This window comes from Pleurodeles waltl, chromosome 4_2 (genome assembly GCF_031143425.1).
Source record: "Pleurodeles waltl isolate 20211129_DDA chromosome 4_2, aPleWal1.hap1.20221129, whole genome shotgun sequence".
Taxonomy (NCBI): Eukaryota; Metazoa; Chordata; class Amphibia; order Caudata; family Salamandridae; genus Pleurodeles; species Pleurodeles waltl.
In genome coordinates this window covers 712,271,184-712,415,362 of record NC_090443.1, presented here as the reverse complement: position 1 = coordinate 712,415,362, position 144,179 = coordinate 712,271,184, and the positions used below count along the sequence as shown (strand labels likewise).

The 144,179-nt window shown below is 45.7% G+C and overlaps 1 protein-coding gene across 2 annotated transcripts; it reads right to left on the bottom strand.

The window, feature by feature from the left end:
• Positions 1-68,696: 68,696 nt before the first annotated feature.
• Positions 68,697-142,170, bottom strand: LOC138293228 (DBIRD complex subunit ZNF326-like). Of its 2 annotated transcripts, none has more exons than XM_069232327.1 (10): positions 142,034-142,170; positions 139,229-139,325; positions 135,656-136,061; positions 134,241-134,430; positions 127,557-127,656; positions 115,173-115,320; positions 96,277-96,373; positions 94,563-94,693; positions 83,915-84,010; positions 68,697-69,933 (listed from the first exon to the last, which is right to left on the bottom strand). In XM_069232327.1, the coding sequence occupies exons 2-10, from the start codon at positions 139,321-139,323 to the stop codon at positions 69,673-69,675; spliced, it is 1,524 nt and encodes a 507-aa protein (XP_069088428.1). In that variant the 5' UTR covers positions 139,324-139,325; positions 142,034-142,170; the 3' UTR covers positions 68,697-69,672. The 2 variants fall into 2 exon arrangements, with proteins under 2 accessions (XP_069088428.1, XP_069088429.1); XM_069232328.1 differs by having other exon boundaries at positions 127,575-127,656.
• Between the last annotated feature and the right edge of the window lie 2,009 nt (positions 142,171-144,179).

Below are 144,179 nucleotides of genomic sequence, written 5' to 3'. Positions count from 1 at the left end.
ATATTGTTTTTCTTTCCTTTATGACATGTTGTACAGTAGCCTATGGTGCCGTGCGCTATAGCTTAAATCAGCGCAGGAGGGTTTGCGAGTTGAAAGCAACCCTCTGCTCTGGGGAGAGTTTGTGGTGTAACAGTTTGAGCTGCTGACTTGGACCAAAGTTCGAATCTTGATACTAGCTCAACAACCTATGATTCAAGGCAAATCGCTGAATCTCCCTGTGAGTGGAAAACATAATGTGTGGAATGTAACCAGTGCTGATTTAATGTGCTCCAGTACCACTGGAGAGGTTTGAGCTATATAAATGTGAAACAAATTACACAGGAGGAGTGTAGCAAGAGGGGGTGGATTAAAGGGATGGGAGGTGGATAATGTTCTAAAAATACCAGAAAGCAGTAGGGGTGCAGGGGTGGAGAAGATGAGCTGTACAAGCATGCACTCTGTAAGTGTTTGTGCCAAAAATTGAAGAAAAAAAAAATCACTGGAACAACTCTGCCTACAAAACTAAGGGCCTGATTACAAATTTGGCAATTGGACTGCCATACCGCCAAGGCGGCGGTCCCAAAAAGACTGCCGCAGTGACAGACCACCATAATATGATGTATACAGGCAGAAACGCCGCCCGCCAAGCTGAAGTGCTGACCACCAGCGGTGCGGCGCTCTGTTACCTTGGTGGTCCGTACTTGTCAACATCAGGACAGTGCGCGCTCTACGGGCGACAAAAATGCAAAAACCCAGTCTTTATACAAGAGCATAATTCATGCATTGTGTTTATATGCAGTGTGTTTGGCTTTTACATTGCAGAGTTTAACCTTGAAAAGCTTTATTAATGATGTTTGCAATAACTGTTCTTTTGCAAGGTATTGCTGCAGGCTTACTGAGTGTGTTAGGGTGTGGTCCGTTTCTAGGACCTTCTAGAAGCTTTCCCTGCAGCATGACTGGGTGTGGTTTGTGGGCTGGGCCAGACTGTATATAAGGGAGCCAGCCCAGCTCCACGTGCTCACTATTCAGAGGTCCCGGTGCAGAGCAGCAGCAAGTTCCTGAGCTCCTGTCCCGGAGGCCTACCTTGATATTCCAGGCCTGCCCTCATTATATTGGTGATCCTTGAGCAGGGCAGTAAGGCAGAAGTCGGGCTGGGGCCCCGACCCCCGTTCTCAAAGACATTCGAGTTTTGGGCCTAGTTGTGAAACTCTCTGTGTGCGTGAGTGTGATTTCCTGGCATTTGCATATTCTTGTTTGAATTGGCAGAGTGCGTGATTCATTTCCATCATGTAAACCTTGGCATTCAGATCAGCAACAGTGTGCGCGATCATTTCATGGCATTTGCATATTCTTGTTCGAATCGGCAGTGTGCACGAATCATTCCTAGCATGTAAACCTTGGCATTCAGATCGGCAACAGTGTGCGCGATCATTTCATGGCATTTGCATATTCTTGTTCGAATCGGCAGAGTGCCCAATTCATTCCTAACATGTAAACCTTGGCATTCAGATCGGCAACAGTGTGCACGATCATTTCATGGCATTTGCATATTCTTGTTTGAATCGGCAACAGTGTGCGCAATTCAACCCTGGCATAAAACGCTTGGCTTTTAGATCGGCAGTGTGCGCGATCATTTCATGACATTGAAAACTTTGGTGTGCCATGTTTGTTGAGGTGCACACATTTATCCAGAGCTTTTGGATTTCTTTGAAAATGCTTAATTCAAAGTGCGACATTCTTTGTGCATATTAAGTTCCTAGTACAGTTCCTGTTGTTTCCAGGGAATGTTCAGATAGCCTTTGTCCTCATGTAAAAATGCAATGTTTATTCTGAAACATTATTCAAGAAGGTTCTTGTATTCTAGACAGTATGTGGTATTTCATGAAAAGCTCATATGAAAAATTGTATTAACCCATTCTTGATTTTTTCCAGGTACCTAGATTTCTTGAGGTCTAGTTATAGTCAGTTCTTAGGTTATCCATGATTACAGTATAAGAACTCTTAGAACCATAGTCTATTGAAAGTCAATGTGATTATATCTTGAGATTGTGTTGTTTAACCTCTTGCTTCCTACAGGTTTCCTTCCCAGCTGTTCCCTACCTAATTCCCCTTTTCCCCCACTTGGACTCTCTCAGGCTCTGTGGTATATCTATCGGAGCTTTGGAGCTGTCTAGTGGTGGACATGTTGGGAACGTGCGCATGCCCCAAGGATCTGTTCTCCTTGACAGTACTCTGGCACTGTCTGCACTGAGGCCAACCACAGAGCCGATTACAAACACACAGTCCACGTGACAGTCCCCTTGGAGCAGATAGCTATCGGCGGTCGACAGACCACAGTACACGTACAACAAAGCAACAGACAAGTGCTCATTGGGTGAATTCAAAAACAACACAGCTGACGAGGTAGTGACACGACTGCAAAACCCAATAGGCCCTGTTTCTGAACCTCCAACCACCTGCCCAGTGTGCACTTGCCCAAATATACCTGCTAGTGAACTCTCATATGAAGTTTACTTACCCGTGAGTACACCATTTGTCAAGTGTTGGGAAGTAAAGGAAGTGACCTGACTGTAACTCCCAGGAGGCCCTGTTTCTGTAACTCCAAACACCAGCCCAGTGTGCACTTGCCTAAATACATCTGTTAGTGAACTATCAAATGAAGTTTACTCATTGGTGAGTACACCATTTTTCAAGTGTTGAGATGCATAAGGAGTGACCTGACTGCAAAGCCTATCAGGCCGTATTTCTGTAATTCCAACCACCAGCCCAATGTGCGCTTGCCCCAGTGTGCTCTGGTAGAGAACTCTCAAATGACGCTTACTCACTTGTGAGTACACCATTTGTTATTTGATGGGAAGTAGAGGGATTGAACTTACTACAAGGGCCAATAGGGCCCGTTTCTGTAACTCCAACCACCAGTCCAGTGTCCATTTGCCCAATAACTCCTGTTAGTGAACTCTCACATGAAGTTTATTCACAGATGAGCAAACCATTTGTCAAGTGTTGGGAAGTAGAGGAAGTGACCTGACCGCAATGCCCAATAGGCCCTGTTTCAGTAAGTGCAACCACCAGCCCAGTGTGCACTTGCCCAAATACACCTGTTAGTGAACTCTCACCTGAAGGTTACCAACCTGTGAGTATACCATTTGTCAAGTGTTGGGAAGTAGAGGGAGTGGCCTGACTGCAAACACAATAGGTCCTGTTTCTGTAACTGCAACCACCAGCCCAGTGTGCAAGTGTCCAAATACATATGTTAGTGAACTCTCAAATCAAGTTTACTTACCTGTGAGTAGACAATTTGTCAAGTGTTGGGAAGTAGAGGGAGTGACCTGACTGCACACACAATAGGCCCTGTTTCCGCCACCTCAGTCTGCACTTGCTCAAATACACCGGTTAGTGAACTCTCAAATGATGTTTACTCACTGCTGAATACACCATTTGTCAAGTTTTGGGAAGTAGAGGGAATGACCTGATTGCAAAGCCCAATAGACCCTGTTTCTGTAACTCCATCCACCAGCCCAGTGTCTATTTGCCCAATACCACCTGTTAGTGAACTCTCACATGAAGTTTACTCACCCTGGATTAAACCATTTGTCAAGTGTTAGGAAGTAGAGGGAATGACCTGACTGCAAAGCCCAATAGGTCCTTTGTCTGTAACTCCAAACACCAGCCCAGTGTGAGCTTGCCCCAATACATCTGCTTGTGAACTCACAAATGAAGTTTACTCACCAGTGAGTAAACCATTTGTCATATGCTGGGATGTAGCAGGAGTGACTGTAGGAAGCTGGCCCTCTATGTAGTGTGCAAACTAGGCACTCTGTGTAGAGGGTCCGGGCAACCACACTATGGTTTGCAGAGGTAAAAATCAGACCACCTAATTTTCTAATTTTTATGTTAGCTAGGTTGAGCAGTATCAATAAAGCAAGACACACATTCAAAATAATAACTGGAGTCCAATTTACAAAAAATACTTCAGATTTTTATAAACTTTTTAAGACCAGGCTCATCAAAATCAAGTGAGTACTTTTTAAGTTATGAATTTTCAAATGTAAAAAATGTTTCAATTCTCGGCATAATTACGCACCCTAGGAGTCAATGGAGAAATACTTTAAAAATGCATATAAAATCGGGCAATGCGTTTACCAATGTCTCCTTTTGCATATAGGTCGAGGTCATCGGTGAGCACCAGCTGGAGAGTTTCGAGCGACTTCTGGTTTTGACGGAAGCAAGCTACAGAAAGTCATTGGAGCTGGTGCAATGCCACTGCGGGAGACCACTTGAAAAACCACTGCACAGGTGGACTTCAAGGTGAGTCTGGTGGGTTCCCTTGAAGTGTCAAGGTCACAAGGGGTGGGGTACCCTTAGGGCACAGCTGGATCTTCGGTGCAGTGCACAGGGCAGCCAGGTGCAGAGCGAATCTGTGAGCCATGAGCTGTGCGCAAAGGTGCCCTCCGAAGCAGGAGGTAGGTCACTTTGAGGGTCACTTGCAGGTCATTAGCGGCACTCTAGGGAGAGGTCCTAGTGTTTTCCGAAGTCTCTTGACTAAGGTTTCCTCCTGGCCCTTTTTCAGTCCAGAGTGTACTGTTCTTCTTGGAGTCCGATGTGGAGTGACCAGTACCTGGGGCTATTGCACAGCTCAGCCACCAAACTTGGCACACGGATAGGTTTCATTCTCATAGTCTGTCAGATGAAATTTGGTCTAGCTACATGATCCAGTTCTTTGGTCAGAAGTCTGCCAGTGAGCTAGACTTCACTGGTCTTTTGCTCTTTGTTGCAGGACAGTGATGCCTTCACTCTGAAGAGAGATCTTTCATGATTTTCAGACGTGTGGAGGTCCTCTGGCAGTTTTTAGAGTCTGTCTGATGTCTGAGCAACCCCTCAGTGGTGACTGTCGAATCCTGGGTGCAGCAGACATGGTTTGGCACCTTTTTCTTGGTGCAGCAGGACTTCAGTTCTCGAGCCTTGGGTCTTCTTTGTTGCAGGTCTTCTTGTGTTCTTGGAATCTGAATCCGTGGTCTAGAGGTACCCACTAAATACTGTATTGAGTGGGTGTCTAGGGGAGTACCTGGTAGTGACCAATGGGTTGTCTACCTTATGGTGGCTACACCCACTAAGTGACCACTTCCTGTGGGCAGAGGTCACTTCCTTGCACCTGATGGACTATTTTCCTTCAATGCAAGATGGAGGAAAATGAAATGGAGGTGGCCACCTCACATGCAACACATTAGGGGTGGTGCAAGCTAGGGCTGACCACTCCTCCTGTCCTGTGTGTGTTTTCCCACCGTTGCTCCCACCAAAAGCCAGTGTTTGCAATAGAGGCGGCCATCTGCTGGTAGCATCAGACTTGGGGGTCGAGTTTCAAAGGCCGTAAGCCCTTTGAAGCTTGATAGAAGGCAGTGTACATTCCTGAGGAGGCAGGTGTGACACCTCCACCCAGAAAGGGCTTTGTTCTGGGACCAAGAGAGCAGAAGCTCTCGCCCCAGGGCTCCAGAACCTTGTCTGGTGGTGGCAGGCTGGTTGGTTGGGACTGGCCCGCAACCATGCCAGTGTTAGTTTGCTTTGCAAGGGTCCCCTCCAAAGTGCCCTTTCGGTACATTTTGCAATTAATTCAATACTGGTACCAGTTTGGATTTATCATTCTGAGTTGTTTGATACCAAACAACCCAGGGTTCAGGGTGGATATCATGTAGCTGTGAAACTCATACTGACCAGTGTCCAGCACATGCATTTAAAATGGCTGCTCTATTCACTTATGATGTCTTAGGTTTGGCAAGGACACAATAGGGGCATATTGCTCATGCATTTATGCCCACACATACAATATAGTGTACCCCGCCACTGGAAGGCCTGCCAGAGGTGTGACTTACCTATAATGCATGCAGTGTGTAGTGGACAGGACACACAGGTTGTGAGCCAGGTCAAGTTTGCATTTTAGGATTGTACCACTACACTCAGCCTGCAATGGTAGTCCTGGGTGCATTTGGATGCATGGCTCTTGAGGGTGACAAAATCTGTGCTGCTGCCTTAAGGGGCATACCCTTAGTACCCCATGCCCTGGGTACCTAAGTACAATTTACTAGAGACTTATAGTGGCAGATAAAGGGGTTGCCAACTGTGCCAATGCATCACAACAGTTTTGGGAAAGATATCTGTCCCAGGGATCCTGGTTAGCAGGGGTCCTAGGCACTAACAACTTTGAAACATCAAATACCAGCCAAAATTGGGGGCTAACCATAACAAAAGAGGACTTTTTCCACAGTGAACTGACTACAAAGCCAATAGGCTCTATTTCCAAACTCCAGCCACCAGCCCATTGTTCGCTAGCCCCAAAACACCTGCTAGTAAACTCTCAAATGAAGTTTACTTACCTGGGAGTGAGCAATATACAGTTCATGCTCAACTAAAAGATGTGTCTGTCTACCTAGCTCCATTTTGAGTGATATCCCAAAATTGAACCACTGAGGACAGGAATGACACCTTACCAAGTGTGTACACCAAGTATACCTAAGACCACAAGCTGCATCAGCAGATTGGTAGCAGCAGCAAACACATTGACACAGCACTGCACACATGATGACTGCAGATACAGATACAACAAAGTTGTGTGTTTGCCTGTATCACACTCAACTAGGCCAAATGCACATGTTGCCTCACCACTGTGTTGGCTTCACTGTTGGTAACATGTCATTTTCATTCCCTCACCCAAACTGCAACCAATCAGCACATCTAATGAGCTGCTTGAGTTGAATAGTTTAGGCAAGCTTCACACATGTCATGTCAAACACTAGGGTAACATGGCACAGTTGGGTAAGCTACCACTTAAGAACGTCCCATGTCTCTAATTAGTGTAACACAAAACATTTAGAGGTAGATGTCACAACTCAACCAATACCAAGGTACCCTCTTACTTAACAGGTCAAGCTGGCACAGTCCCTGGGCATACCTCATCCACTGATCAAACTCACACTCCACTCCCAGATGAAGCCCTCAGTGATGACAACACTCTTGGGCTTGTGGATGTGGAGGACGGTCCTAGCACATCAGGACAACCTGGCCAGACTGCAGTAGTGAGTCTCACTGTGCCCACCTCCCAGCCCTGCTGCATCAACATCACTGGCAACAACGAGCCCCACAACCTGTGGACCTAGCACCGTTTCAACCACCTTGTGCACCCAGTCCTGGATCCTGAGGTGCAACCCAACACTCCTGGCACTGAGGGTCCAGGACCTACTTGGAGAGGGCACCCTGTGCCAAGGACATAGGTTTGTGGGGGAGAGTGCATGGGAGGGATGCTGTGGGCTAGCAGTGTGAGGCCACTGGGGTTGCTGTTGAACAAGATACCACCAACAACATTTTGGGGGTCTATCAGGAGTCCCAAGGCATGATGGACCAGGTGTTAACTAAACTCTTGGAAATGAAGCAGCTGCAGAGGGACACAATCCAAAAAACTGGATGACCACAATTCAAACATAGGCACCCTAACAGGGGTGCTGAGGAACATCCACACAAACCTTAGCAGTGCTTTCCCACCACCATCCACCCATTACTGTTGGCCAAATAACTAAAGCCCAAGTACATCTGCAGCAGCCACAGGAAGGAAGGGCCTGCTAGAGTCACAAACATCCTCAGATACTCCTGCCTCTGCAGCAGCTGATCCCCTCCTCCTAGCAAGCGGGGACATCCATGTAAGAATCCAGAGGGTGGGGATGGTAAGTCACCCACCATTGCCAGCAAGACACCTCTTCCTTAATGTCCTCCTTTGTGTGTCACACATACACTCAGTGGACTGATCCTGCACCACATTCCAGTTCCAATGGGAGGACTTTTGACTTCCAATGCTGTGGCATCTACTCCAATGATTTCATTCACCATGACTGACCCCGTCAATGTGCATTTTTCTTTCTTTCTGTTCCAAATTACTTTTCTGTATCAGCAGTATAATAAATGTACCTGTCACAAACTCGTCTCCTGTCTTAAAATTCAAATGTCGATATGTAAGATCATGTGAACCATACAATGAAGATACAAACTACCTGTGCAAGCAGGGATATGTTTCATGTACAATATGCCCAGCTCAGTTTTATAACCATTACATACAAACACATACATGCAAGTGTCTTGTTTCAAAAGATATATCATTACATTGTTTAGCGCATAGGCTGTCAAGATGTCAGAAACATAGAAATTCAGACATGGGCATATTAGACTGGGTAGACCACCAAATATATGGGTATAGACCCCTAGATCATTGTATGAATGGGAATATCAGACACTGTCCTGTTAAACAGGCAAAACTGGATATGGTTTATGTCATCAGCTAGCGCCATATCCCCTAGCTCTCAAAAGGAAGCCCACCTCACATAATACAACACCCTGACAAACGGTAGCACAACTGAACCCTGATCACAGGGTATTAACAATCCAGTGCTACTGCATCTGGTGGTATGACTCAAACAAATGTCAGTGATGTGTTGCAGGCACTTTGGCCTACAATGATAAAACACATTAACAACTACAAACAGTTTATACAAAAAGGTTGTTTAGCCAATGTGAAAGGGAACTGACATGATTTTGGCCTACAATAACATTTTAATGACACAAAAGAAGCATCATGGCCACCACACAACAAGTCCAACTGAGTCTTCTGCACTTCCATCCTATCACTGTGCGAGCATGTGAATGTGTCAAAAGCTTCCTCATCAAAACACCCATTGGCACATTTTTCCTGAGCATCAGCTCCCTAACTATTTCCAAAAATATGCTTCACACTATCAAAACTATAGTTCATTTTACCAGCTACAGTTCATTGTACAGTCAAAGTAATGACATCTAATTACATACTTACACTCATGAGAAGAAACTGTCGACGAGATGCGGTCGCAAGTCAGCTCCTACCCCTTCATCACTATCGTCTTCATGTGGCATTTCAGGATTCTCATCCGGTGGCACAGCAGTCCTCACAACATCCGGGATGTAAGGGCATTTATCTGCAGGGCAATGTTATGGAGCATGCCGCAAGATGAGCAATTGTTTATGTAGGTATGGACATTGGTGCATGCTGATGCACCCTGCCTATTGGCCCAGTTACCTAGGACCCAACAGAGCGCAGTCCACTACAAATATACTCTACAGAGCCAACACATGGCCGAGTACAGTGGCCAATCAGGTCACGTTGCTTGTTGTTGTGTGTTATTTGTCCCCAAAAGTCCACTTGTCTTCAGTGTGACAGCCCCAACAACAAACAACATGATGTAATAGACCCCTGTACTCTGCCATGTGTCTGTTCAAGTGAGTGTATTGGCATCAGTCCCCTCCAGGCCACTTGTCATTAGTGTGTGACGATTGTTGATGCCTCACTACTGTCTCTGTTGTAAAGGTGGCCATCCTACATGTGACAGAGCATACATTGTCCTTTGGGTACAGTCACAGAGCAATACATTCTCTTGGTAAGTAGTGAATGTCCACGGACATGATTTTGGTAACATCGCTGTTGCCATCATTCCTTGTGCTTACATGTTGATATGTGTACCTTTCACTTTTGACATTTTCTTTTCACTGCTGTTTCATGCATGGTCTACCTGTCTTCATGGGATGATGTCTGATTCTCTCACATATGTGTGCATGCCAACATGTGTTTGGCAATGGAAATATGTGATGGGCCTACAGTTCATGTGGTGCCGGTCAGGAGTGTGTCACCATTGCTTGGTGACTCTCACATACCCTCACCCATCACACTAATTTGGCATGTACAGTTGCAAAAGCAATGAAGGAAATGACAGGTAGGACTACAGTTTTTACTCACATTGTACATTTTCATGCCATTGATGTATAATCATATTGCATAGTGCTTAGCATATGTTAAATGGTGAAGGATCATTACCTAACTGTTGACATGCATCAGGGATTGACTTGCAGGAATGTGGGAATCATGTGGGGTTGTGTACACTCATTTATCCAGGTGAAATTGTGTTTGCATGAAAAAAGGGACAGGGATTTGCCTTCCCATTGGGCAACATGTTAAGGGCATCTATAGGTACTGAAGATTCCCTGTGCCTCTACAACATCCAATGGACGATTGGATTTTACTTATGCAATCCGAGTAAGGTATTCCCAGCAGTACCAATCAAGAAAGCTGATTTTCCTTGGCCTAGCTAATTCATTGTTATGTGGATATTTATAGACAAATCACCCAGACACTTTGGCCAAATTGTCTACAGTGTACTTTTATGTGCAAGATGTGCAATCTATCAGAGCAACATTAGTACAACTTCCATGAGTCTATTTAGTCAATGGAAATATATTGTGAAGTTACCATTGGGGATTTTCTTTACGGTGTGACATGGGTGTTTCCATGTCACCTTCTCTGGCTACTGTACTTCTTGCGGCATCATGGTTGGATTATTTGGCCATCATTTCATCATGATATGGTGTTTGGTATATGCAGATTACCTGGATGCTTGACCTTATGTGGGATCTGGGAGATTGAACTTGGCACTGCCATACTATTTTGTGGCAACAGGTTACTGACGGATGCTACATAAGCTAAAGCATTCAAGGTGTTAAGGCCTCCTACGTCCTCCATGGGTATTGCGGTTGCACAACTCCACCCATGCAATTGGAGTTGTCTGTGATCCGGATTTTCTTGTGGACAACTGTTCACAGTTCATGCAGCATGCTTGCATATGGTGTAGCAAATGTTGGTGCCACTTTGCTGTATTTTGTGGCTGGTGGTTACTGTACATTATGGTAATGTTTGGTGATGAAAGATGTTGTTCAAGTGTGATCAGACATACGTAGTGACCCTATTTGTCTTTGTAACTTTGCATCAGCACAGGCAAGAGGAGGAGACAGGGACAAAACCAGTGGGGAAGCAGCTGGCCACTGTACTTCCAGTCATGAAACATCAGACACGGAGGGACCCAGTGGCCCGGTGGGTGAGGGGAGTGCCACGACGGACACAGGATCAACACCTTCAGATTCTTCCTCCAGTGGCCACTCCTTAGTGGTGGCAGATCCATCAGGACCTGTACCTGTTCTGTCCTTGTCTGCCACCCCGAGGTCCATCTCAACCCTCCCTGTTGCTCCCCACCCAGTTGGCCATGCCCACTCACCCAAGAGGGTGGGCATCTTCGTGCCAGCCACCTTAGCCCCGGCCCCCTTTGACCCTGCTGCTCTGAGTGAGTAGGCTATTGACCTCCTGAGGAGTATGTCTGTGGGTCAGACTACCATTCTGAATGCCATCCATGTGCAGGGCACCCAGCTTCAGCAGGTAGTTGCGTACCTGGAAGGCATTCATAGTGCCATGTCTGGCCTACAGAGATCTCTTAAGGCTCTGGCCTCCTCACTGATAGCAGCCTTCCACCCCCCACAATCCTACCCCCACAACCTACATCTTCCCCATCCAATTTCCCTCTTCCCATACCTGTTCCAAGCACACACACATCTGCACGCACCCACCTTAACACACACAAGCAGCACACATAAGCACAAACACCACAAGACACACTGGCATGCAAGCACTCAACAGTCACTCTCAGATGCCACCACACCCACCATTCCCACAGTCCCATATACGTGACCCCAACACACACAGACCCACACAACATACCCACCATACCCTTCGTCACTACCCTAGCACCCACAGACCCACACACTAGACCCCAGACACCACCCCAACATCCACACCCACAGACACAGCCCTCACACATACTGTACCCCTAGACACCACCCCACGGGGCCACAGACCCACACACCACACCCCCAGATACCACATCAACACCCACACACCACACATACAATACCCCGATATACCATACCAACAGCCAAAGACACAGCCACCACACCCACCTTAGCCATCACCTCCACTTCACAGCCTCCCAAGAGACACAAATGCCCACTCACACACACAACAGACACCACCCAAATCCAAGAATACCTCTGCCATACACACACCATCACCAATAACACCCACAGCCAACTCGAACACTTCCAAACCCCTAATCCTGCAGACCATGCCTGTTTTCCCAAAGAATGTTCCCTGTTTGACCTTTACTCCTATGAAACCCCCTCCCAAAACCTAAAGGACCCACCCACATCCTGACCCATGCCTTCAACTTCAAAGTCCTCCCTTGTCCCAACTGCTGTCGCCTCCTGTTACCAGCCATACCCTTCCTACCCCAAGAAGAAGCCCACCCCTCCTAGAACCAAACCCACACATCCTCAATCAGACCCCACCCAATGGTGAATATGGAGGTACCTGGCATGTCCACTTGATGCCCCTTCGTATGGATGTTTCTATGGCATTGATCAGGAATTCAAGTCGTTGGACTGGTCATTGGCATTTAATCCAAATTTGAGTTCTGGTAATAATCCCAAGCTGTTTGTGTTGGGTAGACATTTGTCCTGCATTACTGTCCTGCCTGTTTGTTGTTTCTGAGTAATTTGTGATGTATGCCTACAGTTGTGTTTGATTCAACCTGATTGCTGATCCATTTGCTGTGGTTGTCAAGGTCTGACTTTAGGAGCAGTGTTGGTGTCACCCAGGACAAGGCGAGATGGATGGATATGTGGGAGGTCATCCTCTTGGAGTGTCATTGCATTGTGTGTTGTTTGATATGGTAAGTATTTCATCTTGGCTTGGCCAATGTCAACATCTATTGGTTACCTTTGCCCACCGATGTCGATTGTACATTTTTATCATGTGTGCAAGCTAGAGGTTTGTTTGTTCACACATGGAGGGTGTTGAATTGTGCTACCTTCCTATTCATTTGACTGACCATGTGTCCATTGTCCTGTGTATACCTTCCAGCTGCTTCATCTACATGTGTTGCTGTTGTATTTGCTTTCTTGACTTGCACTTACACATAGGCATGGCATTTGCTTATACTATTGGTTGTCCCTGAGCTACATGGAGCCCTAGTTCCTGTGCAAATAGTGTTTTAGGGGCATGTGAAATGTGTCCCAAGGCAACTTAATTCCTGAGGTCCTCCTGATGCCACCACCCCAATTTTGAAGGTATCGTTTACATTGTGAGCTTAGGATATTTGTCTCACAAAATATTGTGTATCCTATTTACCTTCCATTCTCTTTGAATGTGGGCGATATGTGTGGCTCCATTTAATGGATGTTGTATGAATGGGTGTTTGGGTTAAATGACACATCCATACATATGTGTCTTCAATACCATGACAGGCCATGCAAGTAACATGAGGATGTCAGTTTAATGAGTAGGTGTGATACTGATGTGGAGTTGCGGTTGTGTGACACAATGCTATGTACACTTCACTGTCCATGAAACTGTGATGTGCAGACGTGTGGTGTTGTGGAATGTGGTGGTGCAATGTCAGTGACCTGCCCACATGGGGTGTCATGGGGCTGGGATTCAGTCATGTGTTATGTACTACCTGACCTGGGACACGCAAATTTATACTTGGTCCATGGTGCACAGCCCCCATAACTGGTCTAAGAAAGGTCATTGATTTGCTGTTGAGTTTGGGGACAAAGGTAGGTGTTTTGTCATGCCATCTGTTTTGTCCACAGTGGTGTTGATTTAGGGATCCTTCTAACAGCAGCGGTAGAACGTGAAGGGTCAGCTCCATGACAGCACAGGATGTGTGAAGCTGCCTACAAGTGACTTCCTGCCTTATATGCCTTCATTTCTGTTAACTGAGATGTGATGGTTGGACCGCCACAATGACGTTGGCAGAAAGCAACATCATAATATGTCCTGGTAGAAACACTAGTGGGCCATCTTCCGACAGCTTCATTGGCCTATCTCACAGCCGTAATGGTCTGCACTGCCTGACAATGCCGGCGGGACCGCAGTGGTCTTTAATATATGGAACCGCATGCAGTGTAATACAGTGGTCTGACATCCAACCTGACGGGGGAAGGCTGCAGAGGCATGCACTCTGTAAGAGTGTGTGACAAAAACAAAAAAAAAAAAACAATCACTGAATCTCCCGGTGCCTAAAAAAACGTAATGTGTGGAACATAACCGGTGCTGATGTGAAGCGCTCCAGTACCATTAGATAGGTCAGTGTTATATAAATGTGAGCAAAAAACACAAGAGGGAAGAGGGTGGGAAACAGACTGTGTAGAAGGAGTGGGTGTGTGAAAGATTAGGGAGTGGGGTGGGTGATGTTCTAAAAAGACCGAAAAGCGGGAGGATTACAGGGGTGAAAGAGAGGGGCTGCAGAAGCATGCACTCTGAAAGAGTGAATGCTATAAACTTAAAAAATAAATTAAAAAAAGGAGTACCTGGTGAGAGAGGCTGGTGAAAGCAACAACTATGCACAGGGAATACGAGGGAGGAGGGCAGACCGTCTGAAAACATGTGCACTCTTATGGAGTGCTACAATGTAAATTTTAAAAAGTACCTCGAGAAGCATCTGTCTAGTGGAAGGACACTGGCCATCAGCTTGAAACAGTACTTGGTAAAAGATGCAGGGAATATCTGGGGAAAGAGGAAATTAAACCTGATGACATGAATCTGATGCTGCTGGCCAGTGAGAAGCACGAAAATGAAAGTGACCACAAAGCCTATTAATGGTAAGTAATGAGCGGGCTGTAAGCCCCTTTTAAGATTTAATTTTTTAAATTACAAGAGATTTCGTAGATAAAACACAAGTGCTGTTCAGGTGAAACCTAAAAAATGAGATTAGTGATATCAAATATTTGACTAATATCACACAATTTAAGCAGGAAAGATCTAGCCAGACCTTCTGTTTTCGCTTTGTACTAATAAGCCACGAGATGGGTATCTATTTATCTATACTCATGTGAAGGCTTTATTTTTACGACATCATGCATTTTTCTGCAGTTTTTATATAGTGGGAACTCGACCCAAAGGAGCTCTTTCCATGAGCATTAGTTACATTACACAAGGTCATGCTCAATGTTTGTAGGCGGGGGAGTTTTAGGGGGTCATTCTGACCCTGGCGGTAAAAGGCAGTTACCGCCGGTCAGAAGACCGCCATAACACCGCCGCGGCCGCGGCAACCCGCCAGGGTCATTCTGACCCACAACAGCCAAACCGCCAAAAACCCGACCTCCACTGAAGGCTGCCACATCAGCGGTCAGCGATAAACTGGAGATGACCAAACCTCCACCGTCACGCCAACAGAAATACGCCCATGCCATTACGACCCACGAATCCACGCGGCGGTCTTTCAACCGCGGTATCCCATTGGCGGTACACACCGCTGCACTCAAAATACACACACATCTACAAAACACTGCCACATTGGACAATTACAAATACACACACCTGATACACATACAAACACCACTCCCACACAATCAATACGATATAAAACACACACCCACATCACCCACAAACCCCCACAAATCGAAATTCAGAGACAAGGCACAATACACAGAGAGAGAGCACAGGGAACGCAAACCACAACACACACAGGAACCCAACATCATCCCCCACACTACATCTACGCACAAAACACCACACACCACTACACTCATCACCACAAACACCACCCCACCCCATGGCACCCCAAAGACACCCCAGGTTCTCGGACCAAGAACTCAGGGTCATGGTGGAGGAAATAATTAGGGTAGAGCCCCAGCTCTTCGGCACACAGGTGCAGCACACCACAATAGCCAGGAAGGCAGAGCTATGGCAAAGGATCGTCGACAGGGTCAACGCTGTGGGACAGCATCCCAGAAATCGGGAAGACATCCGAAAGCGCTGGAACGACCTACGGGGGAAGGTGCGGGCGATGGTGTCAAGACACAACATCGCTGTGCAGAAGACTGGCGGCGGACCCCCACCCACTCCACCCGAATTCACAGCATGGGAGCAAGAGGTCTTTAACATCCTGCATCCTGAGGGCCTCGCTGGAGTAGGCGGAGGAATGGACTCTGGTAAGTCTAATCTCAACTACTTCACCCCCCCCAACCACCAGCATGCCAACCCACACCCCCACCCTCACCCCCAACCCCCCAGCACATATCCTCCCTGCTAATGTCTCACCAGCACAACCCACCCAAACCAACACCAACCCCTGAATGCCAACACAAACCATGGACACCCATCACCTAAGCATGACCACTGCACATACCCATCCCCCCCCCCAAACCACCCTCACAACTCCTCCCACAAGGGAATGCCAGCACTGGGGGACAAGGGCACCCACAAATCGCACGCCATGGCACACACAGAAGCAATAACCATACTCTTTTACCCCTGCAGGGCCCGAACGCCAACACACCGGCCCGGAGGGTCCAGAAATGTCCATCCCACCCCCAGAACAGGCCCCCAGTGATGACAGCAGCTCTGTCGACCTAGAACCTGATGACCAGCCCTGACCATCGGGGACCTCAAGACAGTCGGTTCCCCTCAGGCAGCCACAGGCCACAGCAGACCTACCCCCCTCTGGAAACCCCAGCACAGCACCCACCCAGCGGGCCCATGCCTCTGTCTCCAGGACAGGTCAAGCAGCGGTGTGTCTACCACTACAGGGCACCCAGGGCAACCCACCACCCCAACAACAACAGGGACCTGGGGGCAGTGGTAGTGGGCACACCGTCCAGGGGACAGAGGCCCAGGAACAAAGGGGAACTGGGAGGGCTGCTGTGCGACAGAGGGAGGACAGGCCTAGGAAACCCACTGTCCAAGAGCCCCTCACCACCATCATGGGAGCGTACCACCACTCCCAAGAGACGATGGCGACGGTCCTGGCCAGGTTCCAGGAGATCCAGGCCTTGCAGGAGGGCCAGTACATGGGGTTCCGGGAAGAACTGCGCAGTATCAGTTCCGCAATGGGTACAATCGTGGTGGCACTCAACCAGATTGTCACCACATTGCGGGACCATGTGGCCCCCCAAAGGGCCCCTGCCACTAGCATGGAGGAAGAACAGCCCACCACCTCCGCCGGCGCTAGTGGTCAGGAGGCCCCGACACAACAGCAACGGGCCACCCGGACCCCACCCCCTGCAGAACATGAACCACCCCGCAAGAAAGGCCTGAGATCTAGGAAGAAGACAGAGTAGGATGTCAAGACCCCCGCCATGCACGGATCCCCCCGGATGTCATCCCACTGTCCCACTTGTTCACCCTGTCCAACCTTGAACTGCCCCTGCTCCACCTTCCACAGGCATATGGACAATGCACCTGTCCGAACGAGAGTCTGGACTCTGCCATGGACATGCCTCCACCATCACCCATCACCCTTTTTGAACTATACACCAATTTTTGCACTTCAATAAACACAATTATTGCACCAAAACCATCTGGAGTCTGCTATTTATTTTTTTAAACCAAATGTATTCGATATAACCAACCAAAAATGTCCAATTACATTGTGATGACAACATACCAGTGTCACACAGCGGCAGTCCATGGGGAAATAAACCAGAGGGCACTCCGTGGGGACCAGATCACTGAAATAGGAAGGCAAATTCTCAACTAAGTTACCATACATTGGGGTGAAAGGTCAGACAGTGGAGAGCCAGTACTGTTACAGATATAATAAAATGCAGGAGTAGATTCTTACCTGTGTGTTACTGGAAATACTGCAGTATCACTCTGTCCCTGTTGTCTGTGTCATCCTCTTCGTCTTCCTCCTCTTCACTCTCCGCAGGCTCCACAGCGGCCACAACACCACCATCTGGACCATCCTCCTGCAGGAAAGGCACCTGGCGTCGCAAAGCCAGGTTGTGAAGCATGCAGCAGGCAACGATGATAAGACACACCTTCTTTGGTGAGTACATTAGGGATCCACCTGTCATATGCAGGCACCTAAACCTGGCCTTCAGGAGGCCGAAGGTCCGCTCGATCACCCTCCTAGTACGCCCATGGGCCTCATTGTACCGTTTCTCTGCCCTTGTCCTGGGATTCCTCTATGGGGTCAATAGCCAAGGCAGGTTGGGGTAACCAGAGTCACCAATTAGCCACACACGCTGTCTCTGTAGCTGTTCCATCACATAAGGGATGCTGCTATTTCGCATGACGTACGTGTCATGCACTGACCCTGGGAACTTGGCATTTAAATGGGAGATGTACTGGTCAGCCAAACAGACCACCTGGACATTCATCGAATGATAACTTTTTCGGTTCCTGTACACCTGTTCATTGTCTTTTGGGGGGACCAAAGCCACATGGGTACCATCAATGGCACCAATGATATTGGGAATGTGTCCAAGGGCATAGAAATCACCCTTCACTGTAGGCAAGTCACCCACCTCAGGGAAAATGATGTAGCTCCGCATGTATTTCATCAGGGCAGACAACACTCTGGACAATACCCTTGAAAACATAGGCTGAGACATCCCAGATGAAATGGCCACTGTAGTTTGAAATGATCCACTAGCCAAAAAATTGAGTACTGACAGCACCTGCACTAGAGGCGGAATCCCTGTGGGTTGGCGGATGGGTGACATCAGGTCTGGCTCCAGCTGGGCACACAGTTCCTGTATAGTGGCACTGTTGAGTCTGTAGGTGAGTATGACATGTCGTTCTCCATTGTCGACAGGTCCACCAGCGGTCTGTACACGGGAACATTCCTCCGTCTCCTAGCAAGTCCCAGCGGACGGTGCCTAGGAAGGACAACATGGAGCACAGAGTCAATCAACCCACAGGTAAGTTCCCACAGCCTGCACAGTACACGAATCTCTCTGGATTGAATGGCTTGTATGAGTGTCGATGCAAGGCCTAGCCATGTGTGACGCAGTAGGAATTAAGCCATGTGGGCCCTTGAAATGGCGGCTGCCTGACCTGTGAAGTGTGACAATGTGAAGTGAGGTCATTGCGCTGGTGTGGCACGCCGTGGCGGTAGGCGGTCGAAGACCGCGGCGCAAAGCAGCATTGGTTAACATTGAACCCTATGGGTTTCAGGAGCCAATGACGATGTGCGCGGGTGGTCGCGGTACGCACCGCCGCGGTACGCACCCCGCGGGCGTGACGGCCATTTTCTCTCTGCTTAATCACACGAGACCTGAGCATCCACAGGAGAGGACCTATACTGAAAGTGCTGCTGTGACCTCGGTCTGGAAGTAACAATGGCTGCTGCGACTGGGGAAAGGGCCCCCGCCTTCAGTTCCGAAGAGTTGGAGAAGCTCGTGGACGGGGTCCTCCCCCAGTATGCGCTACTCTACGGTCCTCCAGACCAACAGGTGAGTACACGGGGGCCAATGCATAGTGGGCAATGCCTGTGATGAGTGGGGTGGATGTACGATGGAGGGGAGGGGAGCGAATTACGAATGCATGGCACGACAGATGAGAGCATGTGCCACATGGCATGTTTGGGGAGGGGGGGCCACTCACATCGAGCATGCAGAAAAGTGATGATGTTTCTTTTCCCCCCCTGTACATGTCACATAGGTCAGCGCCCATCAGAAAATCGATATTTGGCGTGCCATCGCCAAGGACGTCCGGGCCCTGGGGGTCCACAACAGACGGGGCACCCACTGCCGCAAGAGGTGGGAGGACATCCGCCGCAGGAGCAGGAAGACCGCCGAGGCTCTGCTGGGGATGGCCTCCCAACCTAGGAGGGGTGCCAGTTGTACCTTGACCCCCCTGATGTCCCGGATCCTGGCGGTGGCCTACCCCGATCTAGATGGGCGCTTGAGGACATCACAGCAGACACAAGGGGGTGAGTACCAGCACATTCAGCTATATTTGCGCGCAGTGGAGGTGCCTGGGTGGGGGAGAAGGGCTGTGGGTATCCCTAGGCCAGGGCGATTTCTGTAGGCTAGGCCCCTCCGTGAGGTATGGTCCTATGCCCCCGCCCCCCACCTCTGTAGGGTGCCTAGTAACGCTATTCATGGACCTGTGTATTCTGTGTGGGCAGTTGTCACCCATAGGCTTGTAGGGCATGTCCCAGTGAATGAGTAGTGTACCCCAAGTGCGCAGCGTAGTGCAGGGGGCTTCTGTGTCTGTCCTCTCCGCCAACGGTGTCCCCAATGCATGCACTCAACTTGTCTTTATTTCTCCACACCCCCCCCCCCCATTTTCTTTGTTTTTCTGTGAATGTGTGCATTAGCATCATCAGGCGGAGGAGAAGTGGCATCGGCGCAAGAGGGAGCTGCATCTCACATGGCTCCGGAGGGCCATGCAACGGACTCCGACATGACCAGTGAGATGGAGGGCGAGGGGGGCTCCACCACGGGGACCCGTGCAGACGTCAGTGACACCGACACGTCCTCGGATGGGAGCTCCCTTGCGGTGGCGGAAACATCCGTGCCCACCGATACTACAGGTACAGCCACCACCCAGCGCACCAGCTCCGCCCTCCCAGCAGCCCCTGGGCCTTCGGCCCGTGCCCGCACGGCCAGGAAGGCGGCCATCTACTTCGCCTCAGGCACCTCAGGCCCTGCCCCAGTCACCCCTGCTGCCCTCAGTGAGGAGGTCATTGACCTCCTGAGGACCATCATTGTTGGGCAGTCTACCCTTTTGAATGCCATCCAGGGTGTGGAGAGGGAGGTGCATCAAAGCAATGCATACCTGGAGGGCCTTCATTCGGGTCAGGCTGCCCAGCAGCGATCGTTCAACGCTCTGGCCTCAGCACTGACGGCAGCGATTGTCCCTGTCTCCAACCTCCCTCTTCTAACTCCCTCCACCCAGTCCCACTCCCCTGTTCCTCTGCCTATCCCATCTACACCTACAGACCAGCCTGCACACACCTCAACACCCAAGGGAAGCTCATCCAGACATAAGCACCACAGAACACACAAGCATTCACATAAGCAACATACAGATGCAGACATGCCAACAGCCACTACCTCCTCTGTGTCCCCCACCTCCTCGTCTCCCTCATCCCTCCCTGTGACTTCTACACACACACCTGCATGCACACCACCATCAGCCAGTACACCCATCACCAGCACACCCTCCAGACCAGTCCGCACACGTGCAGTCACCACCCCTACTGCCATGTACACGTCCCCTGTGTCCTCTCCCAGTGTGTCTGTCACCCCCGCTTCCAAACCACACAAACGCAGGCAGGCACCCAACCAACAGCCATCCACCTCACGTCAGCCTCCAGCCCAAGCACCTGCACCCAAAGACACCAGACTTGACTCTCCTACAACCACATCCTCTTCCTCCACTCCCATACCCACTCCAGCTACCCTTCCCATTGCTCCAAAAAAACTATTCCTCTATAAACTGGACCTCTTTTCCTCACCTGACCCACCAACTCCATCTCGTAAGAGTTCCAAAAACACCTCAGCCACCACCAGCCCAGCAACTCCCAAGAACGTCGTGCATGGTTTTTGGAGTCCGCCCTTTCCTTGGGCAGGGACATCGGCCAGCAGCAAAGGCACAGCCAGCCCCCCCCCCCCTGGGAAGAGGAGCAAAAAACTGAAGGGCAGGCGCGACAGGCCTGATACGCCTGCCCCCAAGGAGGGTAGCCTTGCACCGTCACCTGCCACATCGGGTAAGGGAGCCAAGGGCCACGGAGAGTCTGCCAAGGAGGGCAAGGGCAGCAAAGCGCAAAAGGCAGGGAGCAGCCGACCTGGCCATGAGGGCCCCACCAGCCCCATTCCGGGGGTATCGGAGGAGACCCAGGGCCCCAGGACTCCATCACAGGAGGGCCCCGCAACGGAAAGGTCCGATGCTGACTGAGCGGGAAGTATTGGCCAGGTGTGGTTCACTCGAAACACAAGACAGGCACCGCTGAACAGGGCCCCGCCGTGAGGAGCACCGCTGAACAGGGCCCCGCCGTGAGGAGCACCGCTGAACAGGTCCCCGCCGTGAGAAGCACCGCTGAACAGGGCCCCGCCGTGAGGAGCACCGCTGAACAGGGCCCCGCCGTGAGGTGCACCGCTGAACAGGGCCCCGCCGTGAGGTGCACCGCTGAACAGGGCCCCGCCGTGAGAAGCACAGCTGAACAGGGCCCCGCCAAGACAGGCACCGCTGAACAGGGCCCGCCGTGAGAAGCACCGCTGAACAGGGCCCCGCCAAGACAGGCACCGCTGAACAGGGCCCCACCAAGACAGGCACCGCTGAACAGGGCCCCGCCGTGAGAAGCACCGCTGAACAGGGCTCCGCCAAGACAGGCACCGCTGAACAGGGCCCTCCTGTCAAGCACCGCTCCGCTGGGCCCTCATCTCAAGCACCGCTCCGCTGGGCCCTCCTGTCAAGCACCGCTCCGCTGGGCCCTCCTGTCAAGCACCGCTCCGCTGGGCCCTCCTGTCAAGCACCGCTCCGCTGGGCCCTCATCTCAAGCACCGCTCCGCTGGGCCCTCATCTCAAGCACCGCTGGCCCATTGGCAGGCCTGGTTCTGTGTCGGGCAGGGCTTCACGAGGCACTCTGCCCACCATGCCTCCTCCATGACCAGTGGACTCTGTAATCCACCTGATGGACTGTGGCTTTGCACCCCCCAGGATGGCACAGTGGGCAATCCACCCACTGTAGAGACTTGAGAGACTGTGGCTTTGCACTCCCTAGGATGGCACAGTGGGCAATCCACCCACTGTAGAGACTTGAGAGACTGTGGCTTTGCACTCCCCAGGATGGCACAGTGGGCAATCCACCCACTGTAGAGACTTGAGAGACTGTGGCTTTGCACTCCCCAGGATGGCACAGTGGGCAATCCACCCACTGTAGAGACTTGAGAGACTGTGGCTTTGCACTCCCTAGGATGGCACAGTGGGCAATCCACCCACTGTAGAGACTTGAGAGACTGTGGCTTTGCACTCCCCAGGATGGCACAGTGGGCAATCCACCCACTGTAGAGACTTGAGAGACTGTGGCTTTGCACTCCCCAGGATGGCACAGTGGGCATGGAGGCCCTTCGTGGATCTGGCGTCGTGGACTCATGTGGCTGAGGTGCCCCCCCTTCCTTTCCCCCTGAGGTGCCAGTATTTTATTTTTGTGATGCCCCAGCAGTGTTCTCTCCAATGGACTCGATCTCGTGTGTGGGCTTTGCCCATGTGTTGCTGCACATTGGCCCATGGACATTTGAACTTTGCAAAACTGTGCCAGACTTTTGCTACTTGTATATATATACTGTAGTTCTAGATGTGTAATAATTCTTTATATATTGCTATACTTAATTATTGCTATAATATAGTTCTATTTTTACAATCATTGCCTTTTGTCTTTGCATTTTTGTTTTGGGGGTTTGGGGGTGTCACTCTGAGTTTTTAATCTGCATTGGTGTGTAGGTATTTCGGTGGGGGTGAGGGTGGGGGTGGGTGTGTGGCGTATGTGTGTGCCCGTAACCTTTCCTCCTCCCCCCTCCCCTGTGTCGTAGGTGCAGTACTCACCGTTGTCGTCTGCGGCGACGTTCGTGATCCTGGAAGAAGAGCAGGAAGGCAATGGCTGGGAGGATGTGGAGTTCCGGTTCCATGCTGTCCCGATTCCGCGTGAAGTGTGTCGAGGTGAGCGTTTTCCATTGGAAATGTCTGTTTCCGCCGTGTTTATATCGGCGGGGCTCCCGCCCCGGAAAAGATGGCGGATTGGTGAGTCGTGATAGGGTGGGCGGTACATTGTCTGCCGCCTGGCTGTTGGCGGTGACCGCCGCGCTGTTTGTTTGTGCCGCCGTGGCGGTCGGAGTGTTAAAGCGACGGCCTGTGTTGGCGGTTCCCGCCAGGGTCAGAATTCAATTTTTTGGACCGCCAGCCTGTTGGCGGGTTGGCCGCCGCTTTAACACTGACCGCCAGGGTCAGAATGACCCCCTAAGTGATTTGCCCAAAAACAGGACGTTGAGCTGACGCAGAGACTCAAACCTGTTCAGCAGCTCTGGCCGTAACATCGCATTCTAGGTAGAAGAAGGCAGGTGGGCGGAAGCCACATGAAACCTCAGCTGGTTTTGGGCTCCTGATTTTAACAGGACCACAAGCTGACCCAGAGCAAGGCTGAAGGCTTGGGTCTGGCTTCAGATCTAAGTGGCTTGTCCACCTCGATAATTACATCCTACAAATCATATTTCTAAGATAAAAACAGGCCTATACGAGATCTATTGGCTTTGACATTTTTTATCCATTTGTACAGCCGCCTGGCTGATATTAAAACAAGCATTGGCTCACCCAATGTCTTTTAGGCATGTTTCAGAGCAGCATGGATGCTGTGCAACATGGCTAAAAATCAGGAAAAAGCATTATGACTGGGACTGGGTCATATCACTTTTTTTCTTATGGCAGGTGTGGAAGCAAAACTGTACCCCAAAGTCTGGATAGTTCAAAATCTTACCTCTTCTTGTTCTTCCAAATGTTGAATTGTGCATAAAGACCACACTACTCTAGCACAAAGAGAGAATTGGACATCAGGTTTTATTTTAACTTTAAGTGGTTCTGCTTTGTTAATCAAACCTATCTCTTTTCCAGAAAAATCACAACCCTCTGCCTTGAAAGCGTGTCTTCAGTACAGAGGTAGAGTTTAGTTTGTTTAGTTTAACAGTTTTGTAGAGCGCATAGCTACCCTAGGGCTTCCCTGCGCTAAAGATATTTGACAGCTACCAAGGTAAAGGATAAGACTAGAGTCGAAAGTTAGCAGCAAAAGAGGATTGTTTTAAATTTTTTCCTAAACAAACGTTCCGAGGGTTCATGACGAAGCTCTGAGGGGAGGGCGTTCCAGAGGCCGGAAGCTTTAACCGAAAAGGAATTGCCTCCCCATGATCTCTTGAACCGTGCTATATGAACTAGCCGGGAGGTGGAAGATCTCAGACTTCTGGTGGGGACATGAAAAAAGATGCGTTGTCTGAGAAAAAGGGGGCCCTTATTGAGTAGGGCTTTGTGAGTCAAACATAAGGCTTTAAAATGAATACGTTGTTTTATGGGCAGCCAATGAAGTGCTGCAAGGGCCGGCTTCGCAGAGAGGTGTCTAGGTAAGTTCGTGAGGAGCCTAGCTGCTGCATTCTGTACAATCTGAAGTTTTTTCACCACATATTCCAGGGAGATGAGAAATAAAGAGTTGCCGTAATCGAGGCGGGAAAGAATCATAGCCTGAATAAGGATTCTTCTGGCCGTAGGGGGTAGAAGATTAAAAGTCTTCCTGAGAGATATCAGGAGACCAAAGCACGTGGAAGAAATCTTTTTGGACTGGTGTTCCATGGTTAAACGGGGGTCAAGCCAAAAACCCAGGCTTTCCATATATGCCTTAGGAGGGGGAAGACTGCTAAAAGCCTCTGAATACAACGCTAAAGGGATAGACAGGGCACCATTGCCAACAATCATCACCTCTGATTTCCCATCATTGAATTTTAATATGGATCGGGTCATCCAGTTGCCAATGTCCGCCAGACAGCAGGAAAGGTTAGTAGAAGAGGAAGCCCCAGTGCTTGAGAGCGATACTATTAATTGGGTATCATCAGCGTAGGTGACCATTGAGAGGCTGTAGGGGTTAACAACTTTAGCCAGGGAAGATAAATAGATATTAAAAAGAGTCGGACTCAAGGAAGAGCCCTGAGGGAGTCCGCAGGTCACAGGAAAAATATCAGATAAAAATGAGCCCTCTAATACTTGAAAGGTTCTTCCTGTAAGAAAAGAGGAGAACCAAGATAGTGCAGTGCCTTCTATCCCCATCTTAGAAAGTCTGTAGCAGAGGAGGCTATGGTCCACAGTGTCAAAGGCTGCACTGAGATCAAGTAGGATAATGGCTGTGTGTCCACCATGATCCAAGAGCTGGCGAGTGGACTCGGTAACTGCTAGAAGAGCTGACTCAGTGCTGTGTTGAGTTCTGAATCCCATTTGAGTGGGGCCTAAGAGCTCATGGTTCTCGAGAAAGCTGGTCAGTTGGTTGCTGACATGCTTTTTCAGAATCTTTGCTAGAATGGGGAGAAGAGCAATAGGCTTGTAATTATCAAGAAAGGCAGGTATAGTTTAGGCTTTTTCAGAAGGGGTTTGATGATGGCGTGCTTGAAGGATTGAGGCAAAGAACCTGAGGACAGGGAGAGGTTTCGAATTTTCGTCAGAGGCGGGACCATGATGTCTGAGGCCAGAGACAGAATGGACGGAGGGGCGGTATCAAGAAGAGTGCCCGACTTAGTGTTAAGAAGAAGATTGGTAACCAAAACATCTGTGAGAGGTTGAAAGACAGTGAACAAAATCCCTGCGAGTGAAGGGTTCTTAAAGTATATGGTAATTTTATCCTGAAAGTGAGCAGCTAACAGGTTGCTGTGTTTAGTGGATGCCTCAAGAGAAGAGTCAGTATGGGAAACCAAGGTGAGTTCTTTGAAAATCTGGTAGATTTATTTCTGAGAGTTAGCTGATTGTTCTATTTTGGTGCTATAGTAAGCGGACTGCTCTAATTTAATGTTTTGATGGTAACATCTGATAGATTGCCTATAGGTTTCCTTGGAAGAGGGACAGTAATTTTTCCTCCAGCTTCTGTCCAGATTTCTACAGTTATTTTTAAGTTCTAGCAGGAGAGGCGAGAACCAAGGATTAGCCTTGTGGGTTGCTCGTTTTAATCTCGTCTTCATAGGCAGGATGGAGTTTAGGGAGGTGGAGATCCACTTATTAAACGACTCTGCAGTAGTTGGGTAAGAGTGATTGTGGGTCAAGGAAAAGGAGCCAAGTGCATTGTGCAAATCGTTGAGCACCAATTTTGAGGCTTGCCACAGCATCTGGTAGAGCTTCTAAGAGGCTAACACAGGAGCCCGGAGGCCGATAGATGAGAATCACAGAGAAAGTTAAGGTAGCCAACAGATATAGTGAGAAGGCCATACTCTCACATCCCGGGTTTAATAGTTTTCTTATGGATGATGGCGATGCCACCACCTCTTGTGTGAGGTCTATCTATATGGACTATCGAGTAGTTAGGTGGAAGTGCTTTGAGAACGTCAACAGAGGAGTCCTCCCTCAGCCAAGTTTCAGTGAGAAATAAGGTTGGTGGCTTTCTAAGAGAGTGTGAATGTGCATACAGTGAGCCGGTAAGGATCGGCAATCAAGCAAAAACTTTCTGCCTAAATGATAGGGAGTTTTTTGGGGCGGCAGGAGAATCGAAGGAGTCCAGGAGAAACTAGGGCATGGAAAGGAGGCATGATAGTGTGGTGAATACGAGGGTGATATACAGGACGTGGGGCTTCCAAAGGATGGTAGTTGGGAGGAGGAGTAAACCAACCTTTTAATGGAGTAAGGGGCAGCATTTCTGCGCTCAGGGCACTTCCGGGCATGGACGGGTACACGCAGGCTTGACTTTGGCGTGCCAGCTGCGCGCCCGCTGCGCAGCCGGCGAGCAGGAGGCTTTAAATGAAGCGTCCAATTAGAAGTCTATGGCCGAGGGGTCTGAAGACTAGACTGCTGACCTAAGATGGCAGCTGCAATCGGACCTAGTAGGGAGAAAGGGGGAGACAGGAAAAGAAGCTGCCGAAAGCCTCTGAACACGGGCACCAGCAGGCAGAAGAAATAAGAATTTTAAAAAAAACAATAATCAGCTGAACAGACAAAAACCACTACTACGATAAAAATATAACCGATACACCGACAAAATGCTAAGAGTAATGGTTGCAGTTATGTGGAGTACAATGTACTAAAAATGCTAATAACAATAAAATACACTTAAAAAAATATATATAGCTCGTATAGAGCATCTTTTGTTAAAACCAGGAACAATAGGACTCAGTGCCTTGTGATTTGATTTGCAACACTAAATCCTCATTTTGTGTTTCAATTGCATTGCCATCTGGTGTGCAGGAAATCACATAATTCATTTTGCAAAGCAAGTCCCTGTCCAACAATCCACAAGGCTTGAAACACACAGAATTAACTGTTGTTTAGTCTCCATTTGTCTTATTTTGATTGACAGGGACATCTGCTGAAACTTGATTAACAGTCTTTTTATCACTGATCCTTATAACTTGGACTTCTCTTCCCAGGAGGAGTAGATTTGAGACTTCCACAGAACGAACTGCAGAACGCTCCAAGTAAGTAATTCCCCTCCCCTCTCAGGTGCATTCATTGTGAATTACTCGCTGGAGAAAACTAAGAAGAACCATTACTCAGAATCAATGGATGCTGCTGGTACCCTGAACTAAATGGAATTTTGTTCAGAATGTTTTCTGCTGGACTTGGGCTGAGGGTATTATCATGCAAAATGATTTTGGCACATGCACGCCCTGAACAGTATTCTGTTGAGTCAGAACATAAATAATGCATTTTTCTGCATTTGTGGAACATATTAATTCTGGGTTCTATCCAGATTGTGTCTGAACTCCTGTTTTAGTGCCCAATTTTACAGCAAAAGTAACCAGCAGTGTTCCTTCTCAACATTTCAGTACTTCCTTTGTATCCTTCCTCCAACATTTCTCATATCTTTCCCACTTGCTCTAAAACCATTGTCTAAATGTCCCCTTCACTTGCTTTGTCATTTTCTTTCTTTCTTTCTCAGTGGTCATTCGATCTCATATATTTAATTAAAGTGTGTGCCCCTGGGCAACAGCTTTCTCTCATTCATTGTTGGTCTCTGGAAATCTAATGTTCTAATATTAAAAGTGCCTTCTAAAGATAAATGTAAGATTTTGTCAGAAGCAGTCTAACCATGCCTTTAGAAATCAAAATGCACTTATAAAACCCAAAGTCCTTCATCATTTCATATGCGGGCTTTCCCTCGGCAGGCAATGACTGACTCACATACAGCATACCAATCTATCTCACAAACTCCAAGTTCAGTAACACATCACACAATACTCACACCTCATAGAAACATACAACCCTATTCATATTTACACTTCAAATAGTTCGGGAACAGTACTGCAAGTCAGGCTTCTCAGCACAATCTTGGCACTGGGAAATCCACTGGAAAAATCCGCTATCTCCCAGGATGGGATAAAGGACCAAAAGGACCAAAAGATAACCTAGAGGGGCGTCTTCTTTTTGCATAAAGAGGTGCCCTATAATATGCAACCATCCTGTGCTAACTAGATTTGTGGGAGAAAAACATCCCCCCAAATCTGGGCACCCCAAAACTTTACCTCATATGGTTCTCCCACAAGCTGAATAGCACGTTAAGGCACCCCCTAAACACTGATTAGCAGAGTAAAACAGTTCAAATAAATAATGAGGCTCGCTCAATGATTAAGTTCTAGATCAGTAAAAAGTTAAAGGGTTTTATTACAGAACTGAAAAATAATTGATTCAGGTTAATGCCATAAACGCTCTCAAATCCCAAAGTATGCAACATCAGAATTATTCCAAGTCCAAAATTAGCAGCAAAATGAAAAAGAAAACATACACCATCCTTATTAGGACAGGATAGTCTTCCGGCTCACCCCCAAAATCAGTGGCTTCTAATACACAATTCTTGCATAACAAATTAGAAAATAGCAGCACTTTAGCTAAAACACTTTAATCAACTCGTGGCACAGACCCCTATACTACCTTAACCTTTTAATAGCCATATGTAACTTGGTACACTCTGTACACTATCTCAACCTTTTTACTGCTGTTGTACACTCTGTTTTACTGAATGCTTCACCTTCTTTTATGTTCAATCCTTTGTAATTATTTATAGTTGTATTGTCTATCTTTAACCATCTGTAATGCCCATGTAACGAACTATTTCCCTTGTAAAGCAAGTGCTCTAGCACCTTTGGGTAATGACTGTATTATATGAATTGTGCAAATAAATAAACAAACTGTGAGCTCATCATGGTGTGAGTACAAGTATCATTTTTGTAACAAATCAGAACATAAGAAACACCTTAACACAAGCACATTTCAAAAAACATATTCAGCACTATCATTGCTAATACCATCTGAGGATGTTCTAAATATTAAACATTCAAAAAGTGGAATTTTCAGTGAATGAATGGACTATTATGCACAACAGAAGGCATGGGAGGAGACCCTGATAATGTTTAAAGTTATAGGGAACCTGAGAAAGTTCATAAAAAGTGATGTAATCATAACAGTAGAAATGAACAATTACAAATCAGCATGACTGTGCTCTGCAGATCTTGGTCGGAGAAAATGCAGGCTGGGAGAAGAAAGAGGGACAGAAATGGGATCCTTTTCGTCTAAAATGGCATTTTGCAGGAAAATGTGACGAAACTATAAAACATTAGTAAACACACTTTTATACATCATATACAAATTTTTCAACTGTAATTATGTTAATTGAGTCTATATATATATATATTTATATACACACACACAGAATCAAATGTGAAAAGTCATATTAATCATCATTATTAATAGTAGGAAATTGAGTTACTGGTTGAGTGGGCAAAACCCCACTCAAGCAGAAATCACAATTCCTGTCAGGCACAAGCAAATGACAACCTGTGTTTAACACTCTGGTAGGTTGGCACAAAGCAATCAGGCTTAACTTAGAGGCAATGTGTAAAGTATTTATGCAATACTTCAAAGAGGAATAAAGGTAAAACACAACACAAGAAAAATCCCACGCCAATTTAGAAACATTACATAAAAAAAATATATATATTTGAGACCAAAATACCAAAAATCCAATCAGAAGAACCAGAGATATGCAATTTTAAGGATTTAAGTGTAAATAGTGCCTACAAACACAAAGCACCAACTGCGGGTATCTGGTCGTGCAGGAAAGGAACAAAGTCACAAGTTCAGGCCAAAAGCGATGGAGCGTGGGCTGGACAAAAACGTCCTTAAACCCAGATTGTGGAGCATTGTGAGGGGCCGTGCGGAGGATGTGCCGTGCTTGGTGATTCCGGTGAGCTGCGGGACTGCAATGCACGGTCCTGCATTAAGGATGCATCAGGCAGCAGTGGTTCTGAGCAGTTGTGGGGCTACAATGTGAGGTCCTGCATTAAAGAGGCATTTAACAGCAATGGCGCCAAAGAGTGGAGGGGGTCCTGCATTGGAATACATTGAGCAGCGGTGGTTCCAATGTGGGGCTGTAAGGTGATACATTACTCTGCGTCGGTTCTGCATGGACCAGAGCTGGGCCGACAGAGCACCTTCAGGCCCACTTCCTAGCATCCAAGACTGGGATGGCACCACTTGGGGAGCAAGACTCCCAGCAGATAGAGTCCAGGTGCTGGGTTCAAAGAGACTGGAGCCTTTTCTGTCCCTGAGGCTCTCATCAGGAGGCCATCCAATTGGCACTCAGAGTCACTCTGGTGGTCCTGGCTTCAGGATGCAAGTCCAGTGTTCTTCACTCAAACAGCAGCAGAGCATCAGGGCAGCAGAGTAGCAGTCCTTCTTGCAATACAACAGTCTTTCTGAGTCTCCCACAGGTCCAGAGGGTTCACTGAATAATTAGATCTGAGGGTCAAATATTTGTACTTGCTGCCAGCCTTGAGGTAGGATAACATTTTGAAGGTTTCCATTCTAAGAATTATTTGGAATGTCCTGCCTCTCTACCCTGGCCTCAGCTTGTCTGGGGTACAAATGACTAGTGTCAAACCCTTTGTGAGTGTGTTGGGTAGAGCCTTTGTGATGGGCAAGTGTGGTAGGTGACAGCTCCTCCCCCTCATCAAGTCGGAGATGGCCCATCCTGCCAACACCTATTTCCCCTTTATTTCACTGTCTGGGAGGAATAACCAAAGGCCAGCTGCAGACTACTGCAGGCTACACCTGGTCATATGGCACGTATAGGCATGTGATGGTTGGGACAAGAAAATGACATCTTTCTAAAAGTGGCATTTTCAGAATTGTGACTTAAAATCCAGTTTTATTGTTAAAGAGGGTTTTAAATTACAGTCCTTTAAACATCAAACATGGCCTTCCTATTTGCTCCCAATTGAAAGTTATCACTTATTAAATGTTATAAGGAAACACAATGTTATCGTACGGGAGAGACAGGCCTTGCAGTAATGAACAACACATTTAAGAGTTTTTCACTACCAGCATATGTAAAGGTTGAAAGTACATGTCCAAATTGTGAAATACAATGCACCCTGCCCTATGGGCTGTTTAGGGCTCCCTTGTAGGTGACTTACATGTATTAAAAAGGAAGGTTAGGGCAAAAAGTTTTATTTCGCACGGTTGAAATGGCAGTTTTAAACTACATTTACAGGCTGCAAGGCCAGGCCTTAGACATGTTTCAAAATCTACTTAAATGGGTGGCACAAGCAGTGCTGCAAGCCTACTACTAGCATTTAATTTACAGGCCCTGGCTACATGTAGTACCACTTTAATAGGTGTGTAAGCCAATGTTACCATGTCCTAGGAAGCGAGCACTCACACTTTAGCACTGGTCAAGCGTGGTAAAGTGCAAATAGTCCAAAGGCCAACAAAAACGAGATCAGCAAAAAATGGAGGAGTATGGCAAAATGGTTTGGGGAAGACCACGTGCACAAAATATAAACCCTGAAAAACAATCTAATACAGGTCAACATGGACAGGGCTTCATGGACAAACGGAAGAGAAGGTGGTAAGGGAATGGGCAACATGTACAACGGGAGAAGGAGAAAAAGCAACACAGATAATGGGGGGGTAAAACAAGCACTATGACGCAGCCAGCTCTGGCCACATCATAGTGCCTTTTTTCTTATGGTGGGTGGGAGGGGCAACAAAGAATGAGCGGGTGGAAGGCGGGAGGGAAGAAGCAACATAGATAATCGGAGAGTGGGTGATGGGAGGGAAGAAGGAGCATGGACAGGCAAGGAAGAAGCAACACAGACAATGTGGGTCAGTAGGGAAGAAGCAAAATGGAAGGAGCAAGATGGACATGGATGAAGAAAGAAAAATACCTTAAGTACAGTATAACCAGCGGAAGAAACTAATCAAAACTGAAACAATCATTACATGGCCCATGCTTCACACATAGATGTCAGTTAGGGATTGCCAGGGGTCACACATGCAACCCCTGATGTGCCATTTGCTACCCCTAGCATTGCATTTACAACCGCTGGCCTCAGAGGTGGCAAACTCAGTGCCTGGGACACAGGGATAGCTCGTACTAATGAATGTTGGTTGGGGATCCGCTTTGTTGGCTTTTTGTAAATTTTTATATTACACAACTTTTGAATCATATTATTCACTATTTGTGTGATAAAAATGGAATACAATTTGCTGGAATATTTCCCTATCTGGCAGCTAAGGTAAGTAGAAAATGCTTTGAAATGCATGTGGTATGCATGCTTGCGGGTGAGAGTGTATGAATGTGTGTGCATGTGTAAGCGTGTGTGTGAGTCACAATGAAGGTCAATTGGCACGTGATGTCACTTCTGTTACCCCTCACATTTTGGTGAATTGATGCCCCTGGCTCCACATGAAAGAAGAGGAAGTGAAACTGGCAAGTGCTGCCACTTAGAAGGCAGCAAATGAGTGGCAATGAAGTCAACAAATGGCAAGCAATGGTGGTCTCCAATCCGCTTGTAGTAAACAGCATCTCTCTCAAGCAATAGCGAATGCAGCCTGTCTTAGGCAAGACCTATAAAAAAAAAAAAAAAAAGGCGCACTATGACGCGATCAACATAGGCTGCGTCCTAGAGCTTTTTCTATTTTATTTATGACGTGTCTAGCGTTGGTCCCACCCTAATACCTTGATTCTTTTACCTTCACCCATGCTGCACAGCACCAGCGCTGCTGTACAACATGACTAAAAAACATTGACAAAGCTACTAGATCCTGCAAAGGTGAGACCATTTGGCTTTGTCAATGCTTCTTTTCTATTTTTCTAAGGGCATTTTGAAATAGGAGAATTCGAAGTTGCAATGTCGTCCTTTCTCCAAACATTAAACACTCACCAGCTGATTGGCTGGCTATGTCACGCTCTGAGACCCTACTAGTAAAATTATAATGAGCATCTTTGAACTAACTGAGGCAACTAAAGAGAAAAACAAAGAATTGTTATATTTTATTTATTTCAGTATTTATAATGGGAAAAAATCCTAAGTGCTAAGGTTGCACACTATTTTTGTTTTTTGCATTTTGCTTTGGAAAAATACTCAATTTTATGAAGACATAGAAAAGTATGGAACTTGAGTGATGGTTTCTCAGAAGTTAAAACATTCCATGCACAGACATTCCTTCATGACATGCAGCCTTGAAACCACTGGATTACAAAGTCACTGTGTATGAAAAGCATTGATTACCACACAGTGATTACTCGGTGCAAGACAGGCAACCATTATCTGAGGAGCTAACACTATCAGTAAACGTTCTTTCAGGAAGTTTTTGAACCAAAGCATTTGGAACCTTTGTACTACATTGCCAATAGATGCTGCAGCAACAGCATCAAAGGGCACAAAGTATGAAATCAGGCAACTCAGAGGCAAATCCACAAACATGTTAAAAGCTAAAACAAAGTACACAGGGCCTCATTTACAATAAATGACATATGCATCGAATTTCTTGCGCCTGCGTCAGATGAGCTAACAATGCCATGGATGCGTTGCATTTACATTAAGAGGTTCCATAGCGTAAGGTCCCAGTGATGCGTCAGACATTCTGATGCATCAGTGGGTAGTCTGCCGCAACACAAGAGCCCCTAAAGTTACGCATTGCTGGAGTTGGCCTTATGACAATGCAATTCCAGCAAAGCATCAAAAAACAGAGGCGAGTCAAATCCTACACCAGAGTTTAGCAGGTGTAGGAGTTTTGGTGCATCCCAGGCTTAGAGGGACGCAGTGAAAAATTTGTACATTTCACTGCCTCAGTTTTAAGTGGGTTTTTACATGAGAAGGCCTATCCTGCACACGTTACACACAGCGTTGCACAGGCAGTTCCAGCGTAATGTGACTCAGGCCTACAAAAACAGACACATTAAGCCCAATGCTTCATTTTGTAAATATGGGGCAATGTGGAACTGAGAATGCTTAAAAAAAATGATGCAATGGCAACACAAGCTCCTTGTAAATGAGGCCCTGAGTCTCCTCTTTCAAATATATACCACTGGCACTGCTGTGGCGCTCCAGCCATACAGAAAATAACAAGTAATATGACATGGCAAGCACTGGCTGTTTCATAGTACTTTTTTTCAGAAGAGAGGGAGGGCAAGCAACAATAGTGGAGGGTGGAAAGGGGGAAGGAGGGAAGGGAGGCGAGCAATCAAGAAAGACAGGGGGCAACCAACAACGGGAGGGAAAGCAACAATGATGGGCAGGGGAGGGAGGGAGGAAAGGTAGGACACAACAGGAAGGCGTGCAAAAACTGACTGGAGGGCAAGCAAGGATGATGGGAAAAGGAGGGAGGCAAGCAGCAAAGTCAGGCGGAAGGAAGAGGGGGTGGGCAGTTGCAAGCAATAAGAACAAGGAATCAACAAAGACAGATTAGCAAAAAGAAAAAAGGACCTGAATCAGAGCTCACGCAGTGGAAGGACACTAATAAATAATTAATGAAAACTTGATCCATGCTCCACCGAAGAGACAAACATACGTGAGAGGAAGTGAAACCAGAATGCACTAAGCAATGAGAAGCAAGGAAATGAGAGCGACAATAAAGCCAAGCAAAGCTAAGTAATGTGTGGATTTTAAGCTCACTTTAAGTTTAAGTTAATAAAAGTCTTGCAAGTGACAGCGCATGCTCTGTCTCAGGTGAAATCTAACATGCACTTGCAAAGTTAATAGGTCTTGACTATTCGAGATCTATTTGTGTTGTCAGTTTTATTTAGGCCTGTTGTACAGGAGTGCAGCTGCTGTGCAGCATGGCTGAAAGTAAACAAAAAGAAAGAACTATGAGGCTTTCAACATTGGCTGCGTCATAGCAATTGTTTTAAAAAACTTTCAACAAAGCATGCTTTCCTGATGCTAAGGAACAAAGAGCTATGATGTGGCCAACATCATATCGCTTTTTTTCTGTAAGAGCAAAGAGGCAAGCAACAATGGGAGAGAGAGGTGGAGGATGGGGCTAGCAACAATGGGGTATATGGATGCAGGGGTATGAGAAAAGCAATGATGGGGCAGGGAGATGGGTAACTGGCAAGCAAGAGCGGGTAAGGGTGCAGAGGGATGGAGAAGCAATGGCGGGGGAACGGGCCAAACAACAATGTAATAGGGGGAGGGAGATGGTGCAAGCTACAGCAACAGGACAACAACTCGGGAAGGGGATGGGCAACAAACAATAAGGAGCAGGATGAGGGAGGAGGAGCAACAGTCTGAAAACACACACACTCTTAAGGAGTGCTACAACTTTGAAAGGTACCTCCATGAGCATGCAGCCAGTGGAAGGTTACTGCCCACTAATAGAAAGCAGTACTTTGTCAATGCTCCACAGAGGTGATGGACACATGAGAAGACAGTGAAACCGGCATGTGCTGGCCAAGGAGAAGCAGGGAAATGCAATTGGCGATTAGCCAACCAATGGTCAGTAAGGGGTGGGCTCCAAGACCCTTGTTTGTAAATAAAATGTCTCACAAGAGACAGCACATATACTGTCTCAGGCAAGACAATGAGAATATCTCTATCTGTAAAGTGGTTCGAGTAGGATAATGAGATGTCTCTATCTCACTGATTTTAATTTATATATCAGTACATCCTTGGAGCTGTAGTCTTGGTTCATTTTAGTTGAGCAAATTGGACCAACATACCTAATAATAATTATATTTAAAGACAAAATTCAGGAATGCATAAGGGATGCGCTAGTAAAATCGAGCCAATCAGGCAGCATAAGTGCAAACGCTTCAGCACTTCTTAGAGGTAAAGCGGGTTGCATTTCAAAGTACGATTGAGCCTTCACATTTGCCAAGCTTTAAGAATAATGAAAATCAAGATTTTCTTAAATACACTGAGGGTCATATTATGTGCCCTTCTTTTAAAGACTGGGGCAAGAGTAACAACAACAGGGCAGAGAACATGATAACATTCCATTCTTCCTGGATTGTAGCTTCTCTAATGCTGTCATTTGAAATAATAATAGTGTTTTTTTAATCATCAGACAGAATGATGAGAACACAAATTCCGAGCATCACTCATTTCTCATAAACATCTGATACAATGGATATCTGTGAAGCAGCAGTCGTCCAAGTCTCTCCTTCTCAAATCTGATAAAAGACATATTTAAATCCTCTCAAATTAACTTTCTATTTAATAGAAGAATAAAAACCATCAAAAAAGGAAATTTTAATCATACATCACGATCGTCATAATACAGATTCCTCCATTCCTCCAGGGTAGGAAAGGTGGGCGACATAATCCAAACCTCTGTGTCTTTAATACAATATAATTTTTCATTACACATAAAGCTCAGAAAATCGCAATGTTATGTTAAGAGTGGAGGCTCTGATTATGTGCAAGTTTAAATAACTAAATAGACTGAAAATAACATATCCTGCATGTTCTGTAGCTACTGTGTCCTTGGAGTGGGAGTCACGGTCAGAAAGAACAATCTCTTCTCAATACACAAGGGACGTATGATGATTAATATGAATAAACGTTTCATAATTAAATATTATACGGCTCCACAAAAAGGACCAATGCATATCTATTTCTATGAGAAGCAAGAGAACTCAAAGAAGCTTAGCACTGTGGACTGGAAATGGAAAGGAGAGTTATATATATTAATGCAGACTTGTTGCTTGAGTGACAGATCCTGGAGTGGTTGTGTTGAACATGATGATCGAGGGCATAGCGAAACTTTTTGTTTGTTTGGGTGATCAGTTATTTAGAGTACTTACAGCCAGTTGTCTGGGATCGGTGGTACTGGACTGGCCCTAGCTAATTGTATGCTAACTTATGCTCCACACTCTATGACTTCTTGTGCACCATATTTACCTTGACTCACAAATATTGGTATTTTCCTTTCTCTTTGTAAAGACCTTCTGTTCTGCAGGTAAGCGAAACATCCATGGCACTATCATTTTTTAAGTTTTATTACGAATCAGAGCCTTTAGCATGTCTGTGATATTTAACACGCTCGATGTGAAGAAAAAAAAGAGTCTCTGGCAGTAACAGAAAAGTTTCACACCCCGATGAAGATTTGTTTAACTTCTTTGCACCTGTGTTTAAAAAGGCATAGGGGCATATTTAAGAGCCCCTAGAGCCATCTACTAACACATTAGCGTAATTTTTTTATGCTGTTTCGTTAGATGGACAAAATCCCCGTGCCATATTTACAAAGTGGCACAATGCATGCATTGCGCCACTTTGTAACCCTTTGCCCTACATTATGCCTGCGCCAGACATAATGTATGCAAAGGGGGCATTCCCCCATTAGGGGGGCCAAAAAAATGGCGCAAGGAAATCTGTTAGATTTCCTTGCGTCATTTTTATCTGCACTTTTAACGCCTGCTGAAAGCAGGTGTAAAAAGAAGGCAGACCATTGTTTACAATGGGCCCCTATGTACCCTGCAGGAGTAGCGCCAAAATGTTGGCGGTACTCCTGCAGAGTACATCAATTGCGTCATAAAAAATGACGGTATTGCCCCATACCCTGCGCCATAGTGCACCGTATTTTAAGTATGGCACATACATGGTGGCGGTGGGAGGTAAAGTGCACAAGAAAAGTGGCTCTGCACTGTGTGCACTGGCACTTTTCTTAAATATGCCTCATAGTAATCAGTTATTAGCTGTACACAAACATGTAATTGCACACCGCAGTAAAGCAGTGATAGCTGTCTGTTTAATGCAGCACAGTTCATCTGAGCCTATATAGAATATGGAGTACTAGAAAGAGGGCCCTGATGTGGCCCAGGCTCTCAGATTCATTTACAGAACATCAGAGGATTAGCAAAGTGGTGAAGAGAAAACATCAAGGAGGAAGCAGTCTGTTGCGGCAAAGAATGGGTGGCCAAGGCAGGTAAGGGGTATCCAAGGCTAGCTGTACTGGACACACCATTCAAGTATCTGAGTGAATCCATCACATTTACTGTTAGTTTTTTTTGCAAGTTGTTTTATTTGCATTTTATTCACGCTCCGTCATTGCTTTCCAGTGCCATGTAAATTGTACAATGATTTTAGCCTTTGAAAGCTAGTGTAATGCTCAAAGGTAGTTTTTAGACAGTGAGGACAGAGATATAACTAGGTATTCTAGCGTCTATGACTCAAGGAGTTTTGCCATCACTGTTTACTTTTTATTATAACCTGCAGGCTATGTGATTAAGGGGGTTATTCCAACTTTGGAGGAGGTGGTAATCCGTCCCAATTGTGACGGATTTACCACCAGACGTATTACGAGTTCCATAGGATATAATGGACTCGTAATACGGCTGGTGGTATATCCGTCACTTTACCGTCACTTTTGGGACGGATTACCACTTCCTCCAAAGTTGGAATAACCCCCTAAATACTGACTGAATCAAATCAGGCGTTCATCCTGCTGATGTTGGTAAACTAGACGGTAATAAGCTAGATCATAGGAACACCATTTTTCTACTTTACAATGCATGGAAATGCCAAAGACTGAAGCATTTAGCACCTTCTAAAAACAAAATATTATTCATAGCCAATGTCAAGTCCAAATTTAGGTAATGCAATACCACCATAGAAAACCTATAAAACTAACGGTGTGAGAGACAGCATTCTGTGTCTCTCAGGACATTTAATTTGTGCTGCCATTTTGCTCTCTGTCCTCTAGTATCAGAAAACTACTTCATATCCATACTTAAACCTTTCTCTGAAAAAATTGTAAACTCCGTCCAAGTCTGTGTTTTTCCCTAAAAAATATGCTCTTTGGTTCTATGGTGAAATATCCTTCAAGTATATGACCTCTTCTACAACTTACCTCTATTAAAAATGAATTTACAAAACACACAATCCATAGCATTAAACAAAAACAATAATGCTGCTAGCTGCACAACCAAAAGAACTATTGGGACAGACCAGCACACCCACCAACCTTAAAATATAATTCCTCAAGATACTACATAGGTAGAATACCGGGATACCTTTCGTCACATCTAAAAAGTGACAGGTGCCCTGCCCTGGAAGTGACATCATCAATGACTGAGAGCCCTACCTGGAACTTATGTAGGTGTGTTCATGTGTGTTGTGACATCATCCGAACACATTTTAGACACGTGCCAGGGTCCTTGCCAAAGAGTCTAGGGCTATGAGATATGTAAAATTCTAGCCCTTCCAGTGTGCAGTGTTTCTGAGTCTAAGAGGGCATGACTGGGCATGTTCAGACAGTCACAGCCTTGTGTCAGCTGTCTGGCTCATCAGAGCAAGGGTCTGTGTGAATACACAGTCAACCTCCCCATTGCTGTCTAACAAAACGGGGTTGGTCAAATGTGGCATTTATATAAAAAAAAATTACAAAAAAGTGTCTTTTGTTAGACCCAACTAGTCAATTTTGAAATTAAACCTCTAAAACACAAGTGCTAGCTCCAAGCTTCCCACAGGAGGGCTCAAACGTAATTGGCAGATGTCAAAGTATAAAGTGAACACAAAGGCTTACACATACAAAGGTTGAAGCAGACAGAGACTGTTGAATGAAACCCTAACACACGTGGTAGCTTCAAACTTCCCACAAGAATGATCAAACATGATTAGCAGATGTCATAGTATAAAGCGACCATAAAGGCTTACACATACAAATGTTTAAGTATCCCAGTGCTTGGAAATGAAACCCCCAAAATACAGATGCTTGCTCCAAACTTCCCACAAGAAGATTCAAGCATGATTAGCAGATGTCAAAGTATAAAGTGAACACAAAGACCTAAACATACACATTTTAAACAGACAGAGGATGTGAAATGAAACCCTAAAACACTATTGCTCGCTCCAGACGTTCCACAAGAAAGCCCAAACATGATTAGCAGATGTCAAAGTATAAAGTGAACACAAAGGCTTACACATACAAATGATGAAGCAGACAGAGCCTGTCAAATGAAACCCTAACACAGGAGCTAGCTCCAAACTTCCCCAACAATGGTCAAGAATGATTAGCAGATGTCATAGTATAAAGAGACCACATAGGCTTACACATACAAATGTTAAAGTATCCCAGTGCTTGGAAATGAAAACCCCAGAATACAGATCCTTGCTCCAAACTTCCCACGAGAGGGCTCAAACATGATTAGCAGATGACAAAGTATAAAACGACAACCCAGAGTGACACAATCAATGGTTGAAGCATCCCAATGCTATGAAATAAAAACCCCCAAAACACAGACGCTTGCTGCAAACTTCCCACAAGAAGATTCAAACAGGATTAACAGATGTCAAAGTATAAAGTGAACAAAAAGATGTAAACATACACATTTTGAAGCAGACAGAGGATGTGAAATGAAACCATAAAACACTATTGCTTGATCCAGGCGTTCCACAAGAAAGCCCAAACATGATTAGCAGATGTCAAAGTATAAAGTGAACACAAAGGCTTACACATACAAATGATGAAGCAGACAGAGCCTGTCAAATGAATCCCTAACACAGGAGCTAGCTCCAAACTTCCCCAACAATGGTCAAGCATGATTAGCAGATGTCATAGTATAAAGAAACCACAAAGGCTCACACATACAAATGTTGAAGCATCCCAGTGCTTGGAAATGAAACCCCCAGAATACAGATGCTTGCTCCAAACGTCCCACGAGAGGGCTCAAACATGATTAGTATATGACAAAGTATAAAACGACAACCCAGGGTGACTCAATTAATGGTTGAAGCATCCCAATTCTATTAAATGAAACCCCCCAAAACACAGATGCTTGCTCCAAACTTCCAACGAGAGGGCCCAAACGTGATTAGCATATGACAAAGTATAAAGTGACAACCCAGGGTGACACAATCAATGGTTGACGCATCCCAGTGCTATGAAATGAAACCCCAAAACACAAACACATATTTTTGCCCCACCTCCTCCACAAAGTGAGGCCTGTGCATAATAAGCATGATGTAACACGTATAAAAAAAAAAACCCTCAGGAATCATACACATAACCATATTCACAGGCTGTTTTGAACTACTTATTTGAAGTTTGTGGAGAGCAGGGCTACCGCCAGGACATCAAGGAGAAAAGTATGGCTCAGAAGGGCAGGGTGCAAAGTGTTGGTGCAAGCCATCTTCTACTTAAGGTAAATAACTATGGCATGTTTTATATTAACAATGTAGTTGTGAATGCAGGTTGGGTTTGTATTTGTTTGATTAATCATGCACCATATTGTTGGAGGTTTTGGGTGGCACCCGTGCTTTTAACCTTAAGGCTTTTACAGCTCCTTGAAGCATTTTTCAGGGTGTGTGGCGCTGTAGGGTCAGAGCTGCCTCAATATACTAAACAATTTAAAAAAGGAAAAAGCAATGCTTTGATGAACTCACCCAAAGGCTTCCTTATTTGTAGGGTGGCTGCGCCCTCAAGGATAGTCTCTGGTTGTAGTAGTGGCAGTAGTGAGACATCTGTTGAGGGTTGTATTCATTTTTAAAGGGTTAGGTTGCATGCTCGGTTCCCCTTATGTGTCTTTTGTTTGGCGGAATTGTGTTAGCAAATCTGATGGTGGGGTGGTGAAAATGGTATACTTTTGTCATTAGCATGGCAAATTTAAATCAGGATGCTAAATGGCATAAAAAAAAAAATTTCTACAGATAGCGAAATGGAAGCACTTTAGTTATATGCAGGAAAAAAGTGGCAGAAGAGGGCCACTTCTGCATTGCCACCTATCCAAATGGTGGTGAAAGTGTTTTCTGAACATCATGAGACAAGCATAACACCTCTAAGGTGTGATAAAGCATGCTAAAAAAATGAAGGTATATTTTTATTCATATAGAAACAATAACCAAAATAGTCATTGGCACGCTCACTTTGTTGGATGTGCCCTTTTAGGTAGGACAGTCACTATACTTCTTCTTGTTAGCCAAATGTATTGTTACGCTACAATGTCATTACAGTTGGATCAGGGGAAGTTGCAAATGTTCTAGATGTATACTCCAGAGAATTCAATCTGCTGCCATCTGGCTCATCTTCAGATTAAATCCAAGATACTGTATGCTTCCCATCTGCATAAAAAACTTCACTTGTTAATGCTACTCAAATGGATGAAATTTAAGCTTTTGGGTATCTCTCAATAAACTGTCTAAAATAAATAAGGCTTTTCATTGCACATACAATGAATACCCCACTTCTGCAATTTCAAAATCACTGCAAATGATAGGGGGTGTTATGATTTTATAATTGTTGATTCTCTATTTTACTTATCTCCGAAGAATGAATTTGCTTACCTAGACTTCTTATTTTTCACTCTTGACCTGAACTGAATTAACATTCATTGAACACTGTAACAGTACTGACTGCTATCCTCTGTAATACGGACATTAGGGCCCTCATTATGACATTGGTGGTAAATTCCACTTACCACCATGCCGACTGCTGCCAACATAACGCCGCCGCGGCGGATAAAAGCCAGCCACATTATGACACACACATACCAATCCGTCACTATATAGCCACAGATACACAAGTCCGCCAGCCCAAAGGTCAGTGATAAACTGGCGAAGGAGTACCAAAGTTGATGTATTGATTGGAAAAAGACAACTTCTGATCCTGTGCTGGTTCAAGAACGAAGAAACATTTGCTCGCTAAAAAAACTATAAAAATATGAAATAAAATAAAAAACTCTATGTAGGACTTGTTATACATAGAGATTCGGATACACACTCTGAAGACTGATGAGAGATTGGCGGGACAACAGCATAGGAGTTCGGTGGTGAATTATGCATAACTGCCATAGATAAAAAAGGATATGTTTCTATTTTGAGAATCATATTGAATCTGTATGTACATATGTCTTTTTTTTTTTTATTACTTGTTCAGATTGTGTTCTATTTTTTTGATTGTTCGATATATGATGTGTGCATGTCTGTACTTGACATAAATTGTTGTATGTTGTCTTGATTGTGGTGTTTTAGTCTATGTTGTGTTGTGATTTATAAATTTGATGTTGGATGTATCATTATTTGTTATCTTATGTTTAGATTTGTATTTTTTGTTTGCTTTATTTTGATATATAATAAAGGTAGTTTTTCTATGTTATATGGATATTTCATTATAATGTTTTTTCCTTTGAGCACCAGATAGAAGAGTTGCTCTTGTTGTTATTTGGTATCCAAACCCACACCGTTATGCCAACAGAACAACGCCCATCATATTATGAGCCACGTATCAGCGCGGCGGACATTCAATGGCAGTAAACCATTGGCAGTACTTACCGCTGCGCCCAAAATAAACACACACACACAAACACCACCACATTGGACAATTCAAACTACACACAACTGACACCCATACACACACCACACCCACACCAATATAAAATACACATCCACAGTACCCACAACCCTTTACGAATACAAATCATTGCCACGAGAGAGAGATACCGAAAGAGCACCCACACAACCAGAGTCACATAACATCATCACCATCCACACACCTTACATCACCCACCCCAACACATCACCCTCACCCCGCACCCATGGTACCACAATGACACCCCAGGTTCTCAGAGGAGGAGCTAAGGGTCATGGTGGTGGAAATCATCCAGGTAGAACCACAACTATTTGGATCACAGGTGCAGCAGACATCCATTGCTAGGAAGATGGAGCTATGGCGGAGACTCGTGGACAGGGTCAACGCCGTGGGACAGCACTCCAGAACAAGGGATGATATTAGGAAGAGGTGGAACGACCTACGGGGGAAGGTGCGTTCCGGGGCAGCAAGACACCAGCTCGCAGTACAGAGGACTGGCGGTGGACCCCCACCTCCTCCCCTACAACTAACAACATGGGAGGAGCAAGTCTTGGCAATCATACATCCTGAGGGCATGGCAGGAGTAGGAGGAGGACTGAACTCTGGTAAGTCAACTCTCTATTACTATCACCCCCACTCTTACCCTCACTCCCATCACTTCACCACCTCTCACATACCCCACCATCACAACCTACACATCCCAATACAAAGCCCTGCATTCAACACCAATGCATGGACACCCCTCATAGACCTGCATGAAGACCTATCACCGCTGCATGCACACTGGAGAGAATCACCTAGCCCACCAAAAAACAACTCACACAAAGGCAAATCTGCCAGCTCAACAACAACCATAGAGGGCAACACACCCACACACAATATGTCACACGTAGAAACAATAACACTGCAATTTCATCCCCACAGGTATCCCAGCCAATGTCACCGGAGAAGAGGTGCCAGCAACATCCAATCCCCACCCAGAAGAGGCCCAAGGTGATGACAGCAGCTCTGCTCGCCTGGATTTGGATAACCAACCTCGCACATCAGGGATCTCTACAGTCGGTTACCCAGGCACAGTCACACACCACCACAGAGTCACCCCCCTCAGGAAACACCACAACAGCACCCACCCAGCGGGCCCATCCCTCTGTCCCCAGGACACGTCAATCAGGACGATCAGGGACCTGGGGTCAGTGGGCACACGGTTCAGGGGACAGAGGCACAGGACAACAGGGAAGCTGGGAGGACTGCTGGGCGACAGGGGGAGGACAGGCCCAGGAAACTGACTCTCCAGGAGGCACTCACTGCGATCCTGGGAGCATACCAACATTCCCAGGATACGCTAGGCCAGATCCTGGACAAGTTGCAGGAGAACATGTGGCTGCAGGAGGGACAGTACCTGTGGATCAGGGAGGACTTGAAGGACATCAACACCACCCTGGTCTCCATTGCAGAGGTGCTGGCAGATATGGCCAACACTATGAGGGAGGCAGTGGCACACCACCAGGCCCCTGACACTAGCCAAACCGATGAACAGCCCTCCACCTCTGCTGCCGCTAATGGACAGGAGGCCCTGCCACAGGACCAACAGGCCACCAGCACCCCTCCCCTGCAGAAGGAGAACCACCCCGCAAACGTTCCCTGTGATCCAGGCAGAAGCCACAGACTATTGCCAAGACCCCCACCAGGAAAAAAGACTCCTGATTGTCACCCTTGTGTCCCACTCTGTCATCCTGTCCACCTTGAACTGCCATTGCTCCCCTTTCTATGCCCCCTTGGACAATGCACCTGTGATACAAACAGATTGGACTCTAACCTGGACTTTCCTCCGTCACCCCAGCCCATTCCACTACCCCCTCTACTTCTTAGCACTTAAATAAACAACCTTTTTAAAAACAGGATGTATGTCAAATGGTTTATGTATTAGTTTATCAAGGTTTAAACATTGCAGCCAACTACAGGTCTTTCCTATGTATACATTACTGTACAGTTGAATTGCAGTCAACAAACCAGGAGCGATAGTGGGGCACAATTATCTGCAAATAGAGATGCTAAAGGGTAGTGAGTAGCCACAGAAGTGAGACAAATAGCCTGCCAGTGACAAAGTCAAACACAAAACTGTCAATTAAATGTGAATTTACACTGTCTTACCTGTGCGTCATTGGAAGTATTGATGAATAATTGCACTTCTGTTGTCCTCATCCTCATCTTCACTGTCTACAGGGTCCACTGCTGCTACACGGCCACATCCAGCCTCCTCCTCCTGCAGAAAAGGCACCTGGCAACGCAAGTCAAGGTTGTGCAACATACAGCATGCCACGATGATCTGGCAGACCTCCTTCAGTGAGTAGTACTGGAATCCATCTGTTAGATGGAGGCAACGAAACCTGGCCTTCAGGAGGACAAAGGTCCTCTCTATAATTCTTCTTGTTCGCCCATGTGCCTCATTGTAACGTTCCTCTGCCCTTGTCCTGGGATTCCTCACAGGGGTCAGTAGCCATGAGAGGTTGGGGTAACCAGAGTCACCTGCAGATATCGAGGGACAGTTGTTAGCCACACACTAACCCTTAGGGCCCACACCATACCATACACTAACAAATACTGGGTGGGAACCAAGGCTCACCTATTAGCCATACCCTGGACGTCTGGAGGTGAGCCATCACACTTGGGATGCTGATATTCCTCAGGATAAAGTCATCATGCACAGACCCAGGATACTTTGCATTGACATGGGAGATGTACTGGTCCTCCAGGCACACAATCTGCACATTCATGGAGTGAAAGTTCTTTCGATTTCTGAACACATGTTCATTTCGCCGGGGTAGGCAAATGCAATATGTGTTCTATCAGTAGCTCCAATAATGTTGGGGATATGTCCCATTGCATAGAAATCAGCTTTAACTGTGGCCAAATCCTCCACCTGGGGGAAAACGATGTAGCTGCACGTGTTTAATCAGGGCAGACAACACTCTGGTCAGCACTATTGAGAACATTGGCTGTGACATTCCTGCTGCCAAGCCCACTGTTACTTGGAAGGAGCCAGTTACCAGGAAATGGAGGACTGATAGCACTTGCACAAGAGGGGGGGATCCCGGTGGGGTGATGGATAGCAGAGATTAGGTCAGGCTCCAATTGGGCACACAGCTCTGTGATTGTGGCCCTGTCAAGTTTATAGGTGAGGATAATGTGTCTGTCCTCCATTGTTGCCAAGTCCACCAGGGGTCTGTATACAAGGGCATGTCTCCATCTCGTATTCATCCGCAGCGGTTGCAAACTATGAGGCAAAAGAGTGAGCAGCTGGTCATTATCTCTTAATTCCAACCACTACAGTTCAATGCATGTTGTGATTGTAACAGTATTTTGTTGGAGATGTCCAAATGGTGCATTTGTGTACAGTAAGGAGCCTTGGCCTGCCCCCCCCCCCTTCAAATGGCGACCCTGTCCTGTATGGGTGGAAATGAGGTAATTCCACTGACGTTGTGCGCCGTTGCGGGAGACGGTCGAGTACCGCCGTGCAACTCCTCATTGGTTAACATTGGGCCCTATGGGATACAGTGGCCAATGGTGATTAACGCCGGCGGTGACTGTATGCACCGCCGCGGACATCACCGCCATTTTCTATCTGCTACCTGACCTTCAACAGGAGAGGACCTACACTGCATGTGCTGCTGTGACCGGTGTCTGGAACCGACCATGGCTCGTGTCACTGGGAAAGGGCCCGTGCTTTCACATCAGTGGAGTTAGAGTGACTGGTGGGTGGGGTCCTACCCCAGTACCAAATGCTGTATAGGTCTCCAGACCAACAGGTGATTACACTGTGAGTATGATGCATGGTGCGCGAATGCATAGAGTGCTGTGTGTGTGAAGACCTCATGCAGGGGGTGGGTGGTGGATGGGCCCTGTGCAGCGTACAGCATGTATGGTGGGCCATGTCCTTGCTAATGGGGATGGTGGGCCATGAGTGTAATGGGCAGGACGGCTGGACCAATAGCTTTCCCTGTGTCTATTTCCCTGCAGGTCAGCGCCCATCAAAAGAAGGGAATATGGCATGCTATCGCCAAGGACGAGCAGACCCTGGAGGGTCTACGTCAGGCAGAGCATCCACTGTCGGAAACAGTGAGAGGACCTGAGATGCTGGGCATGGAAGACTGTGGAGGCCCAGCTGGGATGGCCTCCCAACGAGGAAGGGGTGCCCGTTGAACCCTGACCCCCCTGATGGCCCGCATACTGGCAGTGGCCTTTCCAGAGCTGGATGGGCGCTTGGGGGTATCACAGCAGCCACAAGGGGGTGAGTACAGTGCCCCAATATACAACTTGCGCCTGGTGGCGTGAGATCCGGGTGGGGGGTTTGGGCCCTGTGGGTGCCCCTAGGCCAGGCCTGGAATTGCAGGGTTGGTCCCATGTTTGGCAGTGTTCTGATGTGAAAGTACTCCAACCAAGCTAGTAGGCATCCACTACTGGGCAGGAGTCAGTGGGTCTCAGGTATGCTGCAATTGGTGTTAGGTGTCCCTATCCATGGGCGGGTGACTAGCATTGTGACTGGTAGTGCATTGCCTAGTGCGTAAGGGGGGTGGGGGGGTGGGGGGGGTGTGGGTGTGTGTGTGTGACGCCAACAGTGGTGTTGTTGACACCATTGACCAAGTGTATCCTTTGTGTCTCCTCCTCCCCCCGTTTTTGTTTTGTCACCCTGTCCTTATGTGCATTAGCATCATCTGGCGGAGGAGCAGAGGCACCGGCGACGGAGGGTGCTGCATCTCACAGGACCCAGGAGGCTAAATCCACCAATGGTAAGGGCACTAGTGGGACGGAGGGGAGCACCATGGCGGAAACAGGAGGGGACAGTTCAGACACGGATACCTCCTCCGATGGAGCTCCCTGGTGATGGCGGACACTCCTGTCCCCACCCCAGCTACAGCTGCCACCCTCTGTACCAGCACCGCCCTCCAGGACCCCTCCGCAAGTTTCCTGTGCCCGCTCACCCAGGAGGGTGGGCATCTCCTTCACCCCAGGCATCTCAGGCCCTGCTGTCCTGAGTGAGGATGCTATTGACCTCCTGTGATCCATCTCTGTTGGGCAGTCAACCACTGTGAATGCCATCCAGGGGCTGGCAGCCCAAATGCAACAGACATTCCTGAAGGGCATTCACACTGGCTTGGCGGCCCAACAGAGATCAATCCAGGCTCTGGCTTCGTCTCTGATGGCAGCCATTGTCCCAGTTTCCAGCCTCCCCCCTCCAATTTCCTCTACCCAATCCCATTGCCTTCAACCCCAACCTATCCCAAGCACAGTCAGACCAGCATGCCCCCAGGTCAACACACAAGAGTGGACATGGCAAACAAGCACCACACTTCATCCCACAGGCACTCACAAACACCATCCAGAATCAGACATGCCAACATTCACTACCTCCACTGTGGCCCCCTCATCCTTGTTGTCCACCTCCCTCCCAGTTTCTTCTCCACTCACACCTTCATGCACTACATCCTCATCCACTACCTCCATTACCAGCACACCTAACAGCACACGCCCCTCACTGGAAGTCACCACACACGTCCCCTGTGTCCTCTCCCACTGTGTCTGTGTCCCCTCCTCCCAAAGTACACAAACGCAAGCACTCGGACACCCAACAGCCATCCACCTCACAACAGCATAAAGCCCATGCACCTGCAGCCAAACATAGCAGACACCTCCTACCACCACTCCCTCTTCCTCCACTCCCAAACCTTCTCCCTCTTCCCACCCCAATGTCCCTAAGAAGCTGTTCCTCTCCATCATTGACCTCTTCCCTACTCCTCCCACCCTGGTCCCTTACATCATGCCAGGGCGGTCAAAACCCAGGCAAGCACCTCAGCTACCCAGTCCACGGGCACAGTAGTGTCCCGAACTACTCCAAGTGGGAAAGGATCCCGGCCATCAGCCAGGCAGACAGACAGGGTGCCAGCCCCAAGTGCATTGAGGAAGGGCAAGGAGTCAGCCCCAGCTGCAGGACAGAAAGGCAAGGAAGTAGCCCCAGCTGCAGGACAGAAAGGCAAGGAAGTAGCCCCAGCTGCAGGATGGAGGGGCAAGGAGGCAGCCCCAGCTGCAGGACGAAAGGGCAAGGGGGCAGCCCCAGCTGCAGGACGGAAGGGCAAGGGGCTTGGAACAGCAGGCAGTAGAGACAAAGTGCCTGGTGCAGGGACTCAGTTGGAGCCCCCACCACCAACCATGGTGGTGCAGCCGTCTGAGGCAGCAGGGGAAGGGCTGGAGCCTCCCCCCACCACAGCCAGTACTGCCACCTGCACTGCCACCAGCACCACTGCCAGCAGCAGCAGCCCCAGTGGGCAGCCATCCAAAGCTGCAGGGGAAGGGCTGGAGCAGCCCCCCAACCACTGCCAGCACAGCCACCCGCACCAGCACCACTGCCAGCAACAACAGCCCCAATGGGCAACTGTCCAAGGCTGCAGGGAAAGGGCTGGAGCCTCCCCCAACCACTGCCAGCACCGACACCTGCACTGCCAGAAGCAGCAGCCCCAAGTGGCAGCCGTCAGAGGCTGCAGGAGAAGGGCTAGAGCCTCCCCCACCACTGCCAGCACCGCCACCTGCACAGCCACCAGCACCACTGCCAGCAGCAGCAGCACCAGTGGGCAGCCGCCCGAGGCTGCAGAAGAAGGGCTGGAGGCTCCCCCCACCACTACCATCTGCACAGCCACCTCCACCGCCACCAGCACCACTGCCAGCAGCCCCAGTGGGTAGCAGTCCAAGGCTGCAGTGAAGAGCTGGAGCCTCCACCCACCACTAGCTTAGAAGTACCAAGGTTCACCAAAGTTGTCCAAAGATTGTTTATCCAAGTGGAAAAGTATAAACAAAGTCCAAAGGCACGATATTAGAGTTGATGAAGGATTATTCTTGTTGAAGAAATAATAAGTCCAAAGTACAGCCACAACCAGGTCGGCACCCATCCTTCACGTCTTCATAAAGGACTTAAAATCTCTCCCTTCAATTATCTATACCCATTGGATTGGATGTGCGAACCTCTTTGGCATCAACCACTGTTTCTGTTTATATTGCCTCCACCCATCACTGCCAACTCCACCAGCAGCACCACCACTACCACCACCACTGGGCAGCCATCACCGCCAGCAGACAGTGTAGTCCTGCGTCCATGGGCTGTTGTACGGCCTGGCTCCAGCAAATCCTGTGGGTCTGATACCCAGCTGAGAGACTGTGACCTTGCACTCCCCAGGACAGAGTAATGGGCATGTTGCCCCCTCCAGGACCAGTGGAAGACACCATCAACTCACCCCATCCTCCCCAGGATGAAGCTCACTGTGCACAATGCCCCCTCCAGAACCAGTGGAAGAAGCCATCCACTCACCCCATCCTCCACAGGATGATGCTCACTGGGCACAATGTCCACTCCAGAACCAGTGGCCACATCACCGACTTGAGAGACTGTGGCCTTGCACTCCCCAGGCCCAAGCACAGGGCATGTTGCCCCTTCCAGAGCCAGTGGGGAAGTCACCCACTTGAGAGACTGTGGCCTAGCACTCCCAGGACCAAGCACAGGGCATGTTACCCCTCCAGAGCCAGTGGGCAAGTCACCCACTTGAGAGACTGTGGCCTTGCACTCCGCAGGACAGAGTAATGGGCATGTTGTCCCCTCCAGGACCAGTGGCGCTGTACCATCTTCCGGCTGAGGTGTTCCCCCCCCCCCCCCCCCTCCCGAGGTGCCTGGCTATTTTCGACCTGATGCCCCTGCAGTGTTCTCTCCGTGTTGTTGCAGGAGTGAGGTGTGGCCACGGATTATGTGATGTGGCCCTGAGGCCCACAAACATTGAGGACTGGGCAGTGTCCCTACATTTGTAAATATGTATATACTTGTTGATTTGGATGCAACTATTGCTACTATATTTATCTTATTACACCCATTTCATTCAATTTATTTTTGTCCTTTATTCCTGAGGGGCACGGGGTGAATATGTAATGTTTGTGCATCTGCTTGTGTGTATGGTGTTGGGGGGTGTTGAGTGTTGTGTGCGTGTCACTCTTTTTCCTCCACCTCCCCTGTGTGCTAGGCTACAGGACTCACTGTGGTTGTCTTCGCCGGCGTTGGTGTGCATAGTGGAGCAGAAGGTAGAAGAGCATGGGGAAGACATGCAACTCAGCTCCATGGCGGCATGGTTCTTCCTTGAGTGTCCAGAGGTGAGTAGTTTCCCTTCTGTGCAGTGTTTCTGCCAGGCTTTTGATGTCGTTGGTACCACCCCGGAAAAGGTGACAGATGGGTGTCTCATAATACAGTGGGCGGAACATTGTCTGCCGCCTGGCTGTAGGCGGTTACAGCCATGGTGCCACTTGATTTCGGCCAGGCGGTCGGTGTGTTAAAGTGGCTGTCTGTCTGGGCGGTTTCCGCGGTGGTCATAATTTCATATTTATTACTGCCGGCCTGTTGGCAGTATTACTGCTGCTTTATCACCAACTGCCAGGGTTATAATGAGGCCTATGTATGGTGTGCGAGAACAAATCAATTGGAACTCATTAACCCTGCGAGCTGCTGTTATTTCTACAAGGAAAGCTGTCTTCCAAGAGCGGTGTTGCAGGGAGGCTTTGTGAACAGGGTCAACTGGATCCTGCATAAGACAAGAGAGTACAATGTTAACCTCCCAGGGAGGTGAAGGGCACCTAATGGGAGGAAAAACCTTTTTCTAAACCTTCTAGAAAATCCTTAGTAACTGGGATTTTGAAAAAACAATAAAATGTTTGTGAAGGATATTTTCTGTAGGCAGTAAGGGCTCACAAGTTAATCTTTAAAGAAGAGAATTGAATGCCAGATTTTGCTAGATGGAGTAAGTATGGCAGAATGATATCTTCCTGGCAAGAAGTGGGGTCCACGTTCTTGGATGAACACCAGATGCGGAATCTCTTCCACCTGACGGAATATGCAGATTGAGTGGAAAGCCTCTTAGCCTCTTTGATGAAGTCTATGCAGTCCTACAGCTGATTCAAGTGTCCGTACTGCACTAGTTCAGGCACCATGCCACCAAATTCAAGAAGACTGAGGTGTACCATCTGGCTTCAGAACTTCGTTAGCAGGTTGGGCCTGAATGGCAGCTTGAGATGTGGACGGGCACACTGGTGTAGTAGGCCTGTGAACCACCATTGAAGTAGCCACTGTGGAGCCATTAGGATCCTCTTGGCTGTCTAGTGGGAAAGCTTGATGGAGACTGCTGGAATCAGTGGAAAGATGTAAAGACATTTTCCAGACCAGCTGATTCATAGGGCATCCTCCAGAGTCCCTGGTTGGTAGTACTTCAAGGAGAAGCTTCAGTTTAACCCTCCCGCCCCTGCGGTGACAGACAGGTCGATAGAATATGAGCCCCACAGATGAAATATGTTGTGAATGGTGTTGACTTGCGGTTTTCTTGCAGAAGTCTGCCGAGTCTGCCTACGAATTTTGCACGCCTGGAAGTTGAGTTGCAGTGATCGTTAAATCCAAGGCTATGAACCATTTCCAGACTGCTTAGTGTGATAGAGGCCTGGACTTCGCCCCTCACGGCTTGTTGAGGTAATACACGGTGGTCCTATTGTCCGTTTTTCACGCCAAATCCACTGGTTGGCTTATTTGAGGTCAAGAATGGGTCTGATTCCTTCTCGTCTTTCACCAGAAAGTACCTGGAATAAATGCATGTCCCTAGCTAGTGGTGAGGAACAGGTTCCATGGCTTATTTCTGTAAGAGGATGTTGACTTCTGACCATAGCAGTGGGATCTGGAAACAGGATGGCTTTGGAGGGATGGACGGTGGAGCACTGGTGAATCTGAAACAATATCCATTTAAAACCTAGGCATATTTTGTTATTTCTTGTCAGTCTGCTAAAGGAGATGATATCCACTCCAGTAGGGGAAAGCATAACAGAAAAAGGGGAAGTATCGACTCAGTTTGGACGCGGATGGGTGTTTTCCACTTTGAGCTGACTGCTGGGCGGATCTTACCTGGTCTCTTTTCTTCAGTACTGGTGGTAAGGGTACTGTTGAGGCTGTTGAGCGTCCCCACTGAGGGGTTTGAACCCATGACAATAGCATTGTCATTGGCAGGGGCAGAAACATCTTTGTTGTTCTCTGGATTCTTCCAGGTCAATGGTTTAAGTGTCTCAATTTCAGTCTTTATCCTTGCCATCTCATCATCGGTGTAGCTTTCGAATAAGGCAGTACCACAGAATGGTAGATTTAAAATTCTGATGAATCTGCAGCGGCACTAATAATTTGGTTGGAGACACGTAACCCCTCATTGAGAATTGCTTGGAAATATTCTAATTTGTCTCATGGGACGCTTGCAGGGAATTCTACAAAGCCCTGTCATATCTGTCGTGAAGGGCTGCAGTGCTTGCCGCTTTCATTGGGGTGGTCTCTGCACTGCAAACTTAAGTGACCCAGAGTCAATCCTCTGTCTTTCTTTACCAGGAGCAACTGTGAAAGTGAGAGTAGTGGCATGATGATTTTTGGCTGTCTCTACAATGAGAGACTCTGATGATGGGTTCACTTGTATAAAAGCAGGATCCTGCTCTGCAGAACAGTAGTTCTGAAATCAGGATGGTGCTGGCTGGACAGAGGCTGGAGCTAAAAAAATAAGTCCATAGCCGGTTCTAATAGGCTTGGTACTAATGGCAACAAAGGCTTATGTTGTAGGGTCTCAAATATGACTCGACATTGGTCGACATTGGTATATTAAGCTTTGCAGCTCCTCACCAAGACTTCCTGAAACATGGTGAAGTCATCCACAGGTGATATGCATGGTGGTATCTCGTAGTGGAGGAAGAAGAGTCAAGAGTATGCCTTGGACGAGATCTCCTCAAATGGTGGCAATGGTGTGAGCGCCTAGTTGATGGAGGTGAGAGCCTTGAGCTGTGTTGTCTGGAATGATGGCACGATCCAGAGTTGTGGAGCTACAGGTGCAAGTGGTGGCAGAGGTTCAGATGGTGTAGGAGGTGGAGATGGTGGTTGAGATGGCACTGGTAATGGAGAGCCAGGAGCAGTCTTTGAAGGGGAGTATGTCCTCGAAAACATGGAATCTGGAGAAGTATAGGTTCACCTCTTTCTTCTTGCCTCCTGTAGTCTTGAGAAGGTTGTAAAACTCCTAAAAATCGATCTTTTTGTCTCAATGTCAACAGGCTTGTTGACATTTCTGTAGGAAAGTGCCATCTTTCTAGCATAGTTACCTACAATTTTTGCATGTAGTTAGTGTGTTTACACTGTAGTTCTCTGGGGACCTGCTAATAAGGACCCCAGTGACTGTGCTCTCGCCTCTAAATTTGGTTGCTGGTAAACTTTACACCCACAATTGGCTTAATGGTATACCAATGTACATCCCTAGTATATCTTACTTAGGTACCCAGACCATTGATACACCCGGGGTCTCCCACAGGCTGCAGCATAGATTGTTCCACCCATGGGAGCCAATGCAAGCTGCAGGGCTGCCATTGCAGCCTACGTGAAATAGTGCAAGCACCCTTTCGCCACCAAACCTGGTCACTGCACTTAAGACACTATAAGTCACACCTTGGTAGGCCCTTCAGCCCAAGGGCAAGGCGCTGGTGCCCAAGTGTGAGGGTAACTCTGCATTAGCAGGGTGTCACTGCAGACCCCAAGCCTTTTCCTGGACTCTGTAAGTGTGGGGAAGCCTTCTTAAGTTATTTAGTGGACACAGGTCAACATGAGTGGTCCAACTACCTAACGGCTTCTCCGAACGTAGACATATTTGGTATCAAACATGTTGGAATCCCGGAACTACACCAATTCCTGTGTTATTTGCATGATACCATGTACGCTGGGTGTTTCTACAAGGACTCCCAAGTTCTGCCTCTGCAGCCTTACGGGGTTTAGCTGCCAGTTTATGCTGCTGGTGAGCCCAGACACTGTTCTGCCCTCCTGCTGGTAAGCCTGGCTCAGGCCACAGAGGCAGAACAAAGGATTTCCTCCAAGGGAGAGGTGTGACCACCTCCCCCTGTGTATTAAGTGTCTAAGAGTTGGGAGTGAGCTCTGAGTTCCACCAGACTACTTGGAAGGGCACATTTGGGGCCCTCCTTGCATAATCCAGTTTTCACCAGTTCCCACTCTGGTGTGAAACTACACATAGGAAAGGGGAGTGACCACCCCCCCTGTACAGCTCCTCCCTTATGGAGGTGTGCAGAGCTCTGCCAGGTGGTCACTTGATTCTGCCATTTCGAAAATAAGATGGGTAGAGGCCCCTGGGAACATCTGACAGGTTAGGCCAGGTAGATGATGTCCATGACCCCCTATCAGAGGTGGGGCACTTCAAAGTGACCAACCCCCTTTTAGGGTAACTTAAGGGCTCCCCCATGGGTGGGTCCTCACAAGACTCTCCAATGAATTCTCTGCAAGACATCTTCTGCTCCTGGCCTCTGGAACCGCTGCTGGTCAGCTTCAGAACTGAAACACATATGTTTCTGCTGGAAAGGCTCCCATTGCAACATGGTTTTTCCGGAGCCTGCAAACATTCTGAAGCATCCACAGCTGTGCATCCTCCAGGGCCACAAGGACTCTGTTTGCACATGGAAGCACGAAGGAATCTCCCTTGAGGTGAAGGAGTCACCCCCATGCAACTGCAGACAACGCAAGACAACATCGACCGGCTGGTGGTGTCTGCTGTTCCATGAACATCGAAAGGCTCTGTTTCACAGGAGGCACGTCTGTTGCTTCCTCTGGGTCTTACTCGTCTGACCAACTTGGGAGACTGTGGGCCCCTGCTCCTGCCAGTGGACTGGAACCCCTGTGCACCGCAACTGTTGCACTTGCCTCATTCGTCAGGAGATATTCAGGCGCCAAGAAGCCCCTGTCTCTGCCACTCTGCAAGTCGAAGATCAGCCCTGTCCTGCAACTCCTGCAACGTGAGACTTCTGCTTTTTTGTGCTGCGGAGGCCTCCTTGTGACTCCCTGTGTACATTGCCTACGGGTCACTTGTGGGGGTTCTATTGACTTCTGCTGGCAATCCTGCATGGTGAGGACCAACCCTGACTCCCCCTCCAGGGTAGTCTCTTGGACCTTGCGGGTCCCCAAAACTTTGCAAATACTTCATCTTCTGCTTACATTTGCCAGTGCTTGTTGCTGACCTGGCTGGTCACTGACCCTCCTGCAATCCAGGGACCGTCAAGTGACAGTTCGTTGGAGACTCCTGGGATGTTCTGCAGCTCCAGCACCCCGCAGCTGGACTTCTTCCACCTACTTGCAGGAACATCACCTCTAGAAGAGTTGGCATTGCCACCTGCACCACATGGGCCTCTCCAATGGTGCTATACTGTCCCCTTCCATTTCAGGTCCTCCACATCTGAAACCTGTACTTAAGTTCCTCCAGCCTGGTCCACAGGTCATGACAGCAGCTAGACAATCAGAGGCCTCCAGTGACGAGACAGTGTCCCTTCTGCCCCTCTGCATCTGGGTCCCTCATGTAGGTACTCACTAGGAAGGGTACTGAATACCATGAACTCCAAACACTACTCCCTGTGTTAGCCTATGGGACGACTGGGTTGGTAACTACCTTGCACCTGGTCACACTTACCATACTTACCTCTGGTGTTTCAATCTACTGCCAGCCTCTAGCTAGCTACCACACTTACCGTGGTTGCACTCACTATTTCACATTCCGCTTTTAGTATGAGGTTTGGCCCTCCCATAGGGCTCTGTATATTTTATACTATTTCTGTTGGTTATTTGGTGTATATATTATGTGTAGATCTCCAAAGGGAGATGTACAAATGCTATTCTAGTAGTAGTGCTGCAATAAAGTATCCTTTATTTTGGTAACACCTGTGTGGATATTTCTTGTGAGCGAGTTACTGTCTTACTACTGAGCATTGCAAGTGCTTTACATTCCTCCAGGATAAGCTTCAGATGCTCGCCTCAGCTACCCCTTGAGAGCTTTTGCTATCTGGACACCTACTCACTATCACTAAGGGTTACCTGGATTCAGTATAGGGTGTACACTGAAAACTAAGCCTGCCTCTTACAGCCTTGAAGTCGGTATGTATGTCGCCGTCTACCTAAGATGGATCCTTGACAAAGAGTCTATGGTGGTGGACTCCTCGATGGCGATAGAAGTCTCCTCGTTGATGGTGGTGTTCTCGATGTTGACAGCTCATGTCTTGATGGCAGCCAGCATCATTTTCTCAACACTGAGCCATGGATGGATGTAACTTTCCTCGACTTCGATGTTCTCAACGTCGATCGGGACCTATGCCGTTGTTTTGCCGGTTGTCTGGAATGCTCACCAGAGGCAGATGAAAGAGCCCAGGTATAAGTCTGACCCTCTCCTCGTTCAGAGGTCCCTCCCTAAGGCTGCAGCTGTTTCCTTTTCTCTGCTGTTCCATGAAGGCAAATTTAATCTCTGTCCTTCAGGGTGTGTCTGGAACAGGCCCTGCAGAGTTGAGACAATGCAGGAACGCGAGTCTCAGAAAGACCGAGAATGCACACCTAAAAACGTCAAAGAAAACAGCTGTCACAACAATTCAGTAGTGAAGTATTGTAGGAAGTTGGCTCTGTATGCACTATTTCAAAGTAAGGAATAGTATGCAGAGTCCAAGGGTTCCCCTTAGAGGTAAGATAGTGGCAAAAAGAGATAATACTAATGCTCTATTTTGTGGTAGTGTGGTCGAGCAGTAGGCTTATCAAAGGAGTAGTGTTAAGCATTTGTTGTACATACACACAGGCAATAAATGAGGAACACACACTCAGAGACAAATCCAGGCCAATAGGTTTTGTTATAGAAAAGGAAAATGTCACTTACCCAGTGTACATCTGTTCGTGGCATTAGTCGCTGCAGATTCACATGCTGTGCACATCCCGCCATCTGGTGTTGGGCTCGGAGTGTTACAAGTTGTTTTTCTTCGAAGAAGTCTTTTCAAGTCACGAGACCGAGGGACTCCTCCCATTTCGACTCCATTGCGCATGGGCGTCGACTCCATCTTAGATTGTTTTCCCCCACAGAGGGTGAGGTAGGAGTTGTGTATGCTAGTAATAGTGCCCATGCAATGGAGTGAATGCGTATGTACATAATAAAGTTTCAAGTAATCTATTTACAAATGTACAAATGTTTAAGATCTACTTCTAAACGGCTACAGCATCCCGGGGAGGTGGGTGGGCGCATGTGAATCTGCAGCGACTAATGCCACGAACAGATGTACACTGGGTAAGTGACATTTTCCGTTCGATGGCATGTGTAGCTGCAGATACACATGCTGTGCATAGATTAGTAAGCAGTTATCTCTCCAAAAGCGGTGGTTCAGCCTGTAGGAGTTGAAGTAGTTTGGAATAATGTTCTTAGTACAGCTTGACCTACTGTTGCTTGTTGTGCAGTTAGCACATCTACACAGTAGTGCTTGGTAAATGTATGAGGCGTAGACCATGTGGCTGCCTTACATATTTCATTCATTGGAATATTACCTAGAAAGGCCATGGTAGCACCTTTCTTTCTGGTCGAGTGTGCCTTTGGTGTAATAGGCAGTTCTTTTTTAGCTTTAAGATAGCAGGTTTGAATGCACTTAACTATCCATCTAGCAATGCCTTGTTTTGAAATTGGATTTCCTGTATGAGGTTTTTGAAAGGCGATAAATAGTTGTTTTGTCTTTCGAATTAGTTTTGTTCTGTCAATGTAGTACATTAGTGTTCTTTTGATGTCTAATGTATGTAGTGCTCTTTCAGCTACAGAATCTGGCTGTGGGAAGAACACTGGTAATTCTACCGTTTGATTCAAGTGGAACGGTGAGATTAATTTTGGTAAAAATGTGGGATTTGTTCGTAGAACAACTTTATTTTTGTGTATTTGAATAAATGGTTCTTGAATGGTAAACGCTTGAATTTCACTCACTCTTCTTAGAGATGTGATGGCAATTAAAAATGCAACTTTCCACGTTAAGTATTGCATTTCACAAGAGTGCATGGGCTCAAAAGGTGGGCCCATGAGTCGTGTTAAGACAATGTTGAGGTTCCATGAAGGAACTGGTGGCGTTCTTGGTGGTATAATTCTCTTTAGGCCTTCCATAAACGCTTTTATGACTGGTATCCTGAATAATGAAGTTGAGTGCGTAATTTGCAGGTAAGCTGAAATTGCAGCAAGATGTATTTTTATGGAAGAGAAAGCTAGTTTTGCTTTTTGCAGATGTAGTAAGTATCCTACTATATCTTTTGTAGATGCGTGTAAGGGTTGAATTTGATTATTATGGCAGTAATAGACAAATCTTTTCCATTTATTTGCATAGCAGTGTCTAGTGGTAGGCTTTCTAGCCTGTTTTAGGACCTCCATACATTCTTGTGTGAGGTGTAAGTGTCCGAATTCTAGGATTTCAGGAGCCAAATTGCTAGATTCAGCAATGCTGGATTTGGATGCCTGATCTGTTGTTTGTGTTGTGTTAACAGATCTGGTCTGTTTGGTAGTTTGACATGAGGTACTACTGACAGGTCTAGTAGTGTGGTGTACCAAGGTTGCCTTGCCCATGTTGGTGCTATTAGTTTGAGTTTGTTTTGACTCAACTTGTTTACTAGATATGGAAGGAGTGGGAGAGGGGGAAAAGCGTAAGCAAATATCCCTGACCAGTTCATCCATAGCACATTGCCCTGAGACTGATGTTGTGGGTACCTGGATGCAACGTTTTGGCATTTTGAGTTTTCCTTCGTTGCAAATAGATCTATTTGTGGTGTTCCCCAAATTTGGAAGTAAGTGTTCAGTATTTGGGGGTGAATCTCCCATTCGTGGATTTGTTGGTGATCCCGTGAGAGATTGTCTGCTAACTGATTCTGAATTCCTGGAATAAATTGTGCTATTAGGCGAATGTGGTTGTGAATCGCCCAATGCCATATTTTCTGTGCTAGGAGACACAACTGTGTTGAGTGTGTCCCTCCTTGTTTGTTTAGGTAGTACATTGTTGTCATGTTGTCTGTTTTGACAAGAATGTATTTGTGGGTTATCATGGGTTGAAATGCTTTCAGCGCTAGAAATACCGCTAACCGTTCTAGGTGATTTATGTGTAACTGTTTTTGCTGCATGTTCCATTGTCCTTGGATGCTGTGTTGATTGAGGTGTGCTCCCCACCCTGTCATGGAAGCATCTGTTGTTATCACGTATTGTGGCATTGGGTCTTGGAAAGGCCGTCCTTGGTTTAAATTTATACTGTTCCACCATTGAAGCGAGATGTATGTTTGGCGGTCTATCAACACCAGATCTAGAAGCTGACCCTGTGCTTGTGACCATTGTGATGCTAGGCACTGTTGTAAGGGCCGCATGTGTAACCTTGCATTTGGGACAATGGCTATGCATGAGGACATCATGCCTAGTAGTTTCAGTATTATTTTGACTTGTACTTTTTGTTTTGGATACAAGGTTTGTATCACATTGTGAAATGCTTGTACTCTTTGTGGACTTGGAGTAGCAATCCCTTTTGTTGTGTTGATTGTTGCTCCCAAGTATTGCTGTGTTTGGCACGGCTGCAGCTGTGACTGCGTAGTTGATTGAGAAACCTAGTTTGTGTAGGGTTTCTATGACATATTTTGTGTGTTGTGAACACCGTTTTAGCGTATTGGTTTTGATTAACCAATTGTCTAGGTATGGGAACACATGTATTTGCTGCCTTCTGATATGTGCAGCTACTACTGCCAGGCATTTTGTAAAAACCCTTGACGCAGTTGTTATTCCGAATGGCAACACTTTGAATTGGTAATGTATCCCTTGGAATACAAACCTTAGGTACTTTCTGTGTGAAGGATGTATTGGTATATGGAAATATGCATCCTTTAGGTCTAGTGTTGTCATGTAGTCTTGTTGTTTGAGCAGTGGGATTATGTCTTGTAGAGTAACCATGTGAAAATGGTCTGATTTGATGTAGGTATTTAATGTTCTGAGATCTAGTATTGGTCTCAGGCTCTTGTCCTTTTTGGGTATCAGGAAGTACAGTGAGTAAACTCCTGTGTTTAATTGATCTTTTGGTACTAATTCTATTGCTTCTTTCTGTAGCAATGCCTGAACTTCTAGTCCTAGAAGATCTATATGTTGTTTTGACATATTGTGTGTTTTCGGTGGGACGTTTGGAGGGAATTTGAGAAATTCTATGCAATAACCATGCTGGATAATTGCTAAGACCCAAGTGTCTGTTGTTATTTCCTCCCAATGTGTGTAAAACTTGTTTAGTCTCCCCCCCACAGGTGTTATGTGTTGGGGATTTGTGACCTTGAAGTCACTTTGTTTTGAGGAGTTTTGGGACTTTGGAACTTTCCTCTGTTTCTTTGAAACTGTCCTCCTCTATATTATCCCCAAAAACCTCCCCGCTGATACTGGCTTTGGTAAGTGGGCTTTGTTTGTGAGGCTTCTGTGGTTTGCCCTCGAAACCCCCCTCGAAATTGTGTCTTCCGAAATGTGCCTCTGCTCTGCGGGGAGTAGAGGGCGCCCATGGCTTTGGCCGTGTCAGTGTCTTTTTTAAGTTTTTCAATTGCAGTGTCCACTTCCGGCCCAAACAACTGCTGTCCGTTGAATGGCATATTCAGCACAGCTTGCTGTATTTCTGGTTTAAAGCCTGATGTACGCAGCCATGCATGCCTCCTTATCGTTACTGCTGTGTTGACAGTTCTAGCAGCTGTGTCTGCAGCATCCATTGCTGATCAAATTTGATTATTGGAGATATTTTGTCCCTCTTCGACCACTTGCTGCGCTCTTTTTTTAAACTCCTTTGGCAAGTGTTCAATAAGGTGTTGCATCTCGTCCCAATGGGCCCTATCATATCTGGCTAGCAAAGCTTGCGAATTTGCAATACGCCACTGGTTCACTGCCTGTGCCGCCACCCTTTTGCCTGCCGCGTCGAATTTTCTACTCTCTTTATCTGGAGGTGGCGCGTCTCCTGAGGTATGAGAGTTGTCTCTTTTGCGCGCTGCTCCAACTACAACAGAGTCTGGTGATAGCTGTTGTGTGATGTACAATGGGTCTGTTGGTGGCGGTTTATATTTTTTTATCTACTCTTGGAGTAATGCCTCTCCCTTTGACAGGCTCTTCAAACACCTGTTTGGAGTGTTTCAGCATTCCGGGCAACATTGGCAGACTTTGATATTGACTGTGCGTAGACGACCGTGTATTAAAAAGGAAGTCATCTTCAATGGGTTCTGAGTGAAGGCCGACATTGTGAAATGCTACTGCCCTTGATACCACTTGAATGTAGCCTGTAATATCCTCAGGTGGCGAGGGTCTTGCTGGATAGCACTGAGGACTATTGTCTGACACTGGTGCGTCGTAAAGGTCCCATGCGTCAGGGTCATCTTGACTCATCCCCGTATGTGTTGGGGATTGCATCATTGGTGGAGTGGCTACCGGTGATAGTTGTGGAGAGTGATGTGGGGATGGTGGTGGTGTTACTTGTTTAGCCACTTTTGCTTGTGGCTGTTTGTCCTTGTCCTTGTTTTGGAAGGCAAGTTTTCGTTTCATTCTGATTGGGGGAAGAGTGCTGATCTTCCCTGTATCTTTTTGAATAAAGAGCCGCCTTTGCGTGTGATCTGGCTCTATTGTTTGTAATTCCTCTTCAAATCTGTGTCTTCATTTGAGAGGACAGTCCTTGTTCCTCTGAATAGGAACTAATTTTCGGTTCGGATGCCGGATGTTTCGGCACCGAAACCTTTTCTGCTGCTTTTTTCGGCTCCAACAAAATCTTTTTGCTTTTCGGCGTCGTGCCCTCTCGGTGCCGACCAACTTCGGTGCCGCTGTCTCGGTGCCGAATCTTTTCGGAGCCACTCTCTCGGGTCCGAGATTGCTGCGTGCCTGTATCTCGACCGGAGTCGGATGACTTCGACACCAGCTCGCCCTTTTTCGGTGCCGATGGACGGTCACCTACTTTTCGGGTTAAGACATGGCCTGTTGGCGGTGGCGTCCCTTGAGCTTTGGCAGTCTTTTCGTGAGTTTTTTGTTTCAACGTCTTACTCACGGTTTTCGGCGTTTCTTCGGGACCGACCTTCTCCGAGTCCGAATCCTGGATGGAGAATGTTTCTTCCTCCTCCTCGAAACAACCTTGTCCTGACTGCGCCGACGCCATTTGCAGTCTTCTTGCTCTTCGGTCCCTGAGTGTCTTCCTCGACCGAAATGCTCGACAGGCCTCACAAGTATCCTCCCTGTGTTGCGGTGACAAACACAAGTTACAGACCAGGTGTTGATCTGTATATGGATACTTGCTATGGCATTTTGGACAGAAGCGGAATGGGGTCCGTTCCATCAGCCTTGAAGAGACATGTGGCCGGGCCGACCAGGCCCCGACGGGAATCGAAAAACCCCGAAGGGCCACCGGAGCTCTTCTCAATTCGGTGTCGATCTGTTGTAACTAACCCGATACCGAACGCAAACAATACCGACGATTTTTCCGAGATTCTAACTAACTTTCCGACCCGAAACACGGAGCGAAAAGGAACACGTCCGAACCCAATGGCGGAAAAAAAACAATCTAAGATGGAGTCGACGCCCATGCGCAATGGAGTCGAAATGAGAGGAGTCCCTCGGTCTCATGACTCGAAAAGACTTCTTCGAAGAAAAACAACTTGTAACACTCCGAGCCCAACATCAGATGGCAGGATGTGCACAGCATGTGTATCTGCAGCTACACATGCCATCGAACATATCTTTTCTTAGTTTATTTTAAGAACCACAGGTTCAAATTCTACATGTAATATCTCATTTGAAAGGTATTGCAGGTAAGTACTTTAGCAACTTTGAATAATTACAGTAGCATATATACTTTTTACATAAAACACATTTAGCTGTTTTAAAAGTGGACAGTGCAATTTTCATAGTTCCTGGGGGAGGTAAAGTATTGTTAGGTTTTGCAGGTAAGTAAACCACCTACGGGGTTAAGATTGGGGTCCAAGGTAGCCCACCGTTGGGGGTTCAGAGCAACCCCAAAGTCACCACACCAGCAGCTCAGGGCTGGTCAGGTGCAGAGTTCAAAGTGGTGCCCAAAACGCATAGGCTTCAATGGAGAGAAGCGGGTGCCCCGGTTCCAGTCTGCCAGCAGGTAAGTACCCGCGTCTTCAGAGGGCAGACCAGGGGGGTTTTGTAGGGCACCGGGGGGGGGGGGGGGGGGGGACACAAGCTCACACAAAAAGTACACCCTCAGCGGCACTGGGTCGGCCGGGTGCAGTGTGAAAACACGCGTCGGGTTTCCAATGTAAATCAATGGGAGACCAAGGGGTCTCTTCAGCGATGCAGGCAGGCAGGGGGGGGGGGGGGGGGGGGGCCCTCGGGGTAGCCACCACCTGGGCAAGGGAGAGGGCCTCCTGGGGGTCACTCCTGCACTGAAGTTCCGATCCTTCAGGTGCTGGGGGCTGCGGGTGCAGGGTCTTTTCCAGCCGTCTGGATTTTCGAGTCAGACAGTCGCGGTCAGGGGGAGCCTGGGGATTCCCTCTGCAGGCGTCGCTGTGGGGGTTCAGGGGGACAACTTTGGTTACTCACAGTCTCGGAGTCGCCGGAGGGTCCTCCCTGAGGTGTTGGTTCTCCACTAGTCGAGTCGGGGTCGCCGGGTGCAGTGTTGCACGTCTCACGCTTCTTGCGGGGATTGCAGGGGTCTTTAAATCTGCTCCTCTGAAACAAAGTTGCAGTCTTTTTGGAACAGGGCCACTGTCCTCGGGAGTTTCTTGTTCCTCTTGAAGCAGGGCAGTCCTCTGACGATTCAAAGGTCGCTGGTCCTGGAGAAAGCGTCGCTGGAGCAGGTTTCTTTAGAAGGCAGGAGACAGGCCGGTAGGACTGGGGCCAAAGCAGTTGGTGTCTTCTTTCTTCTTCTGCAGGGGTTTTCAGCTCAGCAGTCTTCTTCTTTGGTAAGTTGCAGGAATCTAAATTCTTAGGTTCAGGGGAGCCCTTAAATACTAAATTTAAGGGCATGTTTAGGTCTGGGGGGTTAGTAGCCAATGGCTACTAGCCCTGAGGGTGGGTACACCCTCTTTGTGCCTCCTCCCAAGGGGAGGGGGTCACTGCCCTATCCCTATTGGGGGAATCCTCCATCTGCAAGATGGAGGATTTCTAAAAGTTAGTCACTTCAGCTCAGGACACCTTAGGGGCTGTCCTGACTGGCCAGTGACTCCTCCTTGTTATTCTCATTATTTCCTCCGGCCTTGCCGCCAAAAGTGGGGCCGTGGCCGGAGGGGACGGGCAACTCCACTAGCTGGAGTGCCCTGCGGTGCTGGAACGAAGGGGGTGAGCCTTTGAGGCTCACCGCCAGGTGTTACAGCTCCTGCCTGGGGGAGGTGTTAGCATCTCCACCCAGTGCAGGCTTTGTTACTGGCCTCAGAGTGACAAAGGCACTCTCCCCATGGGGCCAGCAACATGTCTCGAGTGTGGCAGGCTGCTAGAACCAGTCAGCCTACACAGGTAGTTGGTTAAGGTTTCAGGGGGCACCTCTAAGGTGCCCTCTGGGGTGTAGTTTACAATAAAATGTACACTGGCATCAGTGTGCATTTATTGTGCTGAGAAGTTTGATACCAAACTCCCCAGTTTTCAGTGTAGCCATTATGGTGCTGTGGAGTTTGTGTTTGACAGACTCCCAGACCATATACTCTTATGGCTACCCTGCACTTAAAATGTCTAAGGTTTTGCTTAGACACTGTAGGGGTACAGTGCTCATGCACTGGTGCCCTCACCTATGGTATAGTGTACCCTGCCTTAGGGCTGTAAGGCCTGCTAGAGGGGTGACTTATCTATACTGCATAGGCAGTGTGAGGTTGGCATGGCACCCTGAGGGGAGTGCCATGTCGACTTACTCGTTTTGTTCTCACCAGCACACACAAGCTGGCAAGCAGTGTGTCTGTGCTGAGTGAGGGGTCCCCAGGGTGGCATAAGCTATGCTGCAGCCCTTAGAGACCTTCCCTGGCATCAGGGCCCTTGGTACCAGGGGTACCAGTTACAAGGGACTTACCTGGATGCCAGGGTGTGCCAATTGTGTAAAACAAAAGTACAGTTTAGGGAAAGAACACTGGTGCCGGGGCCTGGTTAGCAGGCCTCAGCACACTTTCAATTCAAAACATAGCATCAGCAAAGACAAAAAGTCAGGGGGTAACCATGCCAAGGAGGCATTTCCTTACAAGTATGAATAAAGACAAAATTTGGCCAAGCTCAATGCTCCAGGGTCCTGTCAGCAATCAAAGTAAAAATGAACTGAAGCAACTGCCACCTGCTCAGCACAATAGGATACGGGTGGTCTCTGGGTACTTAAAGGCACAGCCTCTATTTTAACTCAGGGCTAGACTGCCCTGCCTTACTTCATCTCCCTTTTCTACCAAAAAAAGGGCTTTGATGCTGTTTTTACAAAGACAACATGAAATTCTATACATATATAATCTCCTGCCCCCCCTTTTTTTATTTTTTGAAGTCCAAGTTGAATAATTGGGCCATTGTAGTCTGTTCCTATAGGCTGCATAAGTGACTGCAGGCCTTCCAGAAGAAACAAACATCTGCACTGAAGATATATTGTGAAAAATTGCTCCGGGGGTCCCTGCACATGGTTGGGACTATTCAGTGCTTATGTCTATAAATGGAAATTCCCTACAAGAGAAATGAATTACTCACCAGTGTCACATTTTACTGTACCCCCACCCCACCCCTTTTTGCCCCCTTTAGGACTGTTAGATGCTAGTTTTGACAATAACTGAGGCCTGCTAATCAGAATTCATTGACAGTGCTCTTTCCTCTAAAACAAGTAGTCTAACTGTAACCCAACTGGCATGGACTTTAGCACCCCTGCTAAGGCATGGGTAATAAAGAGGGTTCCTAAGGGAGAAAGCACATCTTATGCCACCTTAAGGGAGCCACACACAACAACACACAAAGACAGCAATCGCAGGCTGTGACATGGTTTGACACTCCAGTATGGCTTGCCAGGTTAGAGAACTGCATGGGCTAAATGTAAGTCACCTCAATAGCAGGCCTTGGGGCACTAAAACAGAGTGCATTGTAGTAAATGTGAAAACATATCTGCATGAGAAGGTATGCCCCTATAATGTCTACTGCCACTGCTAGATATTTCAAGTGAGCAGGGAACCCATCCCATCTTAAGGTATGTATTGGGCACTGGTCAAAACAAGTTACCCAGCTGCATATTGGCAGCCTGAATCGAAGTGGGCCAACGCTGCCAACAAGGTCCTGCCCCATACTTACCTTAATGCAACACAAGAATAACAGTCCTGGAAATTGTTGCCAAGTACTAGTATGCAATATATGCTTCTTTTCCCCATAAGGTAACATTACCGCATTAAAGTCAATGCAAGTGAATTTGCTGTATACTTCAAAACTGCTAACTTAAAAAGTACTTGGTATAAAAAAACTAAAATGTGCTATTTTTCTAAATTGGTGTGAATCTCCTTAGTGAATGTGGTGTGTCATTTATTGACTGTAGGTAAGCAGCAAATGCCTAAACACTCCTCTTTGATTAGGCTAAACTGCTCAACCACCCTACCACAAATAGACAACTTGAAACTGATGTACATTTACAGAACACGCATTGGACAGTCATGTACACAAATACATCAACCAATATCAGGATGTGAAGCAAAGAGAAGGAAGCTACGAATGAGGTGTTAAATTGTGCAGTGGAATAAGAGTGCTGACACACTGGGGTATGAAACGCAACTGCACATCAACCAGGCCATTGCACTCCTAGAAAAGATAACTTGGGACTTACATTTTTTGAGAATAAGAATTCACAGGCTGCGTCATAATTCTGTCTGCCGATATGATTCCTTAAGGTTTAGACGGAAGACGTTTTCATACAAAGTGAGGCTTTTGGATTTATGGCCTTCTGGATTTATTGAGATTTAATCAGACAAGCACGGTACATACTCAACTGGACTCATCTATGATGAGTGTCAGTGTCATACTGTGAAATCTTCACCAATGTTAATCTGCTGACCAAACTATTTCTTACAAAACCAGACACCTTATTTTAATAAAGACAGAAACTTTTGAGCTTAGATGCACTTTGTGTACATATACCATACGTAGGGTCAAGCACATGCCTTCACCGTAGAAGCGATGGATTTTATCATGCAGTTAGGTTTATCAGTGGATTGCATGCTTTTCTGCACATTTTCCACTTCCCCACGTCACTTTACTGTTCAGCCAAGATTATTTATTTTTTTACATGCTTGCCACTCCGTTCATGTAGATTTTTTTTTACAGAAACATACTGGTCTTATGTATTTGCAATTTTTGATGAACACATCCACATAATTAAAAAATACAATTTGATAAACTGTTCCACAATATTTGAGATAACATTTATTCCTGTAAAATCTGAAAAATATTCAGAAATAGATAGGTATGGTATCTAATCTATTTTCTTGGCTACAAAATAATACTCTATTTTCAAACATATTTAACCATACAGCGCTCAACACTTTTCAAAATGGTCATTATACAAAGCATAGAGTTAATTTAAAAATGTTTAGAACAAGCAGCTTTCTCACCTAAACACAGCATATTTGTTACAGTATATGCAAGAAAGCAACCTCAGAAATAAAAAAAGAAATGCTTAGCAATTAGGCCCAAGTTGTTATGCTTTAGTAAAATCGCAACTAAAACTGTACCAAACAAATACAAAATGCAAAAATCACAAACACGTGTATGAAAATGGAATGCATGCCGAAAAACCACTATGGAAATGGTTTGCACATTTTTTTTTAAAGTTTAGAATGTTTTACAGGTCCACCTTAAACAATTAACCAATAAAAAAACGAATATCTTCACTTGTAAATTGACTACAACTTAGTTTTCTTCAGTAGTGACATAATCAGCTGTAAAGTCAATTTGGTCTGTGGGGTCCTCCGCAAAGTCAGCTGCATCTTCAGCATACTCGGCTGTGCCAGTATCTTCCACAAAGGTTGATGGTTCTTCCACGAAGTTTGAAGTCTCTTCCGTAAAATCACCAGCTGCTTCTTCAGAAAAATCTGCGTTTGTCTCTTGTGTTTCGTTTTCCTCTACCACTGGCTCTTGAGGTTGCTCAACAATTTCAAAAGGGTTTTCACCCTGAAAAAAAAAAAAATTTTTAAAAAATTAATAACAAAAAAAATCATCAGAAAAAATATTTTTGGAAGTGCATTTTCAGTCTAGCAGGAAACTCCCATGTTAATGAGGCACGACTCCATAGGCTGTCTAAAACGCATCTAAGAAGAGTTTAATGCTCAAACATCACCATCGAACAATATGGCACGTCAACTGATGAAGATGTTTGCCTGTGTATTTACAGCTTTGGGGAAAGAGTATTAATACTACTTTTCTTTTAAGTGGTTTTTTTTCCTGTTGCCTAACTGTCCAGGAGCATGACAATGCTAACTAAGCTGTTCTGTAAACCTCAGCTGTGCAAATGGACGTGGGAAATAGGAAGCCTGGACATTTAACATCATGGAAATGAAGTGCTTCCATCTAATGCATAGGTGTAAAACTGCAAAGAAGACCAAAAGGTATGGGTCAGGGGGATGTGAGGTGGGGAGGGCACGTCATCATTGATGTGTAACTTCATCCATGTGAAAGGTGGCAACAGAAACCCAAAGTGAGGGCAAAGTCAAGACTTCCTTTGCGAGGGTGACCAACAAACGTCATATAAGAACTAATAGCCGTGATTATAATGCAAGGAATGGATTTTGAAGGCATCTTATTATTCTGGAGAAAGCATATAAAGGACACACTGATCCACTGGAAGACAGCTGCAACTACATTAATAACTAGACTACCAAAAATGTGATAACTACATAGGGGCTGATAATGCTGTACAGTCATAACCTTTCAAATACCTTTTGGACTAAAACACTGTAAGGAAATGCCTCCTTGGCATGGTTACCCCCTGACTTTATGCCTTTGCTGATGCTATGTTTTGATTTGAAAGTGTGCTGAGGCCTGCTAACCAGGCCCCAGCACCAGTGTTCTTTCCCTAACCTGTACTTTTGTTTAACACAATTGGCACACCCTGGCATCCAGGTAAGTCCCTTGTAACTGGTACCCATGGTACCAAGGGCCCTGATGCCAGGGAAGGTCTCTAAGGGGTGCAGCATATCTTATGCCACCCTGGGGACCGCTCACTCAGCACAGACACACTGCTTGCCAGCTTGAGTGTGCTGGTGAGGACAAAACGAGTAAGTCGACATGGCACTCCCCTCAGGGTGCCATGCCAACCTCACACTGCCTATGCAGTATAGATAAGTCACCCCTCTAGCAGGCCTTACAGCCCTAAGGCAGGGTGCACTATACCATAGGTGAGGGCACCAGTGCATGAGCACTGTGCCCCTACAGTGTCTAAGCAAAACCTTGGACATTGTAAGTGCAGGGTAGCCATAAGAGTATATGGTCTGGGAGTCTGTCAAACACGAACTCCACAGCACCATAATGGCTACACTGAAAACTGGGAAGTTTGGTATCAAACTTCTCAGCACAATAAATGCACACTGATGCCAGTGTACATTTTATTGTAAAATACACCCCAGAGGGCACCTTAGAGGTGCCCCCTAAAACCTTAACCAACTACCTGTGTAGGCTGACTGGTTCTAGCAGCCTGCCACACTCGAGACATGTTGCTGGCCCCATGGGGAGAGTGCCTTTGTCACTCTGAGGCCAGTAACAAAGCCTGCACTGGGTGGAGATGCCAACACCTCCCCCAGGCAGGAGCTGTAACACCTGGCGGTGAGCCTCAAAGGCTCACCCCCTTTGTTCCAGCACCGCAGGGCACTCCAGCTAGTGGAGTTGCCTGCCCCCTCCAGCCACGGCCCCACTTTTGGCGGCAAGGCCGGAGGAAATAATGAGAATAACAAGGAGGAGTCACTGGCCAGTCAGGACAGCCCCTAAGGTGTCCTGAGCTGAAGTGACTAACTTTTAGAAATCCTCCATCTTGCAGATGGAGGATTCCCCCAATAGGGATAGGATTGTGACCTCCTCCCCTTGGGAGGAGGCACAAAGAGGGTGTACCCACCCTCAGGGCTAGTAGCCATTGGCTACTAACCCCCCAGACCCAAACACGCCCTTAAATTTAGTATTTAAGGGCTTCCCTGAACCTAAAGATTTAGATTCCTGCAACTTACCAAAGAAGAGGACTGCTGAGCTGAAAGACCCCTGCAGAAGAAGAAAGAAGACACCATCTGCTTTGGCCCCAGTCCTACCAGCCGGTCTCCTGCCTTCTAAAGAAACCTGCTCCAGCGACGCTTTCCCCAGGACCAGCGACCTCTGAATCCTCAGAGGACTGCCCTGCTTCAAGAGGAACAAGAAACTCCCGAGGACAGCGGCCCTGTTCCAAAAAGACTGCAACTTTGTTTCAGAGGAGCAGATTTAAAGACCCCTGCAATCCCCGCAAGAAGCGTGAGACTTGCAACACTGCACCCGGCGACCTCGACTCGACTGGTGGAGAACCAACACCTCAGGGAGGACCCTCTGGCGACTCCGAGACCGTGAGTAACCAAAGTTGCCCCCCCTGAGCCCCCACAGCGACGCCTGCAGAGGGAATCCCAAGGCTTCCCCTGACCGCAACTGCCTGACTCTAAAATCCCGACGGCTGGAAAAGACCCTGCACCCGCAGCCCCCAGCACCTGACGGATCGGAACTCCAGTGCAGGAGTGACCCCCAGGAGGCCCTCTCCCTTGCCCAGGTGGTGGCTACCCCGAGGAGGCCCCCCCCCCCCTTGCCTGCCTGCACCGCTGAAGAGACCCCTTGGTCTCCCATTGACTCCCATTGGAAACCCGACGCTTGTTTGCACACTGCACCCGGCCGCCCCCGTGCTGCTGAGGGTGTACTTTTTGTGTGGACTTGTGTCCCCCCCGGTGCCCTACAAAACCCCCCTGGTCTGCCCTCCGAAGACGCGGGTACTTACCTGCTGGCAGACCGGAACCGGGGCACCCCCTTCCCTCCATTGAAGCCTATGCGTTTGGGGCACCACTTTGAACTCTGCACCTGACCGGCCCTGAGCTGCTGGTGTGGTGACTTTGGGGTTGCTCTGAACCCCCAACGGTGGGCTACCTTGGACCCCAATCTTAACCCCGTAGGTGGTTTACTTACCTGCAAAAACTAACATTACTTTACCTCCCCCAGGAACTGTGAAAATTGCACTGTGTCCACTTTTAAAACAGCTAAATGTGTTTTATGTAAAAAGTATATATGCTATTGTAATTATTCAAAATTCCTAAAGTACTTACCTGCAATACCTTTCAAATGAGATATTACATGTAGAATTTGAACCTGTGGTTCTTAAAATAAACTAAGAAATGAAAATGTCACTTACCCAGTGTACATCTGTTCGTGGCATCAGTCGCAGTAGATTCGCATGTTCTGCAATAGCTCGCCATCTGGTGTTGGGCCGGAGTGTTACAAGTTGTTTTTCTTCGAAGAAGTCTTTCGAGTCACGGGACCGAGTGACTCCTCCTTTTGTCTCCATTGCGCATGGGCGTCGACTCCATCCTCGATTGTTTTTCCCCGCAGAGGGTGAGGTAGGAGTTGAATTGTAGTAATAGTGCCCATGCAATGGAGTGACTAAGTATGCACTTATTTAAGGTTGAGATGATACATATATAAATAATTGAAGGTAACTTCCAAACTGCTACAGGCTCCCGGGGAGGCGGGTGGGCACATGCGAATCTACTGCGACTGATGCCACGAACAGATGTACACTGGGTAAGTGACATTTTCAGTTCGATGGCATCTGTCGCTGTAGATACGCATGTTCTGCAATAGACTAGTAAGCAGTTATTTCCCCAAAAGCGGTGGATCAGCCTGTAGGAGTGGAAGTAGTCTGAAATAATGTCCTTAATACAGCTTGACCTACTGTGGCTTGTTGTGCGGATAACACGTCTACACAGTAGTGCTTGGTGAATGTGTGAGGCGTAGACCATGTGGCTGCCTTACATATTTCTTGCATTGGGATGTTTCCTAGAAAGGCCATGGTAGCACCTTTCTTTCTGGTTGAGTGTGCCCTTGGTGTAATGGGCAGCTGTCGTTTAGCTTTAAGGTAGCAGATTTGGATGCATTTAACTATCCATCTGGCTATACCTTGTTTTGAAATTGGGTTTCCTGCATGAGGTTTTTGAAATGCAATAAAGAGTTGTTTAGTCTTTCTGATGTTCTTTGTTCTGTCAATGTAATACATTAATGCTCTTTTGACATCTAATGTATGTAGTGCCCTTTCAGCTACGGTATCTGGCTGTGGAAAGAACACCGGAAGTTCCACTGTTTGATTTAGATGGAACGGTGAAATAACCTTTGGCAAAAATTTAGGATTGGTCCTTAGGACGACTTTATTTTTGTGTAGTTGTATAAAAGGTTCCTGTATAGTAAACGCCTGAATCTCGCTTACTCTTCTCAGGGAAGTAATGGCGATGAGAAATGCCACCTTCCAGGTTAGGAATTGTATGTCGCAGGAGTGCATGGGTTCAAAAGGTGGACCCATAAGTCTAGTTAGGACAACATTTAGGTTCCATGAAGGAACAGGTAGTGTTCTTGGTGGTATAATTCTCCTAAGGCCCTCCATGAATGCTTTAATGACTGGTATTTTATATAGGGAAGTTGAATAGGTAGTCTGCAGGTATGCAGATATTGCTGCAAGGTGAATCTTAATGGAAGAGAAAGCTAGGTTAGCTTTTTGTAAGTGAAGCAAGTAACCCACTACATGTTCTGGAGTTGTGTGTAATGGTTGTATTTGATTAATATGGCAGTAGCAAACAAACCTCTTCCATTTACTTGCATAGCAGTGCCTGGTGGATGGCCTTCTTGCTTGTTTTATGACTTCCATACATTCTTGGGTAAGTTGTAAGTGCCCGAATTCTAGGATTTCAGGAGCCAGATTGCTAGATTCAGCGATGCTGGATCTGGGTGTCTGATCCTTTGGTTGTGCTGTGTCAACAGATCTGGCCTGTTGGGCAATTTGATGCAGGGTACCACTGATAGGTCTAGCAGCGTTGTGTACCAGGGTTGCCTTGCCCAAGTTGGTGCTATCAATATGAGTTTGAGTTTGCTTTGACTGAGTTTGTTTACCAGGTAAGGAAGGAGAGGGAGAGGAGGAAAAGCGTAAGCAAATATCCCTGACCAGTTCATCCATAGGGCATTGCCTTGGGATTGTTTGTGTGGGTATCTGGATGCGAAGTTTTGGCATTTTGCGTTCTCCCTTGTCGCAAACAAGTCTATCTGAGGTGTTCCCCAGAGTTTGAAATAAGTGTTCAGTATTTGGGGGTGAATTTCCCATTCGTGGACCTGTTGGTGATCTCGAGAGAGATTGTCTGCGAGTTGATTTTGTATCCCTGGTATAAACTGTGCAATTAGGCGAATTTGGTTGTGAAGTGCCCAATGCCAAATTTTTTGTGCTAACATGCTTAACTGCGTGGAGTGCGTCCCTCCCTGCTTGTTTAGATAATACATTGTTGTCATGTTGTCTGTTTTGACGAGAATGTATTTGTGAACTATTATTGGTTGGAAAGCTTTTAGTGCTTGAAAAACTGCAAGAAGTTCTAGGTGATTGATATGCAGTTTTGTTTGATGTACGTTCCATTGTCCTTGTATGCTGTGTTGATCGAGGTGTGCTCCCCACCCTGTCATGGAAGCATCTGTTGTTATTACGTATTGTGGCACTGGGTCTTGGAAAGGCCGCCCCTTGTTTAAATTTATGTTGTTCCACCACAGAAGCGAGAGGTAAGTTTGGCGGTCTATTAACACCAGATCTAGAAGGTGACCCTGTGCTTGAGACCACTGTGATGCTAGGCATTGTTGTAAGGGCCTCATGTGCAGTCTTGCGTTTGGGACAATGGCTATGCATGATGACATCATGCCTAGGAGTTGTAATACCATCTTTGCTTGTATCTTTTGTGTTGGATACGTGCGTTGTATGATGGTGTTGAAATTTTGAATTCTTTGTGGACTTGGAGTGGCTACTCCTTTTGATGTGTCTATTATGGCTCCCAGGTATTGTTGTACCTTGCGTGGCCGAATTTTGGATTTTGTGAAATTGACGGTGAACCCTAGTTTGAAGAGGGTTTGTATGATATGATTTGTGTGATTTGAGCACTCTATTAACGAATGGGCCTTGATTAGCCAGTCGTCTAGATATGGGAACACATGTATTTGCTGCCTTCTGATGTGTGCAGCGACTACCGCTAGACATTTGGTAAAGACTCTTGGTGCGGTTGTTAATCCGAAAGGCAGTACCTTGAATTGGTAATGTATTCCTTTGAATACAAACCTTAGGTATTTCCTGTGCGATGGGTGAATTGGTATATGGAAATAAGCATCCTTGAGGTCTAAAGTTGCCATGTAGTCGTGCAGCTTTAGCAATGGCAATACTTCTTGTAGTGTGACCATGTGGAAGTGGTCTGATTTGATGAAAGTGTTGACTACTCTGAGGTCTAGGATTGGTCTCAGTGTTTTGTCCTTCTTTGGTATCAGAAAGTACAGTGAGTAAACTCCTGTGTTTATTTGTGTGTCTGGCACTAATTCGATTGCATTCTTTTGCAATAGTGCCTGCACTTCTATCTCTAGGAGATTGGAATGGTGTGTTGTTAAATTTTGTGCTTTTGGTGGTATGTTTGGAGGGAACTGTAGAAATTCTATGCAGTAACCATGTTGGATAATTGCTAGAACCCAAGTGTCTGTAGTGATTTTCTCCCATGCTCTGTAATAATGACCTATTCGTCCCCCCACTGGTGTTGTGTGGAGGGGGTGAGTGACATGTGAGTCACTGTTTAGTAGTAGGGGTTTTGGGGCTTTGGAATCTTCCTCTATTTCTAGGGAATTGCCCTCCTCTATATTGTCCCCGAAAACCTCCTCTATACTGTCCTTGGTAACTGGACGGTGTGGCTTGTGAGGTGCTGGCTTGTGTGCTTTGACCCCGAAACCCCCCTCGAAAGGGCGTTTTACGGGATGAGCTGTAATTCCCTCTGCTCTGCGGGGAGTAGAGTGCGCCCATGGCTTTGGCAGTGTCCGTATCTTTTTTGAGTTTCTCAATCGCTGTGTCCACTTCTGGACCGAACAGTTCTTTTTCATTAAAAGGCATATTGAGAACTGCTTGTTGAATCTCTGGTTTAAATCCAGACGTTCGGAGCCATGCATGCCTTCTGATAGTTACAGATGTATTAATTGTCCGTGCAGCTGTATCTGCAGCGTCCATGGAGGAGCGGATCTGGTTGTTGGAGATGGCCTGTCCCTCCTCAACCACTTGTTTTGCCCTATTTTGGAAGTCTTTGGGCAGATGTTCAATGAGATGTTGCATCTCGTCCCAGTGGGCTCTGTCATAGCGCGCAAGTAGTGCCTGGGAGTTCGCGATGCGCCACTGGTTTGCAGCTTGTGCTGCGACTCTTACCAGCTGCATCAAACTTGCGGCTTTCTTTATCTGGGGGTGGTGCATCTCCAGATGTGTGAGAGTTGGCCCTTTTCCTAGCTGCTCCTACAACAACAGAGTCTGGTGGCAGCTGTGTTGTGATGAAAGCCGGGTCTGTAGGAGGCGGCTTATACTTTTTTTCCACCCGTGGTGTGATTGCCCTACTTTTGACCGGGTCCTTAAATATGTCTTTTGCGTGCCGGAGCATACCAGGGAGCATAGGCAGGCTTTGGTAGGAGCTGTGGGTGGAGGAGAGTGTGTTGAACAAGAAATCATCCTCGACCTGTTCTGAGTAGAGGCTTACGTTGTGAAATTGTGCTGCTCTAGCCACCACCTGAGAGTACGCGGTGCTGTCTTCTGGTGGAGATGGTTTTGTAGGGTATGCCTCTGGGCTGTTATCTGACACTGGGGCGTCGTATAGGTCCCATGCGTCCTGGTCTTGGTCACCCTGGCTCATGGTGGTGTGAGCTGGGGAGTGTGATGGCGTTTGTGCTGGTGAAACGTTAATCACGGGCGGAGGAGAGGGTGGTGGTGTAACTCTTTTCACCACTTTTGGTTGTGGTGCTTGTTCCGTGTGGAACTCCAACCTTCTCTTTCTCCTAATGGGGGGAAGGGTGCTTATTTTTCCTGTCCCCTGCTGAATGAAGATACGCTTTTGCGTATGGTCCGCATCAGTTGCTTGTAGCTCTTCCTCAAACCTATGCTTCTGCATTTGGGAGGTTAGCGAGTGCTCTTCTGTATAAGAGCCTGAAGCTGGGTCGCTTGCAGTTTGTTTCGGCGTCGAAACTTTGTCTGCATGTTTTTTCGGCTCCGAGGTGACTTTTTTCTTTTTCGGGGCCGAAACCTCTCGGCGTCGATCTGTTTCGGTGCCGCTGTCTCGGCGTCGAGCCGTGTCCACACCGGCATCTCGGTGTCGAGGCTTGTCTCCAGCACTTTCTCGGTCCCGAGAAGGCTGCGTGCCGGTGTCTCGACCGGAGTCGGACGATCTCGGCACTGTTTGGGCCTTTTTCGGTGCCGACGGTCGGTCACCGATTTTATGGGTTGAGCCATGGCCTGGTGGCAGTGGCGTCCCCTGGGCCTTGTAAATGTTTCTTTGTGTGGTTTTCGACGTCTTACTCACGGTTTGTGTATCGTCGAATCCTTCGGAGTCTGAGTCTTGGATCGAGAAGGTACCTTCCTCTTCCTCGAACTCCCGTCGGGCTGTCGGTGCGGACGCCATTTGAAGTCTTCTGGCTCGACGGTCTCGGAGTGTTTTTCGGGACCGGAACGCACGACAGGCCTCGCAGGTGTCTTCGCTGTGCTCAGGTGACAGGCACAGGTTGCAGACCAAGTGTTGGTCTGTGTAGGGGTATTTATTGTGGCATTTGGGGCAGAAACGGAACGGGGTCCGTTCCATCGGCGTTCTTCAGCACGCGGTCGGGCCGACCAGGCCCCGACGGAGGATCGAAAAATTACCCCGAAGGGCACCGGAGCTCTTCGATCTTCGATGCGGTGTTGAATGTAAGTATGCCGATCCCGAACGCAACAATACCGACGAAAATCTTCCGAAATTAACTATTTTTTCTGTTCCGAAACTCGGAGCGACAGGAACACGTCCGAACCCGATGGCGGAAAAAAAACAATCGAGGATGGAGTCGACGCCCATGCGCAATGGAGACAAAAGGAGGAGTCACTCGGTCCCGTGACTCGAAAGACTTCTTCGAAGAAAAACAACTTGTAACACTCCGGCCCAACACCAGATGGCGAGCTATTGCAGAACATGCGTATCTACAGCGACAGATGCCATCGAACATATGTTTTTCTATAACAAAAACCTATTGGCCTGGAATTGTTTCTGAGTGTGCGTTCCTCATTTATTGCCTGTGTGTATGTACAACAAATGCTTAACACTACTCCTTTGATAAGCCTACTGCTCGACCACACTACCACAAAATAGAGCATTAGTATTATCTCTTTTTGCCACTATCTTACCTCTAAGGGGAACCCTTGGACTCTGTGCATGCTATTCCTTACTTTGAAATAGCACATACAGAGCCAACTTCCTACAAACACTATACACATCTGGTAGTCTGACCACTACGGACTGCACTTTTCTCAGTACAAATGTACTGTTTGAGATCACGACTCTCTGTAAGTGACCACATGCTGCAAGAACCAGCCTATAGAAAGAACAGAGAAGCCAGCATTGCAGTTCAAAGGACAACTGCCATATGTGATTTCCTACATACATACAATAACAGACCTGAATGTTTGATCTGCAGAGGGTGGTACAACTAGCGCCATACCATGCACCTGATTTCCCAACACAGGTTTACTTTGTTGAAGGGAGTCAGGTTGCAAGGATAACTACTGAGGCTGGCAGATTAAACACATTTAACGCTGCTTAATCTCCATGAATATAAGTGAAAGTTGTGGAGACTAGGGTACAGTGCTTTCTCTTGTTATTAAAACACTAGGTCCTTTCAGATTGGTAGCTGTCCCCGAGAGGAAATGCTCATGCTGAGGAGCTCTTGATACCACACAATCCTGGCCCATTTTGGAGCTAATATGGATGATTTAGGCTTTGTCTCTCCTGACTTTCTTCAGAACTTAAGGGAAAAAAAAACACAAGACACCCGAGTACTAGCTAGAATGCTTCTCCCAGCAACTTTCCCAGAAGAAAGTTCAGTGTGCAGTAGTATTGAAACTGTCCGCTCTTGCTGGTGGCGCAAATAGATTAAACTTGGGCATGTCCCACACTGCCAAGATGTCACTTGCCACCTCGGGGTAGCTATGCCACGCCTGATCCATAAACAGTTGGCTGCTACTCAGAAACCGTGCTAGATGGTTGACTACCAGAAAGATGTTCTGTTGGTACAGCCATCTCCAGGGATGTAGGGGCCCCCCCAACACTGGTTCCAGGATCCCCCTCCAGCCTCTTTGTTGCAGTATCACATGGTAGTTGTGTTGAGGACCTGTACCAACCTTACTTGTTGAATGGCAGGAAGGGTTTGCGGGTCAAACAGATCGCCATTATCTCCTAGACTGATGTGGAGCTGGGTCTCTGCTGATGAGCAGATCAATCACATCTCCAGTTTCCCAAGATAATCCTCCCCACTCAGCAGTGTCTGTAATTATAAAGACTGGGTGTGGAAGGGAGTGTGGCCTGAGGTCAGGCTGGCGCTTGTCTGCCATCACAGAAGATCCTGAGCCCTCATGTGAGATCTGGCTAGTCCGAGAGGCTGTCATAATGCAGGTGCCACTCAAACTAGATGTTTTACTGCCGAGTAAACAATGGACATCTGGCATTTTGGACTAGGAGGTTGGATGATACTTGGAGTCCCAAGAAGCCTCATAGCTGTCCTCAGTTTGACCCAAAAATGAACCCCAAACAAAAGGATTATATCCTGGGTGTCCCTGGTGTGCAGGGCAGCCACAATAAAATGAATCTACTTTTTGGGGGATAATTCAGGGTTGCTTTGCCTCATCGAAAGAGAAGTTCACAAATCTCAGAAATTCCACCAATTCATAGTCCAAGACTGAACGCAGCAATCATGCTTTGAGGAAGCTAATAGTCTAGTTATAGGAGCACATGTATTTCTGACATACGAGGGTAGGCAGGGACCACTGACATCACTTTTGTGAACACCCAAGAGGCAGAGGTAAGGCTGAAGGGTGGAAGAGCGAGCGCAAAACATTCCTGGGAGGATGCAGGATGGGTATATTGAAAGATACATCCTGCAAGCAAAGAGCACCATCCAATCTCCTGGGTCCAGAACAGAAAGAATCTTACAAGGTGAGCATAATTTTCACCTGAGGCCAATGGACTTCATTGAAAGGGAGAAGTACAAATAGCACCCCAGTACTGTCTCAAACGCCAGCACCCTCTCCCTGGCACTCTTTGCCAGTAGAAGGTTGACTTATTGCTGCAAGATTGCAGAATGATCTGCTGACTATCACTGTGATGTGTGGGAAAACGAGACAGTGTGGAAATGAAGGGGAGGGAGTAGCCCCTCTGAGTTATCTGCAAGACAGCTGCTCAACGTAGTTGATCTCTGGCTGGGAAGGAAATACCTTAACCGGCCTCCTACAGGATGAGTATGGACGAATGAGGGCAAGTTAAAGCTACTTGGCAGTTGCTGAAGCATAGGAGGACATTTTTGAGATGACTGTTCTTGGTGCAAATAGCCCCGGCAGCTGCCATCATCTCTGCTTTAAAAGCACTAGGTGGCTGCTGTATATGTTGGGAGGTCTGGCGTTGTCTGTATGCTGCTCCCGTGGAATAGCCCCTAAGCTTCCAACATTGTTGATGGTACCATTTGGCAAGAGACAAGGATTGTACTGTGGCTCAACTGGCCTTAAAATCGCTTTAAAGAGCAATCTGCCCTCCCCCCCCAATAATCTGGAGCCAAAGGGCAGGTCCATAAGAGACATCTGGGCACCTGCTGCAATCGTGGTGATAGCATCAGAGTAGTGTCTGGAAGGCAAACCTGGATACAAACAGCCCTGCTCACACAGACCATGATGTTCAAACTAGAACAAAACATACACAATGGCATGAGCACACCAAAGTAGTATCTGAGCCAGGGAGACCCCAAAGTCTATCTTGCTGGCCAAGTTCTGTAAAGCATGGATGAACCCGCCCAGGAGAGGCAACATTCCAAGATCCTAAGACTAAACAAGCTGAAGAGAAAAATCTCTTTCCGAAGCTATCAATACTTTTGGACTATTCTCAGGGTGGATGGGAAAGTTATTAAAAGTGACTTTAATTGCCTCTAAGACCAGACTTTGGGCGGAGGATGGCTTGCCAGAAAAATGGTATCACCAGGAGACTCCATATATTGCCTGGCAATTGGCCAACTGAACTGAAGGCCAATCACAGCTTTGACCAAGCAGCTTCAGGGCTGTCTGCAAGAAACTCATTGAATGGCAAAGTGCCTCCAAAGAAACTTGACCTTCATCCACTGGTTGCACCTTTGTAGTTTTAGCACAACAAAAGCCTGGAACAATTATATTGTGGTTCAGAGCTGGAGACCGGACATATCGAATCACTGGCAGCACAGGCTATGGTTGTAGAGTAGAGCCTTGGAACGGACCTGGGAAAGGGCTACCCAGGGTCAGTTGGCACTGAGCAAAGGGCTACAAACTGGAGCCCCTTGCAGTTCCTTGGGCTTGCAGGCAGCTATATTAGTCTGAAAGAGCTAAAGGATGGCCTCTGTTGTAGGGAAGATGGTGGCCCAATTAATTTTAGGTGACCTAGAGCCACCTGCAAGACAGGATCAGTAAGAAGATGACCATCGATTAGCATTGACACAGCTTCTCATCTGACAAAAGGTGGGATCTGGTTGAGTCCTACTCTGCTTTCTTGTGCTTATGTTGTGTCTTCAACTTGCCAGATGGGCTCTTTCAGCAAGATCATGTAAAGCCCCACAAGTGGGGCAGCAACAAGATGTAGGTTTTGACCGCAACCTTGTAGGTTTAGAAACATATAGGTTAGTCGTGCGCGTCACCATCCGGTGCACTTTTATTGCATTACTTTGAATCATGACCAGTCCAAGCACCTGAGGCGCAAGTTGTGTCCGTCTGTGAAAAACATGTGCTTCCAGCAGTCTCAGCACAGTCTGAATCTTGTTTTCAATGAGACTTCTCCCCCTGGCACATTGATTTAATGTAGAAATTGTCAGAAAACTGACAACATTGGGCTCGGAATCCAGATACTAGTGGAAGGGCACATAAAGAAAGGAAAAGAGTTAAGCACACAGGGGTGGCACTTCTAAGCTGCAAAACTACTGCAATAATTAGGGGTATCAGAGAATGAATAAAAAAGGCCAGGAGTTTAGAATCATGTGGTGGGAAGTAAATGGTATAGACAAGGGGGAATTTCCTGTTTAGATCTGTGACAGAGAGAAGGACAGCAAATCCCCAGATGTGAAAAACTCACACCTATCACCTCGTGTAGAGATCCTGTTTGTAAGAGGTGACTCAGTACATTTGGTCTCACATTCAGAATGTCTCCCGGATCAGCAGCATTTCAGAGCCACTGCCAAATGATAAAAGGGCAAGCTTAGCAAGGAGGTGTTCGAGAGGCAGCTTGGGCTGGACTGTCCGTGCTTACGGCAGGTCAGTGTCTAGAATGGCACTGTGGATAAGAAATGGTCTGGAATGCGGCCTGAGCAACATTCAGTGTTTCAGATTATTTCAAGCATTCTTTCCAACACAGTGTGCGCTGCATGTTTTTTTTGTGGTCATTTTAGGTAAGCCGATTCCTTTTTTTAATCCAAGAAGCATTGCATCCTTGTTTAATGATGATCAGTAAGCGCTTTTTTACGCCTGTGCCCTGCAGCCCATCTCTTCAAGAAACATTTGGAGTAAGGCAACAGAATAATACAGTAAAACACTTTAAAAACAAGCACATCAAAGCCAGGTATTATAAAATTGTTTATAAAAATATAGAAATCTAACACAAAAGGAACTCCTTGTTTTACTCCACTACCTCAAACTCCAAATGCTGAAAAAATTATCTACAGCCGGTGGCTGAAGAGGGAAGACCTAGAACCCCTTTCTTTGCGTTATGTACCATACTGTATAGTGCGTTCTTGTCATGTGGTGTGTAGCGGTACCACAGGATCTTGCTAGACAGTTAAGGGTACAGCAATTGTACATACAGGTATGCATTTCCACTCAATATCTTACCTTTGCAAACAGTTCATATCGGGCTTTCACAACTGGGTTATTAAGGATACTCGTAGCAGTCAAAACACTCTCCTTTTTAACTTGTTCTTTGAAAGCCTTGAATAAAATAAAAAATAAACGAATTAGCAAAATGTACTAAACTGAAATTTATATGGTAAAACAGTAGTTGGATATATGTTGAGAGTTAGTTTAGTCTCTACATTCATGTTGAATGAAGCATACATTTTTAAGCTAACAAAAATAAAGGTCCTTAGTCCTGTATCCTAGGAATCTTCATTGAAGTCAAACAGTAGGACAGTGGGACATACGTAATAATAAACAGCTTAAGAAGTCTATAGACATTTGGGAATTTAAAAGTAAAAAAAAAAAAAAAGAATGAAATTCTGATTAAATTAGATTATGACTTAGCTAGGGTCAGACTGTATTTTAGAGGGTGTGTTACTACTGAATCCATTTTTTTTTTTTTAATGCACCTAGTGTGCATGCTCGTCACTCCTAACAATGAGCTCAGAACTTACTCTGAAGTCTGCAAGTATGTAGCAGAGTTCACAAACGCTTTGGCAAGTTTAAGAGCATTCTGAGGCTTTTGTTGGCTGAAACTTCACATATCCGTTTACCACTTCAAAAAGTGCATGTTCCATAGCAACAGGAAGGGTGTCCACAATTGTTTGGGGTGCAAGATTCCCATGCAGTTCACATACAGAGTCAGTGCTGGTAGGAAGCTGGCTCTTTATATAGAGAATGGAAAAGAGGTACACTGTGCAAAGAGTATAGACAAATCCCAGAGGAATTGCAGAGGCACAAATGACAACGCAAATGCTCTTTTGTGGTAGTGTGGGCGAGCAGTTAGGCATATTAGATGGCAGTGCTAAGCATGTAATGGACACAAAGAAATCAAACACCAATGTATAAAAATAACATGCTTTTAAATAAATTTTGATATCAAGATCAGGTGAGAACTTTGAGTTATGAATTTTTAAAGTTTTCAAAAGTTGACAATGCAATTTTAGGGCGCAGTAATGTTATCTTATGGAGGGAGAACATGCTGCATTCGGTCACTTCGCAGAGTCTTGCAGGTCTGTTCCCCAGGACTTAAGGTGAGTATGGGGAAGGGTCCAAGGCTACACCAACAGGTCACCTCGGGAGGCTCTTGGGCATCCGGGTACAGAGTTTTTGTTACAGAGTCAAGGATGAGGCTTGGGATGAGTAAAGGAGAGGTGGAGGACAGAAGAGTCTTTGGAAATGGGTTGGGGAGATCATAGTAGCAGGAGGGGTTTTGGGTGAGTCAAAGGTGAGATAAATGAGGGAAAATTTAGAAGGGTCGTTTGGGAGATCATATTTTGGGGTGAGCTAGATGTAATAGAGGAGGGAAGAGCTTAGGCTGGGTTATTTTGGAGATGAAAGTAGTAGAATCGGTTTGGGATGAATCACAGTGGGGATGGAGAATAGATTGATAGAGATAGAGTGGTGGCGAGACACAGTAAAGCTTAAGAGGGAGTAAAATTTATATTTACATTTTTTGTATTCAATTATTTATATTTTTAATTTTGTTTATGGATTTAATGTTATTTATCTTTTCTCTAGTACAGTAGGGCTAAAGTTAGAAATAATGTGTAAATACATAGTAAGAGAATATATGTGCAAAGAATATAATGGGCATTTTATGAGACTTAAAAGTAGTTTTGAACCAACAGACTCAAGATTTGTAATATTTGATGTTGAGTACTTTTCAAACATTCATTTATCTTTCTTTAATTTTTCAATAGCGAAATGGTTAAGGTAACATTTGCTCATTGTGATATAATGAAAGAACGCAGGGATTCATTAGACTCTACTATAACAACTTATCTAGGAGCTATACAATAACCTATTAACAGGTTAAGCATGGAATATGCACGCGCACACACGCATATGCAGTCCATTGCTGTTTGAATACAGTGGTTATGAAGGAAAGTGCCAACTCGAGTAGTCTTCTGAAGACAAGGTTGTTACCCGTGGATCTTATATTTGGAGGAAATTAATTCCATAGTTTGGCTGCTTGAACAGAGAAGGATGTACCATCTATTGTCAATCTTGAGCGGAAGTTTCTTTGTTAAATATATTTGGTTATTTTGTTATTTGGTTATTTTGTTTCTGATGAAAAGTTCCATGTACAGCTTTGTGGGTGATACAAAGCAGCTTGAAGGTGGATCTTCTGTCAACGGGTAACCAGTGTAGTGCTGTCAGAGGCTGGTCCTCTATGTACTGTGCAAAACGAGGCACACTGTGCAGGGGGTCCAGGCAACCACACGTTGATTTCCAGAGGTAAGATTAGACCACCTAAATGCTCCAATTTTTAAGGCAGCTGGTCGAGCAGTTAGGCTAATCCAGGAGAAGAGCTATTTGCTGTACTCACAAATCCAATCACGCACCACACACACTCAATGAATAACCAGAGATCAGATTTTATTTTTAAAAAACCTTCAGACTATTATATAAATTAAGACCAAGATCCTTAAGATACGTTAAGTACTTTGAGTTTTGATAGTTGATCTTTCTGTGCGTAATTACGCACCACTGGAATCAGTAGGCAGTCACTTTTAAAAAGGCATAAAAAAATCGTACAGTTGAGTTACCGGTCTCTTCTTCTGCAGTATGGTCAGAGCAGTCGGTGGGCATCTTGTGCCAGCTGGAGAGCCTCAGGCAGCTTCTGGTTCCAGCAGGAGCAGCGTTGGAGAGTCTTTGGCACAGGGTCACTTGGAAAAGCAGCTAGTTTGAAGATTTAAAGATGGTGCCTTGGGGTCCCTTGGGATGTTGAGGTCGCATGGGGTTGGGGACCTGTGGAGCAGAGCTGGTTCCTCATTGCAGGGCGGCCGGATGCAGGGATAGTTGGAGATCCAGGAGCTGTGCGCAACTGAGTCCTTTGGAGCCGGAGGTGAGTCTCTTTGAGGGCTGCTTACAGGACAACGGGGTACTCTGGATGGGGGTCATGGGTGTTCCTGAAGTCTCTCGACTGGGGCTTCCTCTTGATCCTTTTTCAGCTCTGGAGGAGCTGGTTTTCTGGTTGTCCAATGTCAACTGACCAGTACCCAGGATACTGCCGTATCTCGGCAACTGTAGGGCACAGTGCCACCAAACTTGCACACTTATAGGTCACGTCTGGGTGGTCGTTGGTGTGTCGTCGAGATGGGCTGCAGAGATATCGGCCGATCGGTGAAGTGACCCTCACCAATTTGTTGGTTCTTGCTTGGTTTCTAAGTAGTGCCTCCACTTAGAAGGGAGATCTGGGGTGACTCTTGAAGCCCTGAGGTCCCCTGGTTTTTTTTAGGGTGGGTCCAGTGTCCAGCTCCTCCTCAGTGGTGATTTTCGGGTCCTGGGTGCACCAGGCAGGGTTTGGAGCCTTTTCTTGTGCAGCAGGTCCACAGTTCTCTTGCACTGTATCTTCTTTGATGCTGGTCTCCTTTGTCTTTTCAAATCAGATGATTTTTTTGGTCGAGGGGAGCCCACTAAATACTGAATTTCATGGGCGTTTTAGGGGGAAGCTGGCAGTGTCCAATGGGACAATTACCCTTGGGTGGCTACACCTCCCTACAGTAACCACTTCCTGTGAGAAGGGTCCCTTACCTATACCTAATTGGCTATTTTCCTGCCAATATGGAGAAAAATTCAAGGGAGGGTCCACTTCGCTTCCAAGCCCCTATGGGTCGTGCATGCTCAGTGAGACACCTACTCCTACCCTTTGTGTGGTTTTCCCGCCTTTGCTCCCTCCAGAGGAGGAGTTTTGCAAAGGGATAGGCTATCTGCTGCTAGCAGCAGTCCTGAGGATCGAGTTTCAAGGGTGGTAGCCCTTTGAAACTCACTGCCAGGGCAGTGCCCATTCCTGAGGGAGGGGGCGTTAGCTCCTCACCCAGGAAGGGCATTGTTTTACAAACCAGAGACAGGGCTTTCCCCCAGGTTTGTATATTGGCTGTCTGGATGTGGCAGGCTTGCTGAAACCAGTCAGCAACCATGCCATGATAGTTTTTGCAGGGGACACCTATAAGGTGACCCCTGGGTACATTTTATAACAAATCCAGTACTGGTAACAGTTTGGATTTATAATTTTGAGTTGTTTGATACCAAACAACCCAGGGTTCAGAGTAGCCAATATGTAGCTGGGAAACTCATATTGTCCTGTGTCAAGCACATATATTAAAACGGCTGCTCTGTTCACTCACTATGTCCCAGGCTTGGGAATGACACAGTGGGGTCATATTGCTCATGCAATTATGCCCTCACATTTAGTATGGTGCACAATGCCTTAGGGCTGGAAGTCCTGCTAGAGGGGTGACTTACCCATAACATATGCAGTGTAGTAGGGTGGACAGGGCACACAGGCGGTGCGCTATGTCGAGTTTGTATTTTAGGTATGCACCAGGACACACAGCCTGCTATGGCAGTGCTGGGTGCATCTGGGTGCCTGGCCCTGGAGGGTGGCACAATCCGTGCTGCTGCCCTAAGGGGCTTACCCATGCCCTGGGTACCTAAGTACCTTTTACTAGGGCCTTATAGTGGTAACTAAAGGTGTAGCCACAATTATGTTTACAATGTTTTAGGGAAAGAACACTGGCAACCTGGTTAGCAGGATCCCATTGCACCCCAATCCAAGTTGTATTCAGAAGCCAGGCAAAAAAAAAAGGGTGTGTTGGGGGTGGGGGTTGTGTTTGGCGGGGGAGATGTGGGCTTGTGGCTTTACATGTAAAAGTAGCCTGGCAGCTGAGTTCTGAATATGTTGTCGTTTTTTTCGTAATAGAGATGATCCATGGTAGAGGTCACTGGCATAACCCAGTTTGGATAGTACAAGAGAGATAAATAGCCTGCACCTTGTGTGGAAATCAGAGGTGGGAGAAGATGCGTTGCAGAGTCTTCAAGGTGATGAAAATGGAACGTGCTAATTTGCCCACTTGGGCATTCATTGCTAACTGGTTTTTAACTTCCTTGGATACTTGAGGAGGTGATCCGAGATAGTCAGGCCAGACGCACAGTGGGCCATAATTTTTCCAGTCGCCACATGTGAGTATTTCTATTTTGGAAGCATTCAGTCTGAGATGTCTCCAAGTCATCCACTGATCAACAGATCTGAGGCAACTGAACATCTGTCAGTTTTCAATGTCTTTGGGACATTCCAATTTAAGTAGCAGTTGTGTGTCATCTGCATAGTTGCAGCATGTGAGTTGAAAATCATTGATCAATTCTGGTAATGATATTGTGTAAATGTTGAAAAAGCATAGGTAAGATGATTGACCCATAGGGACCCCTGCTTTTGTGAGGTAGGGTTTGGACAATAAGGGTGCAGGGATGTGGGATTCCTATCGCCCGACGCCCAGGACATATTGTTTGAGGTCAAGGGCAACAAGTCTTAATGTTTATTTTGTCCTTGGGACAAGTAGGCCCAACCCCCTGCAGCACAAACCTTTTGGCTGCCAGTTTACAGAGAAGGGAAGTGTCTGCAGTTCAGCTAATGTGTGTCCATATATTAACACTGTTCAAACTTGTATTTATGGTTCATTAATTGAAAGCCTTCATTATTAGGGTGAGCGCTGTACATAAACATTTTAAGGTCACACTGCACTACTGGCAGTGGTTCCAGAAAAAAAAGAAAGTAAGTGTAAACACGTTTGAAAAAGTTTAACAATTTGAGTCTATGTATAATGCTCCCAGAATGTTCTCTGATTAGATGCAAATGTTTGCTGAAGCTTTGCTTTCAAGATAAAATTAAGAAAAAAATGCAAGTAGGAAACAAAAACGTTTCACTACTATGAAATCTTAGGGTACAATTTCTTTGAAGAGTCAGTCAGAAAAACGTGTTGATACATGCTAGCATTTCCAAAAAATATTCCTAATGGTAAATCAGTATAACCATTTTAAACTAGATTATTTTCATGCTTCCCATAAACAAGCACTGGCAAAGCCAACCGATATGACATCGGAGTCTTTCGGTTTCATCAATGCGTGTTTTTTACATGGCTTTTGAAACACTTATGGGCCATATTTACGAACCACCTTTGTTGCCCCCATACCGTCACCCTGTGTGCGCTGTATTTAAAATACGTCGCACCATGGCGCAGGGCAGGGGGCAATAGCGTCATTGATTACGCTATTGATGTACACTGCAGGAGTAGCGCCAAAAGTCTGGCGCTACTCCTGCAGCGTACATCAGGGCCCATTATAAATAATGGTATGCCCCCATTTAATGTCTGCTCTTAGCAGGTGTTAAAAGCGCCGAGAAATATGGGGCAAGAAAATGTATATTTCCTTGTGCCATTCCCCCCCCCCCCCCCTCCAACAGGGGAACACCCTCCTTGCATACATTATGCCTGGCACAATAATTGGCCATCTAAAGAAACATTAGCATCAAATAAATTCCGCTAATGTGTCGGTAGATGGTGCTAGGGGCTTTTAAATATGCACCTCTATTGTTGTGGGAGCGGCCAGGCCCTCACCACTGTAACAAACACTGGCGAAAAAAAAAAAGGTTTTGGTCCAAAAAGCACACACTGCCACCAGTGGCGTAACAAAGGCCCTGCAGCCCCCCTCCTGGGAGCCCTTCAGCACAGCACCCACCCTGAGTGGGGGAGGGGAAGAGAGATCTTTTCAAAGGGGCCCCCTCCAGTTTCGTTATGCCAATGATTGCCACAGTAGTTCCTGGCACTGAACCAAACTACTTTGTTTGTCAATATGCAGACTGCGATTACTCACACTAAAGCCAGCCGATAGAGAGAGAAATAGAAGGTTAATATAAAAAAAATGTCTTAACACCAGACCTAATTAGGGACCAGGAAATTGTAGTCATAGAAAACATTTGTGAACTGTATTTTAGCACGAGCAAATATTCATGTGTAGATATGCTCACGTGAAAATGTATTGAGCGTCTACAAGTTCACTTTCCCTCCACCCACTTTGTTCCCAACCCTGGAAGAACTTCTACTTCTACCATTGTCAGGAGTAAATTTCCAAATCTTTCTCATTATTGGAAAAGATTAGAGAGGAGCTGGTGAAAATCATTAAAACATGCAAGTTAGAAGGTTTGCAGCCATAATTTGTTGCCGCACTACATGGCTCCAAAGGGACAAGTTGATTTCTTTATAGGACAAGTAGATTTAAGAAGCAACCTGTCCGATGGACAAGTAGATATTTTAATAAATGCCACACCCCTGGGGTGGATAATAGATAATATTAGTTCTGTTTTAAAGCTAGGATGTAATCCAGTTGAGAGCAGTCCCTTCTAGGCTTAAAGTTCCCTTGGAAGAGCCAACAAGCCTTGGTGGCTACAAGAGCCGCGGTGCATGGGGGTACTGTCCTGCAAGGAAAGGCAAGGGCATACCGTCTCCCAAGTTGGACAGCTGGTAGAGAGGACCAGGGGGATCACTCCAGACCACCACCTGTGATGCAGGATCCACACAGTTCTGGAGGAGAGATGATCAACGCAGCCGGTCACAGTTGCAGTTGGTGCCTGCAGATGCAATGGAGCGACTCCTTCACTCCATGGGAAATTTCTTGTTGCTTCTTGCGCAGGCTGAAGACTCGTCACCTTCAGAGGATGCACAGCCAGGGAAATGTTGCAGTTGCTGGAAGGAACCGGAGAAACCATGTTGCTAAGCGGAGCCGTCGCTGGAGTTTTAGATTGTCGGTTCCTGGAGGGTTCAGTCACAGTCCCGGTGACCAGAAGATGATGTAAATGATGCAGAGGGGTCCTGCTGGAATCTTGCAGGTCAAATCTGAGGATCCTTACCCAGGAGGGGGACCCGAAATAGCCAAAGAAGTGGGGTTGGTCACCTAGCGGAGTGATCACCTATCAGAAGGGGGCTGTGAAATCACCTGCCTGACCTGGCTATTCAGATGCTCCCAAGGGCCTCTGCCCACCTTGGATTCAAGATGGCAGCATCAAGTGGCCACCTGGAGGAGCTCTGGGCACCACCCCTTGGGTGGTGATGGCCAGGTTAGTGGTCACTCCAGTTTCCATTGTTCAGCTTTCCCCCAGAAGAGGGACTGGGGGTCCCTGGACTGGTGCAAACTGGCTTAATCAAAGGAGGGCACCAAATGTGCCCTTCAAAGCATACCAGTGGCTTGGGGAGACAACCCCTCCCAAGCCATGTAACACCTATTTCCAAAGGAAAGGGTGTTGCCTTCCTGGGAAAACCCTGTAAACTGGCAGGAGCAAAGCTGGGGGTCCTTTAAGGAGCCCCCAGAGTGCATGGAATCATACAACCAATACTGGCAGCAGTATTGGGGTATGATTCTGACATGTTCGATACCAAACAAGCCCAGGTTCAGATTAACCATTATGTAGCTGGACACAGGTGGCTTCCCCACACTTACGAAGTCCAGGAAAATTAAGCTGGAGTTCATAAGGGCACCACTCCTGATCGTGCAGAGGTGCCCTCACACACAGGTGCTTGCACCCTGCCCTCTGGGCTAGGAGGGTCTGCCATAGGGGTGACTTTCAGTGACCTGGAGCAGAGACCTGTAGTGAAAGGTGCATGCGCCTTTTCATGCAGGCTGTAATGGCAGGCCTGCAGACACATTTTGCATGGGCTCCCAAGGATGGCATAATACATGCTGCAGCCCATTGGGAACCCCGGGTATCCCAATGCCTTGGGTACCATATACTTAGGACTTACATGTGGGCACCAGTATGCCAAATGTGGGGTGTACAAAGTCAGGAACAACCAAATGTAGAAGGAGAGAGCACAGTCACTGGGGTCCTGGTTAACAGGATCCCAGTGAACACAGTCAAAACACACTGATAGGCGCAAAAAGTGGGGGTAACCTTGCCAAAAAGAGGGTACTTTCCACCATACACAATCAATACTTTGCAAGAAAGTGTAGAACAGCACTGTCAAGTTGGCCTAGGGCACGAAAATGTCATGCAGTAGCACAATATGACCTTGCTAAATAGGTCTTCATGCAGGTGCTTAAAGGCAGCACAGATTGTCTCTACAGAAGGGGTGGTACAAGAGCATTAAGGGAACCTCACATTACAGTCCATTGCTTGACTGCCAAAGGAAACATGGACACTAGCCCAGTGAGAGGCTGCTTGATTGTTCTACTACACAGTTTTTGCATCTGTCTAGGAGGAAGGGACAAAGGGTAAGAAATGTCTTTCAACCTCCCATCAAACTCAGGTGAATCAAAATAGGGTGCATTGTTAGAGCTTCCACTTCTACATCTTTAATGTCTACCCTGCCCTACAAGTCACCCCATACACCAGCCTCACTGGCCCACCCCCAAATCCTAGTCCAAATAGGTTTCCACTGAAATTAACTACAGAATACTCAATAATATGCATATATAAGAAGCCCCCTCCTTCATTGTTTACATATGCCTGACCTGGTGTGAAGACCGTCCCCTGAGTGGGAGACACATTGGCAATCAAATGGACTGGCATCTGAAATGTTTTAAACACAGATGGAAATATACTAGTGATAGAGTTATAATGGCAGTTCAGGCAGTGGCCTGGAGCTAAGGTTTGACAGGCACCCATGGAGCAGCACCAGAGAAAGAAGGGTTTTGGAAAGGAAGGGGATGTGGGGGGGAGTCAGGGAGGATAGGGGCATACTCAGTTGTTAGTGGTTTCTTCATGCACAAATGAAACGTACAATGCTGTGCCAAAACGGTCATATGTGGAGAAGTCAAAGAGCTGTCTGCCATTACAGAAGCACCAAAGGGCTAAAAAATATCTGATTTACCCATAACACACAAAGCCCTTATACTACTGAATAAACATCCTTTACACCGCTTATATACAATTAAAAAAATAAAGTAATAAGTTCAGCTTATGTGGCATTACCATTTTTGGAGCAAGATGCTTGTGGCTGGCCAGAGTGTTAGTTTATGGTTTAATGTCTATACATGCCTGGTAATGTAACTGGAAAAAATACAAAGAGATCCATTCACCATGACCCCAAGGCAGGTTTACAATCCTTCAAGATTTTTCATGGATTACAAAGTGAAAGAAATCGTCTAAAAGGAAAGATCCTCCAAGGACTATTCAGACTGTGACTTGAAACAGATAAGCATCGCCCTACAAAAACGCAGGGAATTTTAAGCAAATATATTTACTTAATATTTATAGTCACTGAAAAAAACCAAAGGTTACGTGGACATAGTTCGGTTCAGAATTTAAATTAAAAAAAAAAACAAAAAAAAAAAGAAATTCAGCTTAGATTTATTTCAAGTAACTAACTCATTCCCTCACCATGCACAGTTTTCTTTTCAATAATCAATGAAGCCATAGAACGTCATGATTGATTAAGAAAGAAAGTAATATTTAGGGTAATTAACTGTGCATGGTGAGGGCGTGAGTTCTAGTTACTTTAGGGCACGAGTTACAGTTACTTGAAATAACTACAGCATGTTAATTTCTAGGGTTTTGTGCGTGGACTATAACACCTGTAACCTTTATTTTTTTTCTTAAGGTAATTTCTCAGGTTCTTTAAATACCCATTCCTAACTATAACATCCCAGTAACCTTTGTTTTTCAACGAATATAAATATTAAGTAAATATATCTATACATCAGCACAAAAAAGGCAATTTTTCGCCCATAAGGGGTCAGGCTGTCTATTCTGACCCCTTACATTATTTTCAATTCTTATCCATTATTCAACAAAACTGAGAAAGGAACTTACCAGTTTGCTTTTTGCATGATCAGGTGATTTTAAATGCTGCTGTACTGAACTGTACAAAGCCGGAACATAAACGCTACAAGCACTGCAATGGACAGTTTCAACTTTCATCATGTGATCTTCATCAGTTATTCCTTTAAAAAGGAAGCAACAATTAGAAAACAATACAAATGCTAGAGCATTTAGAGAGTCTAAACCACACATCCAACGGAGGTCAAAGAGGAGTGGATCCATTACCAATTTTCAGGATTCCCAGTCAATGTAAATGAATAATTAAAGGTAATTTGTACAGATAGTCACTGGTTACCCTGAAAACCAGTCATCACTTACCCCTCCAGGACCCACGCTAGACACCCCTGGCCTAAGGAATCCAGGTGAGACAATGCAAATTAGTCACACTATACAGTACCACCAGAACATTCATACCTAAGACCAGTTTCTGTCGAACATGTTGGAGTCTTACCTTGCCCTATATACACCAACCAGTGATACAAAGGTTAATTTTAAATGGCTGGCCATTACAGTTTCTCCTTGACTTTGCACAATATTTTGTAAAGCACCATACTTCCAAAGCACTGCTGATTATCCAGTAAGGAACAAGATCCACAGCACTGCTAGAATACTTTGTGCCACAAGGTTAAAATGGGAGACCAACCAATGTTGTGCTCTAAAAGAGAAAGGCAGGAAGGTGAAGAGACAGACACCAGTCTGTGCCAATACATGCGAGGTGTTTAGCACTCCGAAGACTCAGAGGGGAGCAAGAGTAGATTTTGTACAGTGGACAAGCTCACGCACAAGGAAAGCTCAACATAAGTGCCATAAATGATAGCAACATTTTAAAAACTCAGTTTAGGAAAACTATGGCTGCCTACTGAAATCCATTACTATCAATTTATGAAAGATGCATAAAAATAAATACACTTTAGTTGAAAAGACAGTGTTACGATCTAAAACCAAAAAAGACATAACTGCAAACGCCTAATTGTAGTGTGCCCTCTAAATGTCTTTCCCAGAGAAGAATGTGTACATAATAAAGATAAATCTCTAGATTTTGCTGCAACAAGATATTTAGAACTTGGTGATTTACAAGCACTGAACATTACTAAACTCCGAATATTGTGATGGCCGTTCAGAATTTAAATGTTTTGCATTTTTATACTATACAGCTGACGTTCATGTATTTTATGTATACAGGATGCTAGAATGCTCTTATTCCACAAAATGCGCAATACAAAAACAGACATTTTATAGGTCCCTGTGAAATATGTTTCGTTGTGACAAATCACTTTCCCACTGTATTGTTTATTAAATATTCTATTCATGAAAAGCAAACAAAGCCTAGACATTGTAATTCAAATAAGTGTTCGTTGTTAGCTCTGCATTCAAGAGAATCGATTTGGCTTTTTTTGTAACACCACCAAGGACACTGGCTGAAAAGAGAATATTCAAACTCTAAATTTCTTTGGTAGAATATCAATGAATGAACTGACAAGGATGCAGAGTACTTTGGGTCGGTCATGATAAAAGTCACATTTCACAGGGGGCACTGGGTTTTCTATATTTCACAAGTACTGATTCATTACGGGTTTTTATACTCCTACACTGTACTCAAAGAGGTGTTTAACTGAATGGACATGGGCAAAATGCACCAAGTGTGCAATTATATACATGAAACAGTTCTATTTGCAGCATGCTTTATTAGATTAAAATTACTTGCCTTCCATCATGTTCTTTTGTACATTGTTGGTTGCTTCATTCTGAATGGTTTGCGCCTTGCGCATGGATGTTTTTTTTAATTTATTGACCATGCATTCCTGAAGTTAGAAAAAAATTATAAGACGTTACAAATGGGGAATCCCAACTACACCAGCAGCTAAAGATTAACTTGCAAACAGAAATCCTTTTCGAACATTCTTAGATGTAACAAACTGGTTACCTACCAGGATAAGTAGATTTTCAACTTGTTGAGCATTATTCAGCCAACTAGTAGCGGAGACCCAAATACTCTTTTAAGTCCCCTTTTTCACTCCTTTTTAGGTCTCGCCTAGGTGAGGCATGGTGTATCTTATCTGTGGGCTTAGAGTACAGCCATCTCTTGTAATTCGTTCCTTTGTGAGCCCTTCACAAATCCTTGCATTTCTATGGGCAATCGCTTACAATTGTCCCTCCTTTTGCTGTGTTGCTCACATCCATGTCGACTGACTATTATTTGTAGTCTTTCACTTATGGCCATTTGTCTTACGTCTGTGCACCATTTTTAGGGTCAAGGTGCAAGCACTCCCGTCCCTGTTGTAATCTCTCTATGGGCTTTCAACCACACCCATGTTACGCCCGCTACTTTCATTGGTTCGTGGGCTTGTCTTTCAAAATTCGCTTAATTTCATTAGTGAAAGGCATGCATACGTCATGCCTTTTCCAGTGTTTAGCCCTCCTCAAGAGCACCGGCCAACTACTGAAAACATATGAGGCTCCATGTTTTCAGCATGGTTTCTGGACTACGTTCTCTTTTTTATTTCCTACACAGCGCGATCGTTCCGAATACTGTGAGAAAATACAGATGGTCAGCCCCCTTGCTCTAGTTTTTAATCGTCACAAGTGTTGCTCAACAGGCTGCTGGCTTGTAAATCCCCCTTTCTTTTCTGTCTTTTATGATGCTGGACTTCTAGTATCAGAGTCGTACTTCTAGCTCTGCAGCTCTCAGGCACTAATAATAAAAAATTTAAAAAAAAGAAAGGAAAAAAAAAAAAGACGCCAGGCAAATGCAAAAAATGTATCAATTAAAAACAATGTTTACCAGCAAAACCAGACAGCTGCTGAAGTGATTTGGTCTCCTCCCACTCCTGCCCCAGTGCTGTGTAGCCAAGGCAACTTGACAGAATACTGTGCACTTGCACCAGTCTTTTTTTTTTTTTTGCTGCTTTTGAAAGAAAACCTTTAAATCTGTGTACGCTGTACACACTACGTGACTTGATGTGCTGTCACAAAATGTTAACACCAGCTGGGGGAAATAATCTTAAAACAATGTGTATTTGCCAGCAAGCCGATGAGTAGACACTGCTGTAAAGGGTTTGTGAAGGTGAATGTCTGTATTTCTTTTTACACGTAGTGGCACTCCTTAACACGTGTAAAGTGAAGTGAACAGCGGGTCAAATGAGCTTCAGGACCATCTCGTGCTCCTTGCGGAGCCGGTGTCTTTCTTGGAGAGGTCACAGTTCTGCTTTCTGTGCGGAGGGACGACTGCTGCCGATATTGCGGGGCTCATTGACTTGATTCATAGGTTTCCATACATTTGGAAAGAAAGTGGGCAGCGACTGACCCTTAAACAATATTTGAAGTTGCACTCCTGACTGGACTTATTCATACTGCCCCATTACCATGACAGAGTGGCTTTTGCTGAAATGCCACGGGCCCTAACAGAAGCAAGGAAAATAGTGTATTGGAATGTACTAAAATAAAGCTATAATTGTAGTACAGTGGTCCAATCAGTCTCCCTGGGCTTAGGTGTCACAGGAGCTGCTGCACTAATAAAAACTGCACTTCTGCTCACATGTCTCCAAGTTCCCAGGTGTGCCTATCTTTAGAAGGAAGTCTCCATAACTCATTTCCTCCCTCCTGCCCACTCTCTATCCCTTTCTTCTCGCTGCCTGCCCCCCCCTTTAGGTAGCTCAGTCTCCTACTCCTACTCCGATCCTTAACCCCCTCCCATTGTGTCATTTCCTTTTCACTTCTCTGTCTTCCACTTTCTCAATTATCCCTTTTGTCTCCTCAATTACTCCCTTATCTTCTATTCCATTAATACCCTTCCACCTTATTCCTCTCAAGTATTACATACAAATCCAGACCCCAGGCAGGCTTTGTATTTGAAACATTCTGAAAGGGACTCCTCTAAAACAAATGCAGCTGCTACAGGGATAATGTTCCCGCTTTTGCCAATGAACACTGGTGCCACTAAACCAGCTGCACTATTGATAGCTGTGCTCTGATTACAGGCATCCTGCATGTCGCTTGTGTAGATGGTGCATGACCTCAATAACTTGCTTACCTGAATTATAAAGGACCTGAGAATTGAAATCCATAAACGAACACCAGTTGTTTTAATTTAAAAAAATTACAGATGGGCCATTATCAAAAGGATAAGAAATTCACGAGGAGGATTTTGTTAATAGCAAATGGCCTGAATATTGCCCACATGATCAATAGATATGCATTTAGTGGAACAATTAATTTATTGACATTTTATGGAAATGGCACTTAGGAATGGGTATTCTAATGCAGTGTTTAATGCCGCAGGACTTAATGCCTCCTTGTACATTTTACCTTTAACTAGTCCGTACCAAGTCAGGTTTACCTCATTCTAGTGAAAGGTTTTACCTATCCAAGATCCTAAACACTTTCTTTCAACAAAAATCACCTGGTCCCTACTTTTAACCACTTTCATAAAGATGACATTTCAATATCGACAACGCCCTAAAGAAGTCCTGTTTTGTAGGGTCAAGCCTGTGATAGCATGCACTACGATATTGCTAGCGAGATGCTGTTGTAGGTAGAAAAGGGCTTGGAGCCCCCCTCCGTGGCTTACCCTTTTTGTTGGCTGCCGCATCCCTCTTCTCAGCAGCCTTCTTAATTGGCTAGTGCTGGCCAAACGTCACTTCTGATTCTTTCAGTGGAGCAGGGACCAGGCACAGATTAAATTTAATTAGTGCCCATCCTTTTCCTGCTCTGTGATTGAGGTACACTTTCCTCAATCTAAAGTAGTTTACAACGCCAATAGCTCCAACCCTTGCGAATGCGAGACCTATTGCATTGGAAATGCTCGTTTACTTTTGCCACTCAGCTCGCCATAGAGGAGCAGCAGAACGAAGTGCTGCACAACCTTGCATGTGAATCTCTTGTGACAGTACACATGTGGAAAGGAACACCTGCAGATTGCAAAACATGTCCAACAGGCGACTTAAGCAGACTAGTAGCTACACGTGCTCAGACGCTGGAACATCTGCAAAGCACACACGGCATTTACTGCATGTTTTAGGAACGGCATGTGTCTGTGTTTTACTACAGTTTTGTTTTTATGGGGAGAGCACATCGTTACTTAATTTCGAGCTATTTCTTGGTGTCTCTCTCCTTGTGTTTGCTGAATGTAGTATTGTAGTGCATTTTAAAGTAAAAGCGCTCGGCCCACAGTACATTTACATTTGAAAACAATATGCAGTAATTATTTATCTTTTTTTTTTATTTAAGACAACATGTCTCAATGTTTTACTAATTTTGAGTATATGTCTATTTTTTGGGGAAATGAATCACGGCATATCTGTGACTTAGTATGTTTGGGTATCACAGGGAGAGCAAGGCTAAACTTGAAGCCATGTCTTCAGTCGACAAAAACAGATGTTATGCGACATGTAATACTTGGGAATGTTGTGTGTGTGCGCATTTCCAAATAAATGTGCCTGACGGTATTTAATTTATTTGTAAACCACGTATGGTGCTTTTTAATTTAGAGAACGGTACGCTTTAGGTTTCAGTCAGTGTATGCCTGACTTATTTTGATTTGGTTATTACGGCTAGAGCGTGCTGAACTTGTTTGGAGTTCCCCAGACATCTACTATAAACTGAACTTTTATCCAGGTCTCAAGTCGACAACACTAGATGTTCTGTGGCATGTTTTGCTTATGAATGGGGTGCTTGCATGCATATTTGCTTTTACATTTGCAAGCGATGTACGGTCTTTACTTTAATAAAAAAAAATAAAAAAAAAAGCACAATTTCTTTTGCTCAATATTTAACCCACAATATGGTGTCTCAATTGCGTCTAGCCACTTAAATGCTTGGATGTAAATTCAATACTTGTGCACATGTTCAGGAAGATTTGGATGGTGTTAACATGCAGTTTGTCATTTAAAAAAAAAAAAAAAATCTGGTAGATATTTTAGGTATTAATCAATCCCCCACTGTAATCAGCAAGGGTTTATTAATATGAGATGTTTGGTACCAAACATCCCTAGTTTCAGAGAAGCCTTCATGTAGCTGGGAAATTCATATTGACCCGTGTCCAGCACATGTTTTTAGAATGGCTTGCCTGTTTACTTACTATGTGTAAGAATCAACAGAAACATAGTAGGGGGCTAATTTACCCTCCCTTACGGCTGTAAGGTCTGCAGTGGGGGTGTCACTTACAAATATTACAAGCAGTGTGTACTATGTCGTGTTGTCACTTTTTGGAGCATCTCGTCACTCAGCCTGCAGTGGCAGTCTGCATGAGTTTGGTGGTGGGTCCCATTTACTAGGGACTTACAGAGGTGTTAAAGGGCCTGGCCACTTGGGGATCAATTGACTACGTGTCTTGCTTTGAGAAAGGAACACTGGGGAGCTGGTTAGCAGGAACCCAGTGCACTTCAGTCAGTGACATTAAAAAAACAGACAAAATGTTGGTTGGGGCGTGAATGCTAGCCAGCTTCCTACACAAACATGCAGCCCTTTCCTTTTAAGGTGTGATCTAAAATGCTGGGCAGCTTCAGGAGATACTGGCTCTTGATTTGCGAGGGTAGAGTGTTGCAAGAAGAAAGCAAGTATGTGTGTTTCCTTCCAGCTGGACCACATATCTGCCTGCCAACCTTTTCAATACCAAATTCCACATGGTGATGTCATCAGAAGGGATGGCCTCAAAAGGTTAGAGAGTCTAATACTTCCTCCTGCAAGTCAGCATGTGTTCTTGCCACTGGTTGTCGACACTGTCAGAGTTCGGAAATATTCTCTATCCTCTAAGTCTTGTTCCTCAAAGAACATCTCCCGCACTTCTTCTTACAGCTCTGGTATGGTAGGCACTTAAATACAAGATGGACTTGCTGAAATCCCTCTTTTGGGTAGAACCGCTACCATTTCGACTTAGAGGCATCCTTCTCTGAAGTCAGATCCCTCCACCTCTGTGCCTTCATTGTACTCCTCTTCAATTAACAGTCCAAGTTAACTCAGTGATGCACTTCCTTTTTCTGTACCTGCATGGTGGCCAAGCATGCCTGCCTCTCCTTTATTCTATTTCTAAGCATCTTCGAAAGGAACTCTGCATATGCTTCACAACCTTCGATGCTGTGGTCTCTTGGTAGGGAGAGGTTGCAGATGTGGTTGTTCTTCTGGGCAAAGATATGGTGACACCTGGGGCAAAGCAAAATAGTAGTTTTCTCAGTTTTCCTCTACGGTTCCTGCAGTGTCCTGTCTGTGCATTCTTCAACCGCCCATGTGCTCCGCCAACTTTTAGGTGATATTCTGTGTTGATTGTTTTTTTTCCTCTCTCTACGGGTGTCTTTTTTTTTTGTAGTGGATTTTCCCCTTGCTGTCCTCAACAGTTTACCAAACTTCTCGCTCTTCTTTTCCTACGTCTGCACAGCTTCAGTTATTGCTTCCGAGACCAACAGCAGAAAATAGAATATGAAGATGGCGAACATGCACAGGAGCATCCAGGACATACGTCGGACGTCAGAGGGACAGACAAAGCACCTGATGGCCACAGGCAAAGTCCCAAAGAAGGAGAAAATGAAGATTAGTGTAGTACTATGTAGAGTAGTGTGGACCTAACCACTAGATGGTAGAGTAATGCACAGCTTGCAAATCTAAACAAGCATTTGCAATGCAACGTGTCTCGCGTTTGCTCATGTTAGAGCTGATAGCGTTGTAAACTCCTAACCTGACTTTTCACCTATTGGGCAAACTCCTAACCCGACTTTTCACCTATTGGGCAAAAGTGCATTTATATACGTAACCTGAAAAAGTGCAATTAACTATGTAAAGCACTCAACTTCTGACAAGCGAGATCGAGCTCCTACCTATATTAGAGAAAAAGAAGTCCACGAACCCGATGGAAAACAGCGAGCCTCGCATGTTTTCTGTACTTGGTAGCTGCGCTCGAGGAGGGCTAGCCACCGTAAAAGGCATGACATATGCATGCCTTCGACTAATGAAAGCAAGCAGATTTTATTAGGCAAGCCCACGAACCAATAAAAAGCACTGACGTGACGTTGACAGGGCTCTGAGCCCTTTTCTGAGCACTAGAGTCTCGCTGCGATTCGCATGCGCAAGCGCATGCAACGCAGGCACGACCCTAAAAAGCAGATAAAACCATGAGGGGAAAAAAGGCTATTTATCTGTAGCAGTGCTTTATAAGCACAAGCAGTTCTTATTCATAATTCTGGAGGTATACTCCGGACTAGAAAGCTGAACCTGAATATGTAGTCAGCAGAATCATAAGGGAAGATAAACACTTGTAGGAGTAGTTTTGCAGCTGGAAGTCTTTTCTGGATTTGCATGCTGCACATTATACTACCACCTAGTCCATGGGCCAGGAGCAGATCCTTGTTTTAATTTTTGTTTGATTCTTGGATGTCAGACAATCTGGTGTCCAACCCCTTGTGATGTCAGATGCACAACCACAAAGTCGAGATGCATAGTGGTCATATTCAGATTTGACCCACCCACCCCCATTTCTTGCTGACCTCACTTTCAGGAGTTACCCCATGCACCATTCTCTTGCTGGTGCGGTTAATCCCTGGTCCTTTGGGAGGTGGTAAGTTCACTCTGGAATCCACAAGGATACTGTCCACTTAACATGGAATGCTCCAGATTCCCCCCCAAAAGTCCCTGGAAACAGACTTACTATAAAGCTGCTGGAGCAGTTCTCTTTACTGAGAACCAGTGCAAAGATCAGTGCTTCGGCAGGGAATGCTGGGCTAATTGTGCAAACTGGATGTCAGACAGCCGATGCTGTGGAAGAAATTAACAGACACTCCCCATCCCCTGCCTCAGAAAACAGTGCCCTGGTTTGCTTAATTTTTTTTTATCAAAGCAAAAGCAAACACCTAGTATTTTTTATAACAGAAAAAAACTGTGCCCGTCACAAAAATAAAACGGTCCTGTTGTGCCTTGCTGGCTCTACGGTAACCTTGAGCTGTGAAAAGGGATGTCTGGAGGATAACTGCCACAGAGAGAAGAACTGGGTGGTTGGGGTGTGGAGAGGCAGGTGACTGCAGAAGAAGTGATTGTTAGGAAGCAAGTAAACAACTATTGCATGGAAGGGTAGAAGTGACAACAGGGGACTGGGTGACCTATGGGGGGGGGGTTTGGAAGTGATGAAGGAGCAGGATGATGAATGACAGTTAATATAAAATCGGTTTTCACAATTTCACTTTTTTTTCTCCCAATTGACAAAATCCTTAAGAGTCTGAATAACTTGAATGCAAAAGTTATCACCATTGCTCCTGTTAAATGGAGGCCTAGTCTTTGACCCCACTCCTCCTTAATGGAGTCGGTGCATGGCATTTTTGCTGTTATTATATTATACAGTCATGAGATGCAGTGCTGAGTTGAAGGGTACCGACTATGCAAGATTATGCCCCCCTTCTCAGGTGGTTCTGAAGTACTGAAACCGATCTTAGGTGTCTCGAAACTCATGTGCTGTAAGAAGGGATCCATTTTCAGAGATTTCTCATTTTGGTAAGGCCTAGTTGGTTCAGCTGAGCACAGGATTTAGGTTCGAATGTAACCTGTAACAAGGGATTTTTTTAATAGCGCAAGTTCAGGTAAGTGTTTCATTTCCCAGATAACATACCATTCAATGCCTTGCCTATTTTGTGCATGAGATTATATTTCTCTGCGCGGATATCATCAGTGGCACAGAGGTGATGTTTCCTCTATCAGGTGAAAGTGGTGTTGGACAGGGTGATACCAATTTTGGGTGAACTGCACCAGCACAGCATGGTAGTTAAGTTCCAGATCTGGAACCTCCAAGATGCCATTTGGGAGGAGTCAGCGTGATGACATTTGGGAGGAGTCAGCGTGCCCGAGGGCACTTCCGGCTATCTACATTCTTGCATCAGTGCCATCAGAATTGATCACAGTAACCAGGACAATTTTCACAACAGTAGAATGAGCAATCTGGGAAGTACAGCAACTTGGGGAGGATACCGTTTTAATCAGCTCTAAATGTCCAGCTTTTGTTGGGGGCAGTTGCACCCATTTAAAGACTGTTTCTACTGTTCTATGATAATTATCTTCCAATACTGTATACCAAGCCCTATGCAACTAGACTCGAATATAGCAGCTTGACTCTTCCCGCTACTGGAGTGGGAACTCTAGCAGTGGCCTGCTGGTTTAGGGAGATAAATGGAACAATTCAGATTATTCTACGTGATTTCCGAACCAATGATCCTCTTGCAGCATACTCTCTAATCAAAAGTGACAGGTTTACAGTTAGTTCTGTCATGGAGCGGTATGTATGGAAATGACAATGTTAAAAGCACTCAGGTACCTTTGAAATTCAGCCTTTTAGCCTGGGGATATTCCCTAAAAATACAATCCAGTGGCTACAGTGCAACAAAGAAAGCAATGGGGCTAACAGGCATCTCTGCCTAATGCCTCTGGTTACCAGGTCCTAGCATTTCACACATGTTCTGCCATTTTCATGAGTATTTTAATTCGGGGAGTAAATGATGCAAGAATGCGAATAGAAATAGCAGGTTATATGCTTTGGACTGTTCAGGAATAAAATCAGTTCGATCTAGCACCATGCCACTCACGTATGGCATCAGCTCCATAGGTGGGACTTTCACTTATTTCTTAGCAGCTAGGTTAAATTAGTTCTAGCTGCCTGTACAAAGAGCACTGGGTTGGACCCTTTCTGTTTTGAGTTTAGGGAAACAGAGCTTCACTTACTATGGGGGAAGTTCACCTTTTCAAGATGGTTCCTCATACAACGGCAGCAGGTCTGGGGTTAATATATCAATAAATGCTCTGTACAATTTCACTAGTAGTCAATCACTCCACAAAGGTTTCCCTTCTGCCATGTCTTTATAATTGCTTTGCAGATCTTGGAAGCAGTATAAACGTTTTATCAGTGATTCTCACTTGTGTTGCTTGAGCCCGGCCATTGTTAACCTCCCCAAATAACGCAGGGTATCAGCTTCTGTGGTAACCAATTCTGAGGTATATCATTTCTCATAGTGGATGAGCAACTCAAGTACCTAGCCCCTCATATGTGACTTTTATGCTGTCTTGCTTAGCTATAACAGTCTGTGATGCCCTACATGGTCTAATGAACATGGGCAGGACCTTCCCAAGACTTCGCCTGACCAATGGGATATGGCTGCCACATATTTACCATCCTATCTGCCACTTCCAGATATTCCAGTCGCGTCTCTAGAAGCAGTTTCGGGAAAGTCTTATGACCCCAGTTGCTGCAAATATATTTGTCAGTTTATCTATTGTAGTCTCCAACGTCTGTAGTGGAGTATATAGATTTCAACTCCCTGGGCTACTTAGCTCTGCAAATGCACCTTATTTATGCCTTAAATGCTTCTCAGGTGGTGCAGGGGCACAACGGATCCCTCATTAATATTGACGTACTCTGGAATTGCTTGCCACAGCTCTGTTTTAAAAACCATTTCGAGAAGCACTAAAGTGGGGAAGCTCCACATTTCAACACTGGCTTTACCACTGGGTAGAACCAGCTCCAGCATCACAGGTAAATGGCCAGAAAGTGTTTTCTTCAGAGAAGTCTTTCATACAGAACTAATGGATTTCATGGAGAGCGAGGAGTACCATGAACCTTGGAAATAGAAACTGGTGGGATAAGAAAAAAAGCAGTTGAATTGTGCCCTAGGTAGAGCCCACCAGTAAACAGCCACAAGAGACTACATTGAAGAAAATGAGACAGTTTCTTGTGATCAAACTATCAACCTTGTCTCCAATGCTTGCTCACTAGTACATAAGCTTTTGAATAAACAGATGCAAGCTACAGTTGTTAACACTACGCAGGTTGTGGTTTTGTTTCTTCCACAACTCACAATTGTCTCACCTGAAACGCAGGGGTGGCCTTTCTATTCTACTCAAATTTGGATAAATATTAATGAAGATCCCAAGACGGATAAAGTGATCATAAAATGCATAGATTCACATATAGCTCACCCTGCACCCCTGAAAGCTCACCTTCAATGTTCCTGCACATTACACTAGTGACATGAAATCTCCTCTATTGTTGCCTCTAGGTGGAGTGAATCATTTAGCAGATTTCCATCACTGGTTAAGATTGGAAAAATGTACGCTGAAGTGAATGCGCATCTAAATACACACTACTATATTGCAATACGCAAAATGAATACAGATTACTAACATAAGTAATATTACCAGTGACGAGGATGAGGAATATTCAAGCATGTTAACATATGAAAGATACTAATGCTCAAGAACAGCAACAATTAGGGTACTAAGGCTAATTGAGTCTGTGTGTTTGTGTCAACGGGAATGGCAGGGATCTGGGTTTTGGTGTCAACCCTAGACACAGTTCATACTAAGACCAGTTAAGGACCCAGAAGGTTGCAATCATAATTTTTAATTAGGGCGTATGCAGAAGTAGTAGTGAGGGTTACCACAATTTTTTAGACCTTACATTACAAAAACATGTTTCCGTCTGACTGAGCAGTAGACCCACCCGACAAGATACATTTTGAGGATCAAAGGCTACAGCGGTCCCAAATTATTATATTTAGCGATACAGTCAAACTGCAAATTTAAACTCTTAACTTCAGAACTACATGCTTGAACTACTCTTCCCCATCATAGGATCATCATTAATACTCATGAAACATCAGACTGTCTTTGAAGGAAAATTGATTATTATTTGGGGTGGAAAAATGTCACTACCTTCTAAATGTCAAACAAATTAAATAAAACACACCCGTTTTCAAACCCTGGTAATGAGACACAAAGCAGCCAGACTTAAATCAGAGGCAATGTGTAAAGTAGTTAATCAGTGCATACACAATGGAAAAAGACACAAAACACAGAATTCTACAAACCAATTTTAAAACAGAGGGAAATCATATGAGTAAAATAAAACCCAAAAGACAAAAGAACATTAAGGAGACCCAGAGATATGAATTATCTAAAGAATTCAGTGAAAATACTGCAAAAAAGTACAAAGTACCTATGATTGGCCCTGTGAAAGTCTAAGTCAAAAAGCTTGAAAACGTTTACAAGTCTCAATGCAGAAAATGACTTTCAAGGAGTTCTTTTTTCTCAAAAGTGACAGTTACCACCAAAACTGTAGTTCAAATCAGACTGGGACAGTCTTATTTTCAGAAATGCTTGGAATCTTGGCCTGGACCTGGAAGTTGGAATTAAACCAGAAGCCATGGAACTGATTGTCATATACAACCCCCCACCCCTCAGACCTCCATGATGCTTCAGAGGCAATGTTTTTCAAAGTTTCCAAACTTCCAAAAGTCCAACCCAGGTCCAGTTGCCACTGGTCAGCCGGTCCACTTCCTGGTAAAGGCATCTGACAGTTTTCTATGTCTCCTATATCCACACAAATTATGAGCTAAGTGACCATTTTTTTTTTAATCATGGGCACAAGAAAACAGGCTTAGTCCTTCAGTGCTCCTTTCGGGTTACAGATAGCAGGTGCAGATTGTTCAGAAGAGGTGCCCTGCGGTGTCTTACTTAAACTTGGCACCACTAGTTGGCAGGGGTGGCTCCTGGACAACCCACAACCAATGGCAAACAAACCCACAGTGCATTTCTTTTTCAAAATTCAAGAAGGAGAAACGGTTACGTTCTCTGCGCTAGGAGTTTTCACACCCCATTCAGGCCAGGTACAGGCTGGGTAGTTGCTGAAGTGATAATGCAAACTAGCCTCCCACAGAACCATGTTCACTATCACATTGGCTTTTCATTAAACTAAAAAACAAAAACAAAAAATGAAGTCTTTGAATGTAGGCTATAGGTACCAGTATAATCTATACTTGGACTTTTTGTAAATATCAGTTACAGACCAACATTAGTGACAATATTGTTTTGGGTCCAGTAACTGGGGCATCATGCCCTATAAATGTCACAAACATGTTTCATTCCTAAAAAATAGGAACTCTACGTTGGGGGCAGCAAGGTGTGGTCAAGGGTGCTGCAGTCCACAAGTGGGATTCTACTTTCCAAACCAGGGGTATATTTCTGCACCATATACTGTGGCATCTCAAGAAAGATAAATGTGGCAGTCAGGCTTTAAGACCATTTTAATCTGGGGGTCGGAGCACGTACACTGGGCACTAGCTAACCGTATCTCCCAGTGTTAGAGTTAAAGATTACCAGCAGGCGAGTCCCAGACAAAAATGAAAAACTGGTGACCACTCAAAAAAAAAAGGGGGGGGGGGGGGGACCTCTTTACAACTGCTTTCACAACACAACACCTATAACTCATGCGGTGCACCACTTGCAAGAACCCCCAGCAGGCTGGCAAAGGAGGCTCAGGATTGTGATGCGAGGCCTAAAGCACCTGAGGTCCTTTGCTCACTGTGCCACTGCATTCAAGCTAGCTTAGCTGATGATGGGTGATACCCTGAAACCGGTTCTAGGATGCTTGTTTCCGGTCCAGGGAGGTGCTGGCCTGGCAGTTCGGGCTGGACTGTTCCCATGGGGAACAGGGTCAAGACTGATTTGAATATGGCTGGGTTCAAACTGGTGTGGCATGGTGGGCAAAAGAACAATGGATTAAATCCATATCTGTGACTGGGGGTGAGTGTTTGAAAAGTTTCAACACTCCGTCCATCCTCCTTTTGTGTTGCACAGTGATGTGGAGCCATACAACAGATGCTGCCATCATTCTGAATTTTCTAATGAAATTGCGAGGTAAAGTAAAATCTTACAGGTTTAACACAATGGGTTTGATCTTGGCAGGTAATACCAGAGTAAGATTGTAGGAAGTTGGCTCTGTATGTGCTATTTCAAAGTAAGGAATAGCATGCACAGAGTCCAAGGGTTCCCCTTAGAGGTAAAATAGTGGTAAAAAGAGATAATACTAATGCTCTATTTTGTGGTAGTGTGGTCGAGCAGTAGGCTTATCCAAGGAGTAGTGTTAAGCATTTGTTGTACATACACAGACAATAAATGAGGTACACACACTCAGAGACAAATCCAGCCAATAGGTTTTTGTAAAGAAATGGGTCCCTGTTGCAGTTACCCCCCACTTTTTGCCTGATACTGATGCTGACTTGACTGAGAAGAGTGCTGAGACCCTGCTAACCAGGCCCCAGCACCAGTGTTCCTTCACCTAAAATGTACTTTTGTATCCACAATTGGCAGACCCTGGCATCCAGATAAGTCCCTTGTAACTGGTACTTCTAGTACCAAGGGCCCTGATGCCAAGGAAGGTCTCTAAGGGCTGCCGCATGTCTTATGCCACCCTGGAGACCTCTCACTCAGCACAGACACACTGCTTGCCAGCTTGTGTGTGCTAGTGAGGACAAAACGAGTAAGTCGACATGGCACTCCCCTCAGGGTGCCATGCCAGCCTCTCACTGCCTATGCAGTATAGGTAAGACACCCCTCTAGCAGGCCTTACAGCCCTAAGGCAGGGTGCACTATACCATAGGTGAGGGTACCAGTGCATGAGCATGGTACCCCTACAGTGTCTAAACAAAACCTTAGACATTGTAAGTACAGGGTAGCCATAAGAGTATATGGTCTGGGAGTCTGTCAAACACGAACTCCACAGCACCATAATGGCTACACTGAAAACTGGGAAGTTTGGTATCAAACTTCTCAGCACAATAAATGCACACTGATGCCAGTGTACATTTTATTGTAAAATACACCACAGAGGGCACCTTAGAGGTGCCCCCTGAAACTTAACCGACTATCTGTGTAGGCTGACTAGTTTTAGCAGCCTGCCACAAACCGAGACATGTTGCTGGCCCCATGGGGAGAGTGCCTTTGTCACTCTGAGGCCAGTAACAAAGCCTGCACTGGGTGGAGATGCTAACACCTCCCCCAGGCAGGAATTGTCACACCTGGCGGTGAGCCTCAAAGGCTCACCTCCTTTGTGCCAACCCAGCAGGACACTCCAGCTAGTGGAGTTGCCCGCCCCCTCCGGCCAGGCCCCACTTTTGGCGGCAAGGCCGGAGAAGATAATGAGAAAAACAAGGAGGAGTCACTGACCAGTCAGGACAGCCCCTAAGGTGCCCTGAGCTGAAGTGACTAACTTTTAGAAATCCTCCATCTTGCAGATGGAGGATTCCCCCAATAGGGTTAGGATTGTGACCCCCTCCCCTTGGGAGGAGGCACAAAGAGGGTGTACCCACCCTCAGGGCTAGTAGCCATTGGCTACTAACCCCCCAGACCTAAACACGCCCTTAAATTTAGTATTTAAGGGCTACCCTGAACCCTAGAAAATTAGATTCCTGCAACTACAAGAAGAAGGACTGCCTAGCTGAAAACCCCTGCAGCGGAAGACCAGAAGACGACAACTGCCTTGGCTCCAGAAACTCACCGGCCTGTCTCCTGCCTTCCAAAGATCCTGCTCCAGCGACGCCTTCCAAAGGGACCAGCGACCTCGACATCCTCTGAGGACTGCCCCTGCTTCGAAAAGACAAGAAACTCCCGAGGACAGCGGACCTGCTCCAAGAAAAGCTGCAACTTTGTTTCCAGCAGCTTTAAAGAACCCTGCAAGCTCCCCGCAAGAAGCGTGAGACTTGCAACACTGCACCCGGCGACCCCGACTCGGCTGGTGGCGATCCAACACCTCAGGAGGGACCCCAGGACTACTCTAAGACTGTGAGTACCAAAACCTGTCCCCCCTGAGCCCCCACAGCGCCGCCTGCAGAGGGAATCCCGAGGCTTCCCCTGACCGCGACTCTTTGAATCCTAAGTCCCGACGCCGGGGAGAGACCCTGCACCCGCAGCCCCCAGGACCTGAAGGACCGGACTTTCACTGGAGGAGTGACCCCCAGGAGTCCCTCTCCCTTGATAAAGTGGAGGTTTCCCCGAGGAACCCCCCCCTTGCCTGCCTGCAGCGCTGAAGAGATCCCGAGATCTCTCATAGACTAACACTGCGAACCCGACGCTTGTTTCTACACTGCACCCGGCCGCCCCCGCGCCGCTGAGGGTGAAATTTCTGTGTGGGCTTGTGTCCCCCCCCGGTGCCCTACAAAACCCCCCTGGTCTGCCCTCCGAAGACGCGGGTACTTACCTGCAAGCAGACCGGAACCGGGGCACCCCCTTCTCTCCATTCTAGCCTATGTGTTTTGGGCACCACTTTGAACTCTGCACCTGACCGGCCCTGAGCTGCTGGTGTGGTGACTTTGGGGTTGCTCTGAACCCCCAACGGTGGGCTACCTTGGACCAAGAACTAAGCCCTGTAAGTGTCTTACTTACCTGGTTAACCTAACAAATTCTTACCTCCCCTAGGAACTGTGAAAATTGCACTAAGTGTCCACTTTTAAAACAGCTATTTGTGAATAACTTGAAAAGTATACATGCAATTTTGATGATTTGAAGTTCCTAAAGTACTTACCTGCAATACCTTTCGAATGAGATATTACATGTAGTATTTGAACCTGTGGTTCTTAAAATAAACTAAGAAAAGATATTTTTCTATATAAAAACCTATTGGCTGGATTTGTCTCTGAGTGTGTGTACCTCATTTATTGTCTATGTGTATGTACAACAAATGCTTAACACTACTCCTTGGATAAGCCTACTGCTCGACCACACTACCACAAAATAGAGCATTAGTATTATCTATTTTTACCACTATTTTACCTCTAAGGGGAACCCTTGGACTCTGTGCATGCTATTCCTTACTTTGAAATAGCACATACAGAGCCAACTTCCTACAGTTTTGTTATAGAAAAATATCTTTTCTTAGTTTATTTTAAGAACCACAGGTTCAAATTTAACATGCAATATCTTGTTTGAAAGGTATTGCAGGTAAGTACGTTAGGAACTTTGAATCATTTCAATTGCATGTATACTTTTCAAGTTATTCACAAATAGCTACTTTAAAAGTGGACACTTAGTGCAATTTTCACAGTTCCTGGGGGAGGTAAGTTTTTGTTAGTTTTACCAGGTAAGTAAGACACTTACAGGGTTCAGTTCTTGGTCCAAGGTAGCCCACCGTTGGGGGTTCAGAGCAACCCCAAAGTTACCACACCAGCAGCTCAGGGCCGGTCAGGTGCAGAGTTCAAAGTGGTGCCCAAAACGCATAGGCTTCAATGGAGAGAAGGGGGTGCCCCGGTTCCAGTCTGCCAGCAGGTAAGTACCCGCGTCTTCGGAGGGCAGACCAGGGGGGTTTTGTAGGGCACCGGGGGGGACACAAGCCCACACAGAAATTTCACCCTCAGCGGCGCGGGGGCGGCCGGGTGCAGTGTTAGAACAAGCGTCGGGTTCGCAATGTAAGTCAATGAGAGATCAAGGGATCTCTTCAGCGCTGCAGGCAGGCACGGGGGGGCTTCCTCGGGGAAACCTCCACTTGGGCAAGGGAGAGGGACTCCTGGGGGTCACTTCTGCAGTGAAAGTCCGGTCCTTCCGGTCCTGGGGGCTGCGGGTGCAGGGTCTTTTCCAGGCGTCGGGACTTAGGTTTCAGAGAGTCGCGGTCAGGGGAAGCCTCGGGATTCCCTCTGCAGGCGGCGCTGTGGGGGCTCAGGGGGGGACAGGTTTTGGTACTCACAGTCGTAGAGTAGTCCGGGGGTCCTCCCTGAGGTGTTGGTTCTCCACCAGCCGAGTCGGGGTCGCCGGGTGCAGTGTTGCAAGTCTCACGCTTCTTGCGGGGAGTTGCAGGGTTCTTTAAAGCTGCTTCTTGAAACAAAGTTGCAGTCTTTTTGGAGCAGGTCCGCTGTCCTCGGGAGTTTCTTGTCGTCGTCGAAGCAGGGCAGTCCTCAGAGGATGCAGAGGTCGCTGGTCCCTTTGGAAGGCGTCGCTGGAGCAGAGTTCTTTGGAAGGCAGGAGACAGGCCGGTGAGTTTCTGGAGCCAAGGCAGTTGTTGTCTTCTGGTCTTCCTCTGCAGGGGTTTTCAGCTAGGCAGTCCTCCTTCTTGTAGTTGCAGGAATCTAATTTTCTAGGGTTCAGGGTAGCCCTTAAATACTAAATTTAAGGGCGTGTTTAGGTCTGGGGGGTTAGTAGCCAATGGCTACTAGCCCTGAGGGTGGGTACACCCTCTTTGTGCCTCCTCCCAAGGGGAGGGGGTCACATCCCTAATCCTATTGGGGGAATCCTCCATCTGCAAGATGGAGGATTTCTAAAAGTTAGAGTCACCTCAGCTCAGGACACCTTAGGGGCTGTCCTGACTGGCCAGTGACTCCTCCTTGTTGCTTTCTTTGTTCCCTCCAGCCTTGCCGCCAAAAGTGGGGGCCGTGGCCGGAGGGGGCGGGCAACTCCACTAAGCTGGAGTGCCCTGCTGGGCTGTGACAAAGGGGTGAGCCTTTGAGGCTCACCACCAGGTGTTACAGCTCCTGCCTGGGGGAGGTGTTAGCATCTCCACCCAGTGCAGGCTTTGTTACTGGCCTCAGAGTGACAAAGGCACTCTCCCCATGGGGCCAGCAACATGTCTCTAGTGTGGCAGGCTGCTGGAACTAGTCAGCCTACACAGACAGTCGGTTAAGTTTCAGGGGGCACCTCTAAGGTGCCCTCTGGGGTGTATTTTGCAATAAAATGTACACTGGCATCAGTGTGCATTTATTGTGCTGAGAAGTTTGCTACCAAACTTCCCAGTTTTCAGTGTAGCCATTATGGTGCTGTGGAGTTCGTGTTTGACAAACTCCCAGACCATATACTCTTATGGCTACCCTGAACTTACAATGTCTAAGGTTTTGTTTAGACACTGTAGGGGTACCATGCTCATGAACTGGTACCCTCACCTATGGTATAGTGCACCCTGCCTTAGGGCTGTAAGGCCTGCTAGAGGGGTGACTGACCTATACTTGCATAGGCAGTGAGAGGCTGGCATGGCACCCTGAGGGGAGTGCCATGTCGACTTACTCGTTTTGTTCTCACTAGCACACACAAGCTGGCAAGCAGTGTGTCTGTGCTGAGTGAGAGGTCTCCAGGGTGGCATAAGACATGCTGCAGCCCTTAGAGACCTTCCTTGGCATCAGGGCCCTTGGTACTAGAAGTACCAGTTACAAGGGACTTATCTGGATGCCAGGGTCTGCCAATTGTGGATACAAAAGTACAGGTTAGGGAAAGAACACTGGTGCTGGGGCCTGGTTAGCAGGCCTCAGCACACTTTCAATTGTAAACATAGCATCAGCAAAGGCAAAAAGTCAGGGGGCAACCATGCCAAGGAGGCATTTCCTTACAAAGATGCACTCCAATAGGACATTCCTACCCATCTTTGCATGTGAACAAGAGCAGATGATTTTCTGGATGTCAGCATAAAGATATTAATGTGAAATTGAACCTGCTTACTGTCTGACAAAATTGTCTCTCTTTAAAGAAACTACAAAATTTATTTTAAGATATGGAAAATGTAGCGGCTTGGACTTAAACCATCATCAAAATTATATATGTTTACAAACCATAATCCTTGTTTCCATATGCTCAAACCAATTGTGAATTACCTTTCGAACGAGCTAGAAAAACTAATCACTAAGGTATCAACATGTGGCCTTTTCAATGCATTAATGGACGATTCCCATACATTCCCTTAACTTTATTTGATTTAAACCATTAACATCCGAAATGCAAAAAGCAACAAGAAAAAGGGAGGAAAAATAAAGCTGGAGGGGGGCAGGATGTACTTAACCTGCGAAGAGCAAAAGGAAGCATAATATACAAATGTTTTGTCAAGTTTCAACTTACATGTAGGAATTCCATTGTTACTTTATCAAATTTAGTTTGTTTCTGAATATGAGCCAAAGTTTCTTGGTGAGTAGAGCTACCCAGATGAGCCTCGATGTCCTTTTCTTCAAATGTGCGATATTTGCAAAAGGAACATGTAAATGCCATCCTAAAACAAACAAAACACTGCTTTACAATGTTCCTGGAATTTGAGTCCAATATAAAAAACATACTTCATGGGAACAAAGTTTACCATATGTGAACAATAACTCACCTTATAAAATGACGACAAAACATTATAGTACAAATTGAAAAAACATTTTCACATTTCATTGTGCAACAATGAATGTATAAGAGCAGCTTAAGGCGCAGTCAAAACTCTGAAATCCTAAAGGTGTTCTTTTTAAACATATTATTCAACAATTTTTCTTAAAGCATAAAGTAACACTGAATAAAACAATAACGGAAAATTAAAAAATGTCTCAGTTTTATGACCTACATTTTGCATGGACTGCGTTTATATCTCTAGATGGATCCGGTAATCACTTTTCCCCTCATTAGCCCCTGGGCATGTTCAACAGTATTTTCAAAACCACTTCCTGCTTTATGTAACACTCAAGTAACACCTTTATCCGTTGACCCTCCAACGTGCTGTTGCCAGTTAAGGCAACAACTGTTACTTCCCTTCAATTAAAGCAGCCAAATTGCAATTGAGGAAGTAACCCTGGAGGTCCACTTCAGTGCAGCCAGTCTCTTCACTAGCAGCAAGAAGGAGTAATTTAGCTGATCCCTCTTAAGCCAGGGCTCAATTCTCAACAGGAACACTGCAGGGTTATAAGATCTATCTTGGCATGTAAACAAAGACAGCGTTTGTCACCTCAGTCCTCAAGTCCCTTACAGTAAGAGGCCACACGCAAGAAGTGAATCTGGCCCCTTCTGACATGTAGGGCATTCGTTTCCAGGTACTGGATAGATTTTAGCTAAATGTTCTAGGGTAAGGTATACTCAGCGCCACCAAAACTATGAGATTTTGCGGCTGCTGCGCTGTCGGTATTTTTATGGTTGCTGCATAATTTGTAGATTAACAAAAAACATTTTTTCTAGCTCAAGTGGGTTAAAAGTTACTATAAACATGGCTGTACATGTTGCTGAGCAGTGGAAGGCCTTTTGCAAAGGTTGACTGGTCACCCCCTGTTGATTGTTGGTATACCTATTTGGGATTTAAACTGGTTGCAATGCGGTGGAACCCATGCCTAAAATGTAATGAGTAAAATAATTTACAAAACACCACAGAAATGCTATCACAGCATGTGCTGCACAATTAGTCTATTCCTGCTACAAAATTTAGACAAACCATCGTGTTTCTCTTCTGCTGCATAATTCCAGTGAACCGGGGTATACTCTATGTACGTAATTAGCTGAAACTGGGGGTTCCTGTAGATATGTGCATTATGTCCTAGCACTGCCCCCTACTCCACACCCTAACTATTTGTCTCTCCAGTCTAGTTTCAATGGTGTCTCAAGTGCCAGGTACAGCAATGTGATCATCTTGCAATTACTCATAAAGAAGGAACTATTCAGTAGCTCATTTTTTGGCAGTTATAGGTTACTCCCAAGTGTTCAAACCCCATTTGACTCAAAGACTACACTCCTATCTTAGAGAACCCGTTAGTGTTCCAGACTCCACTCAGTTTGGTCACTGATTTAAATATGGGAATGTACCAAATCAGCAATTTAAAAGGATACAAGGCTATTTTGTTCAGTATACCCAGCTACCTGCTCCAATAATTCCAAGCTATTCTCAACAGCCCAGAAGTTGAGGTTGTTTATTCTGCTCAATTCTGAATTAAGTTGTTCCACTGTACCTGGCCTCATCCACCTTCTCTTGTGCTAACCAATATGCATCCCACTGTCCCTGTGCTGCAGTTGATCCATCCTGAGGTCCGGATGATCAAAATTCATTCAGTAAATGCTCTTCCCTGGTAGAATGACAGTTTCCTCACCGTTTGACTACATCCAGGCATCAGATTGGAGCTGGAAATTTTTCAGCAGTACCTCAGTGCTCCGACAGGTGGCATTGTGCGGCACCGAACAGACACCATTACGCTTCGTGGAGGGTAGGGGAATGAGGAGCCCATATAGGTGCCAGCCCTGAGCTCTAATGTCAATTGCTTTCAAGACCGTTTGCACCCCCCCCAGACTCAGAGTCTTAAGCACAAATTGGTAGTGCACAATGTGCAGAGTCCTACAGTTGGAATCTTCTAAATGGGTGGAGTGGAATCACAGAACTGAGAGGATGGGAGGGTAAGTGAACAATCCATTGTTTGATAGAATCTCTACCAGAAAGAGTGTTACTGAGGGTAAGTAACTTGTTTTTCTGGTAGAGACAGTTACAGATTACTCACATTTTAAATAGACACTAAAGCACTACCTATATGAAGGGAAGTAAGTGAATGGACACACTAGAAAGTCCTGCAGGACTGAGTAGGCAAAACTCCCCTCTTGGCGAACTTATCATGACCAAAGTGCCTCCTGAAGGTTTGGAGGGACACCCATGTGGCCGTCTGGCATAGGTCTAGGACAGGGGATCCGTGTGCCAACACAGTAGTAGCAGCTTTTTCAGAGTGAGCACAAAGTCCTTCCAGAGGCTGCTTTGTATCCAATGCGTAGCAGATCTTAATGCAGAGCATGATCCAGCAGAAGATGTTTCTATCCTGCACAGCTTTGTGGGGTTCACTGGAGCTAGAAAAGGCAAACAGCTGATCGTCTCCTAGTGTTTGGTATGCTCTATGTAGAAGCTTAGTGCTCTTTAGAGGTCCAAGCAAAGGAGACTCTCCTCCTCTTCCTTAGAAGGGTGAGGCAGTCTTGTTGGTAAGGAACCGTAAGGGTCAGCGTGAAGTGGCTTGAAAAGGTTGCACATAAAATAAGCGAGGATCAGGATGAGGTCCTATTGGTGCATCAAAAAGGGTGGGGGCTGGGAGGAGGAACATGTGTTGTGGCCCTTAAAATAAAAATAAATAAAAAAAAATAAAAAAAAAATCGCATAACTAGGGACTTAAACAAGGAGGGCTGATCCGACAATTTTAAGAAGATGTGTAGATAACCCTAAGGAGTGCCCAAAGCAAAGCCTTGCTGAGCAAGAGACAAACGAGAGAATGTCAGATAATTGCCCTGGAGGGGAAAAAGGAGGATGAGGGGACGGGTCAATCTAGCATGTCTCACTAAACCACAAATTTGTTTCAAGACAAGCATATACAGTTTTCGGCAAAGGGCACCTGGCTGCCAAGATGACCTTAGCCACCTCCGGAGGAAAGTAGAAGGGGTTCAGCTGTAACCAGTTAATCTCCAAGAATTAAGGTGGAGATTGCAAAGGCCTGGATGCAGACCCAGCTTTGTTTATGTGACAAGATATCCTCCCCGAGGGATAGCCTGATCGGAGGACATATGCTCAAGCCCTGAATTTCTGGTTGCTATTTTCTTAGTGCCCAATCTGGAGGCAGGAGTGGTACCTGCAGAAAGGCATACCAAAATCCCGAGTTCCACTCAAGGGGGAACAGGTCTCCAAGTGAGACACACCTTGGAAACTCTAATGCGCAGAAATGCTTACATTGCGAGTGGCAGCGAATAGATTGAGCCTAGGTTCTTTCCATTCATGCAAGAGGCCTTGAGACGTAGTACAGGCAAAGCTGGCTATTACATTTAGTAAAGACTTATCAACATATCCTGCACTGTATGGCCACCACCTCTGAAGCAAACAATCTGCAATGTTTACAAAAAGAATGTGGAACTATAGGGGCTCTAACAATTTGAGGAAGATAGGCCACCCTTCCCTATTTCGAATGGTTCCCCCAAACTGAAGTGCTCCACTATTCTTAAAATACATGCTCAGCACCTGTAAAGAAACAGGCTTTTTGGAGGTTTACACAGACTTTTTGCTCTATTTTGGCTGGTTTAACAACTGAAACAGGACTTTGTGCATGTGCTCTGACCCTTAAAATGGCGTATGTTTAACTGGTTTGTCCCCAATTAGCATAGCCTAACTTACTTGTAAGTCCCTAGTATATGGTACCAGGGGTTGTAAGTTAAGTGTCCCCACGGATCTCAAGCCCGTTTAGCGCCACTGAGGGGCACAAAGTAAAACACGACTCTCCAAGTCTGCCAAAACTACACAACTTTGCTATTTTAAACCTCGTTTTTATAATGTAGGTAAGTCGCCCCTAATTCAGGCTTAACAAGCCCTAAAGCAAGAAGCTGTAAAATAATAAGTGTTGTTTTTACTGCCGGAAGGCCAATAGCCCACTGGCCAGTACAGTGTTACAGGTTGGCACCACAGCACTGTTAACTGGTGAATTGGACTACTAGGGTTGCTACTGTATGATATCAAAAGAATCAATTTTTTAACTTCAATTTAATAGTTACATTGAATTTAATGTCACTTGTGGGCAAAGTGCAGCTTTAGAAGTTGCCACTTTAGTTGCCCAAGGTTTTCAGTGCTAGTTTACTGACGCACATGGGGCTTGTCCTGCAGGCTGCTTTCTGCCCTCCTGTGGAGACGTGTCATTTCTTGAGAGCTATCATCACATTAGGGACCTGCACGGGAAAAAGACGTTACCTCCCTCCTGCAGTAATTCACATGGGTGTTAACCTAAAGGGTGAGCTTCAAAGGAAAAGACGCCTTTGAATGGCAAATGTGCAACACTAAAAGGGGCACTCTTCTTTAGGCAGGCTGGCACTAGTGAGAGAAGACGGTTGTCAAACTGTTTTTTCCATGGGCCTATACCACTCTTGGTAGTGGGAAGAACGGTGTATCCTGGGATAGCCTTCCCAGGAAGTGGTCATCAGGGGGAAAGAAACCCTGCATCCCACTAGCTATCAACGTCATCCTACTACAAAGGCATTTTCTGAAGATTAATAGAGAACTCCTGTCACCCAGAACTCAGGACTGCCATGCTGCACTGAGGGAAAGGCAAAGAGAGGCTGCACTGATGAGGAATCCACCTGGTGGCTAGCGAAGAGTGGGACTGTGCCTGCTTTGTCTGGCTCAGGGAGAAGCTGTCACCAGAACCCAGTTAAGCCAAGATACCGATAAGGGCATTCTGTTCACAGCACAGGGACAACATATGAAGAAGTCTGCTGGGGCATGTTGGTATCTCAAAGTCTTCAAGCTGCCACCACCACCACCACCACCACCTCCTCCCTGCAGCGCAGAGGACCAAGACCTGGTGCACAGTGTTCACCAGACTCAGCTGGGCCCCGGAATGTTGTTACAGAGATGTTGGGACTCTCAGAAAGTTCTTCAGTACTGGATCTCTCGTAGATTCACTTGCTTGAATCATTCCTAGTCATCGAAGTGGGAGCGCTGCGGTATTAAAGTAGTAAGTGACATTACCATAGTGTAAGGAAATGCCTCCTTGGCATGGTTGCCCCCTGACTTTTTGCCTTTGCTGATGCTATGTTTACAATTGAAAGTGTGCTGAGGCCTGCTAACCAGGCCCCAGCACCAGTGTTCTTTCCCTAACCTGTACTTTTGTATCCACAATTGGCAGACCCTGGCATCCAGATAAGTCCCTTGTAACTGGTACCTCTAGTACCAAGGGCCCTGATGCCAAGGAAGGTCTCTAAGGGCTGCAGCATGTCTTATGCCACCCTGGAGACCTCTCACTCAGCACAGACACACTGCTTGCCAGCTTGTGTGTGCTAGTGAGGACAAAACGAGTAAGTCGACATGGCACTCCCCTCAGGGTGCCATGCCAGCCTCTCACTGCCTATGCAGTATAGGTAAGACACCCCTCTAGCAGGCCTTACAGCCCTAAGGCAGGGTGCACTATACCATAGGTGAGGGTACCAGTGCATGAGCATGGTACCCCTACAGTGTCTAAACAAAACCTTAGACATTGTAAGTGCAGGGTAGCCATAAGAGTATATGGTCTGGGAGTTTGTCAAACACGAACTCCACAGCACCATAATGGCTACACTGAAAACTGGGAAGTTTGGTATCAAACTTCTCAGCACAATAAATGCACACTGATGCCAGTGTACATTTTATTGTAAAATACACCCCAGAGGGCACCTTAGAGGTGCCCCCTGAAACTTAACCGACTATCTGTGTAGGCTGACTAGTTTTAGCAGCCTGCCACAAACCGAGACATGTTGCTGGCCCCATGGGGAGAGTGCCTTTGTCACTCTGAGGCCAGTAACAAAGCCTGCACTGGGTGGAGATGCTAACACCTCCCCCAGGCAGGAATTGTCACACCTGGCGGTGAGCCTCAAAGGCTCACCTCCTTTGTGCCAACCCAGCAGGACACTCCAGCTAGTGGAGTTGCCCGCCCCCTCCGGCCAGGCCCCACTTTTGGCGGCAAGGCCGGAGAAGATAATGAGAAAAACAAGGAGGAGTCACTGACCAGTCAGGACAGCCCCTAAGGTGTCCTGAGCTGAGGTGACTAACTTTTAGAAATCCTCCATCTTGCAGATGGAGGATTCCCCCAATAGGGTTAGGAATGTGACCCCCTCCCCTTGGGAGGGGGCACAAAGAGGGTGTACCCACCCTCAGGGCTAGTAGCCATTGGCTACTAACCCCCCAGACCTAAACACGCCCTTAAATTTAGTATTTAAGGGCTACCCTGAACCCTAGAAAATTAGATTCCTGCAACTACAAGAAGAAGGACTGTGTAAGGAAATGCCTCCTTGGCATGGTTGCCCCCTGACTTTTTGCCTTTGCTGATGCTATGTTTACAATTGAAAGTGTGCTGAGGCCTGCTAACCAGGCCCCAGCACCAGTGTTCTTTCCCTAACCTGTACTTTTGTATCCACAATTGGCAGACCCTGGCATCCAGATAAGTCCCTTGTAACTGGTACTTCTAGTACCAAGGGCCCTGATGCCAAGGAAGGTCTCTAAGGGCTGCAGCATGTCTTATGCCACCCTGGAGACCTCTCACTCAGCACAGACACACTGCTTACCAGCTTGTGTGTGCTAGTGAGGACAAAACGAGTAAGTCGACATGGCACTCCCCTCAGGGTGCCATGCCAGCCTCTCACTGCCTATGCAGTATAGGTAAGACACCCCTCTAGCAGGCCTTACAGCCCTAAGGCAGGGTGCACTATACCATAGGTGAGGGTACCAGTGCATGAGCATGGTACCCCTACAGTGTCTAAACAAAACCTTAGACATTGTAAGTGCAGGGTAGCCATAAGAGTATATGGTCTGGGAGTCTGTCAAACACGAACTCCACAGCACCATAATGGCTACACTGAAAACTGGGAAGTTTGGTATCAAACTTCTCAGCACAATAAATGCACACTGATGCCAGTGTACATTTTATTGTAAAATACACCACAGAGGGCACCTTAGAGGTGCCCCCTGAAACTTAACCGACTATCTGTGTAGGCTGACTAGTTTTAGCAGCCTGCCACAAACCGAGACATGTTGCTGGCCCCATGGGGAGAGTGCCTTTGTCACTCTGAGGCCAGTAACAAAGCCTGCACTGGGTGGAGATGCTAACACCTCTCCCAGGCAGGAATTGTCACACCTGGCGGTGAGCCTCAAAGGCTCACCTCCTTTGTGCCAACCCAGCAGGACACTCCAGCTAGTGGAGTTGCCCGCCCCCTCCGGCCAGGCCCCACTTTTGGCGGCAAGGCCGGAGAAAATAATGAGAATAACAAGGAGGAGTCACTGGCCAGTCAGGACAGCCCCTAAGGTGTCCTGAGCTGAGGTGACTAACTTTTAGAAATCCTCCATCTTGCAGATGGAGGATTCCCCCAATAGGGTTAGGATTGTGACCCCCTCCCCTTGGGAGGAGGCACAAAGAGGGTGTACCCACCCTCAGGGCTAGTAGCCATTGGCTACTAACCCCCCAGACCTAAACACGCCCTTAAATTTAGTATTTAAGGGCTACCCTGAACCCTAGAAAATTAGATTCCTGCAACAAGAAGAAGGACTGCCCAGCTGAAAACCCCTGCAGCGGAAGACCAGAAGACGACAACTGCCTTGGCTCCAGAAACTCACCGGCCTGTCTCCTGCCTTCCAAAGATCCTGCTCCAGCGACGCCTTCCGAAGGGACCAGCGACCTCGACACCCTCTGAGGACTGCCCCTGCTTCGAAAAGACAAGAAACTCCCGAGGACAGCGGACCTGCTCCAAGAAAAGCTGCAACTTTGTTTCCAGCAGCTTTAAAGAACCCTGCAAACTCCCCGCAAGAAGCGTGAGACTTGCAACACTGCACCCGGCGACCCCGACTCGGCTGGTGGAGATCCGACGCCTCAGGAGGGACCCCAGGACTACTCTGATACTGTGAGTACCAAAACCTGTCCCCCCTGAGCCCCCACAGCGCCGCCTGCAGAGGGAATCCCGAGGCTTCCCCTGACCGCGACTCTTTGAACCTAAAGTCCCGACGCCTGGGAGAGACCCTGCACCCGCAGCCCCCAGGACCTGAAGGACCGGACTTTCACTGGAGAAGTGACCCCCAGGAGTCCCTCTCCCTTGCCCAAGTGGAGGTTTCCCCGAGGAATCCCCCCCTTGCCTGCCTGCAGCGCTGAAGAGATCCCGAGATCTCTCATAGACTAACATTGCGAACCCGACGCTTGTTTCTACACTGCACCCGGCCGCCCCCGCGCCGCTGAGGGTGAAATTTCTGTGTGGACTTGTGTCCCCCCCGGTGCCCTACAAAACCCCCCTGGTCTGCCCTCCGAAGACGCGGGTACTTACCTGCAAGCAGACCGGAACCGGGGCACCCCCTTCTCTCCATTCTAGCCTATGTGTTTTGGGCACCACTTTGAACTCTGCACCTGACGGCCCTGAGCTGCTGGTGTGGTGACTTTGGGGTTGCTCTGAACCCCCAACGGTGGGCTACCTTGGACCAAGAACTGAACCCTGTAAGTGTCTTACTTACCTGGTAAAACTAACAAATACTTACCTCCCCTAGGAACTGTGAAAATTGCACTAAGTGTCCACTTTTAAAACAGCTATTTGTGAATAACTTGAAAAGTATACATGCAATTTTGATGATTTGAAGTTCCTAAAGTACTTACCTGCAATACCTTTCGAATGAGATATTACATGTAGAATTTGAACCTGTGGTTCTTAAAATAAACTAAGAAAAGATATTTTTCTATATAAAAACCTATTGGCTGGATTTGTCTCTGAGTGTGTGTACCTCATTTATTGTCTATGTGTATGTACAACAAATGCTTAACACTACTCCTTGGATAAGCCTACTGCTCGACCACACTACCACAAAATAGAGCATTAGTATTATCTCTTTTTACCACTATTTTACCTCTAAGGGGAACCCTTGGACTCTGTGCATACTATTCCTTACTTTGAAATAGTGCATACAGAGCCAACTTCCTACAGACTGCCTAGCTGAAAACCCCTGCAGAGGAAGACCAGAAGACGACAACTGCCTTGGCCCCAGAAACTCACCGGCCTGTCTCCTGCCTTCCAAAGATCCTGCTCCAGCGACGCCTTCCAAAGGGACCAGCGACCTCGACATCCTCTGAGGACTGCCCCTGCTTCGAAAAGACAAGAAACTCCCGAGGACAGCGGACCTGCTCCAAGAAAGGCTACAACTTTGTTTCTAGCAGCCTTGAAAGAACCCTGCAAGCTCCCCGCAAGAAGCGTGAGACTTGCAACACTGCACCCGGCGACCCCGACTCGGCTGGTGGCGATCCAACACCTCAGGAGGGACCCCAGGACTACTCTAAGACTGTGAGTACAAAAACCTGTCCCCCCTGAGCCCCCACAGCGCCGCCTGCAGAGGGAATCCCGAGGCTTCCCCTGACCGCGACTCTTTGAATCCTAAGTCCCGACACCTGGGAGAGACCCTGCACCCGCAGCCCCCAGGACCTGAAGGACCGGACTTTCACTGGAGGAGTGACCCCCAGGAGTCCCTCTCCCTTGATCAAGTGGAGGTTTCCCCGAGGAACCCCCCCCTTGCCTGCCTGCAGCGCTGAAGAGATCCCGAGATCTCTCATAGACTAACATTGCGAACCCGACGCTTGTTTCTACACTGCACCCGGCCGCCCCCGCGCCGCTGAGGGTGAAATTTCTGTGTGGGCTTGTGTCCCCCCCGGTGCCCTACAAAACCCCCTTGGTCTGCCCTCCGAAGACGCGGGTACTTACCTGCAAGCAGACCGGAACCGGGGCACCCCCTTCTCTCCATTCTAGCCTATGTGTTTTGGGCACCACTTTGAACTCTGCACCTGACCGGCCCTGAGCTGCTGGTGTGGTGACTTTGGGGTTGCTCTGAACCCCCAACGGTGGGCTACCTTGGACCAAGAACTAAGCCCTGTAAGTGTCTTACTTACCTGGTTAACCTAACAAATACTTACCTCCCCTAGGAACTGTGAAAATTGCACTAAGTGTCCACTTTTAAAACAGCTATTTGTGAATAACTTGAAAAGTATACATGCAATTTTGATGATTTGAAGTTCCTAAAGTACTTACCTGCAATACCTTTCGAATGAGATATTACATGTAGAATTTGAACCTGTGGTTCTTAAAATAAACTAAGAAAAGATATTTTTCTATATAAAAACCTATTGGCTGGATTTGTCTCTGAGTGTGTGTACCTCATTTATTGTCTATGTGTATGTACAACAAATGCTTAACACTACTCCTTGGATAAGCCTACTGCTCGACCACACTACCACAAAATAGAGCACTAGTATTATCTATTTTTACCACAATTTTACCTCTAAGGGGAACCCTTGGACTCTGTGCATGCTATTCCTTACTTTGAAATAGCACATACAGAGCCAACTTCCTACACATAGGACATAATGGCAATGAATATTCTCTGCACTAGTCTATATCATTTAAAAAAAAAAAAAAAAAAAAAAAACTGAGCTATACCAAATCAGGTGACCGCACCCTGTAGAAACACTCCCAACAGAGACTGAGTCCCTCAGATTTTCTACTGCACGACATGAGGGTGCCCCCCTGACCTCTGCTCCGTTATCCTCAAGGTTGGAATATACAAACTTCTCTGCTGTATCACTGTAGTAAAGTCACTCTTTTTGGCATGTTACCCACACTTTTTGCCTGTTGTCACTGGGATCCTGCTAACCAGTGATTATGCACTCTCCTCTAAATTTGCTGCCTTTCCAACCCACAACCGGCATACTGGTGTACCCCTGTAAGTGCCTAGTATATGGTACTTAGGTACCCGGGGCATTAGTCGACTAGGGCTCTCCCTTGGGCTGCAGCATGTATTATGCCACCCATGGGACCCCATGCAAATTGTCTGCAGGCCTGCCATTGCAGCCTGTGTGAAAAGGTGCATGAACCCTTTCACTAGCGGTCACTGCACCAGATCACTGTACGTCACCCCTATGGCAGGCCCCCTAGCCCCAACGGCATGGTGCAGGTCCTGTGTGAGGGTACCCCTGCACGAGCAAAGATGCCCCTACAAACTCCGGTTCCTGAACTCCGAGGCAAACTGGTAGCTGTTAGACCTAGCTGTATAGGCCACAAAGCTAAAGACCTTAGCAGATTTGGGCAGCACAACCACAATTTGGGATTATTTGTTAATTTGTAGTGCAGTTCAGCACATTCAATCTTCCACTGTCAACATAATGGATAAAAATTTCTCAGTGGTGCTCCCAGTGCCATAATGTCTTTTGCTCGTGCAGTTATCCGAGAGAGGACACAACTTTCAGAAAAGGCTGGGATTTAATAACAGTAGAAAAAGCAATGCCCATGATAGTTTGCTGGATGGTGAAACACTGGAATATGTCAGTTTTTGTTCAGAGATCTTTCAAAATCATTACTTTTTGAGCAATGGTAATTGAAAATGGAGCTGTTGAAAAGAAAAAAGAAACTGTACTTCTTCGCACATTGTCTCTGGGTGTAGTTAAGTGTGGATTCACTCCAAATCTCCTGTAATTGCCTGAACAGTGGCTTTTATTGCAGCCATTATAAAGGCCCCATTCCACTAACATAGTCCTCCCATCAGACAGTGAAACAGAGGTTGCAGAAGATTTTTTTTGGGGGGGGGGGGGAGGAGAGGTGTGGCATAGATGTATCCAGTACAACAGTCATCTATTAAGTAGTCAGAAAACAACCAGAGACACGAAGGCCCAAGATACTTACCAAAAAGGTGTCAATATAAGAAAGATGTCCTACTGTTTTTTTTCCTTTCAGATTACAGGACTACATAAAAACGAAAGTTAGCCATGTCAGAAAAGCTGCAAGTGGAATTAGGCATATGAATAAAAGCAGTTCACCTAAGTTAGGTTTACTGTGGCCTTCCAGATCTTAAACATGACCTCCTCAAAGAAGTGACCGTCATTAATAGAAACAAAAGCCAGATCATATCCACCTAGTACAGCCATGATAAGCTTCTACAGGACTAAGACCTTTAGATTCATTGCGTCAAACCACTATAAACATTTTGTCTTTACGACAAACCTGTATCCATCACCGTACTTTTCATTGTTTTTTTCCCGTCGTCGTCTCTGCTTCTCTCTTCTTGCTTCAATCTTCCGTTTTTCTTCCTCTTCATCATTTCCTTTTACCGCAAATAAACAGAAAATGTCATTTTAAGTTGACACTGGATGCCATAGTCTCAAATATTGTGTCTTTGAAATTGTGTAATAATTTGCAATATTTGGATCTCAACCACCAAAAAGTCTGAGCACATATCCATCAACCTCTGTTTGACATTAAACACAAGAGAACAATTAGCCTCTAATACATCTCTAAAAGTCAACAATTAACTTTTCTGAATGCATGTTGTTGGTAGTTATTTAAACACCAAACCAATATTTACTCTTTAAATTTTAAGCCGAGACCATTCACTTAAAATTTGTGCAATACACCCAATCTACTGCATTTTCCAACATCTGAAAACAGTCTGGTATGGATGTTTTTCGCCAATGTGCCATTTAAAAAAAAATGTCAAAGACGGAGTTTATTAACCCCTTACCACCAAGTCCATTCAACAATAAAACACCAGAAGGAGGTGATCATTCAAAAGGGAAAGAGGGCACAGCAGTTGTTTTTGAACTTGAGGGGAGAATGCACTTACGTAGCAAAAGAATGCAAGTTGACTTTTATAACTGGGCATGCTACTATATTCACTCGATGTGGAGAAACTGCAACAACGTAAAACATGAGATTAGAGCACTTAGCACTCAACACTAAAAAATGATTCTCCATCCTCTTGTATGACACATTTCAGTTTGGATGAATGGCCAATCACTTGGCGATTGGCCAAAGGATAGTCCATCAAAATATCCTCACGCAAAAGAATATCAAGATTACGCATTTACAAATTTATTTCCATTTCTATTAACGGAGCAACCATGACTGGATGTTTTGACAACCAAGGTCTTAAAAAGGGCTGACTGGGGAAGAAGGTATGATACATACAAAATAGTGGCTATGCTGATGGTTCGCACCTCCTTAACCTCAAGTATGCATATAATAGTATTGTTCATATAATATGCTTTCTCCTGCCAAGGGTGCCAACCGGTACTACACCCAACCACTTCAGGTGCAATCGTGTTGGTGTTAATTGCCCGCGTTTACAAACGTGGGATTGAACCGGACTATCACGACTTATCAAGGTCGGAGCTATGTACTTTATATGAGCATATCACACGCTGCATATATGCACTTCTTACATTGGACTCTCAGTATGTCCAGGATATAGGATATTTGCCCGAATCTGTGCAATTTGGTTCAGCCTTTTTACTTATGCCTTGAGGAAGTCTTATTGACGAAACGTGTGGTGGCTGTATTTTCATTGGACTAGCTGTTGCTTTGATTGGAAACATATGACAGCAGATAAATAAAATCCTCATTACGAACTATATACCCGTGTTACATGCGGACTTGCAAGCACAGTAAAGATTGGACTTTTCGTGTGCCCTGGTACATTATTTCTTCATGGGTGTATCTAGGGATCCCTTCCAAATTACTAATGTCCTAAGCTAGTTTGAGGAGATTAGTCATCTTCAAAGTAAAAAAAAAAAAAAAAAAAAGTTTTAATCAAGGATAGGGCCATAGGACTACTAATACTATACAGAAATAGCTGAATTTTATGCTCAATCACAAATACTCTTCAGAAAATGGAACAACTCCCAAACCCCTTAAGCGTGACATCTGGTGGTCCTCAGGAAAAAAGCGCACTTAGAGTGTGTAACAATTCAAAGTCCCCAGATTTGATCAATCTGATGGTTTGCGACAGCTCAAAGCACTTTCTGGAATTTACTAAACACCATTAACCCTTCAAGGAAAGGTTTTCCAAATCACAAAATGGGCTTAAAAAACAATAAGAAATCAGTCGTGGGAAGGGGCGCACTTGGGGCCCTTCCAAATGCCTATTGCTTACGGTATGTACCAATGTTTTGCAAAATAAATCCTTCAGCAAAACATTAATATTTGGTACCTCATTCACAAGAGAAAGAGGTACCTAAGGGACCCCTTCCTCTTTGTGAACATTGACAAAAAGGTTTTTTGGAAGTAGGCATTAGTCCATGGGACCAGTGGCTACTCAAACAAGCACTGGCATAGCCAATAAGTCTTGCCCTTAGGACCTTACAATTATGTAGCCATACAGTACATTACATTGGCAGATGGAACATACCATAGCTGACATTGTGCTACCACTTGTGATCTCCTAGAAGGGTCACCCACAAATCAAGAGTGTTCAAACAGTCATAGTATATTACGGATGTTACGTTGGCATGAATCATGGTCATAATTACAATAAAGAGAGCTCAATAAAACATATACAATCATCATGTGAACACAATAAAAATCTTTTATCAGAAATAAACTGCGTTTATGCATTCCTTCATGCACTTGGCATCAGATCATAATGCCCAGAACAGCCCCGTAGGGGCACCACAATAAAAAACAGCATTTGGAAGAAGCAAGGTCACGTAACCATATAGTCAGCCACTAGGAGCACAACCACATGAAAAATATAATGGCAGAAATTAATGCAACCTGACCATATATTTAGCCCCTAGAGGGTGTAATGTATTACACATTTTCAGGACTAGCAGGCCTTCTAGAACAATATTAATACAAACGACCCTTAAAACAACCTACTTACAGTTGTAAAAACAAATGACCATCCATGAGAGAACTTAAAAAAAAAAAGAAGGGCGGGAGGGGTTATTTGTTATTAGACCTGCAGGTCGAGTAACTTAAATAATCTACTTGACCTAACTATAATGTAAACGGGATTCAAATTGCGTGATCCTAGGCGAATAGTTTACAGTCTCGCCTCTTTCTTAATTCTCCCAAGATTACACCTTCAAATATGTGAGCTCATCATTTGTGCAGTACAAAAAAAACTTGTTTGATTAAGTAGACTAAAGTTTGCTGCATGCATCACAATAATCTAGTTCACATAACCTAGGACTTCTTTTAGTTCGATAACAACATTGCCATCAGGGTAGGAGTGTTTCTCAGTTTGTTTAAACACTCAATTTTAATAAATATATTACTAAACCATGATGTGGTACTATTGTCATCTACACACAGTAACTTTCCAAGAGATGCCCAAAAAACCTCCCCACTAACTTGCAGCTTTACTGATAAAACTATGTAATGTATTAATCTGTGAAAATTGTGTTTCCTTTGCTCATCAACATATACAGTAGTCTGAAATGCTTGCACAGTTGACTTATTAATTTAAATGGTGTGTGTTAGGAAAAACCTGACACCCTGTATCCTTTTATTTTACATTCTAAGCAGAAGGTCACTCAGTTCACCTTACAAAGTCCTGGAACTCTGCAGTCAGAAGGAAAATTAATTGTAAGAAAACTGACTTTTGACCTCTGTCTGTGAACAAAAGAGCAAATGTGACATAAGAACAAGATTTAAAGGCATCTTTTATTGCCCCTCCACTTCTCAACTGAACAGAACACCTGTTCAGTGTCAACTTGACAGAAGGAATGGATAAGTATTAAAAATAGCTCGACCTGATAAAATAAGACTTGCCAATTTGAGTGGTCGAATTTATTTATTTTAGCCCTGGAGAGGTTATTATTTTAGGGCCCCCCCGCCCCCAACCTAGTGAGGGGACCCAGAGATGACCTAGACAGAAAGCGCTAGCCGTGCTGAACGTTTTGGTGGTGGTCACATTGTCGTAGGACCACCTCAGGCTCAGTTATGGGCGAAATAAATGTGTACAAGAAATGCCCCACAAACCATTATGGGGTGAGTTTCCAGAGTACAGTGACTATTGTAGTATCTGCTATTCCGCAGTGCGAGGACAGCCGCAGGTTTTCTGCGATGTTTCTGTTTAAAGTGTGCCCTTCTGTATATTTTTCAACTGATAAACTTGATTACTTGCTTGTAACTGGTACTCAAGTAAAGCACTCCTCCAATCGAGTTGGCGCTATATGACAAAACCAAAAAAACGCCTCCAGCTTGCAGCCTTTGGAGACAGACACCTCAAAGAAACAGCGGCATGCCAAAAGACCAGGAAGAAACAACATACAGCCACGGAGCGCGAAGCAGAGGGACAAAAGAAAAAAGTAGTGTGCCACACTAGGGAATATGGTCGATCATGCAATAAACCATGTAACAGCATCAGGTGTGACAAAAAGCATTCACCTGCAAAAATTGAGGGAATTTTGAAAGGCGGGCCAAGAAAAAAAAAATGAAAGCGATGGGAGTGAGATGGTCATGGTTAAAGCCCACAGAGTAGATTACAGCATGTCAACAGAGCAGCGCATACACTGCTAGGCTCAAACTAAAAAGGTCTGTGTAGCTTTTCTTGTTTTGGGCTCATTTATTTAAAATGAATCACATAGACATGGTGGTCTGCTGACCCAAAAGTTAACAACCCAAGTAACTGTGGCTAACTGCAGTAGGTTACACTTTGTGAACTCTTATAAATATTCATGTTGTAGGTCAATCTGGGACCTACTACGATTCTGTAGTTGTCAATGTTAGGCTGTCAGGATCATGCCAAGTCTGATGGACCCCCATACTGTAACACGCCCTATGTTACTATCACATGGGACCAAGTAATGCATACTGACATTACAACAAATACACATACTGCCCTTAAATGGAACACACTATTTTGCTTCATGCAATGATTGTGCTTACTTAACAGGAATGAGGTACCTTCTTTTTTTAGCTTATTCTGTTCATGTGTTCAGATCATATCTAGGTGAATTTTGATTCCACTGTACTACTGAACGTATGTGGCTGCATTCATTTCTTTTTGGTTACTACGTTCATTGCTTTTGCATTCCTTGTTTTGACCCCTCTCTACAACAACCACTGAGAATCTGCCACCTATACATCTAAGATATTTACGTGCTCGGAGGTCGATTTTTAAACAACACTATAATATCAAATGTTCTGGGCATTACTTTTTTGTTGGGCAGTGTTCTTAGGGTAGGTTGGTTAGTTTATACAAACAGACCTCCAGATATTGCCCCAACTCAACAGGCTCTACTACTTAGCACTTGGGAACATATGCACTTACAGAGAGGTCACAAATAACGGGTGCAAATAGAGCACAGGCTATTTGCAATGTAATCACTATTTGATTGAGTAGCAAAATCTCCAATTGCAGAAATCGTGGAATGACCTATGTAATGAATATTAAAAAGTCAGGTCAAGGGGATGTGGCCTTCGTGGATTAGCAGATGACTATCCCTGTTTTTGCATTTCCAAGACAGGTAACTTTTTAAGCAATCCTATTTCCTGAAGGAAAGGCTGAAGCACCCGAGGCCGCACAACAATTCCTAAAGGGAAAGCTGTCCAATGTGGCCAAACCAGCGAACAACTGCTTTTAGGAATGGTTACATTTTCAACAGTTTGCAATTACAACTTCAGTACCAAACCACTGATAAAGCGCATATTGATTGTCAATTAAGAGAGGGTACTCTTGATAATTGTGATTTGGAATGGGTTGCTGAACTTATTTTGCAATCTGGAAAGGGCTTTCCAAGTCATTAAAAGGGATTACGTGCTCTGGAAATGTTAATTTGCAGTCGCAAAAAATGCAAACTGAAGGGTCTGCAGCTGGGGAAAAAAAACACATTTTGCACATCTGGCACATTGTTCTTAAAGGTCCGGGAGATGATTAAGTGCACATGGTTTATCTTCCCGCCCACCAGGTAACTGGGGAACTACACTGAGGAGCCTTACAAGAGGTAAGGCAAGAAATGCTATCCAGTATGGACAGGAAAGCCTGCAGGCAAACCGCTTTCTTGATTGTCCATACATAGAGTTAAAAGTGAGTATCCACCATCCTGTACAAAACCAAGTCAAACACAAGCAAAGCATCCACTTGCTTCACCACACAAAAAGACCACACTTATGCGAGACCAGACAGACCTTTAAAGGGCGTATCATTGTCATTCTTCTCTTTTGTTAGTGCATGTTCCCATGGTAGTATTTGGGTTTGGTTTCACCAGGATGACATAACCGGACTCTACAGCACATCTGAAATGATGTTATCAAGTCATCTATTTATATATTCTTTCTTAATGCTCACTAGTTATTTTGCTATACTGTTTAAACCTGCTTTTGAGTGCCAAACCACAAATTACCAGGAGTTGAAAATGAAATGTTATGAAATAATGGTTAAGATTAGTATTTGTTCATGTAGCAGGGATTGATATCAGAAAACAAGAAACCAGCAAAATCTCTCAACTGAAATAATTCAGATTACACTGTGTCTCCTATCATAATGCAGTACTTATATTCTGCCATCCAAAACATTATAGGTCTTAAATCTTTCTTGGTGAGGATGTGCATGCTAATAATGAATTATTGTACCATATCACCAGGTATGGGAAGGCACTATGTTTATATCACAAATTTTGCACAAGCAAAGGAACTTCAAACAATAACATATATCAAGATGTTGAACACATCTGCCATCCCAGTACGCCAATTCTTTAAAAAAAAAATATATATATGTATATATTGATCTTCAATAACTGCCAGGGATTACGCACATGAACTATGGATGACTGTTTATATATTATATATATACACACACGGGGTCACCAATTCTTAGCAAACCAGATATTCAGTACAGCACATTACTGTATCCTGAAAAGAAGAAAAAAAAAGAAAAAAGAAAAAGAAGGGCTATACACGTACCAACTTTTTTGTTGCTCGCATTGTTGTTGACAATAGTTGCACCTTGTTTTGCCAGTTTTGCCTTCTTGCCAGTCTCTGCAGGTTTATCACCAGGCGGATTACCCTTTCTCTTCATTCCTCTCCCAGCAGCTCCACCTCTGAACTGGTTACTGAAGCCAGGCCTAAAGACACCTCCAAATTCTCCCATTTGCTGCAAATTGTTTGAAAATCAACAGTAACCAGCTAATTGATATAAATCAGACTACAAGTTCAACATTCAAAGATTTGCGCACTTGACTTCTCAAAATCCAGCACTGTAGTAAGCCAGGTTCTTTAAGCAATATATATTGTAAATTATTTCTAAACTTTCTAGAATTGATCAAGAAAGTGCTGTCTTTGATGCTTAAAATTCAAAAGCCTATGAAATCAAATGTGTAGTATACTGTGAAATCTATAAACATAAAAGGTCCATACTTATTCTTCAATCAATACACTAACTTTGATAAGGACACGTGTTTGCTTTCCATTTACAATGTAATTTAGTGAGCATGCACTCTAATGGTGGAAGCAGGTGGGAGAAATATACATCCAAGTTCTTAAACCTGAAGAAAAAAACCACCAGAAAGTGCTGGTTTAGAACAATATAGATATTTTAACATGCACTCTAGAAACAGGCACTACTTGTGTGATTAACTTAAACTGGTTTGGATACAAAACAAGGAAAATAAAGGGCAAGTATACCTCCAATCAGTGACTGCGTTTACATAAATATTCACATGCGTAAGACAAAGCCAAAACAAACAAACTTCGGAAAAGCTACAATTCTGAAAACTGTTAAGACTAAAATGTCAGTATGTACACTTGACATTTCACTGTTAAAAATACTGCAGATCTGTAAACACTAACAAACATATTTAACAGTTCTATACGGTATTAACATCTACTTTGATTTAGGGTTAGCCAGAATTGAAATAGATTTATGGTGCTAATGCTCAGTAAAGCATCAGTGCTCACCGTACGGTAAAACCGTGTTCCAAAAGTTCAGTATGGAGACACTAGTATGCAGCTACTGCCTTTCCTTTTTTGAACCAGAAATTAGACCTTTAACTCACACAGAACTTCAAAAGGTTTTTGCAACAACTGATCTGTCGTTACAACAGGCTCCCACTTAGCTAGATACTCAACCCCTCTAGATCCCATTGTTTATGTACAAATTTGACCAACAAGATGAATCTTGTCACTTCAATTTGTTTTGTACTTTCAAACAGGCATACTGTTTTCAAAGTCAGAATCAAGAAGATCTGCTTATACTTTAAGCCCCTTCAAAAGACACCAAGTTGAAAAACAGTACATTCCATTTTTTTAAAGTTCTGGTCTTTAAAGGATATGTTTTAAACTGACTATAGTAAAAGAATCTGAAAAGATTCTGTACTTACTCCACGGCCGCGACCTCTGCCCGATGGCTGTCCTCCAAAAGCATCAAAGCTTCTGCCTCCAAACGCACCTTCAGGATAAGCAGGCATTCCTCTCCCCCGGGAGCCTGCAGGCGCAGGCTTCATTAGGGATGAAGAAAAACTGCCGTAGGAAGAGTAACTTTCTCTTCCTCTGTCATCCATAAACCCAGGTCTCATTTGTGAACGTGAGTAAGGTGCGTCCCAGCTAGACCCGCCCTGGTTTCTACCTCCGAAAGAGTCAAGGCTATTCCGGTAGGAGTTCTTATATCCATCATCAAAACTATCTCCGAAGCGGCTTTGTTCGGGTTCATTATAACCATAGCCAGATCTGAAAAGATCTCGCCCACCCAGTGAAGACCTGGAGTCATAAGACTCATAAGGTCCAAACCTGGAAAAATTGTAGTGAGGAAAAAAACAAAGTAAGCTTACTGGTGTTATAACATTTCAAATGCAAATAATTAACTGACATTTTCAACTACATTGTGTTAAATATATTATTTTAAACAATTAGTATGCACATCTTGAAGAGGGCTGGGCGATTTCACCTACAACTGAATGGTCTAAACTAATACAGTAGTCAATAGTAGTATTTCTTTAATCATAGAGATAGTAGAAGTACCTAAATAGCACTAACGAGGCCATAAACGGCATTTTCGACCAGCCCTTGCCTGAAAAAGCCACCTTGTAAAAGGAGATCAGCACCATTTGTGTTTGTGCTGAACCCCTCCAATTGTTACCTCCATGGAAAACACAAGTGTCTTGCATTTCCCTTGGAGAACACAGCCTGAAAGCGGATACTGTTTTAACATGCACTCAAAGAGTTACAGAAAAAACATTAGCAGCTTGGCGGTCTTAACATACAACAGGATTTGTCCATGAAGTGGTCTTTCAGGTAACAAGATATAGTTATCCAATCCAACTTTAAAAAAATCCCCTCTCAAAACTATTACAGTAAACATAAAAATGATTTAGAGACCAATTAGCTAATTTTAAAGTACAAGCTAAGGAATGCAACACACAGCATATGGTGTGAAATTACAAGGAAAGTGAAAACTTGAACAGTGATTGCTATTAAAAAACAAGTTAGACCATAAACAGTGCAGACAATTTAGAATAAGCAAAGGCAGTAGGTAAGGCCCTAGCAGGCCTGCATCTTTTGTTTACTTTTTGCGAATAGATGCAATATGCATTTGAAATATAAAATAAATAAATACAAAAGGTTGGCCTACGCAAGGGAACTACTCACGAATTTAAATACTTTTTGGGCAGCTCCACGCAAGCAGACTGTCACTCAGAATAGAGAGAATTTGAGTTCCCAGACACAGAATATAAATCCGTTCTGGAGGGTGCTTCATAAAAATAATAAAAAAAATTGTCTGTTGTACATTTGTAGTTAACACGTTAACATACTGAAAGAACAGGAGAACTTTCTAAAACAAGTTCTTCCGATATTGTCATTTTAAGTGCTTCTTGATTGTAAATGCTGTAGTTGCAATCCCACTGGTTAACATTTTGTTAGATGAGACCCACAGACAGCTTTTAGCTGCTTTGCAACCTCATGCTTATTTTTAATTTTTTTAAAGAAATCATAGTAAAATCAAAACAAACATATTGGGGTTTTTGGTCAGCCGTCTTAACTTATTATCTGTTTAAGTATCAATCACATTTTGCTTCTGCCCAACTCCGTGTACACCATGCCGTAATTGGGTGAGTCCCACCTCAGACAATGATTCTGGTGCATGAGGAGCAGGCTGCCAGCCACTTTCGTGAATTGCAGGCAGGACCTTAATACCAACATTTATTGAATTTTGATTTGACAATGTGATTAACGACTGTATGATATGTTAATGCTTTCCCAAACTTTGTTATTTGCAGATGTGCTTTTTAAAGGGGCTCTTTGGCTGTGGAGCCCTAGGGTCAAACACAGCAAGGAAGCTATTTTTTCTTTTTTTAAGATTTAAACCGATCAAATTTGTTGTTAGGAATTTAACTAATTATTTTTACTGTACTCAAGCAACATCAGTCAGAATTACACTGGCATTAAAATTCTAGTAGCACCATTCTGCTCATATCTGGCCAACAGCCACTTGGGCATATGTTAACATACATACACCACTACAGAAACAATGTATATCTTTCATTAGAACGGTGTTCAAGCACATGCAGTTTACTACAACAAATGACACTGTATGCACATTTTCAAAATCCACTGTTTAAGACAGTGGAGACGCCCCAATAGCAGGGGGACTTGAGATGGATTAATAAAGAATAATATTAATTTAAAAAAAAGAAAAAACAACACACACAATATCCAAATTACAAATCTGGGTAAAATGCTGCCATGGGGTTTATGAGAACTTGCGAACTATGCATTAGCTTAATTAAAAATCACGTAAAATTACTGCAAAGCATTTTAGCTGGATTCAAAAGCTTGTACTTTGAAACTTAGCCATTGAGAAAAACTCTGACCCTCCTGCCCCATTCAAAGCTTAAGGAACCCAAATAATACACTTCTCCAAGAACACATCCTCTTGGAACCAAAAGAAGAAGAAAATACTAAAAGATTATGACTAAGTGGAATACCTGTGTATAGGTCTAACTTGGACCATAAATGGCAAAGTGTTATATAACAGTACTTGCATGAGGTATCGGGTTTTTAAAGGGTATCCCTGTCATTTTTACTGATTAGGTATGACCCTAAAGTCTTCCAAATAAAAGTACATTTGTACATGACTTTCATGTTACTTTACAAGGGCTGGTAAGCAGTGCAGCAGAAACATTAAAGTGTTTAATAACATTCCTGCTACAGAGCATATTCCAATCAACCTCGTGAACTCTGCTATCATGAGGGGGAGAGAAGCAAAAAAGTACACATTTTGCCTCTGTACCCATAGAACTACAGAAACAGTGACCCTAATTATCGCCAACAAGTATGTATAGATAACAAACAGGTCTCCTGTAAACTTGTTTATAGACACCAACATTTTCATTTATGGCCGAAGTTGCACCTCACACTGGAGTAACTAAATTACCTCAATGCAATCAGAATGACAAACTGATACAAGATGTGAATATATACTAAACATGTTAATGTAGAACACAGCAGATTGTGTTTTTTTTTTTTTTTTTTTTTTTTTACTTTGCTATAACATTTTTATGAACAACTGTGCAAAGGATCCCCTATATGCAAGGCTTGTTAAGTTTAAAAGTCTTGGACCATACATAATCCAGGTTCCACTTGTAAAGCTTTAAGATTTAGGCAATCACGGTAAATGCATTAAAGGGACCGTTCAGTGAAAGTTTTAGGCCTCTCTTCTTATTTAATCTTGCATTCTCTGCAAGAAGGCCTAGGCAATGTTCTTTTCTTTGATGACTTCTGTTTGGGTTTTAGACTCAACTGCGATATTATTCACCACACCGCCCCTTTATTGCAGATTCCATTCCTGAATATAAGGTTAGGGTTACATACACAGTGCAAATGATTCAAACGCAAGTTAGACTAAACGTGGAGACGAACAGCTTAAAAATACATGCAGGATACTAAAATATATATACCTGTCATCAGCATTTTCCATGCCAAAAGATGGATTTGGAAAGTTAGAAGATTGATTTTGGTCTCCATATAATCCATGGGAGTAGTCTCGCTGCATTGCTAAAATAAAATAAATAGGTAAATGACTGCAGAGGAATAGTGTTAATTTAAAGTTAAACATGATTGACAATTATTCTTCCACTAGCAGACCAGCTGTAGACATCTCAAGGTTCAGTTTTGCTATCCGAGCTGGCTTATATGCTGTGTTTAACCAAGTATATGAAGCAAAACTGTCACTGTAGTATAATATGGGCATTGGGAAGAGAAGCTACCAAACCTGTGATAATGGACTCTGCTTTATGTGTGCTATTTACAAGTCTATATTTTGCATCTGGTCTTCAGATACCATGCCTGAAACTAGATGTGTCCACGTAAAAAACTCACTGGCAAAAGGCCCTGGTTTAGTTCAGTACTAGTATTCTGTACCTCCCACAACAAATCCCTACACATTGGTTATCTCACCGTTGGAAGCAAGCACATTTTCGCCAAATGTATGGATCTGTGATTCCGGTGCTCATTCCCAGTGGTTGCCTCCATTTACTCAATTTGTAATTGCCTAGTGCAGTGGATTCAAAGTTTTAACAGATTAGGTCCCCGGCTTACACTAATGACTCAATGTGGGGGTCCCGGGATTCTAAAAAATTTTTTGGGGGGGGGTCCCCAGAGTTTAAGTAATGATAAAGTGGGGATCCACAGGAGTCAAAAGGCTGGGAACCACTGGCCCCAGTGACTACCATCAGGGTATGGGTACTGACATTTTGGGACAAAAACCAAAGCATATCAATTCGTTATCTCCTTAGCATCTTTTGCGTTTTTAGCTTCCCAACCGGATTTTAGCTGAAGGTCGGTCAGTCAGTCAATGTTGGTCTCCAAGGAATCCTGGCCTCACACAGATAATGGCTTATCAATTTTGAAGCTACAAATGAAGCTGAGAACCATTTTGTCAAATGACTAAACATAGGTGAATGACGAAAAAAAATCCAGAATGAGCTTCAGGCTTTTCCCGCTCCTTATGTAATATTTTGTTTCAGTACGCACAAATATCAATGTGCTCACTACTGGACACCGTAAATCAAATATATATATGCATTTGAAAACACTTCACTCGGCGATCATTCCCCTTGCATAGTTACGATCACAGTTGTTACAGAATCTTTTTCCTGCAACCCCACTTGAGAATGCAGAAAAAAGTTCACACGACTGAGTTGAAATGGAGAAAGCTATACCTAATGAACAATGGTATAGCGCTTTGAGAACATCACTCTTAACTGGGACGCCTGGCAGTGTACTTACAAGAAGTTAGTGCAGTGCCGGGAAAGCATTAGACAAGGAAGGTCGCGGCACAATAATTTTATAGCTACCCTTTTACCCAGTACTATGTGTTGCCATTCTTAGAGGTGCGAGAAGATCCAATCACTGTGCAACATCTAGTGATTCTCAAGTCTTTATAAAAAGGAATACAACGAACATATGCTTTACTGATACTTAAAATATTTATATTGGCATTAGTTTATTTTTCTGGTTAAAAGACAAGATCACTGACTTTATTATGTTCCCTTTGGGATTTACTCAGTTCCACAGAGCTTTTGTAGAGGTTGGGAAGGATAATTTACTATTTTTTTAAACGTATCCCGACAACTGTGTAGAATAACATTTAGCTTTCAATACAAAAATCCATCACAAATCATGTAAAACAACCCCCATCAAGGTACACTGCCCTAAAAAATATCATTAATATCAAAAGGCGGATTCTGAAGAAAATACAAACATACCAAATCATGGGAGTGGCTTGCAAAATCGTTGGCTTTTAACCACTTTTCCTAGCATTCAAACGCCGTTCCAGAATGTATGGCGGAAGAATTACTTTTCCCAAAATAACCCAGAGAGCTTATTTACTAATAAACCCCAGTCGCGTACTATTTTGAAGAATGCTGATAAACAGGACGCACCATATACGTAATGTGCAATGGCAAAGCCAACAGTTCTCGCCTTTTTGACCTATTGATTTTGGCGGTGTTTTTTAGCCACACCACACAACGCCTGACATGTTTTAGCAGCTTGGCTAGAAGTTAATACGATCATCGCATACATTGTTGCGTGCGTGTGTGCCCTCCCGCCCCCCCCAATAAAAAATACACAAGATAGCAATGTTGTGTTTCATCAAAACCACAGAGGTCATGACAACCGTTACACTAACAAGTAAGCTGCAAATACGAGGCGGGATTTCTAATACGAGGGTTTTTGTCGTTGAACATCCAAAAGGTAAAGAATAAAGGGATCCTATACCCCGACAATGGAGACAAAGAACAGGCTGAATGAATCTGCCTAGTACCCTAGGTCTGCAACCAACGGACTACGAATGCGGTCTGAATGAGTTTACGGACTGTAGATAATAAGGCGGAATACCATTATACCCACTGTATTCATAGTTAGCGATCACTGGCGTATTTTATAGTCGGAGACCCAACGGATAGTTAACGGAATGTATGAACACATTTCCTTTGGCCCCTGAACGGGAGGCTTCTGAAGGCCTGAGAAACGCACCGCACCGGAGTTAATCTTTAACAGAGTTTGTGGGTTTAATGTCACATTTAACAAGCTCCCGGGATCATATTGTATGCAGGACGCGGGCCGCTTCGCACGTCCAGGGGAGCGGGGATCGCGCTCCCAACCCCATTCCAGAACAAAGAATAACTAAACGCAGCGCCTATATTCTGAGGTTGCGTAGTTAGATCATCCCGGTATTCTCGGTACTTTCGTCAGCTCACCTGAACAAGCGTAAGGTCCGACTTTCTAATTAGCAAACGGGGAGACCGTATCTGCAAGGCCGCAGTTTCACAGAAAGAAGTAAGAGAAGACGATTTCCAGCCTCGGACAAAAGAACAGCAGTCTGATTGGCTGAGCTGATGACGCCTTTCTATCGCGCCCAGTGAATAATAGATATAGAAAGAGAACGGCCGTAGCAGCTTTCGCCTGTGCTACGGGAGCTCCGCAGCAAATCTCGCTTCCATGAACGTAGGAAAAACGAAATATTTTGCCTGACCGCGAAATGGCAACAGCTGCGTTCCACGTGCTGTAGGCCTTAAACCCTTCGCTGCCAGGCCTTTCCCCCTCCTGTGCCGAGCCTTTTTTTGGCTATTTGGTACAGTTCGCGCTTAGGCCCTCATAACTTTTTGTTCACATAAGCTACCCACACCAAATTTGCGTCCTTTTTTCCCCAACATCCTAGGGATTCTAGAGGTACCCAGACTTTGCGGGTTCCCCCGAAGGAGGCTAAGAAATTAACCAAAATACAGTGAAAATTTCGTTTTTTTTTCAAAAAAATTGGAAAAAGGGGCTGCAGCAGAGGGCTTGTGGTTTTTTCCCTGAAAATGGCATCAACAAAGGGTTTGCGGTGCTAAAATCACTAGCTTCCCAGCTTTCAGGAACAGGCAGACTTGAATCAGAAAACCCAATTTTTCAACACAATTTTGGCATTTTACTGGGACATACCCCATTTTAACGATTTTTTTGTGCTTTCAGCCTCCTTCCAGTCAGTGACAGAAATGGGCATGAAACCAATGCTGGATCCCAGAAACCGCAACATTTCTGAAAAGTAGACAAAATTCTGAATTCAGCAAGGGGTAATTTGTGTAGATCCTACAAGGGTTTCCTACAGAAAATAACAACTGAAAATGAAAAATATTGAAATTGAGGTGAAAAAAACATAAATTTTTCTCTACGTTTTACTCTGTAACTTTTTCCTGCAATGTCAGATTTTCGAAAGCAATATACCGTTACGTCTGCTGGACTCCTCTGGTTGCGGGTATATGGAGGGTTTTTAGGTTCATCAAGAACCTAGGTACCCAGAGCCAATAAATGAGCTGCACCCTGCAGTGCGTTTTCATTGTATACCGGGTATACAGATCAAATCAAATCATTAACATTTATAAAGCGTGCTACTCACCCGTGCGGGTCTCAAGGGTTACTGCTGCTCGAAAAGCCAGGTCTTGAGGAGTCTCCGGAATGCGGAGTGGTCCTGGGTGGTCCTGAGGCTGGTGGGGAGGGTGTTCCAGGTCTTGGCTGCCAGGAAGGAGAAGGACCTCCCACCCGCCGTGGAGCGGCGGATGCGAGGGACGGCAGCGAGCGTGAGGCCAGAGGAACGGAGGAGACGGGTGGGGGCGTAGAAGCTGAGGCGACGGTTGAGGTATTCCGGTCCCTTGTTGTGGAGGGCTTTGTGTGCGTGGGTGAGAAGTCGGAAGGTGATCCTTTTGCTGACTGGGAGCCAATGCAGGTGTCTCAGGTGTGCGGAGATGTGGCTGTTGCGGGGTACGTCAAGGATGAGGCGGGCCGAGGTGTTTTGGATACGTTGCAGGCGTTTTTGGAGTTTAGCGGTGGTCCCAGCATAGAGGGTGTTGCCGTAGTCCAGGTGGCTCGTGACGAGGGCGTGGGTCACGGTTTTTCTGGTGTCGGCGGGGATTCAGCGGAAGATCTTGCGGAGCATGCAGAAGGTGAGGAAGCAGGCGGAGGACACGGCGTTGACTTGTTTGGTCATGGTGAGAAGAGGGTCCAAGATGAAGCTGAGGTTGCGGGCGTGGTCTGAGGGGGTCGGTGCGGTGCCAAGGGCCGTGGGCCACCAGGAGTCGTCCCATGCGGTCGGGGTGTTGCCGAGGATGAGGACTTCCGTTTTGTCAGAGTTCAGCTTTAGGCGGCTGAGCCTCATCCAATCTGCGACGTCCTTCATGCCATCTTGTAGGTTGGTCTTAGCGCTGGCGGGGTCCTTGGTGAGGGAGAGTATAAGTTGGGTGTCGTCGGCGTAGGAGGTGATGATGATGTTGTGCTTGCGTACGATGTCGGCGAGGGGGCTCATGTAGACATTGAAGAGTGTCGGGCTGAGCGATGAGCCTTGAGGTACGCCGCAGATGATCTCGGTGG

Excerpts from the sequence above, each read along its gene's own strand:
- LOC138293228 (XM_069232327.1), bottom strand. The coding sequence starts at position 139,323 with ATGCAGCGAGACTACTCCCATGGATTATATGGAGACCAAAATCAATCT. Across the intron at positions 115,321-127,556 it reads AAGTACGGTGATGGATACAG|GATGGCATTTACATGTTCCT; the intron begins GTTTGTCGTAAA and ends TGTTTGTTTTAG. Across the intron at positions 96,374-115,172 it reads TAACAATGGAATTCCTACAT|GAATGCATGGTCAATAAATT; the intron begins GTAAGTTGAAAC and ends TTCTAACTTCAG.